Source organism: Acomys minous, assembly GCF_964271855.1.
Source record: "Acomys minous genome assembly, chromosome: 14".
NCBI classification, from domain to species: Eukaryota; Metazoa; Chordata; class Mammalia; order Rodentia; family Muridae; genus Acomys; species Acomys minous.
Window position 1 is genome coordinate 74,284,610 of NC_140496.1, and position 144,179 is coordinate 74,428,788.

The 144,179-nt window shown below is 37.8% G+C and overlaps 1 long non-coding RNA gene across 2 annotated transcripts; it reads left to right on the forward strand.

The window, feature by feature from the left end:
• Positions 1 to 18,733: 18,733 nt before the first annotated feature.
• Positions 18,734 to 103,359, forward strand: LOC311583442. 2 transcript variants are annotated; one of them, XR_014774514.1, is made up of 4 exons: positions 18,734 to 19,272; positions 22,120 to 22,229; positions 22,352 to 22,738; positions 103,232 to 103,359. It is a non-coding gene; the product is annotated as an uncharacterized lncRNA (long non-coding RNA). The 2 variants fall into 2 exon arrangements; XR_014774515.1 differs by lacking the exon at positions 18,734 to 19,272 and adding an exon at positions 20,183 to 20,339.
• The last annotated feature ends 40,820 nt before the right edge of the window (positions 103,360 to 144,179 follow it).

The following is a 144,179-nucleotide window of genomic DNA, read 5'->3' on the forward strand; positions in this document are numbered from 1 at the left end:
TGCAAAAATTCTGTGATCTGTTAATACGTTCTAATATTTTGTGCTTACCTTGGCTAATATTACACCTGAACCCTTGGGCTATCTTTCTGAACACAGTTCCTAAATTTAATCCACAAATTGCTGGAAATTATTACTGTTTTACAAAAGGTTCATTCTTCCTAAGTACTTTAACTCCAAATATAATACTCTAATTGTTTCTGAAATTATTCTTTAACCATATTCTGTCCTTATGTCAGTGTTTTGATAATATGGACTCTCTGAAATTGTGACTCCTATGAAATTGCTATTATATAAAATATTTATAGTCACAACATTGACCATAGTCCAAAACCATGTGAATTAATGTATGTGCAGTCCTTAACATAAAACAATAATGTTTATTACAAACTGAATATTGGAGCCAGTAGTGGCCCCATTAGAGTCAATACAGTTGAATAACTCTAAATAATTTTGAATATCTATTTTCTTGGGTTTTTTTTTTTTGGCAAAAGTGAAATAATCCAGAAGCTTTCAACTCATACATTTAGATGTTATATATTCATAGAGCTTTTGCAATAAAATTTATCATTATAAAGCAACATGTGTTCTCCCTAGTTGTAAAAGGTCAATTTGAATTTAAAATGTGCAGGCCATTTCAGCCTAATCACAGGCAGACATCTTAATTAACATTTCATAATGTTTATAATATACCCGCTGGTATTTTACAACACGAGATTCATGACTACTCCTTCCTATTGGAAACTAATAGGACCTCAATAAAATGAAATAACAATAGTAATTAGGACAAACAAAACTTCTGTACTACTTGGTTTCCACACTTTCTTCCATGAGTTGGAAGTGGTGGGTGGAGAAGCACTGTTGTAATATATGTAATATAATCTGCACAAGGAGACTTGCTTTTTCCCGGTGTGCATTTGTTGATAATAACTGTTGCACTTGTCTACTCACTGCCTGCTGTTATCTACTACGTACCTATCACTCTCTTTCTGCACTTTATTTATTTGTAAACTAAGTGATTATGGTGCCATTAGATACCAAGTTTGTAACTCAAAGGGCTAACTCGAAGCTTAAATGAAAAGGAGAAGGCAGAGGGTGACTCCACTCAGGTCATCAAAAAAAAAAAAATTTGTCCTTTAGAGTAAAACACATTTTCCACTTAAGCAGTGTGGTGGTTTGAATGAGATGCACCCACAAGTCTCAGGCATCCCTAGTGGGTAATCCCTGTTTAAAAAGGTTTAGGTGGTGTGGCATTGCTGGAAAGAAGTATCAGTGCAGGCAGGCTTTGAAATTTCAAATGTCACATGCCCTTCTCAGTTAGCTTTCTGCTTCCTGTTTGTATTTTTGCGATGTGAGTTCTCAGCTGCTGCTCCAACTGCATGTAGCCTGCTACCATCAGAAGTCTTCTGGACCCTAACTCCCTGAAACTGTAAACCCAAGATGAACCGTCCCTGCTGTCAATTGCCTTGGTCATTTAATACAATCGGAGAATGGCATGAATTAATAGCCTAAATAATAAAAAGAAGGCTTCGGTCTTTTCAGAGACTCAATGCCTATAAATTGTGAATGACTGAATTTTCTTTCCTTGTAACTTTTTCTTCTAAAATTCTATCACTTTTTTATCTTTTTTTTTCCTTTATTAATTTATTCTTGTTACATCTCAATGGTTGTCCCATCCCTTGTATCCTCCCACTCTTCCCTCCCTCCCTCCCATTTTCCCCTTATTCCCCTCCCCTATGACTGTTCCTGAGGGGGATTACCTCCCCCTGTATATGATCATAGGGTATCAAGTCTCTTCTTGGTAACCTGCTGTCCTTCCTCTGAGTGCCACCAGGTCTCCCCCTCCAGGGGATATGGTCAAAGGTCAGGCACCAGAGTATATGAAAAAGTAATATCCCACTCTCCACTCTACTGTGGAGAGTGTTCTGTCCATTGTCTAGATCTGGGTAGGGGTTTAAGGTCTATCACTTTTGAGACCAAAGTTTGAGTCATCTGCATTGTGTTGTCCTCATTTTCCTTCAGACAGCTTACACTGTGCTATTGCCAGCAAAGAATGTCACCGTTGTTACAGCATATTAAACACCTTATTGTACAAATTTTGTAATATGTCACTATCTGTCTACAACCAAGTGTTCATCTGACCCTCCACTCACACCCAGCTCTTCTACTCCCTTACTTCTCCAACCACACCCTGTATCAAAACGTTACCTGTAACAGAATAACTCCAGTCCAGAGGAAGTTAGATACAGGAGGATTTGTAAGTGTGCCTGCTGCTTCTGCAGTATGACATGGCCACACACAGCCCTGGTGACCATGCTCTGCCAAGTGAAGTGACACATCCTGGGACACAATCTCTGTGCTTCCTGTCACCGCTTTTTGACCAGCTCCTCAATAGAGATTTGGCTTTTTACATGAATATTCCTGAATGTACATGTAAGTGTATGTATATGTACGCATGAATAATTCATTTAATTATAGTTACAAGAGACTTAATTAACATAGTCTAAATTCATTTAGAATATAATGCAGGATCAGTGGAATATTTTTTTTTTGTTAGTTTGGAAATTTAAAACCTTGGGTGAATTTAATTGAAGTGTGAAAACTCTTAATTTTCTAAAATAGAATTACTTTTATTTTTCTTTTGTTATTCAGTTTATTATACAACAAAACTACATATAATCTTACTACCTACTTATAACCAGAATAAATAAATTAATGTACACCAGTTTCCAGGGTTGTTTCCATGCAGGCATGCACAATTAACAAAACTAGTATTGCAATGGTCACACTCTTCTGTCACTTTTTTTATAATACATCACACATGTAGTCAAGAAAAAGAGATACATCAGGAGAATTTGTGACAAGATTTGCTTCTTGAATTCAGCATTCTCCCTTCTGCATCTCCCCTACAAGAATATTTCTAATAACAACTATTAATGCAGCATAGAATCTGGTAGATTAATCTATCCATATATGGCTTAATTTCTGCACACTATGTCCAAAGGAGTGCATAGATCAGCATAGAAGTAAGTAACACACTTATAGTCAGGACTGTGGAATCCCTGGCCAGAGGACAAGTTTCAAAACGTAAAACTTGAAGTAAAGACCCAGGCCCAACAGAGGCATCTCTTGAAGCTACATTAAGCAGAAACTGTACTTAAAGACAGAGAAGGGGGATTCACTGAAGGATTAGAGATAGTTGACCCCTAAAAGGGTGCCATGCACCACAGAAGAAAAATGTGCTGGTCAATCAGAGGACTCCCAGGTTAGGAGCGAAATATGAAAAGAGATAAAATGCAGAGCACTGGAGGCTTACCCTCACCAGGTTCACTGTCCAGAAAGAAGAGACACAGGGTGTCTGTGCAGCTATGGCCATGAAGAAACAGGAAACAGGAAATGGCATTTAAAAGCCCAGCACAAAGAAAAGAGTATCACAACATCCAAAGACATCTCTACCACCTAAAAGAATAAAATATACAGTCTATTAACAAAAATCAATGTTTCCGTATCAAAGGAAGGAAATACTTTTGTCGTAACAAACCAAATTACTCCAAGACATATCCTTGTCCTCATATAGTTCACTGTAATTTTAAAGATAAATGTGTGAAAACATTTTCAAGTTATGTCAAACAACATTGAGATTTACACAAAAAATTAGATAACGCAATTCAAATATATCCACTTATATTTTTATCAATACATCTATGGAAAACAGAAGAAAATGAAAGCAGGCCTCTTAAATAAAAACTTGCAGATAAAAAAGCAAACTTAGATTATGATGCATAAATTTAGAAACAGAAATTCACAGATAATCATAAAGAATGAAATTAAGGTATTTTGTATTTCTTGAAACAGACAAAATTCATCTCAGAAATAAAGGTTAACAATCAAGATGCTTAAGGAGAACGGGCTCAAGAACAAAATAGGTTATAAAGAAATATAGAGTTCAGTGAAAACAAAATAAAGAAGGGAAAGTCAGAGGGCTGTGGCTGTGCAAGAAAGGAAACATGAACAATCTGACTTATTTATGATTTGGTCACAGAAAATCATAAACAAACTATTGAAATCAATTTATTTATGAAACTAAAACTGAACAAAATAATTTCAGAAAAGAAAAATACCCAAGTAACTTATTGAAGGGCTCTCTGTCGACCTGGGAAAACAGAACCATACAAATTGTAATAAAGCAAGTACTCTTTTTATATTTGCGACTGTAAAACTAAAACAAAATCTGCCAGGCCCAGGAAATATGTGACATAAACACACACACACACACACACACACACACACACACACACACACACACACACTCATGCATATACACACTTACCTTCATCTAAACAGAAAGAAGCAAAAAAGCAGACGAAGGAAATTGTGAGTGTAACATTAATGAACCAAAGTTAAAGTAAATGGTGCTTACGTTGGATTGCTAAAACATCTCTGTAAGCTTAATTTTACCTAAAAATCAAAAACCAACACTTAACATGAAATAAGGAAGTGAAAAGTGCTTATGTAACTAATTTCCTTCCAAATGTTGCTTTAATACTTGCCTAATATCCCCTTGAAATAGTTGTTAACCTTTTGTTTCCTAGCCAATAACTGACACTCGCAAGCTGCAGTTTTACTTTCAATAGCTATAAATCTTCAAACTTTAAATTTGAGATGATTATTTCGCATGAACCAAAATTAAGCCAAATGATATGCACTCGTGACAAAACATATGGAGAGCAGTTATTTGAGAAATACATGGCACTTTCTTTATACAGCTCACATCTTCTGTGTGCATGCGCTGAAGGTATATACATAACATCTGTAATTCAGGCACCACAAGTCTACACTTGGCAGCTATAAAGGAGGTAAGAAGTGTTAAATGCTGCAATAGCAGCAGGGACGATGGAGTAGTGATGATGGGGTGGGATCAGCATTCACATTATTCGGATGATAATTAAGAAATTATTGCATTGATGAGCTTGGATTTGGAAAATACTTAATGAGCATTCCCGGAGCATGATGGGGAATGTCTTCCAGCCAGTAAAGCAATGAGCGGGACTGTGAATCAAGACCCAGGAGTGTCTGAGGATGCTTAGGAGGTTGCAGAAGATGAGCACCCAGAAAGTGTGGGCTGAGCAGTTGCTATGCTGAGGCAGGATAGCTGCAATGAGGTTTTTCCAAATTTGTCTTTGAACAATGCAGTGTTAAATACTTTAGTATCAAGATCGTGATGGCTATAGTGATTGTTGTATGTTATTTACAAAGACCCACTCTCAATGAAGTAATAGGTGTCCCATAATGCCTTGGTTTTGAACATCTGCTATTGAGTTCTCTCACACGCACCATGGCAACATGGGGTCTGCTTTAAAACCTCCTCCATTCCTGTTCAAAACCAATAGCTTTCTCTTACTTAAACCAATTGTCTCCAGGGAGTTCTCTGGCGTCCTCTAGAACATGTGTGTGCCAGGGCCCTTACATGGTAATAGAAAAAGCAGCCCTATGCTGTTATCACACAAAATATATAAATGAATGCTGAAGGAAGGCATTAAATATTTCTGAATAGCCAGATGTATTGATAAAGCATGCATTAATCATAGAGACAAATGACATCCAAGCTACTCATATTTTTCTGCTGCATATTTGGATAAGAAATCAACTCAGTTAAAGGTTTCTCAAGTCTCCTGAAAAAGTCTCAATATGCCTGCCAAACACTTCCTCTTTGTCTGATTTTATTTTCACTCATAGAGATATAGATAGTGTGCTACATCAATAATCATGACTTTTTTGGAAGTAAGTGTGGTTTTCTAGGTCTTCTGCAAAGTTTTGTACATTTGGTTGTTGCGTTTACATGATTTCAAATTGAAAACAACCTTTGAATGAATCTCCTTTGGCTGAATTGCTTTTACTTTAGGTTTCATGCGATATAGACAGAAAAAAAAAGTTGTGTATTGAAAGACACTCAAATTTCATGTACGCCAAAGTAGAGATGCTGCTTCTTTCCTCTTATGAACTGAGTCATAACAAACACTCAGCTGCAACCAAGGACACCGGGCTTTTGGTCTTAGTTTGTTCACATGCATTCGTTCATTGTATACCTATTTATGGAGCTTCCTAAAGCATTAGACAGCCATTGCCCAACACCTAATCTAGAAGAAAACATTTAAATCAATATTCAAAGGCAATATAACTGATTTAAAATCAACCTTGTCAAAAAAAATTGTTGGACTCCCTAGCATAGTCATTGATTCAAAATATTTTACAGAGTTAGGAAGAAAATGTGTGAGTCAAGAATAACAATATGGGGAAAGTGGTGAGGGGTAGAGTAATGAATAATTGATCCAGGGCATGGCACTGCAATTTCATTTTTTTAAATACAGCACGTGGGTCTTTGAGCATGTCCAGTTACCTATGCTTGAATTACATGGCTTAAAAGACATTTCTTTGTCCTTTATATCACTGTGCTTTAAATTGAATTTATGTGTGCATGAGGGAATGGATGAAGGAATGAATGAATGAACCAAGAAAGGGAGTTCTTTGGAGTCTGACTTCTGTTAGGTTGTTCTAGTTTCATTCAAATTTTGGCAGGATTTATCTCTTCAAGAGTTCTCGAGGAACTCTGGGAAGCAGACTTGGAGTACACTGCATGCGAAGACAGAAGGAGACGCACGGAAGTCACACTTGGCTCGCCCAGCAGTTTTCTGAAGACTGAACTTACCTACAGAACTTTCCTTAGCCTAAACCCGGAAGTGTCTTTCACATCAAAATCCATTCCTTTAATTTCAGTTTGATGCTACAGAAGATCCTTTTTCGTTTTGCTTCGCTTTTTGTTGTTGTTGTTGTTTGTTTGTTTGTTTGCTTTGTTTTTTAGCCTACAAGTTACTAAGTACTCTGTCTGGCACATGGTACATGTTCTATAAAGGAGAATTGTAGAGGAGTCACAAAAAGCACTGTAGTGAATCAAAGAATGATTTTGCGAGGTAAGGGGTGAACTCCAACAAGTCATTAAAACTTCATAAATTTCAGTCATGTGAGAGGACCTCCCTCTGTGGTTTGTTGTAATGAAGAGGATGGATAAAATACTGCAAATGCTTAGACAAAGTGACTAGAATTTACCCAGAGCTAAAGAAACACTGTCCATTTTATTAGTGTTCATAAAAGATGGTGCTTTTGCTTAGAAATGAATATGCTGTGTTAGGGATATATTTTACATATAAAACAGAAATCACTCTAGAAACAGAATGCAGTGTGCTGTTAATGAAAATAACTACACAATGGGCCAGGTGGTAGATTACTCTATAATGTGCTTGTGGTACGAGCATTAGAATCTAGTTTGGGATCCTCCGTTCCACAGAAGGAGCGAGGTAGGGCAGCATGCCCCCGTAATCCTGCCACAAAGTGGGGGAATGGCAAAGACTGGGAGACTCCTGTCACTCTCTGGCAACCTGTCTTGCCACATTGGTCAGCTCCATGTTCAATAAGAGAACATTTCTCAAAAAAAAAAAAAAGTATTGTAGAGACCAATAGAGGAAGATATATCATCTACTCACGATCGCATACATATATGTGCACACATCTGCACACAAACACAAACTATACATCACACAGCTCTCTTGCATGAACCTCCTTTAAGGGTCAAGAGGCACAAGGATGAACAGTGACTTTTTATAGGTTGGAAGTTTTTGTTCGTTGTTTTGGGTTTTGGTGTTTTTTGTTTTTGTATTGTTTTTTTCTTTGTTGTTTTACAACTGGGAAAGTCTCGTGTCTACATCCTAGTCATATTTTACACATGAAGGAAAGTTGCACTTGATATTTTGTAAGCTTGTTGACTAGAGTAGATTTTCTAGATTTTTCCTGTGGTTGGTAACTACATTCAACTGTATCCAGTTGAGTTATAAATGTTTAAATAATGTGACATAAGTAGTGTCATAAAACAACGATGAGTCCAAGATCCTAATCGTTCAGCCTTCACTGAGCCTAAGGATGAGTCTGGCTATTGTAAGATTTTACTTGTCTGTATCTCATTCACACTCCATTCGCTCCTTTCAGTCAACAAAGGGCTTTTTATGTTGTCCTGTGCACCACATTATTTTCATCACCAAACAACATTATTCCACAAATATGTGATACATAACTGTCTGAAACATAAAACTCTACCTTAGAACATCAAATTTATATTAGATAAATGTGTGCTTTCATTATTTCCTTTTGGCTTGTAAAGCTTAGTTAGGATCAGTCCCTTATTCCTTTGAGCTAAAGCTCTCTCCCTTCCCCCATTACCAATCACCTGCTCGATGCCAATCAATTGGTCCATTACCAATCATTTCCATCCCTGATAGCAATTGCTTCCGTGCGTTCTGTCTCTTCAACATTCTAGCTGCCTTAACCTTAAAACCTAGCATCCTCAATGAAAATAATTCCTCATTTAAAAATAGACATAGGATCTCAGGAGTGCCATAACATAAGGGAAGATCTGAGCCCACCCACCGGAAGCCTTATCAAACGATTACACTCAGATGCTTTTCTTCAAGGCAAAGTATTTCTCCTTTGGCAACATTCTAGGCAAATGACTTTATTCCAGTTACATACACCATAAATAAACAGAAATAAAAGAATTTAATGAGCACCAGTACAAATGAGTGACAGTCATTAACTACAATTTTGCCTTATTGGAAAACCTCTCTCTGACTTCAGTTCCATTAAGACTATATGCTAATTATCTCAGTTTCATTCTGCCATTAATATCCTTATTTTCTTAGAAACAGTGCTGATGGGAGAATTTAAAACAATTTTCATATGTAAGGAGCGGTGCAATAGGAAAAAAAAAAGGGTTCCCAGGTATATTTGTAAGGATGTTTTTTTAATGATCACATTTCTTAAATGGTCTTACAAATCAGATTTCAGCCAGATGTAGCACTCTCCATTATAAGAGACAGGGGGGAAAATTGAATGTTGGAGTTCAAATTCATATAATAATTAGAAGGGACATTTATTTCAAAATGCGGAGGACTTGACAGTAAGAAAATGACAGAAAATCAGCTCTGCAGTGAATTATAAATGTCAAATTACTGGTCTGCATGTAAAGAACTGTGTAGTTACTAGAAACTAGTCTGCACTCACGACTGCTGCTTCTGCCTTTATCAGCTTCCTCTATTCCTCTAAGGTGTTCTGTCAGTCACTGTCAAATCTCCAGTGTAAGACTACACAACATGTGTCAGATCAGCACCCAAAGCTTTCCAGGTCCGGACACACCAATGCGGTCCCATATTTTACACAATATCAAGTATGTCCGATGAGAAAAGCTGCCCTGTTATTAGAAGTCAGTTCCAGAGTGTACTCTAGCATGTGATAGCATCTACTGTGAGAAATGGAGAATGCAGGGGAGGGGGAGCATTGCCATTCTATATTGTGTGTGGACTCAGGACGCTGTCACTGTGTCAGCGGGATGAACAATGAAAAGGATGTTAACTAAATTTTGATGTGCAAGAACATGTGTTTAATTTGCAAGACGCTTTGTTTAATTAAAAGGTAAATACCATTTACAATTCCTCTTGCAGATGAATTTAGAACAGCAACAACACCTACAGAGTGCTTAAATTGCCGGCAGAATTTCTTGGATGCATTTGATCAATTAAAAGGGTACACATTTGAGAAGAAATAATTATTTTTTTTCAATTTGTTTTCAAATAGGAATGGCTTTATTTTCTATAAACAGATTATTCCTCTAGTTTCACACCTAGCTAAATATGGATTTAAAGGTACAAAAACTATATTATTATGATCTAGCGCAGAGTAGGTATGTCTGAAGGTTAAAAGCATTCCTTGCTCAAATCCTGCTTCAAATGAGATTTTCTTCCTTTTCCGTCTATCTGTCTGTCTGTCTGTCTTTTTTATAAAGGGTGACCCCTAAAGCTGCATGGATCAAAAGAACCTTTTTCCCCCTCCAGAAAGATAACCTTGCTCACATCTCTTGGGAGCTTCAACATAACTGTTCCATAAGCTCACTCCAATCTTAAGACAGATCAAAAAGATCTCAGATCTCATGTTTTCCTTTATTTAAGATTTGCTACTTTCTTTTTTCAGTGATCATGAAGAAGGAACATGCTATTGATTCTCTAGCTGGCCTAAGGGCACAAAAAGCCGAAGGATCCTCAGGCTTCCTTACTGGTAAACTTCTAATCTCAATAACACAGGAAGCAGAGATAGCCAACTCAACATAGTTTTTCTGTAATTCAACACTGTGTACTTGTAGTTTGGATTCAGTTACACTTGGAGGCAAGAAATAGAAGGGCGACTCTCCTGGGAATCCAAACCAATCATTTTCTTAGTGGAGACCACCACATGACATCCAGGTAACATAAAGGGAAAATTCTACACCACTTCCTCAACAATTCACTGTACTGGCAATTGGATTTAGGTCACCCACTGTGGGACAGTCACCCAATACCCTTTCAGCCAGCCCAGTCTATTACCTGTTTAACATACAAAAGACTAAAATATAAAATAGTGATTTGTATTAGCACATTATTATAAACTCTAATGTAGAAGTCATAATATTTCTTTATCAAAAGTCAGAAAAAAATAATGGCTACATAGGGACAAGAGGATATAAAGGGAAACCTCCATAGGTCAATGTACTTTTTCTTCTTGTAATATCAGTCTTGTCTCTCTCCCCACCCCATGCATTAAATAAAAGTTCCATTCTGTTTCATTGCCAAGTGGAAGTTTCAGATCATCTGTCAAAGAAAGGATAATAAAACACTGCAAAACAAATTGCCCCTCATTAGTGCAAATATGGACATGTGACAATTGACCATTGGCCTTCATCATTCATGCCCTAACTGACTAAAATCCATACGGAGGAAAAGGCAGGCACTGATTCGAAAGCATTGTTATGTCATGATCTTCTGGTAATTTTCATTTCAATGTCCAGTGTACTTTTTTGTTTGTTTAATGAGTTCTATTTTCTGGGGTTGGGGGGTGGGCGGACAAGTGTCTTTCTAGTGTTGGAAACCCAGAATCTCATAGGATTAAATTTTTCTGTACCTATCTCTCCATTAGCCCTCTATGTGGTACAGTGACTACTGTGTGTCCTATTCAATAGGGAAAGCTAAGTTAGTCCAATGAGGTGCTAGAGCTTCTTCTGTCACCCAGGCTAGCCTCATCTTTGCTTACTGGTTCATCTTTAAGGGTAGCATTTTCAAATACACTAAGTAGAATAATTTGATCTCTTTATTGTTTCTTTATTCTGCCACCTACATATGTGTCTGTTTACCTATAAACATCTAGTCCCCACTTCACAAGAAGACTCTGTGAAAGAAGCATCCTTGACCCATTGAAAAGTGAGCTGTTGATGTGGCTAAGATTGGCCATGTCCAATTAGTCATTTCCAACACTTTGTTTTATCATTTGGCTTCCCACATTTATTTACTGGAAAATATGGAAGAATGTCTGTATACATACATACAATACAGCATAGGATGTATTTTCAGGAAAATGTCTTTACTTTATAAAATGCTTTTTCCATAGCCTGATTAACAATGGCTCTTAGTTTTCCCGGCCACACCCGCAGCATATAAGCTTGAACAAATGACGGCCTTTTCCAAGATTGTTTTGTTTTTCTCGGTGCTGATTTTTCAGTGTCCAGGACAGTTGCCAAGTTCATGGCAATAACTACTGGCTGAATGAGAGACAGTTAAATAAGGAGGAATGTGAAGCCAGGAGAGTGCACAGCCTCAGTGCTTGAACACAGAAAATCCAGGGCCAGCTCTCTTCTCTGACTACAGAGGTGACTTCGAAAACTGTGCATTGCCCCTCAGAACATTCCATTCCTCCCTTTATAAAGCAGAAAGGGAGGATTAGATCATTTCAAAAAGCCTTTCAGGTCTGAAAAAAAAATCTGTGAAAGTGTTTATGGTATAATTTCACACAGACAAACCAGATTCATTACATAACATTTTGCTTCCAAACTGATATTGATACTAACAGTTTAATGAGAGATGAGAGGGAGAAAATTCCCAACTTGATATTAACAACTATATTCAGCTAAATTACAGTTTTGGAAATGTCAGAGATCCCCAGTATGAGAGCAGGCCCGGTGGCCAAGTAATTTGCACACAACTGAGAACGCTGCCACATACGGGCCACCCTCCAACTCATGACTTTAGGGCAGCTCATCTGGATATGTCTCTTGATTCGGTGAGGCTCACTAAACATGATGGAAGCCTAAAGATGGCCCATCAAACACTTCAACCACCTAAGCTAACGGTACAGCACAGACTAAATCAGTTCTCAGAACATATTTCAATGGGCCCTAAGTATACACCAAAAATATAGGTTCCTTTCAAAAAACCTTTGACAAACTAAGGCATTCCTTCAAAGGTTTGCTCTGGATTTTTTTTACCATAACCATTTCTAACCGTGAAGAAGCGATGTATGAAGAGGAATAAGCCTTTTTCATATGAACTTTGTGAAGTGCGTTGTGGGGTGGCCTTACCAGACTATGGTGGGCTGGACCTTGTGGGTGGCTGTGAAGACTAAAACTGTACTGGGACTACCTTCCCAATATCTCCTTTAACTGTGTTTCGGGTAAAGCTGATAACATTATTTTAGGCTTTTGCCCCTAATCCACCACCCACAGTAGTACTATTTCTACATTTACGTCTTTTCTCTATAAGAAGGTGTTAATAATTAAGGTGAAGTATGGGCCCCGGCATGTTCATGATCCACTGTTAGTAATTTTAAGAAAACCTAAGAGTTTTTCTGTGTGACTTCTTTGTGGCATCCTAGGGTGAACTAAAGAGCTAGAATACAAAGACCTGCTTTAAGGACTGTGCTTTTGTTTTTGTTTGTTTGTTTGTTTTTGTTTTTTAGGTGTAACTGTCAAGTTCTGTTTTCCTCACCAATGAGATGAGACGAGAAAGAATACTTAATAACTGCCTTACAAAGGAAATATTCTCTGTCTGTCTGTCTGTCTGTCTGTCTGTCTGTCTGTCTCTCTCTCTCTCTCTCTCTCTCTCTCTCTCTCTCTCTCTCTGTGTGTGTGTGTGTGTGTGTGTGTGTGTGTGTGATCTTGATGCTTGAAAAACGTGTTTTCAATAACAGCTGTAACTTTTTCCCTCTTGTTTTTTATTGAGGGAAAGAGTAGATTCTTTAAAACTCAAGCCCCCTACTTCAGCTAGGGGTCTAGGGCAAGGAAGAGGCTGAACTGGCACTTATTTTGAGAGTAAAGGAGGTAAGCAAGCAAATAGTTGTTGTTGTTGTCGTTGTTGTTGTTGTTGTTGTTGTTGTTGTTGTTGTTGTTGTTGTTGTTGTTTTTAGGAGCTTTGTTTGGTGGGTTTGATTTTCTGCTTCTTTGAACTGGCACCTTACCCTGGAGCCACGGGTAGGTCCAGTTGGTTCTGGGTGGGGCCAGGCAGAGGAAATCTGGAGTAGGTCACCGCGCGGGCCGCGTCTGGCCAGCAGGGGGCCCCTGTGCTCTTCTCCAGAGTCGGTGGGCACGGCGGGGCGACCTGGGACTCCCGCAAAGAGCAGGATTCTAAGAGAAGAAAGACCAGGGAGCCTGGCGAGGACTGGGAACCTTCAGCTAATGCATACCGTGGTCCCGCCTGGGTTGCTTCTCCCCAGATGCATCCTGGAGGGGTGGGGCTGGGCACAAGTGTGCTTCCTTCGCCTTACCCTTCTACCGAATTATCCAGTGCTGTTTCGCTCTGGCCTCGAGCTCTGGTCACCTAGGCATCAGATGGTCAGCCTTCATCACTAGGGCGTTAGGAAGTGAGCCTAAATCGCCAGCCAGTATCAGTATCGTGAAAGATCCAAGGGACCAAGTGGTCGGGCACAGGGACAAATGCCACCAGGCGTCCACTGTGGCCCACACCTCGCCCTTCTGCACTGCAAAGAACAGAGTACTTGGCTAGGAGGAGGGAGTGCTGGTCTTTTGATATTCTGTACAAACCACACCTTTGCTTGGCCTTGTTTACATTCATGTGAGATCCGGGATGTTTTACTTGCTCCCTTACTCCAATGCAGATTCACTCACCACAGACAGAGTTAACCATCTGTGGTACTCAAACTAGAGGCCGCGTGGCAAAGGTGATGATTCTGCCTCTGACAGGCTGAGAGACACTGGAGTCCAGCCCTGGGGAGTGCTCTAGGCCTACTGGGAGAGAACTAAAGTCCCAGTGTCTTCTGAACCCTCTCTTAAAACTGTGTTGAATCAAATTTTAACTGGTCTCAATTTAGATGAGGAGGGTATTTGTGACTTCCCAAAGTACTCCCTCAAAAGTACTTTTTGATGTGCAGGTAGAGATGGCCTAAAATTTGCATAAATTAACTGTTTCCAATACCCTCTCTCTAAGCACCCTGTGGAGGTACACACTGGCCTCTCCCACTACCACCTCCACCACTCACACCCACATCATTTGAACACTAATCCCTCCCCCCACCTCCCTCCCTCCCTCCCTTACATGTGACTAAGTAAAATACCTAGTGATAGTTTGTCACTGGAATATGTGGCATATTGTATAAGATATTCTATTCATCAAGAGATTTCAGGGTAAGGTGCCAGTTCAAACAAGCAGAAAATCAAACCCACCAAACAAAGCTCCTAAAAACAACAACAACATCGCTCCCTATCGCTTTCCTCCAGGAAGAAACTAGGTTGAGTCATGGAACATATGAGCAGGATTGGGTAGTCTTTGGCATCTGGAAATCCACACGTTTAATAGCCCACCACTCCAGCCGCAATAGCATCACTCTGGTCGCTTCTAGGACTCTATTTTGTTTATTTAAAAACAGGATAGCACTAGTAAAATTTAGTAGGATTATGTTTGTCAGAACACTTGCTGGCAAGGTGCTTTGTCTGGTATAGGGAGACCTAAGAATCCCAGTCTATTGTCAGATGTCAGGTCAAGGGACACCACCTATCAAAAGAGAGGCACTAAGGAAAAGCTCTGTGGCTAATCACTTAAATCATGGTAGTCAAAATTTAAGGCTTAGTAGCCATGTGCATTTGAACAATGGTATCATACATGTAACAAATAGTTTTAAAAGGAAAATGAGTTGTCATTTCTTTAAATTATATTATATATTCTTTAAATTATATTTAAAGGCAAATAGAAATGTCATGTACAGGGAACTGGTCATTGTTCTGATGTTTCGGGAATGCATAGCCTAACAGACTTGTCAAAGTCCCCTCTTTACATTGAATGGAGCTGACGAATTACAGGGGTGAAGAATTAATATATAGATACAGTTTCCTTTTGAAAATTCAACATATTCTAAAGATAAAATTGAACAAAGTATGCAGAGATTTTTTTTGTCTTTAGTGCAATTTCGGGAGGGGGGTATGATCCATAGTTTCTCTTGCCTATGAATATTCTAGACGATCTGGGGGGAGGGAATACCACAAAAGCTCTGCGTCCTGACACTAAGTCTTTGGCAAGCATTTTAGAATACCTTTAAGATAATAACAATAAAATAAAATTGTTTCTAGCTACTTCTTTTTTAAAAGTATATTTTATTAATTTATTCATATTACATCTCAATTGTTATCCCATCCCTTGTTTCCTCCCATTCTTCCCTCCCTCCCATTTTCCCCTTATTCCCCTCCCCTATGACTGTTCCTGAGGGGGACTTCCTCCCCCTGTATATGCTCATAGGGTATCAAGTCTCTTCTTGGTAGCCTGCTATCCTTCCTCTGAGTGCCACCAGGCCTCCCCTTCCAGGGGACTTCCATACAATGTGGAAAATTATTCCTCCAACATGTGACTAAGTAAAATACCTAGTGATAGTTTGTCACTGGAATATGTGGCATATTGTATAAGATATTCTATTCATCAAGAGATTTCAGTTTAAACACCAAGGAAATATCACTTCAAGCTCTTTAAAACTTAGTGTGAGGTATCACATTTTTTTGCTCCCCAGATATAATTTATCCCATAAGCCTTCTGAATACTTCCTATAAGCCTGTTCTACTTCCTGATGATGCAGAAAAATTGATGTAATTTAATGTCTATTTTGTGAATTCCATGTTTATTTCTTGTTCAGTAGGTGCTTCTTTCATTTGTAAGAGTTGAATGTGAGAAAGAATGATGATACAGGAGAAGTGTGAAAGTTGAAACAATGACTCATGTTATAATGAAGAAAAAACAGTGCCATTGTTTCCATTCTGTGAACAGACAAGGTGCTTGATTTGAATGCCCTCCACAGAGTTTATCAAGCGCATAATGAGATGAAGCAGCTAATTGCCCAAGACTATACCTTTATTATTGAAAAATAATTATTTTAAATTTATTTTTTATTTGTGCTGGTTCATGTGTGAATAGAATAAAAAAGGAAGGATAGACAGTGTGAAGTGCATCCATGTTTTTTATCACATCATTAAAAATAAACGTGTTTTATGATCTTAAAAATTCGTTGACAACAAGACAGGTTAACTCCTGCAACACCCAGCCTTCCTCACAGAAGATGATGAGCATCAAAGAACCTCCTTTTGGAGATGGCTTTAAATGCTGCAAACCAGCCACTGGGCAAAACGTCCTAGTTTCTGCCACAGACAGAATTCTGCTTATTATCAGGCAAGCTTGGATGCAGGCAGAGTAGACAGTCAAACTCTGCCAAGACAGGATAGGCAAGTCCTCAATAGTTCCTGCCTCACAAATATGTCTGTCAGATATACTGGGCCATAAGGCTAAAGATGCTGCTCCAGTGTTATAGAGTTTTGGGTGACTATTCAGAAAGCAAACTGTTTCTGACATTTTTTTTTTCATTGTGGAAGCTGCTAACCTGCACTTCCGGTTTACTCAGGTAATTCAGTTTCATTCCTTCTCAAGTCTCTGATGGGGTTGAAAACCAGATAGTTTAGTTTCACAATTAAGCTTAGTTGTTTAGAGGTTAAGATGTTTTTTAGGTCTAGATAGATGTTCTAATTAGCTAGAGATGAGATTTGATAGATACTGATTTACATTCAGAATTTTAGACTAACCAAGATAGGAAAGATGTTTTCTTCAAGGTTGGCCAAATACAAATATCCAAAACAATATCAATGTAACATTTATATAATTCCTGATTGTTTCATAGTTCTTCTGGCTGTATGTAGTGTATTGTATTTATATGTAAAAAAAATAAAAAATAAAAAATAAAAACTGGATTGTATGCTCCCCTCATCTACGTTCTCATAAGAAAACCTGGGATGTCTATTTTCTTTAATACTCATTTTATGAATCCCATAGATATTTATAAATCAATAACTGAAATAATAACAAACCAAAGGTGAAATTTTGAGTTTACTTACATATTGGTTGAGCCTCAATAACAAGACTATCATAAATTTTCTGAAGACCTGGCCAAACTCGGCCTGCACTTTCAACCTGACCTGCAGGGGGCAATAGCTTGACGCGAATGACAATACAGGCTGCTGAGCTATTAGACTTGAAATTCTGACTGTGACCCTGGAATGTTGTGTAGGTTGGAAAGAGTGCTTAATTAATGTATATTGAAACAAAAGATCAGGTAAATTGTTTGATTTGTCTTCAAGCTATATTTTTAGACTAATCTAATTCAGTTTTTTTCTTAAAGAGATTACCAGAGTTTTCAGGGGACACATTCAGCTATCTCAAGAATTATCCTAAATACTAATTGTTTACTAAAGAAGTGATGTAATTTAAAAAAAAAAAAAAGAAGGAAAAAGAAAGCAGAATCAAGTTAATATGATTATCTATGTTCAATTGGATGTAAAAATCAGAAAAATGTAGCATATTTAGAATAGATAATAAAAGCATGTGGCGTGCATATAGAATAAATTCTCCTTTTAAAATATCTGAAAATTAAAAATAGATGAGAGACAGTTACACATTTTGAAATATGTTTTCTTTCCATATATAAAATATTAATTAATTTTGAACACCAGTATGCATTTAAATATCACAATTGACAAAGTATGGTATATATTTATTTCCTTTTTTTTTTTCCTGTTACAAATAGAATAGAATTTATTGGCTAGTGGTAGTCCACACCATTTTCCTCTTCCTGATAGCTCTACCCTATCCCCCACTCTTATATCTCTCCCATTAAATGTTCAATAAAGATCAGAGACACACCAAAAGCTATATGGGTGAAAGGGAGTGACCACAGAATTTAATCTGTTAACAATTCTTCCCATCTTCTCCTTGCAATTACACTTAATGTTTCTTAAGTCAATTTTAAATGATACAAATGTTTACCTAAAAGGCATCCCTATTTCAATAAGTCAAAGGGGGCACCTGGAACTAAACAACCTTGAGTCAGTACTAGTGGTATTTACTAGGTTGTTTCTGTATGTATTAGAACACGTGCAATGCATGTACTTTTATCACAGTAAGAAAAAAATAATAGATTCTTTTTTTTAAAAAAAAACTGCTATCTAAGTATTCTTTTCATAAGACACAGTTTGATCTTGATATAAAAATAAAAAAAAAACTTTAAAGAATCATTTTTCCCCAATAGTCTGAAGATGTGGTGTGTATATACATATACATATATATATGTATATATATATATTGCTTTTCTTTAAGGAAAGAATATGGGGGTTGCTTATGCGGGGAAAGAAAATTTTATTCTCCAACACCCCCTCCCATTCTACTAAACCGTTTTAGTCGACATATGTTTGTTATCAGAGAGAGGTGCTGTGAACACACAGCCATTTTCTTAGCAGCTTTTTGACTGTATGTTACCATAGTCCCACAAGGCATTGGTCCTTTCCCATTGGGAAGTCATGAATAAGAGACTATGAAGCTCACACGTCAGATCTTCCTCAATTAATCCACCATTAGCATGTTCAGGGTCCACTACTGGATGGTTAACAGCGGCTTTTGTAACTGTATGCCGACCATACCCAATTATGCTTTGCTAAAAATGAACTCTTTGCAGACCAACCCTCTCGGGCTGTCAGTGTTTTCCGTTTTCCTATTTTAACGTTTGTGTATAGTGGCAGGCGACAGATGGTGTGGATCAGATCGATTTGATTGCATTAGATGATTTTCCCCCCTTCCCCACGCCTTTCTGGAAGCTCGCATCAGCTGAAGGCTCTCGCCTGGGACTCCTCCGAAGCATGAGCAAGCCGCCACCACGCGAAGGCACTGGGGCACAGCCAGCGCGAGGCGACGAGGTCCCTTCCCAGGGCTTGTTAACACTGTAACCCGGCGCTCCGAGAGCAACGGCTCCCACTGCCCAAGCCTGCCTCGCCGCCCATCGGATGACTCCTGGCTTCTGCACACAGTTGGAGTTCTGCCGGCAACCTGGATTTAGAGGGTAAGCACTTCATTCTAGACGGATTTGTGACAGTTACTTTGCTATACCTGTGATACCGCAGACAAATCTCAGCAAACGCAAAGGATGTAGGATGTGTGGGAGAGGGCGACTATGTTTACATCGGTAAATGGGTTTCTTTTTGTCTGAGACCGAGAGTGTTACTCAGTGACGATGAGTATAGTGTTTTGCCATTGATTGTAGGAGTCCACTACCACCCTCCTCCCGATTTTTCCCTCTCCTTCGTGTTTTCTCCTTTCTACTTGAGAGAGAGAGAGAGAGAGAGAGAGAGAGAGAGAGAGAGAGAGAGAGAGAGAGAGAGAGAAGGAGGGAGGAGGGAGAGAAGGAGGGAGGGGGAGGAGAGAGAGAGAGAGAGAGAGAGAGAGAGAGAGAGAGAGAGAGGAAAGAATATTTCTGCTTTAGCTTAATTGCCTTATTTCTAAAACCGATTGTTTTGTAGCTTGCTTTATGTATATTTGGTTTTTAATTACCAAGCGTTTAGCTGGGATGGGTGCTGGGGAGTGGGGGACAGGGTGGGGAAGTACAGGGGAACACTGCAATAGTCGCAGTGGCCTTGAGAGATCAAAAGGTGCTGAAAGCACCCCTTGCCCGAAAAGCACACCTTCAGTTATTGGGGTGCAAGGGAATTGTACATTCTAATAAACATGGCTTGCAGGAGTCGACGAACAAAGGTACTTAATGCGGACCTAAGCCTCTGCAGCTATTGCTGCGATAGCTGTACCTAAATATTCAAAAGGAAAGTGTAAGTTGATTAACAAACGCCCTGATAGTATTGGGCTTTTTCCCTTTTCCGTTTTTGTGTGGAGGGTGGAGGAGGGTGGGGAGGGTGGATGGGTGGGGGAAATCCGACAGCTTAAGGAGGTTTGAATTGAATATGCACCCAGCGGCAGTGGTCTCGTAGGAAATGGTGTTCTCGTAAGTCAGGCTGCCCCGCTGAAGCACTAGAGCTGTGGTTAGAGCTCCGAGCGTCAGTTCTGTTGGAAGTGCTGCGGGCTGTCCGCCTGGGCTGAGCTGTCCACTGGTCCAGGTGCTGAAGTGTGGAACATTTGGTATGTAGGGAAAGGGCTGACTCTGTTGCTTGGCTAGGAAAAAAACCTATAGCTTGCGTTGTTCTAGCTTTTCTTTTCGTTTGTTTTTTTTTTTAAGCATGTTAGTCTGTGGGTCTCTGTGGTGTGTGTGTTTGTGTGTGTGTGTGTGTGTGTGTGTGTGTGTGTGTGTGAATATGATTTTCCCAGAATTGTGATAAACTAAGGGAAAGTACTTGGAAAGCACTGAATAGCTGTGTGGACATTTATGCCGTGATTCTACCGCATGGGGAGAATGTGTGCATGTGTGGTGTGTGTATGTGTGGCTGGACCATCCTTCTGAATTGAAAAACATTCCATTTAGTAAATCAAATCCTATTTGTACAAGGTGTCTTGTTTTCCTTTTAGAGGTAGTTGAGATTTTAAATAAAAGAGTTCAGGAGGGAATGCACACTTTGCTCATAGACTATTGGATTACTTTCCCTAAGGGCTTTTGTTTCTAGGAGTTCAAGCTAAAGGGAACCTGTCAGCATTCTTGATTTTTTTTTTCCCTCTTGGTTGTAGTAACAGAGAAAAGCTCCATTTTATATATACGTAGGGTAATGGCAGCAAATAGTATTTATTAATTGTTTCACTGGCTTGAGTCTTTTGGTAAATGGTGTCCTCATGAGTTACCTAAAAAGACACTGCAAAATAGGCTGTAGTCAGTGGGAAGTACTATTTTTCCTTTGGGTTATTTCAGGCAGACATTAAATCATACAATCTAGAATTCATGTTGGTTTTCCTACTTGTAAGAAATGTGACAGTGAAATGATGAGTTGATATGATGGAGAAGTATTATATCAAAAATAATAATGATAGCACACACAACCTAAGTACCTTAAATTACAACCAGGTCAGTCAGAGATGAGTTGTGGTGGTGGGAGAGACTGTTACATAATTAGTCCTTGATGAAGAGCTATTTGCACTTACATAATTTCAGAAATCATGTCTGTTGCCATCTTTCCATATTCCTCCCCTCCACTCACATAGGTGTACTTTCAATGTATTAGAAAGTAAAGCCAGAAACAAACTGAGAACTTTCTAATGGAGCTGCAGCATGTCCTGGGTAGTGGCATTCCACTGGTCCATTTTATTTAGTGAACAATAACCCCCATTTATTGGAATATCCACTGCAAGGTCTTAAGACAAAGCTGCTCAGTAAGAGTCATGAAGATTATCAAAGAATCAGGGATTTTTTTTTCTATAAACGCCCAAAATTAGTCACTTTGAAAACGAGTTTTTATTGAGTTCCTTCTTCAAATTATTTACTTGAGGACAAGGTTTCAAAGGGATTTCCACCAAGGTGTGCTCAGCACTACACAGTGGTGCACAGATGAGCACTGAAGGGGGTGCTGAGAAATTAAACACCCTGGCAGTTCTAAATGATGCTTAGACCCTAGTAGCTCTGCTGGCTTGTCAACTTAGTGAGTTCAGATAGTATGGAAAATGGGCTTAATTATTTTGTGCCTTGAAGCTGTTTCCCTCCCTTTAAAAGCCACTATGTTGTTGTATCTACCTCTAAGGCCTTCAAAGCGTAGATACTTGTTTTTGCAGATCTATAAGTATTTGATTTCGAGTAGTAAATTGAATGAGTGCTTATTTTCTGTGATCTTAAGCTTGAGAACATGCATTCCCCAAACACACTGTTGAAAATTTCACCCATGCATGACCCTATCTTGATCTGAGCCTCACTGCTTCCTAAAACCATCCAGGCAAATACATTTGTAGTATTTGTGTGCTTAACTATGCATGTCTTCTACAGGGTTCTCTCGCTGCCATGACACTCAATCAAGGCACCTAGAGTGGGCTGGCCGTGACTAAAGTGGGCATGAAGCGGAGCAAGTACCAAGGAGAGCTCTGGGTGATTATCAGGTAAACTGAAGGTTACTTATAGCTAGCTCCCCAAAGAGCCTTGCCACCTAGTCTCTGCTCCGCGGAAAGAAAGCACTTATCTCTTGTGTGTTAAGTGCCTGGTTCTGTGATTTGTTTTTCAGAACTGGAAATAGAACAGCCATTTGGAAGATCTGGGCAGGAAGCAGCAGAGCACAGCTTTGGAGCCTTCTTTAGGGAAATCGAGTTATGGATTTATGGTCCCGGTCAAGCTCAGCCCAGCCCCAGCCAGGGGCGGGTTCGGCAGCAAGAGTTCTTTCTGGTGGTGGTGGTGGCAGCGGCGGCAGCAGAGACAGCGGTAGCAGCGGCAGAGGCAGCGGCAGCTTAGCCCTCTGACTCTCTTCGGTGACGGGTATTCTTGGGTGGATAATACGGATTACGTTGTTATTGCTTAAGAATACGCGTAGTCGAGGAGAGTACCAGCGGCAGGCGGGCAGCGGCCGCCCCTCCCAGCCCACCAGCTGGCCACTAAAAGCTCCCCGGTTGCCAAGGTAGCACTTTCTATGTTTTCTTTCCTCGGGTGATTTCATTCTGGGTCTTCCTAGCACCTCTGGTGACCCAGACCGCTTTTTAGAAGAAGGAGAAAACGGGTGCGCGCCTGGGTGGGGGGCGGGGGCAAGGCGGAGGAGAAGGGAGGAGAGGGGCGGAGAAAGGAAGAGGGTCTCTGAAGCCTGGGCTGCGGGTCCAGTCGCGCGTCCTTTCTCTCTCTCTCTCTCTCTCTCTCTCTCTCTCTCTCTCTCTCTCTCTCTCTCTCTCTCTCTCTCTCTCTCTCTCTCTCTCTCATCAGACAGGGGCAGGGGACAAGGTGAGGATCTGAAAGATTCTCTAAAGTTGCAGGGGATTAGAAGGCCTGGACAGATTTAGCAGCGCCTCTGAGTGTTGAGCTAGAGTAGGAGAGAGGGTCGCCTGGGGCATGCCTCGACAGAAAGGGCGTGTCCGTGGGCGAAGGTGCCCCAGGCAAGCTTGTCCTGGCTCGTGACTTCGCGAATCCCTGGCCTGGGGCGGAGTCGAGCCCCACCCTTGGCCAGCCAAGCTGTGCTCAGCCGGCAGACGTGGCAACCAAGCTAGAGGAGGGGCGGGGGACAGGGGGCTGGGTCCCTGTGGAACTTTCAAGATACAAATGTTGTAGGTCTCTCAGGAACCCCTATTTTCTGTTCGGATTCTTCTCAAAGAGGTGGAAAAGCAGGCTGGTAATCGGATTGGTTGCACTGTGGAACGAAGTTGGTTCCAACCTTTCTGAAAGAGTCTGGGGCAGGCAGTGACTATTCAGATGTCCAGTTTCTTTGGGACACTTCACCAGCGCTGCCTTCCCTACCTCTGCCTTTGGGATGAGTCTCAAACATCAGCAAAATCAAGGCATGTTCCCAGTCTCGAGTCTACCGCAGAGGGATGGGAGGAAAAGAAAACCTTCCACTCTTCTTGCAGTTTTTGTCTGTTTATAATGTTAATGGACCATAAAGCAATGTGGATGCATCCACTCCTAGCGAAGAGCAAGCAATCGCTGTCGCGACCCTTTCCATCACACCCGGGCACTTCCGGGACAAGCGGACCTAGCGGGAGTTTAAGATGTTCCTTGGAGCCGGAAAATGTGATCCACCGTGGTGGAAGGCACCGGCAAAGGCTCGAGAGCTCAGCCCTAGCTGGCAGCGGACCTCTAGGCTGTGTAGCTTGCTTTTATTACTCTTGGGAGCTGCAGGGGTTCCTTGGGTGGTGGCGCTACAAATGTGGGAGGAGAAATGTCCGGTGCTTGAATGATCCAGGTGCCCAGAAGGTTCCACCAGGCGCGGCTAGACTTAAGATCAGTTTTTCTCCCTTGCGCGTTGCGGGTTGATTTTGCTTGAAGGACTGGCTGCGAAGAAGACTGAATTCCAGAGAAGTCAAAACTGCTGGAAAAATGAAAGCAGCTCTCTTGTGACGTCCCGGACCCACTCTGAGCTCAGCTGCTTCCAGCCACCTTCTCCCTCTGGAGTATATAACCATTTCCCTTACAGGACTTGCATTCTCTCCACTGGGTTCTTGCCCATAAGAGCAAGCTGAACCCCCCACCGCCTCACCCCCCGGGGAGGCTGCAAGAGACCTGGAGAAACAACCTTTCCCATTTAAGGTCTCCCCTTTCTTCCAACACTAGATTTATCTCTTTCCTTCTTCCTATCTTTTATGTGACTGATCCCAGGATGAGCCCCAGGCTATCTAGAGTGTTAGCACTTGTACTTTAGCTATGTTGATAAGAGGGGAAACGGGTGTGGTCCTGTTCAGACTTCTGAGGATGAGCCTGTTTTTCAGAATTAGATGAAGAAAGCAAGCAGACGCTTTCTTTGCAGGCAACATTCTGTCACTATCAAGAAAAATATGTAACTATCGCTCTGTCTTTCATTGTTCCAAGAATCGCCTCCTTTCTCTGGGGAATCCACCAGTTGGTGATTAAGGGGTTTTAAATGCTGTGCTTGTTTCTAACCTAACAATACTGTGTGGCTGTGAGTGACTGCGGTTGTTTCCCTGAAAATTACAAAGTAGAGAGAAGTGCTATAGGCGTCTATGCCTGCAATGTTGGTCTCAGGCTGGTTGACCATCTGTGTGTGGATGGTTTAAGGGCAGACAGAGCTGAGGGCCTGGTCTGGGAAGGAGAAATGGAAGGTGTCGTATTCCATCATTTGTTGTGGGAACAAGCAAGATCTTTTTTGGAAAGTAAGCTATTTCATTCAGTTCTTTGGCACTGGCGCTTCAGCTCATGATTGAAATTGCTTCATAAATGAATAATAAGTTTCGGAGTGGGATAATGGGAATTGAAAGAAAAAGGAATCCTCTCTTCATGCTATGACAAACGAAGTGTTTTGATTTTCTTCTGATTGCATGGTTTAAATTTTCATCCCGTTACTTTCTTTCTTTTGACGAATTATTTACTTATAAAAGTTTCCATTGGGTGTCAGTCTGACTGAATTAGTTCCTGTTTTAGATTATATTTTAGAGGAGAAGGGTATTTCCCTGGCCCAGACATTTTAAAGTGAGGGGTAAATCAACCTAAACTTTATTAACTTGATGTGACTGTGATAGATTGCTTTTGTGACAAGACGGCTTATTGTTTTTGATCAGAAGACATCGTTTTTAAAATTACATCACAACTAGCCAATTACTGCTTTTACAGTGTTAGTATTCCTAGCCAACAGTAAAGAAGCGTGAAGTGCTTGTTGGTAGTTTTAACATTAGAACCTAGAGATACTAAGTAGTCATAATCATTTTTCCACTAAGGTCTATGTGTGAGAAGAATTGGCATCGTCTTTATATTTGCTTTGCCTTAAGAAATGAAGAGAATGTCTACTACCTTTATAGAGTGTAGGTTACAACCTAGACTAGTATAATGAAAAAATGTATGAATGTTGCTTTTGATCATTAATTTTTCTTTAAACAAGACTGCCTAACTACTAAAATATATATAGCCCCAATTCATTGCCTATTGACAATAACTTTGGAATATACAATCCTAGTGTGTATTATATCTGTGGACACTCAATTCCCACTGTAATACACAATATTTATGAGCAGGTATAAGATCATCTTGGTTAATGGGCTTGCTACTGAATCTCAGGTAAGGAGTCTGATAGAAACTGGATTTTACAAAAGACTTGTTTATTTTCTTCTCTGCGATTGTGAATTGTGTTCTGATGTTGTTGCTTATACAAAACTTCATGAAACTTTAACTCAGGACTAAAGATGCATAGAACTGCATAATGATTCCTATACTAACACACCAACAAGTAAAAAGTATTGGCCTAGAGACTTTCACAAAATATACCTTTCAATAACTATTCACATTCCAGGACCAAGAAATTTTCTGAAGCCTTAGTTAAGCCTAGAACAAATGATGCCATTCTTGGTATCATACCAGTGTGAATCTAGAACCCGGGCTCCTAACTATAGACTAGGAAAACAGAAGCCACAGGGGGAGTAGTAGGAGAGGAATGGAAAATTCCATCAAATGTGTTATCATTTCCTACATTTTATTTCATCTTAGTGATGGTGATTTTTCAACAGAAAAATAGAAAATGAATGTGAATGTGATGGGAAGGGGTAGGAAATATATTTGTACTTCGTGTAGAACAGAGGAGAAAGACAAGGCTACAGAAGAGATAACAGGAGGTGAGGACAACTATTATTCACCATCTTCTCGACACTAAGCAGATGTAGTAAGCCTTATATGAGAAATTATAAAATGCTACTTTCAGAATGCTAGATAGTCAAGCATTCTACAAAGTAAGTTTGCTTTAAAACTTACTTTAAAAATTACTAATGAGCTCAGAATACTTGAAGACTTTCTTAGCTGTAGGTACCTATACAATTATAAACATAATGGATAAATAAGTTTTAAGTAATTCATTTTACAGTACAGGTTTTTTTTTAAATATTTGAGTAGTCCTATGGCATCTGTATGCAGAATCATTATTTAGCCTTATATTTTACTCTTCAAAACATTTGGCACAAATGTGTAAAATAAGCCTTTCAGCTAGAAAGGCATGGCTATTAATACACAAAAGTATGGAATCAAAGGAAATATTGAGAACTTTTACATTTCCCTGAAATGTGTTTCGATTCCATTAATTAGTTGATTGAAGAGTAGCAATTGAAGAAACAAACTGTTATATTTGTATTTTTGTCTAGGTGCCAAATTTGTGACTAGTTAAATATCATAAATATGAGTTCTATTATACCTTGACTAGTTATGATGTAAATTCAGTAAGAGAACCTGACCTTCAAAGACAATTTAAAAATATAATGATATCTGTACAAGAATTTGTGGAAATATCCTTTCAAAATAACATAATAATCTATTGTACACATATTGGGATAGCTGGAATCAAAAGATTTTTTCAAATCTAAAAAAATCCACCTTTCCATTAATTCAATATTCAGTTCCAAGAATGTAAAACAGGCCTTGTTATATTTGTTTTGTTGTCTGAAAGTAAGTTCTGAATCTCATACATTTAAACGTCAAACTAAAAGAAGAGAATCATAATCTAATTACTAGTACTATATTGTCTATTCATGTATATCTTACATCATTGTACACTCCAAAAAGTATATAAGGAAGGTGACAGTTATGAAATTTGAAGTAGTATATATTTGCAACTTTTATGAAGTATTGATCTTAAGAAAGACACATGGTTTATTCCATTTGTATGTAACTAGGAAATTAATACATTCTTAACTTTTGTTCTTATCATTTTTATGCTACATATTGATAAGAACAAAAGATGTCTTTTTCCCTATTGGTCATGTAAGGTCAACAGAAGTAGTAGCTCAAACAAGTCACAAATTAACAAAGTTACTAGTTAATATTTTATCAGAGAGTATCATTAGAAAAACTTTTCTTTTGTAATTAGAACATATTAGATTAAGATTTTAAATTATATGGATAGCTTTTGATACAGCTGTCAAAGAATTCAAGTTATAATATATAATATAATATATACATGTATAGTATACACACAATTTTGTTTCAAAGCTGTTTTTTAAACAGGCTTTGATTTTGTTTACAAAAGGAAGGTAAATTAAAGAATTAAGGCAGCCCTACGGAAAACCTTCAGGTTTACTTTCTTCTATTTTTATCATTCTTTAGAAGGAAAGTATGTTCTCTACTGCAAATAACTTTGGAATAAAAATGAGAGCATCTTCCTGTGAACTCGGGCTCCAGAGTGAGCAAGAACATGGTCACAATGCCTTGCTGGTCCTTACCGGCCTCTTCAGTGGGAGGTCTGTGCTTAGAGGCTTTCAAGGCCTCCTGTTTCTAAGGCTTTCAGATTGCATTACAAAAAGCTAAAGCCAGCCTTTTAAAACTTTTGTCTGAATCTTACTCTTCCTTTTACATACAGATGAAATGCAAATGAATGCTATACCTGAGATGTTTCAGAGCTACTCAGAAACATTTATATCAGACAAAAAATTGATCAAGATTTTTATTTAAATTCTTTTTAAATTTTTTTTATTTTTAAAATATATTTTATTAATTTATTCATATTACATCTCAGTTGTTATCCCTTCTATCCTCCCATTCCTCCCTCCCTCCCATTGCCCCTTTATTCCCCTCCCCTATGACTGTGACCGAGGGGGACCTCCTCCCCTTGTATATGCTCATAGGGTATCCGAGTCTCTTCTTGGTAGCCTGCTGTCCTTCCTCTGAGTGCCACCAGGTCTCCCCCTCCAGGGAACGTGGTCAAATATGAGGCACCAGAGTTCATGTGAAAGTCAGACCCCACTCTCCACTCAGTTGTAGAGAATGTTCTGTCCATTGGCTAGATCTGTGTAGGGGTTCGAAGTTTACAATTCTTAACACATAAAGCAAGTGGAAAATTCCCAAACCCTTTTTAGCCTGCAATTATCATTTGGTTTTGTAAGAAAAAAAGGTCAAAAAACTTAAAAGTTTGTTCTAATGTGTTTTCTTCAAGTTCATATGTGTGTCTACATGATAAACTTGACATTCCCTAAATAGTAATCATCTCATTAATATTTCTGCCTAATGAGAACAAATTGCAAATAACTTTGTTCAAAGTCACAAGTACATATATACATATTGACCTATCCCTATACCTGTATTGAGAATAAGCACTCAGCTTTATAAAAGCTGAGTTTATACTCTGTGAATATATGCTATTAAATTTAATTTCACTTTTAAGAAGTGAGTACAGTGTTGCTACATCCCCTAATTCTGTTAGTAGGATTAATATTTGTCTAGAAATTTTCATTGTAATATTATAGGACAGACTTTTAGTCTAATTAATATACTATCTGACACATAGTAGGTGCTCAAAATATAAATTAATATAGTGAAAGCATTTATTGCTTTTAGGACATATGTTGATTTCAGCTTCATATGCTTTGCTAACTGGTAGCATTTTAAAGGTAGCTGTTTTATAAAAATGACTGTGGTATAGAATGCATTTAAATTTAATGTTAACATAAACTCTAATTCTCAAATTTGCTTACTAACAATACAAGCAAAAATACTCATTTTTCTCTGTCATATATACCTTCATGTAATTGAAAATCTATAAGAACATTTTACTCAAACTTGAATTATTTGATAAATTCCAAATAACCCTTTAACCTACTGTAATGGAAAATCATTTCATGTGTCCATCACCTCTTGCATTTTATTTAAAGTAAAATATTTACCTACCTGTAAAATTCATAAATTTTAACTCTTAATCCATAGAGTTATACTTGATATAGTATAATAATTTCTATGATAAATACATTTCCATAGCTTACAATATTAAAATGCTTTTCCTAACTTATCTGGAAGCAGAGAAAATTGTCACCTTTTTGGAAGCTGTGATATTTCCGAGTCAAAAAGGACAAAAGCTAATTAACCGCTAATCTCAAAGAATATACCCATTCTCTAAAAGTGAAGACAATATGCTTTGTCAGCTATTGTTTTATTCAGATCATTTACAAACTATCCATTCATAGATCAGTCATATTATAAAGCATGTCCGTTTAAAACTTTGAAGATACATTTAATAAAAATTTGCATAAAGCTTTCAGTAGCAACTGACTTCAGTTAGCTGCCTGGGAGCAGAAAGAGGAGGTTTTAAAGCCATTTATTTGTCCTTGTATTAGAATGTATCCTAGCCTTTTCTGTTGTTCAATGTAGTTATCCATAACTCAGCTGTGAAGCTGTGTGATTAACAGATGACAAAAGAGAGAATATAAGAAAATTACTTATCACAGACCAAATTTTATTATCTGTGGATGCTACGTTTATTAAAAACAGTGTCCAATGTTACACTTTGGAGACAGTTTCACATTTTTGTATGGAAGTTTGTGTAGACAACAAGTGAATTTGACAAGAGTTGAGGGGCATGTGTCATGGCAATAATCTTAAGGATGTCATTGCATAGAGAAACCTGAAGTTTGAGGTGACTTATTTAACAAGACAATAAGGAATCCATGCAGGGTCTTTTGTTGATAGGGCTAAAACCTGACACCAGCACACCTCAGAGAAAACATGAATTTAGAAGAGATGCTTGTCTTTATTCTAATCCAGTGTCTCTGTTTCAGCTGTAATGGCAGTTTTCAATCTTGGGTTTATGTCTTTCATTGTTGTAGAAGCCACTAATTCATATTGTGGCTTTAAGTGATATTTAAAAGTTTTTGCCTTTTAATTTAAGCAGAAGTTCACACTGTGGTGTATAGAACTTTACATCAAGTAAAATATGAATAATCTCTACATACACTAGGCCTAGCTTACATGTATAAAATCCTTTCTGGCAGGATAACGTAATGTTTCTCAAATAAGAAGAAACACCACCACTCTGAAAAGAGTCATGGTGAAGGGGGCTTGTTTCAAACAAAATCTTTTTTTTTTTTTTTTATAAAGCAAGGCTGTCTTTAATGAGGCTTGTAAAGGAGCTCTTAAACTGTTACCAAAGAGGAATTAGAAAAAAATACTCTTCATTATAGGATACACGTCAGAAGCACCCTGTGCAGAATGTGCCATTTACATTTGTTTCCTTTTTTTTCTCCTTTATTAATTTATTCTTGTTACATCTCAATGGTTATCCCATCCCTTGTATCCTCCCATTCTTCCCTCCCTCCCATTTTCCCCTTATTCCCCTCCCCTATGACTGTTCCTGAGGGGGATTACCTCCCCCTGTATCTCTTCCTATTGGGAAACAGTTATGGTATGTTTGAATCACATTTTTTTATATCAGGTAAAAACTAGAAGATTTGTAAAACAAGATCAGCAATATTTCCTGATAAAATGTGCAGTTGCTTGTGTTTTAAGAGTTTAGTTTTTCTACTCAGTGCAGTTTCTTTAGCTTCTTTAGGAGGAGGATTATTTAGTAATTAACATATGTGAAGATGCAGAAGGTTGACACTCTTCTTCCTTTTGTGTGGCCTTTATTTCCAGAGACACATAATGTGTTCTGGGTTACTTATTTTCTTCAGATATAACAATTTTCCAGACTCTTATCCACACAGAATTCAAGATTTCATGAGTTTTGGACAGGCATGAAACAATTTCATAATTTAGTTTCTATGATAAATATCTCTGCATGTAAAACCATTGGCAAATTTTACTTATGAAGCCCTTATGCCACAGAACCTAAAGAACATCATCTTCATGGCAGCCTGGGTAACATACTGAACATCTTCATGGCAGCCTGGGTAACATACTGAACATCTTCATGGCAGCCTGGGTAACATACTGAACATCTTCGTGGCAGCCTGGGTAACATTCTGAACTGGTATGCTGTTCCTGTTTGATGGCTTCCAACACAACAGGCAAAAGTTTAGTGTAGAGTGGTTCTGACCACATTGCTCTTCTCAGTGTCTGCTCTCAGTTCAAGTATTTTTATACACATCACAATTGTTACCCAATTTCATACAACTCTAACCATTTTGAGCTCACAAATCATCTATACAGGTGTGAATGCGCCAAATATTGGAAATGGTCTGTAGTGTGCTTAGACTTAGCAGTTTTCAAAATCTGGGGAAGTTGTATAGGCCAAGTTAAAAGATTGGAGAAACATGAGTTCGTTTAGTGTAATGATTTCTTCTCTTACTCTAGTTGCAAATGCTTTACTAAATCAAGAACATTTAACCCCAATTAAGTCAGTTTAATAAGCTTTAGAGTGAAAATGCTGGTGAAAAGATTGGACTGGTAAATATTTTCCACATTGAGAGAACAAAAAAAATTTACTAACATTGATCCAATGATGTTTATATACAAAAGACTGTATAAATAAAAACACATGATCATGTGTGTGTGCACATGTGTGCCCACATGTGAGTGTCTGTGTGTGCCCATGTGTGCAACTATGTGTGTCTGTGCACGTATGTGTGCATGTGTGTGTGTGTGTGTGTGTGTGTGTGTGTGTGTATGTGTGTGTTTGTATCTGTCTGGATGCTAAGACAATTTTGCTGACGTACCTTAGACTGACCTCAAATTCAAGATTCTCCTGCCTCATCCTTCCACATGCTGACACTGTAGGCATAAAAACTTAAAATTCACATTTTAGTGTACAGTATAAAATTATAATTAGTCTCCTTATGTCAGTCAGATTTTATAGGTATTCAAAGCTGTCTTGCTGAATAAAGGAAGGCAGACTGGCTCTTGGAATAGATCAGTCAGAATAAAATTCTCAGTTTTCCAAAGCTTTTGCTTGCTTCTGCTGTGCTCTTTATGACAGTCGCATGGGGCCCTGCCACAGTCAGGCTCATGCAGGTTATCTGTAGTGATTACAGTTTTGATGTCTCTGAAGGTGATTCAGCACTGTGCAGTCACCCAACTTACAAGATCAAAGACATATGAAAGGCTATTGTCTCTGACCAGATACCATGTCACAAGTGGATATTCACTAGGAAAATATATGGAGTAAGTAGGTATTTTGTTTGCCATGTCTCTTTTTGTTCATGTCAATATGCAGGAAGAGATTACCATTTATTAACAATAAATGATAACTGTAAATAATTACACCCATTACTTTCCTAATTATAGAAAAAAATCAAAATTAAAAAGTAGAAATATAAATGAAAAGAAAAAATATTAATATTTTCTTCCCATGCATATTGATGCTGGATTTAAGGTAATACAGTGGCCACATTGGCTGTGAGAAACCACACCTAAAACGATCATCATTTCTGTCCACAGAAAGATGTTTTAGGGATTCATAAACATTTGCTCAAAACTAGAACACTTTAAAATGTGGAGAGGATAGCTTTCAATCCTCAAACCAGCTAATTAAGGTGCCTCTAAACAGCGTCGAGTTTTAAGTTAACAGTAATTAATACAGCCAACCAGGAACCTCGGGAAGCAAAAGCCAGGGAGTGCTTTTTGGTTCACTTGAGAGGATGCAGTTTGATTGCTGGCGCCAGTAAACAGGTTGGGAATTGTCAACATTGTAATTAGCAGCAAGTTCCTGGATTCTCAGCCTGCCAGACTAGTGGGCTGGTGCCTAGAGCAGTTGCCCCATGGGGGAGAGGGAAAAACAAAGGGAGGGAATTTGAGCAACCTTGTCATGCTTTGCCAGCATATGCCACTGGACCAATGTTTTTCTTGGCAAAGGTCTATTTTAAGACATCTAGCAGTGGTTTCCACAAAATATGAAACTCACCATAGCAACCAAAATGGCAAGCATCTCTAGGAACGTTCTCTTGATTGGCTATCGGGTCCAACTGCATTCAGAGATATATTGCTTCATGGCCAGTATCCTCCTTTCTGTGTGCACCACGGCTGTTAACAGTCTGATGAAAAGGGTTAAAATCTGTTTTGGCAGCAATCCTGAACTTGCCTGCCGAAAAGCCATCAAAGACTAAGGTTATGCAAACCTTATTAACCCTTCGTGCTGTACAAATAAAAAGAAAATGTCAACTTTAATACCACCGAGAATCCAATCTCCAGTACTTAAATGATAATTTATGTGTAGTATTCTTAATTTAAGACCATGTGATCGTTGTAGAGAAGGGCAGTCAGAGTTAAATTTCAAGCAGCATCTAGGCTCTTTCTAAGACTAAAGATATATTCATAACATTTATATGCAATATTATATGGTGAGTTGGAGGCAGGAAATGGAAAGGAGAGATAATATTATTTTATAATTTCAAAATATAAAAGAATGTGTCAAAAATAAAAATACAAAACAAAAAATTCTCAGTTAAAAAATAATTTATATACAGTTTTAGCCCAAGTGAACAATTAGGGCAATTTTTGAAATGCACATTCTCAGTCTCTCTCTCTCTCTCTCTCTCTCTCTCTCTCTCTCTCTCTCTCTCTCTCTCTGTCTCTCTCTGAGTGTGTGTGTGTGTGTGTGTGTGTGTGTGTGTGTGTGTGTGTGTGTGTAATTTCACAAGCTTTATGCCAGAAAATGATATGTGGCCTCTGGCTAGTCACAAAGCGTGTCCCTTCCCACCTTGTGAGCAAAGTTCAGTAAGAAATATATTTACTTTGTAAGTTAATTTTACCTTTCACTCCATAAGTTCAGGGTTGCTTAGCAATGCTAAAAAGTCATATATGAATCCCTCAAATAAATGCTTGAGGGCTGGTGAAGACAGCTCAATCAGTGAAGTGCTTTCTTCATCCTGGGGCTGGGAGTAGTAGAGAAATTTTATAATCCCAGTCTTGAAGAGGCAGAAGTAGGTTTCATCTCCCGGAATCTCTGGCCCATGAGGATAGCACACTTGATGAGCTCCAGGCCAACAAGAGACACTGTCTCACCAAAAAAGAATGGCACCACCAAATGGAATGGCACCCAAAGTTGACACCTGTCTCCACATGCATAGACATATGTATACACACAATAATGCACAAAATGAGCAAGTACAAGGGCATACACACACACACACACACACACACACACACACACACACACACACACACACTCTCTCTCTCTCCATATTCTTAAAGTCTTATTTGAGATATTCTCACTGTCATTCTGTATTCATTAAAATAAGTTAAGGAATCTTCATTTAGAAAACAAGATGGAGAGAGACAAGCAAAATAGCATTCTCTACTGTAAAATAGTAGTAGTAGTAGTAGTAATAGTAGTAGTAGGTTCTAAAATGGATCAGTGTGCTATATTAACAATTGATATGTGGTAATTTCTCTAGATAGATTATAAAATCTTCACACACACACACCAACACATATATGCATTGCACACACATGCACATACCAACACATACATGAATTGCACATACATGCACACACATAAACACATACATGCATGCACATGCACACATAGACACACATGCATGCATCTGCACACACACATGTACACACACACACACACATAGATACACACACACATACACACGGCTGGGTAGATCTGGCACCCAGGTGTCTGGCATAGCATTTAGCAGACTCTGTTGTGGGCAGAAGGATTACTCATATTTGTTGGAAAGAGTACAGTTCCCTAATCCTTCTCCCCAGCAGAATTCACATCGGAGGGAATGAGCAACACGGTTCATATCTACTCAGAGGAAATGCTTCACAATTATTTATTATTTCCAGCAGAATTAGATGCCTACAGGTGGTCCCATAATGTGCCTCCAGGCATACAACCTGCTGTAAATTTTTAAGTTACATTAACTCAGCAGTATGTTGTCTCATAACATCAGTTCAGTCTGTGTAGGAGGAAAATGAGAAGAGAACAGATACGAAGCCTCTCCTGCTTCCACTTTCTACTCTGTCTTTGTGGTTAAGAAAGACTTTAAAGCAGGATCACTTGGATGCCCGAGTGGGCAGACCCTGCCTAGATGATCAGACAGGTGGCTGCAACCCTGAGGATCTCATTTGTGTCTTACAGGTTCTGTGTTCGTTTACTGTGTCAATATTTTTAAAATACTAATAGCAAAGCCTTTTTTGTGTTTCTCATCTTTTGTTTCTGAAATTAAGAAGCTCTAAGTTACTTCTGTTAAGAAAGTAAACTCTCAGTAGGGATTTTTCCATCACCTACCAGGAAAAACATTTGGGCTTTAGACTCTTGGGTGGCCCCAACTATTTCCGACCCTGCCCAGCCCCCACATTCTCCTGGGCACTCAGCTAACCAGTCAGTGAGAAGTGGAAGTGCCCCAGAACAATTTTGTCACCTCAAACAAAACCTGTCCTTCCTAATTTTTAATGGAGCTGCCAGTCACTGAATGAATATTCTTAATCACCCTTGTGTGTTTTAAAGTGAAAAATATTAACTAAAGAGAATTTTTTAAAACTAAGGAAAATATCGAAGTGGATATGTGAGTGCAGTTTAGCTTAATACCCTCAGGGCAGTATAGATGCCTGCTTATACCACCAAAGTTTTATCCTGGCCTACAGATCTCCTTCACAGAGTTCTGACCAGAGCAAAATACATCTTCCACCATTTCTAGTCTCATTAAACATATTAAATACATTACAAGTGACAGATACTTCAACTACTTGAAAGAATATCAGTGTGTCAGGCATAGCGATGTTCACTGTTACTCCTCAGAGAAGTAGAGACAGGCAGATCTCTGTAAGTTTGGGGCCAGACTGGTCTATACCTATCAGCTGTTAGGCTCGCCAGGGCTACAGAGTGAGATCCTGTCTCGGTGAAAAATAATGCGTGCAAAGTTGCCTACGTCACTTAATACCACACAAGAAAACACCTTTTTCATGCAGAAGCAGATTTTTGCTACAGTAGTAAAGGCATGGGCAAAATAATTAGATTGCAGCCAACGTAATGCTAATAGAGTTTATCAGACTTAATGCAACTAACTACACTTGGCCTCTCCAACCTTCCCATTTTTCAGCAGCCCACTATCACACTGAGATAAAGCAACTTGTGTGTTCAAGCGTTAGAATGTCTTTCAGAATACATCACTAAGTATCTGTCCTGCATACTCTATTCAGGAGACATGCAGTCAGATCTACCAACATTTATTAAGTGCCTAGTATATACCTGGCATTCTTTTAACTTCCAGCATTACCATGAAATAAAGAACACACGTAGTGCTTAAAACATTCATGGCCTGTTAAGACTTCGCAGAACCAAGCTGTTACAAGCTCTCGGGGGATTAAAAAGAGTCCAGAACCACAGCCTCCTTTCAAGGAACTTACTATGTGTAGCTAAAAATATTAAATGGTATGGGGTGATTTGTAAGCCATTGCTGGGATCACTGTTCAGCAACAGACACTTATACATCATAGATACAATGAAAACAAAAGTCTTTTCTAGAAACAGATTTGCCCTTTTCATTTTCCCGTTTAGTATGCACACAGCCTTTCAGAACCAAAACCAATACAACACCAAACAGGACAATGATAAAGTACAGCATTTTTTTTCTCGCATAAAAAGCCTTACTTTTCTGTTAGCAATTGTGTTATGATAACAACCTTAATAATTATAGAATCACCACCACTGTTGATTTTATGTTTAAATTACAATTAAGGTCAGATTCTGTGCAACACTGACCCAAATAATTTATTCTCTGTGTAGATTCACAATGAGAACCATTAGCTTAGTATTAGTTATAATAATAAATACTTTTTAAAAATCATGACTTGCCTGACTTGGAAAACCTCCACTTGGGAAATAAATTAGCACACAGCTCACTTTATTTTTGAGTCTATTCACACTAAATTTACATGATGCTCATTACTTTCCATAGAGTGTTTTTATTTCTGATATCTTTAGAGTTATAATAAAATGTATGGAGTTGATTTTTTTCCAAGATGTAAACTTATTTTTTTTTTGTTTAATTTATAATCATTTTGGTAATTGCAATATTTGTTCACATTTTACTTTAGTGCTTCACTCCATCCAATATGAGAAGCTAGGATAGCCCGCCTCTCTTCCTGCAGGGTATGTAATACTGAGTAAGAGAGGAGAGGAGGAGAGGACAGAGGGAGGGAAGAAGGGAGGGAGAGAGAGATTGTGCTGTGGAAGCGGCTCATTCATCTAACAGATTTCTAAAATCTTACTATAAGAGAAAAGCTGTGAAAGAATTCTTTGAATATCTACAAAATGCTCACCTAATAAAGTAGTATAAAGTACATTTTCCTAATATGTGTGTTAAAAGTCCACTTAATAGCAATGTACTAAAAAGATACTTAGAATGATGAAAGAGGATGTTATTGGCTAAGCAATTATATCAGGTCCTTGTTATTGGAGTTTATTGAACTGAATTCCTATGATGTGTTCTTCAGACCAAGACCATGTTATTTAATCTATCATTGAAATACTAGATATGCAAAGCCTGAGGTATTTAAAATGCAGCTCGGATAATGCAAGGAAGGTGAGTGAGAACAAAGTTCAGCTAGTAGAGTGCCTGCCTTGCATGTGTGAGGTCCTGGGTTCAAGCCCTGCACCACAAACAAATAAACAAAAAAAGAAATAATATTGCAGAGGCTTGTTTCTTGCTTACAGATTTAACTTAAAATCCAAAAGAATGACAGAATTATTAATATGCTGCTCTCTATTGTGAGATCATAAGTAAGCCTTGGACTTCTAAAGTGTTGGCTTTTGTGTTTAACTGCAGTAAGAAAGTTAAGCTGCCTTGGAAGTAATGCGGAAGTGACCGACATATGCAGCTAGATTTTTTTTTTCTATCCAAACCTTTTATTTTTTCTTTTCTGAAGCAGTCCTCATTCATATGTCAAAGTATCAACTGAGTCACATGCATGAAAAAATATCAGTTTCTTTTTAAAAAGTCAAACTAATTATTTTTTAATTTTAATGACTTATTTAATTTTATTTTGTGTACATTGGTGTTCTGCCGGCTTATATATGTGTGTGAGGATGTCAGATCCCCTAGAACTGAAGTTACAGATGTGGTGCTGGAACTGCACCCGAGTCCTTTGGAAGAACAGCCAGTGATGTTAACTGCTGAGCCATCTCTCCAGCCCTTAATGCCAGAATTTTTATCAGAGAAGCGATAATCATATTTCTGAGTTTTAAAAAGAAATCCAGTCTTTACTGATATGTAAAAATATAAAGTTAATGGTCTGAAGAGAAAGGGATTGGACAGAGAATTATATAAAATACTAAATAATATTTTATGTAACTTCTCTATGTTCAATTTCGATATATATTGACTATATTGATATAGTCTCTAAGGATGTATTCTCTCAAACATTGCTTTTTTACGTGTTCATTACTAGTGAACCAGCTGTGTTACTAAAGTATAACAGATCTTCCCTCTAAAATATGTTCCAAATTTAAGTATAAGAACAAAAATACACTTTAAAATAGAATCACAGTAGGGGTTAGCAGCACTGCCCAAACTTGAGCACTAAGCCAAAAGCTACAGTCCAGGAACAGTTTGTGCACATCCAATTTTGATAATGTGACTGACAAGAGCCATGTAAGAAATTTAAGGTATTCTTAGAGACAAAAAAAAAAAAAAAGAAAAAGAAAGCCACTATTTTGACAGTTAGCATTTGAAGATTAAGTACTTTAAGTAAACCAGAAATGAAAATGAACCCTTTTCAGGAGGCCTATCATTTGATGGATTCAGTTTTTTAAATTAAATAGACACTAATTTAAATGTGACTTTGTTAGTCCTTAAACAAAGGGGATATTAACTGTAAGAATGATTCAAATTAAGTAGCAAGCAGCTTCTGTTTATGCAGAGAAGACACTTAAGATGCAGGAATGTCAGGCAGGCAGATCACTATGAGGTCTAGGCCAGCCTGATCTACAAAGCAAGGCCAGGACAGCCAAGACTACACAAAGAAACCCTGCTTTGGGAAAAAAAAAATGATGCAGAAACATCAAAATCGCCCAATTCTTGTTTTGCAAATTTAGTGACTATTTCATTGCATTCCTAAGTGTTCACTTATGATTGTACTATTGGCGTTTTATGTATTCTTTTTCTTTGTTTCATTCCCTTTTTTGTTTTGTTTTGTTTATTGAGTCAGGGTTTCTTTGTGTATCTGTGTAGCCTTGGTTGTCCAAGGCCTCGAATTTAGAGATCTTCCTGCCTCTGCCTCCCTGAATGCTGGGTTATAGGGTGTGACACAGTGCCTGGCTTCGTGCATTCTTTTTATGTGCAGAATATTATTTGAAGCATTCTTCTTCTTTTTTAATGCTTCCTGCAGCAATTTACCTTTCTTTTTCTTTTTTTTCTTTTTTACATATACATTTATATTATCATACACACACATATACAATAAACTACCTACAGCAAGAAGAATCATGAAACAATCAGGAATTATAAGAATGTTACATTCATAGTGATTTGACTATTTGTATTTGGCAAGCCTGAAGAAAACATCTTGCCTATCTTGGTACATCTAAAATTCTGAATGTAGACCAATATCTATCACATCTCATCTTGAAGGAAAAGTTGTTTTGTAAACTTCATGAATATCACAAAGTACATTGTGATCCTCTCAAGAAAATTACAGGTTTTTGTTTAACTTATATCTTCTGGCACATGATAGTTCTGCACCCCATAATCATGAGTTTGAATTTAATGTAAATTATTGTCCTGAAAGCTGGAAATTATTAAATATATGACTCTTATCAACAATAAAACAATAGTTTAACATCTCTCTTCTAATTTCTCACAGTGTGTGCACATTTGATCAAACATTTCATTAGATAGTCTTGGCTTACAATATTTTGAATGCCTTTTAATATATTTACAAACACAGATGACTGCTAAAAGGAAATTATGAATTTTGAAACCACTAAATATGTTATTCTATACTAATCAAGAGATTGAGTTTTAGATAAATCTTAAAAGATTGAGTTTTATTTTTTAATTTTGTGATTTCATATAATAAAGAATTTAAGTATAATCTGTTTTTCAAAAATTACCATTTAAAATATAGAGTATAATGTACTAGGAATTATTGCTAGGATTTTCACTCCTAGAAGGAAACCATTTACCAGTTTCTATATGTATGATGTATGATAAATAAATATATAATTACATGATAAATAGATACATTATATAAGACTAAAATTTAAAACAATTTTAATTTTAAGAAACTGACTGATTCTGGCATAAGAGCTTACACTCTTCCTAAGTTCTATTCTAAGCTCTATCCTAAGTTTTATTTCACTCTTCCTAAATTCACACAGTATTTAAACTGTATATTTTAAAGATTTATTTACTTTATTATCTTCTATATGTCAGGGTTTTTTTTTCCTGCACGTTTATATGTGTACCATGAGCTTGCTTGGTGCCCATAAAGGTCAGAAGAGGACTTAGATCCCCTGGGGCTGGAGACATTGAAGGATTTGAGCTGCCCTGGGGGTGCTGAGAACCTAATCTCAGTCCTCCTCTGAAAGGGCAACAGGTGCTCTTAACCACTGAGCTGCCTTGTGCAGGCCTATGCTGCATTTTTTTTTTTTTTAAAGAAAGGAAGAAACTTGAAATGTTTGGCTGTGTAGTGCAGACAATCAAAGAGATTCTAAGCAGGAAAAAGTGAAAGCACATTGTGGCCACTCATAGGTGCCGACCGAGCTTTGCATATTACATCAGGATGGTTTTATTGTAGCGCTTTTATTGACTGAAAATGCCTCTCTTTATATAAGTATATTTTTTTTTTTACTTCAATTCTTCCTCTTTGATCCACCTCAACTGTAATGGCACAACTGGGTCACTAGTGAATTTAAAGCAAAACCATAATTTTAACATTACATGGAAGTGAAATCCCAGAGTGACATGCTGCTACAAGATTTTTTTTTTCTGGATCCAGATGAGTTGTGTACATTGTAAGCAATACTCTTTGATGCTAGCTCAGTGGTTCATGGAGTCATGAGGCTGACATTTTGGTGTAAGGAATCACACATACACACACAAAACCTAATAAAACAGGGAAAGTAATCAAACAGCATTTCTGGTTGCTAATTGAAACAATATTCAAATAATTATAACCCTCTTCTACTACTCATAGTGTTTGTAAATCTTTAAAAAACAATAAATAAAATCCCATTTGTTTTTCTTCTGAGGTAGGGCCTTATATAGTCTGCTCTGGCCTTGTATATTCCTGATAGAGCCCAGGATAACCTTGAGTTTGCAATCCTTGCATCTCCACCACCTGAGTGCTGAGATTACGAGTAAGCATCACCTAGCCAGGACTGAGCAACGCTGGACATTGGCCCCAGGGTTTCATGCATGCTTGGCAAGCATTATATCAATGGAGATAACAGCATGACATGACATGCCTTCATATTACCTTCATAGACGAATGGATGAGAATTAAAGGGGCCAATCAAAGCTGGGCTAAGTCAAAGCACCACTGTGCGATAATCCTTTCTGTCTTCGAGAAAAACGACCACTAGAATGCATCTGATCTTTACTGTGACTCAGTATCTTACTTTGGTGTAGAAATCATATTAAAACACAGAGCTGTCATCTATAATTTCTTATGGGTTATGCTCTGCTTTTCTTAAGAGAAACTTTAGGTCAATTTTGTCATTTTTGTCTTGATTTATAACTTATTTGTAGTTTCTCCTGAACTCTTAATCTTTAACCTGGATTCTCAGATATTTCACAAGGATGCTGTGTACTTTAGTTGAATTTACTTAGATGCATGTAAGACTGTAAAATAATGTTTTTGATAATTTTCATTTGTAAATTGTATTTCTTTCTTTGGAAAAAACCAATGGCTACTCTGTGAAGCATAGCTCAGTTTACTTTCGATCAAAAATTTGAACTAAGTGACTTACAAATCGTTGGCTAAAACCATATTTTAAACATGGAAATGGCTGTGGCATTGTTTGTTTGTTTGTTTGTTTTTTATCTTTTTTATTTTATTTGTTTATCAGTAGAAAATTGGGATTTTTTTGTACAAAGCAAACAATAGCAAAAGAAACTCCTATAATTTTTCTATATAGAGCTTATTTTAAAGAATGAACTTCTGCTTTTCTTTGATTGTTTCTCCCATTTTTTGCATAGGAGAGAATTTCATATGAAACTCTTAAATATTTATTGTAATACAAAATTCTACTATGCTTAAGTAGTAAAATTCATGCTAAGAAAGGAATTTTCTTTTCTTTCCATATATAAATATATATAATACATTGCTTTCCACAGCAGACTGATATGGTCACTGTTTTAAAAAAATGCACTGTCTTAAGTTCCTTTAATAGTAGATTTTATAGAATTATTTATATATTAGTAAGTATATGCATTGAACCCATCCATATCTGTAAAAGTGATTTATGGTGATGGTGATGCTTACATTATTAATCAGCTTTTGCTAAGATTATTAAAATTTCCCCAAGGCATCAAATCTGAACCAAGGAAGCATCTACAGGAGTTTCTCAGTGGAACAAATTTAAAATTTCTGCTACAAACACACGTAGATGGAGTGCACTCAGTGCTTTAGATGATCTCAATTTTGGTGAATTCTTTGGTGCACTTACTCCGTTTATTTCTTCCTGCAAGTGGCCACTTTGTCATGATCTAACTGTAGAAGGCTGAAATCTGTAAAAAAAAAAAAAAAAAAAAAAAAAGTCCCCGTGCTCAGTGTAAAGTGAGGCACTCTGTGCTCCATTGTGCAAACTGTAACTGTGATGCTCACGGCAAGAAGGCTGGGAGTCCATTATGCTGCCTTTCCCAGCACTTCAACTTCTAAATCGATTTTTAAAAAGGAAATTTGGAATATATCTCCTTCAAATGTTTTTAAGATTGAGATCCTGGGGATTAACGCCCATTAAATATATTTGTCCATCTCCATGTAACACATGGATGAAGTCATATGATTAGGATGATAAGCATTGAGTACCAAAAAGCATCTATAACTGAAAAAAAAAAAAGATAATAAGGGATCATATTTAAATCACCACACAGAAAATGCTGGTAATACACTGCATCCTCATTTCTGTAAAATAGTATGCTTCTGGTTCTCAATTTGAGACGGCTTGTTAAAATCGAAACTAAATCTATGCTGCCCTGAAAGGTTTGGAAGAACACTCTTCCATTGTGGAATATAACCTTGAGCTCACTCTGCAGTCCTCTATTACTTTCTGAACCGGGCTTGATTGATAATAGAGCCTCAGAGGGGCTACTACATCCTGCCCCTGCCCCTCAAGCCGTCAGTCCCAATGGGTTCTGGGCTCACGTGTAAGAAAAGACTCTACTGAATTGCCTCTTTGAATTGGTGGTAGAATTGAATGCAAACTTTAATGCTGTAGGAGAAACAAGTTGAGTCAGTCTCTCCTGTTTTAAAGCACCTCCCCACTCTGTACTTGGAAATGGTGACACACACCTGTGAGCCAAGTGCCTTGAGGGACAAATGGTCATGATTTCAAAGCCAGCTAGCTTCCACCACACAGGGAGACTCTGTCGTAGAAAGCTAGAAACAAATAAAAAAATAAGATAAAATAAAAATGCAAATAATACTGAGATGTGGAGATGTGAGGATCTTTCAGTCTCCATTCATCATGACGGACTTTTCTCCCTCAGCAATTCTGCAGGTAGTAATCTCTGAAGCTCAGGAGCAGATCGGCATATGTGTGGTTTGACCTCAAGAACTATAAGCATGACTATAGAGACAAAAGTGGTCACTAGGAAAGTATTTCTTGCTCACACCAAGTTTACTCATGCACGGTGTTACCATTCTTCAACCAATTACTGGCTAACCGTAGGAGATGCTTAATTTATAAGCCGCGATAAGGCTTTATTTGACATAAAAGCACTGTTTAAACATAACGCAAGCACACATAAAATTATTTTCTCCCTTCTGAAGTAGAAATTCAAAACACAGCTTTATGTCTAGCTATTAATACTAATATTTGCATTAGCAGCAAAATAGCTGAGTTTCTCATTCAATGTGTCTTCTCATTTGCATAAGGTCATGGTCCTCTCCTTTTCTGTATAAATTTGACTACAAGGCTTTTCCTGCTGCCATCCTGCAGGAAAACTTCCACTGTTTCTCAACGACGAGCACATCATCACAAGAACATCAGTTGAACACTGAACAGACCTGTGACTAAAAGCATCTCTCCACATAGACTTGCAAATATGGCCCAATTGCCAATCTCAAGATCCCTTGCCTGAACAGAACTAACTACGTCTAAGCTGGGTGCTTAGAAGCCAGGGCCTGTGTGTACACTGTGACTTTCTTCCACTCACTGTCAGATCAACTTTGTCCTCCGTGTGATTGTCCCACACTGGAGCACCACAAAATTATTTATGCTGTGGGAACGACTAACTATAAAATAACATTAGTTGCAAGTAACCATCATGTCGACAGCTATAATTTACCTAGTGCTGACCACGTTGCATGCACTGTGCCTAATAGTTCATTTTCCACCATTTCCTTTTACCGAGAAGGATTTTGTGCCCATTATTGAGTCTTCATCTCATCTTATAAAAAAACACATCTCTGTTTACAGATATTGTCATCTGTACAAATGCACACAGGACACGAGGGGCAGAACATGAGTTTATTCTTTGTGGAAGTCCCCGTTTACCCTTTCTCTCTACCCTGCCACTTCTGTGTCCCCTTAAAGCAATCAGAAAAGTTGTGTGAACCCTGCAAATGTCCGTTTGGGAATTAGCCCGAATAAGTCCTGTGCTTGCTTCTGTCTATAGCTGCAGAACTAATTGGTGAGTCTTGCTCTAACTTTCCATAGTTATAAATACTCTCAGAGTCACTATATATATATATATATTTTTTCTTTTGCAAAGGAAATTATTGTAAAGCCTCTGCCACAGGAGAAAAAAAAATCACTATTACCATCGACGAGTTTCTGCAGTGTTTGCATGGCTTCCTCCCATCCCACAGCTTCGGTCACAGAGCACAATCCCTGTCGATAAAAAGGGAAGGTCTACACTCACCAGATCAGTGAAGCGCAGAGGAAGACATGAAACTCACCTGTCGGGGTTCACATTCTTACAAAATTTGAGATTAGCAGCACATGTGCATTGGGTTGCGTAGGTTGAAAATACGGATGACAGGAAGCACAGTGGGCATTGCATAAAGGATGTTACAGAGTGTGTGGTGGGGCATAAAACACAGTTTCCTCCTTCAAAAAGCAAAATACTGCCTACAGTGTTATAAAACACCTCAGGCTATATCAAGAACACTAGACGTAATTATATTAGCATTCTTTTCTGGTCATTCATGTGAATCCATCAAGTTAATCAGAACTGTTCTAGGTATGCATGCTATACTTTGAAATTAGTTTCGCAAAGATAAGCCTATGGCCTTCTGAATATAATAAAAATTGTAACACACCGGCCATTTTAGATAGGTATACATTTGAAAGGTGATTCTACAGTGTTAACATTTTCTTTTGGCGATAAACCCATTTCACTATACCATCCCCTACACATAGTGGACTGGTTTTTGTTTGTTTGTTTGTTTGTTTTTAGAACTTAAAACACATTTCTACCAGAAGTCGTTCTCATGATCCTTTGTAAGAATGATCTATGTATGGTATAGTAAACTAACACATTTCTCTGTTTTTGAAATATCCCTTAGTGTGTCAACTTTTGGCAGATTTTTCTCACTAATTTCTTCTTTCCTAAATTGATAAAAATGTAAATGTTGGTAAGGTAGAAAGTAAAGTGCAGTTTTTAACCTTGCACTTTCATGATAATGCTGGAGAAGCTGTGATGTAGTTCCAAATGTTTCCATCAGAAATAATAACAAAAACCATTTTCATCTAAGTATTAAGCATCAAAGAAAGGTTCTTAAAGTATAATTTTTCACACTCATGAAAATGCATCCCAGAAAGCTGAGGTGAGCTAGCCAGCATTGTAACAGGGACAAAGAAAGGGTCATTGGGGCTTAATTTCACTCATTCATATACTTTGCAACATGCCAAATGCTATACAAGGCATAAGTCTCTTTCGATAGAGACAAAAAAAAATCTAAAAAAATGATACTTTATGTTTGTGGTATGTTGAAACAGCCTAAAAAATTAATAAAGATAAAACATAATTTACAATTACAAAAACGTTTGTAGTGTAAGTTAGTACCTCAAAGAGGCCAGCAGAAATTGGTCAGGGCAGTGTGAGATGAAGGTGTAACGTAGGTGTCTATCTGATACTCTCACAGATAAGCATGGAACTGATGCTTAAATCCCACCAAATGAAAAGGAAATGGTGGGTACCAAAATATTTTAAGCAAACAAACAAAACAAACAAACAAAAAACCAAAATATTTTAAGCTACATTCACTACTTCTCTCTTTCTTTCCCCCCAAAGGGGAAAATAACAATTATCCTCAGAAAAGTTGTTCTCTTTTGCTTAAAAATTTACTGAGGAGATACAAGTTATATTTTTTTCTAAACAGAGTAAATTGTAAAAGTAAAGAATTTACAACTGAACAACAGCTTCATGGAGTGAAGATAGATGAAGATAGATGAAGAACGTAGAACATTCTTCAGAGATTACTATGTTGCTAAGAAATTGCCATCTATTAGACAACAGTGATCCCTCAGTAGAATCCATGTGGGTCATACTCTAAAGATCAGGGCTGTTTGATTTGGTTTTGTAATTTTAGAACATGAAGTGTATGCTTATGGTGGTCTGTTCTCAGAGTACTATTTCTGATGTCTTCTTCACATAATGACTACGTTGAATTCCCCCAATATATACTCTTTGGAAAAGACAGAAAATATTAGGGATTGTTCTCCAAAAACATCTGAAAATTTTCACCCAGTGTCATAGGTTCAGAGGATCACATGCCCTGGCACAAAGATCCAGGTGGTAAAGTCTCCTGCCATTTTTGTCTTAGTGCACGTACATGCTAGAAGGGGCTTTATTTCGTTTTGAACTATTTATGTGGCCAAAATAAATCATGTTTTCAAAATTATGTATTGCATTGTTGTTTAGGAATGAGAAGTTGAACTAAAATTTCATGATAACAATGACATATCTCTTTCTAGTACCTCAGCAGTAATGAAAAGTAAAAGGGAAAAAAATCAATTGCAACTGGTTTTGTATAGCTAATTCTAGGCTTTGTCTATTTTTTTATCCCATGTCTCTTTTTTCCTTTTTCAATATATTTTTTAAGTTTTTACATATACATTTATATTATTATACATGTGTACAACAAATTATTTGTAGCAAGAAGAACCATGACACAATCAGGAATTGCTTTGTCCATTTTTAAACAACTATTCTAAGGTTTTGATTTTTCGGTTCTAATGTTGTTAATCGAATAAAACATGGAGTAGAATTCAGTTCAAAATTAACTTATCTGTTCAATAACCACTAATCTATGGATTTCACTTTTCTACCAAATGTTAACACAACATGCTTTACACTGAAGTACTAGGTTATAAAAACGCTATCCAGTGAGGAGAACCAGCCATGCTTGGTCCTCAGTTCCATTGTAATAATTCAGATCATCATATAGATTTCATTCTGTCCATATACAGATATCAAATAAATATCATGTCAATCTAATTTGAAATATACATAGAGTTTAATTGGGAACGGACTGTGGCTTCTGTGACAACTGGAGTTTCAGTTGAAGTGAGTAAAGTCCTAGAACAAACATTCTGCAAAATGTATAGACAAAGAATTGCTTAAGAAGCTAAAAGGTTGGACCTGATATTGATCTCCTGAACCTAATCCCAGTACTGAGATCATAAGTTATCTAGTTCCCTAGGGCTTCTTGACCAGGTAGTCCAATTGTAACAAGAGATTCCCAGTCCACTAACAGACCCCATCTTAAAAAAAATACAAGTAAGGGGATAACAATTGAGATGTAATCTGAATAAATAAATAAATAAATAAATACAAATAACACAAATAAAAGTCAGGAATGTAGGTAGTAGGTTTGAAGGAAGGGCACCCAAGGTCATCAATCCCATATTTTGGTCACCACAGACACACAGTTACTCCTGTGAACATGCACAGAACATATGCACACAAATAAGTTGACATGAAATAATGATTTAGGGCTAAGGTTAAATTCTGGCTCCATTTTATGAATTACAGAAAATAAAGCTTTACGTCAACGATGAGTAGAAAACATAAAAGAATTATGAACCAATTTCTCATCTTTCACATTAGAAGGAGGAAATCATTTACCAACATCTTGTACAAGTTTTTCACTAATGAGAGTAGCTGAAAATCAGTTTTCTTTTTCAGTTAGGACTTCATTCTTAAGGTTTAGGTCAAGTTAGGTGGACTTCTCATAAGACAAATGACATCACTGAACAGGTGTTATGAATATTTAGATTTTTTGTGAAAATAGTGATGTAGCAAAGATTATGAAGACATCATTAACACTGGAGCCCACATGACTGATGAGTGTTCCTTCTGTGTACTGTACTTACTTATGATGACTCTCTTACAGAGAGACTCATCATAGCATACATGATGTAAATGTCCTCATCACACTGTAATGTAATCGTTGACTCATAAGCCTTCTTTCTCACTAAAGCTCCCAACTGCATGTGGTCCTCTCTAAATTACTTCTTGTCCCTTTCAGACTGATGATCTGTGTTGAGCAAATGGGGAGTGAAGCAATAAATGTATTAATGAGAAGAGAAGGATTATAATTACGATGAATTTAAAGTCATGTTAGATAAACTATGAATGGGTGGAAAGAAGGAAACAGACTTCTGTTGATCAATAAGTTAAGTAACTATAAATTTTTGTGCTGCAGGCCAGGCATGGTGGCGCATGCCCTTAATCCTACCACATGGAAGACAGAGGAAGGTGGATCTCTATGAGTCCCATGCCAGCCTGGTCTACAAAATGAGCCCAGGCCAGCCAAGGCTACACAGAGAAACTCTGTCTTGAAACCCCAGGGACCCCAAAAAATTTTTGCTGCCCAGTGTATCAAATTATTGGCATCCTTTGGCAGTGAAGAAAAAAATGCTGATAAAACATCTTTCTTTATGCTCATTTTAGTCATATAAGGGCATATAATCTATATAGCCAAAAAATGATATATAGTCTTTGCCTTTACTGATTTAATTTTTATGAATTGATTTTTACAGTGATGTTATGCTGCCTCGTTTTTCAGAGAAATTTAATCATATATACATACATATGATTCAAACAGTTGTCTTTCAAGAAACAAAGATAAGTTTGTATGTAAGGATGCTATTTCCACTAAAATGTCATCTTAGTCAATATAGAGGTATAAAAATAGAAACAATTTTGAATAGCTAACACTTTAGGAGTAGCCATCTGCTTCTTGGAAAGATATAAATGTGTTTTATTTTTTTCCTCAAACTAATCCAAATGATTCTATTCCCAAAATCTGAAATTAGGATATTTCTCCCCAAATTCAATGTCTGATATGATATAATTTATGACCAAGTAATTGACTTGCACACACCTTAAATGAACTTTCAGTAAGCCATCAAATGTTGTTGATGGATGCCACATGAAAGGCTCCAGAAGCCATCTGGAGAAGTGTTGGGCAATCAGGCTACCATTTTCCAGATTGAGAAAGCAATCCAAAAGAGAACGGGAAGAGGCCCACAGCAGATGGCTTGTCCATCTGAACCAGACAAGTGTGGGTACACAGCAGAGACTGGCTACTTTCAGCACTCATTTAAAATCAAGTGTACACAGAGACACTGAGGGACACCTCTCTCATAGGAGACAACCAGGAAAGGGGCTGAGTGAGGACTTTAAGCTGCACAGTTAATTCACAGGAAATCACGGACCAGTTTGGCTAAATGTACTCTAATGTTACAGTGCTTACATGGAAATAATAATAATTTACTTTGGGACTCTTTATAAGAAACCCCCATAAAACATTAGGATTTAAAAGCCTATGGGAATACGCTAAAGCATAATGAGCTAGTTTTAACACCTTTTCAGTAAAAGGAAATAAAAACATGAGTCATGCAAATTTGAGGTGCTACCTATTATATTTTTGCTATAAATCCAACAACTGTACTATTTGAGACTATGTCTGCTTGTTTACATCAACCACATAAACAAGCTAAATGCAAAAAAATATTAAAAGGCCTCATATTTTAAGTTGTTCGGGTTATAATATTAAGCAAACACACAGTTCCTGTTACAGAGAAAAATTACTACTTGTTAGAGGCCTATCAGGGAGGTATGTATCTGTTTCTCTGTAAAATATAACTGTTTATTTGCTACTAATCATTGGAAATCCCAAATGACCTTGACCAAAACAAGGAACTCTGTAAAGATGTGTTCATCCATGGTTTTGGTCTCTGAAACACCAGCAGCAGCCTCTTTAACTGTGAGCTTCACGCAGCTCTTGGAAAGCTTAATCAAACAGCAGAAGTCTAAAGTGCAAGCAAAAAGTAGAGAAAAAAGTACACATAAGGAAAAGATAGAAGACGTCTTGATCGTTCCTTATCGGCGTTATTTTTCTCTCCTTTACATTTTGTCAGGAAGTTGCTTGGCTCCCTTGCTCTAAATGATACATGCAGATAACCACAGTGATAATTGAACCGAAGGAACGCTTTTCATCCTTGCTGACTGGTGCAGAGTATTCCAGCACACACCTCCGCCCTTATCTCATCTACACTGGAGTAGAATGCCCACCACAGGAGGCAGATAGAAGGCTTTGGGAGGTGATTTTTTTCAGAGATAGCATAATGGAGGCTCATACTGATAGGGGCTCTGAGGCTGTGCAAACAATTGAAGTTGCATGTGTAAGTTTGCAGGAAACAAAGAAGGGAGAAATATGTTTTCCTTACAACTTCACTGCCCCTGCTTTTCACAAGCAACACCCCACAATCCTAAAATCTATTGGATAACTTAGGTCTAAACCAGTATTACTTCTGTTTAATGGATTTACTCTTAATACTGACAATGTGTGGAGCATTCTCTACACCCAGTAGACTCTGGTTTCAACAGATTGTTCAGTTTTTTCACTACCACCCCATAACTGAGACATCATTCTTTTCCTTTTCACCTGGACAGGTAGGGAACACACAAGCATAGGATAAACACAATCATTGTGAAATCAGCACCTGTTTTAAAATTCTAATTAGACTGATGAGCTTCGTTTGAAGTTTATCAGCATGCTATAATATATATTTCTGACAATTCACTTAAGATACTGTGCTACTCATTATTTTCAAAATGAAAACACAGTTAAAAGAATCTTCCTCTTATTTTTAGTAACTAAAATTAACATTTAGCCTCTTCTCAATGAATTTGGTAGTACAGATTATTTTCCTAAGGGTTTGGTAAAGATTAACGTACCATGTGCCAAGAATTCCTGGTGTGTGCGTAAATCAATGAGTAAATTGAATGAAAATTCAATTTAGCCTCACTTTACTAAGTAATACATTCTCAAGATGTCTTCTTCCTATGTACAGTCTTCTAGATAGGAGAAATATGATACCTCTTTGTGAATAACTTCCAATACGTATCTAAAGAACCAATTTGAGCACCAGTCAAATCAATTCATAAAAATTAATAAAGATATTAGTAATCAGGCATCTGTAAACATTTAAAGTTGGTTGCTTTAAACTTCAATATGTGAAATGACTTATTCAAATATTAACCATCATCTTTCATCTCGAAAGGCAAATCCCAGTTATGAAAGACAATACAAGACGCAAATTGGACTGAGTGACCTTAATATCATAATAGATTGTGTTACACCACTGAAAGAAGAAATCAACTTTCCAACCCCAACTGTGAAAAAAATGTGCCCACTTTACTTAAGTAACACACACACACACAAATGAGAGCCACCTTTGTGTCAGAGCTAATTTTCTACGGAGTTGTCAGAATCCTGGAATGCTCTACCTCTGTACTCTTTGACTGTGCACACATTGGTAGTTGTTGTTCACGAAGAAAGCCAGGACAGACAGTTATACGTGATTCACTGATTCAGCTTCACAATTTATCTCTGATCGATATGAAAAGTACATGAGACAATAGGTGCGTGCGTGCGTGTGTGTGTGTGTGTGTGTGTGTGTGTGTGTGTGTGTGTGTGTTTATGTTTTTCCTCCTCTCCTCTTTTTATTCATGGAGAAAAAGTACTTATATATTCTGTGTTTAACATACTGTCCGATATCTCTAATCTACCAATGCAATTAACAATATACCTGTTTCCTACAATAATTAACGAATAAATGACTTTATGATACTTGATGTCTATGTAAGGTGGTATATAAATTCCAAGAATTCGCTATTTATACTAATTGTAAGGCATATGAACACTCACACATGTCTAACATCTGCCAGTTTTATGTAAATATACTTTGAAAAGATATGAATATATATTCACTTTTTAGAAGATTTCTCAAATAACCATAATTGCATATTTTCCAAGAGTAATTCAAGTTCAAAAACTATCTCAAATTTCCAATTTAAAAAACTGTTTTCAACCTTATCCTATATAGGTGCTTATATTAAATGACCAATTACTTATTTCTTCAAAACAAAGAGAAAACAGCATTTATCTTTTTTAATGTGATAAGAAGTGTATAATTGTGCATGCATATGTGTGCTTTCTTCTCAAATTTTTATTTTACTATCAGTACTAAACATGAGACACATTGCCCTTATGAGCTGTCAAATACAGCGCTGTGCCGTACAACAGATCTCTAGAACTTATTCATCCTAGGTGAATGGAGCTGTATAACTGTGACTTGCTGTCCCTTAGCCACTGATAGCTGCCAGTCTACTCTCTGTGTCTTTGAGATTGACTCCTATAGACATTCCATAAAAATGCAATCATTCCTGGGGTCACTCCCCAGCACCCCATAAAACTGGGTTGGTGACTCAAACCTGTCACCCTAGCTCTTGGGAAGGCCAGAAAGAAGGACCTTCTGTTCAAAGTCACCCTCATCTATCTAAGAATGAAACCGTACACAATTTGACACATGGCATCCTTCTTTAATTTATCTTAATGTCCTTAAGGCAATCCACGATGCTATGCGTATATTTTAGAGTTTTCTTTTCAGGTTGAGTGATAGTCTATTGAACAAGTAGATTGCATTCATTCATTCATTCATCAGTGGATGGATATGTGGCTTGCTTCCACATCTTCATGTTTTAAACAATGCTCCAATGAACACAGAAACCCAATATTATCTTTTCATGATTTCTGTTTCAGCTCATTTCAATAAATAAGTGAGATGGCTGAATAATGACAGCTCTGTTTGTCATTTTTTGAGGACTCACCATATTGTTTCACATGGTGGCTACAACACTTTGTATTTATACCAAGAATGTACAAAGATTCCATCTTCTTCATGTTCTTTCCAGTGTCTTGGTTGTTTTTTTTTTAATTAATTTATTCTTGTTACATCTCAATGGTTATCCCATCCCTTGTATCCTCCCATTCTTCCTTCCCTCCCATTTTCCCCTTATTCCCCTCCCCTATGACTGTTCCTGAGGGGGATTATCTCCCCCTGTATGTGCTCATAGGGTTTTAAATAAAACAATCCTAACAGATCCTTGGAGATATTTCATTTTATTTGCATTTCTCTGATGTTTAATGGCACTGACTTATTTTTTATAAACCTGATGCCATTTGAATATATTTGCCAAAAAAATCTAGCGATGTCCATAGCCCATTATTAGATGTTGTTTTTCTATAAAATTGTAATAGTTCTCCTATCTATCTATCTATCTATCTATCTATCTATCTACCTATCACTTTAATTAGTTCCTTATCAGATACATATTTTTTCTTATTTATACTCTTTCATTCTGATTATTGTTCTATAAAGACCACACATGCACACGCACACATACACACACACACACACTTACACACTTTTTGGACTAATAAGTTTTTTAATGCTTTAGTAAAAGTACAGAACACAGAATCAACATACAAAAATCAGTTGCATTTGCATACACTACTGACAGTAGCTGAAAACAAACTTAGGAAACGAGTATTTATAGATCAAAATACATACATAGGAGTATTCTCAATTAAAATGAAGGACTAACCCCATCGTTAAATAAAATAGCTTCTTCTATCACTTTCGACCTTCTATCTGACCTGAAGTTCTTCTCACTTTTCACCTTCATTTCTTCATCCTTAAGATTAACCATCTTCCCCAGCACAGGATCAACAATGTGTGTGTGTGTGTGTGTGTGTGTGTGTGTGTGTGTGTGTGTGTGTGTGTGTATATATATATATATATATATATATATATATATATATATATATATATAATCACTGGACTGTTTGTAGCACCCACACCACTTTTCCTATTTCTACAACTCAAATATTTTTCCAAAACCTGAGTTTACAAGTCTCCAACCCATGGACATGCCTAAAAATCACGTATTCAGCATCATGACATAGGGGGACATGTACATATCTTGAGAATTTCAAGTGGAAATGTGTTAGCTTGTTACAGCGAGACATTCATTGTCATATATTACATAATTGAGAAGTTGTGGCAAATATATAAAGTTTTATGTGACTAAGATATCTAGGCTAGAAAAAAAAAAAAAGCTAAGACGGTGGCCACAAATTTATTTTACGGAAACTTTACGTTAGAACTGTCTTGAAAGAAATATGTTTTTAACTTAGATGCTGTGACATCATTTTCAGCTGTAATATTATTTATACTGATATTTTTTATTGAAAATACCTCACTAGGTATTCCAGTTTATCTCTGAACCTCTAATCTTCCGGGTATCATCCTACCTACGTCTCCTGCTTTGAGATGTGCACATTGTACCCAGAGAGGTGTACCCCAAAAGGCCAGAGGGTGCTGATCTGTTTTTTAAAATGTATAAGAAACAGACAGATCAATGACGACACTGGAATGCAAAGCGCTAGGATCTAGGCTCCTTTCTCAAGGTCGAGATTGATTGGCAGGTTTCTTGATATGAGTTATTTGTGTGTTCAAGTAGTCACAGAGGTAAATGCGCATCTCTGATGGGCTCACTAGCTATCAACACCTGCAGGTCTATTCTCTTGATCCCTACTATAAGAGCTTAGAGCCAACCCTCACTCAGTCCTCTGTCTGAGCTCTAATAAGTAATAGGGCATAACGGTAATTCCTCTTTTGAATAAAGCCACATAAGGCGGCACAGTAGCACAACGTGACATTTGATCAGAAAGCTGACAGGAATGAAAAATACACATTTGATGTTCTGGAAAACATACTTTCCAGAATGGAAAATTCTAACAGCAAAGACAAGAGTGTACTTGCGAGGCTTAAGAATTTTACTCACAAGACATGTTGTTTTTCAGTGCGGATGTTTGGAGCCTTCTTTCTCTGCCGTCTCTAGTCCTTTCCCTCCCTCTTCAACTCTTTTCTTAAGGTGCACTGTCATCTCCAGCATACAACACCAAGCCCCCCTCTGCCCCCGAACTGGTCTAAATGCCCTCACCTTCTTGGTCCCATAGCCTCTTTCTTGATTGCAGAAAAACAACATAAGTTACATGTGTGGTTAATATTGTTAATTTATGTATGGCTTGTGAAGATATCTTACGGCTTTCAAATACGAAAATATCAGTAAGTTACCCTGAGAGATTTTACGTTTCTTCTGGATACAGAGCATATCTGACCAGATCAATGAGTGTAAACTCTGGTTGGAAGGCACAGAGACAACCCCAATCACTGGGTCACTGAGCATACTGCTCCTGTGTTTCTTGGATGGAGTGCAAGTTTATTCTTCACTGTAATTGCTCTTGTTTCCTGTGCCAGCAATGATGCCAGCTCTTCACTGCGCATTCATGTTCTGTCTATGCTGGTGATGCGTGCTGTTGTGCTCCCTCCTTCCTCCTCTTAAGACAATGCACCCCTCACCACCCATGCACACACAACCTTCCACTTCCTTTTCTGCAATGTAATCAGAAACGGAAAGACTGTTTACTTCCAGGCACATTTCTATTCATGGAGGTTACTCATAAGTGAGGAAAATGCATGGCCTAAATTTTCCATAACTAGAAATTAGAGCCATGAAGGCTGGCTTAGGAGAGCATGTCCTAAGGATTGTATACGGAGAGCATATTTGAGGACAGATACGCATCTGTGTTTGACGTCTCCCTGGGGACAGGACCACCTCAGCTGAATTGGGAATCAGAATAACTCAGACACAGAAAGTCATTGAAGAGCAGAGAAAGGGCAAGTGTGATGTCATCACAGTGTGACGCCATCACAGTGTGACCGAGAAGGTGGATGATTGGATCAGGGATTCCATTCAGAGGTCTCTAGCTCTGAAGATTAAACTTCTGTTTCTAAGAAAACTAAGCATTAGCCATATTGGAAATAAAAACTAATTCAATATTTAAAAATACACCAAGGGGCTAGGAGATGGCTCAAACAGTAAAGAGCTTGCCTCACAACCATAAGCACATGAGAACCTATTGATACCCAGAAACCACATTAATAAAAAACCAAGAAGGTATGGTGTATGCACCAGCAACCCCAGCGCTCGGAGGCAGCAGAGAAAAGGATTTCTGGGGTTTGCTGGTCAGCCAGCCTACTTTAGCCAGCTTCAGTTGGTGAACTCAAGGTTCAGTGAGATATCCAACATTATGTAGATACAGATGTAGATATGGATATGGAAATGGATATAGATATAGATGTATAGATATATAATTGGGAAGCAACTGAGGAAGACTGGCTTGCACACGCACACACATACATGAACATGTACAGTGCTCACATATATGAAGTGCATCCAAAAACTAGTGAACCCTTGAATTTTTCAAGTTTGAAAAACTTAAATTTTCAACTTCACAGAGAAACCCTGGTATGGTACTGATCTAATTCAGCAGAGAAATCCACCGACAAGTCAACCACTTTGCCTTCTGGATCTCATTCCAGAAAGCAAACGAGCCCAACAACAACAAAAAACAAACAAATGAAACCAGATTTGTAGCCATTTTGCGAGGCTTTGGGCATGCAGAGGTGGTTACGGACAAACAACACCCCTGAGCACTATGCTTGGTGTCCGTCTAGACCCACTCACTAGAAAAGCAACCCTCCCCAAATTACCAAAAATGAAAATGACTCAGAATAGGAGTTTCAAAAAAGCATCATAGTTTTCAAACATCAGAATTTGCTGGGCAGCTTGTAAGCAGTCATATTTCAAATGGTAAATTGATCAATACAAGTCTAATATGAAGGACAGCTCTCCTATTTCTGGCAACTTCCTAGATATTTCTCCTATAACCCACATGCCAGTGTTATTAACTATCTCAGCCTTGCAGAGTGCAGTAACCAAAAGGAAAGCTTTCAATCAGTTGTCCTTCTTTTTAAGCAACCCTTGTCCTCACTTCCATTAAGCTAAATATCCTAAAATTGACTTAATTGCAATACCTAAAGGCAAGCTTGCAGTATGTGAAAGTGCTGGGAAAGGAAAAAAGACAGAGTGCTCTAATATTAGCAGGGCTACTGAAAGATGAGTGACACATCAAAGAAACTGAAGCGCTTTTTTTTTTGTGACAATTTAAGGGACTCAGCGTCCTCTGAAACCAAACCACTACTCTAACAAGCATTCTTCTCTTAGGCTCAACAAAATGCCAGGAACAGACATTTAGTGTTATTTATTAGCTAACATGAACAATTAAACTGTAACAGAGTAAATTTTTTTTTCTCGAGGAAACATCTCAAATCCCTATAGAATTGTAAGGATTTAGAATAACTAGAAAGATCACTAGAATATTTTAATATATCATGAACAATGTCTCCAGGTGGCAAATACCAGAAAACAAAGCATTACTAATGCTTATACATTGATTTTTGTTGCTTATACTGTGATTTCTACTTGTAAAGTGCTATAGAAATTTGATGAATATTGATATAGAATAAATAAGATAAAGAATAAATAAACCAAAAAACATCGCAATTTCATCCTCTTCTTTTTTAAATAAACAATGAGTATTAAAAATTGCAACTGGGTGGATTTTTGACAGAAAGATTTCTACCTTTTGAACTTGATTTCACATATACTACAGAGCCTCAGTCAGTCTCCTTATCACCCAAAGAACTCATTTGCCTTGGTTGGTGGGCTAAAATTTAAGTCTTTCATTTTTTTTCTCAGTTATACTGATATAGATCTGAGTGACCAGAGATGGGAACACTTTATTTCCATCATTTTCTGGGAGCCGTGTCAGCATTGGTGATTACCTAGGAGAGTTTGTTCTCCATCTCTGCCCTAGAAGAGGTTTTTTTTTTTCTTCTTCTTCTTGGGTTGCCACAGAGGATGTATCGTTCAAAATAACATTTTCCTCTAAACTTTTCAGATTTCCAGGCCAGGCTGTAAGGGTTCCAACTGCCATTAGGAGATAAGAAGGTACAGTAAATGCCTGGAGTGGGTCTTCTGGGAGCAGTGAAGAACCAGAAATATAGGAGCTGTGCAGAGGAACAGCTGGTTACATTTCTAGCCAATTGTTGCTGTGTGAATGTAAGCCCAGTGTCACAAGATATTCCAAATTCCAAAGAGGAGCTTGAAACATGGGGATTTGTATATTAAAAAATGCCGATGCTTAACTACGAGCTTAAGTTAAAAAAAAAATTGTGCCAGCTAATATTGTGTTTGGAGGCCAAATACAGCTTGTGTACAGCCATTTCGCTGTGCTACGTGATGACACCTACCGTCATCCCATCTCGGGTGACTCTGGCCACTGTTAATTTATAATTCATGTTTGAGCATCAGACATAACTTAAATCAGGCTGGAGAGAAGGCCCAGCGGATAAAGGTGCTTGTTTAGAAAGCATGAGGATCACAGTTCTAACCCCAACACCCAGGTAATAATCTTATAAGCCTCAGCATCTTCAGGGATGGAGAAAGGAGGAGGGTGGAACTTGCAAATCACAAGCCTAGCTCTATCTTTAATGAGAGATCCTATTTTAAAGGAACCAGATGATAGATCAAGGCACACACATACACACACACACACACACACATACACACACACACACACACACACACACACACACAGATGCGTACATACACAGGCACACACAGATACCTACATACACACTCATATACACACTGATACACACACATACACCACACACACACACACACAAACACAAACACAAACACACACAGTTACCTTCACACACACATACCTTGATCAGCACATATTCGTCTGTGTCTAATATTTGGCTGTTCCATTCTGTTTTGATGATAATGTTATTTATCATGCCCACCTCTGTTGTGATGAGCATATTCACTTTGTTCAGAGCTGAGGACCGAACCCAGGGCCTTGTGCTTGCTAGGCAAGCACTCTACCATGGAGCTAAATCTGCAGGCCCGAGCATATTCTCTTAAATCCTAACTTCATTTAAACATTCAGATTAAAGTTGGACTGCATAGAAAATACTGTAGAGCCGGAGGCAGAGGCAGGCGGATCACTTTGATGAGGCCAACCTGGTCTGCAAAGTGAGTTTAGGCCAGCCATGAGTACACAGAGACACCCTATCTAGAAAAATCAAAACCAAACCAAACCAAAACAAAAAACCCAAACAAACAAACAAAAAGAAAATACTGTAGTGAATAGATACTGGATGTAATAACTCAGCCATGGCTCTCATCATGTTTGCTCACCAACATGTACAGAAACCTCAGAGCCACTACATATGCCACTATCGTAACCCAGTGTTTTCAAAGTCTGAGGTCTCTTAGAGGGCATGCCATGGTATTATTTTTTTAAATCTTCCTTTTTTTTTAAATTGAAAACTAAAATCATTCATATTGCATCTCAATTGCTATCCCACCCCGTGCATCCTCCCATTCCTCCCTCCCTCCCTTCCTCCCGCATTCAACCCCATTCCCCTTCCCTATGACTGTGACTGAGGGAGACCTCCCTCCAGAATATGATGTTAGGGTATCAAATCTCTTCTTGGTAGTCTGCTATCCTTCCTCCAAGTGCCATCGGGCCTCCCTATCAAGGAGACCTGGCCAAATATGGCATGCCATGGCATTATTGACGCTTGCTCACTGAAGTGTGTGTTCTATATAACACTAAGAAGTTGGAGGATGGGAACGCTGCCTCAGTAAGTAAAGGACATTGGGCAGAGCCTGACAAGCTGAGTTTCTACCCTGAAGCCCACATGACAGAAGGAACGAGTGTACTACTGCAAGTTATCCTCTGACCTCCACATGCATGCTGTGGCACCCATGTGACCATATGTATACACACCGAAGCACAAAATAAATACCCATGTGGTAAAATAAAGAAATGTGATAACAGTTATTCCTTAGATTATACAGTTTTAATTTTTTGATGTTTAACTTTATGGTATGTTCTCTGTAACATTTTCCATTATTTCTATCATGTTCTCTAGTTTTCATACTCCAACATGTGTGAGGTAAGAGGAGTAGTTATATGCGTGGAGGATGGTATGTGTGTGGGATTAAAAAGCAGCATGTGGACAGACAATCACCATTCCTTACTGAAGAAAGCTGGCAGGAACTAATAACAGACTAGGTTATAAAAAAACAAAGAGCACAGAGGAGTGACAAACTGGAAGTGGGAAATGAAAATGCAAGTGGCAATCCTTAAAACTGAGAATTCAACAGTGTACAAGGGATTTGGGGTTGAAGTGAAAGCACAGTGTCGGGGAATTTTATGTGTGACACATTGAATTCTAAGTTCCAAGGAGCCCGAGAGCAGTCCAGCAGGAACTCGGAAATACAGCTACAGATGGGGGTGTCAAGGAGAGCATCTTTGGAATTAGTTCCATCAATAAAGTACTTGTCAAACAAATGTGAGGGTACATTCACTGCATGTGTGTAAGACCGTCCCATCTAATCCCATCTGTGTGTTTCCTCAGTCCTGGGGAAGCTGAGACAAGCAGGGCCCTGAGACTTGGCCGCTTAGCAGAACCTACATGGTTGGTCCAGGGCAATGAGGAGCTCTGTGCCACAAAACATGGTAGATGCCTCCCAAGGAACAATACTCAAGGATTGTCTTTTGGCCTCCACATTCACGCACATGCATACACACATGTGCACATACATCTGCATAAATACATGAATACACACATGTAGGAACACACACACATACACATACACACACACCATACACACACACACACACACACACACACACACACACACACACACACACACAAAGTGTCAGAGACAGTATCTGCTATGCACAAAATGTGCTGGGTCAATGAGTTTAACTTGGCAGGAGAACAGAACAGAGAAGCGTGGATTTCCTCCACTTGAAAGGCTGTGTCAGGAGGCTTTCTTCACACCAAAGATGGAGATGGAATCTATGACATGACCCTCGCTTGATACGCTTTGGCTCTCTGGCATTTTCTCACTGCAGAAGGTGTATATCAAGTACTTTTAAATGTTTCTAGGTTGGAGACCTAAGCGTCTCGCCCATGGCAGAATTGAAGGTGTAAGGAGTGGAAGGGACCCTGCAAGAATGTTAACAAGGACCAGTTAACAGACAGGGAGAGAACAGAGTAAGGAGGATGCAAGGCAATTGGGATGAGTGTTTTAACAGAGAATGGCCCTACAGGCTGAAAGGATCCAGCCAGTTCACTGGAGACAGGAGCTTAAAGTCAGACGTTGGGGTTGACAACTGGAGAAGGCTAGGAAATGTGGCTCATGTTTTAAATTAATCACTGGAACAAATCACTGGGACTTCGGAATACATCCTTTGATGAGCTGTAAGTTAATCTGTATAAGGCAAGTTTCCAAACCCACAATTCAGCAACATAACTGGTAATATAGATCTAGTCTCAGAGACTAACAGGCAATTAATTGTGCTGCGTTTCATTACAAGTTTCCTAATTGAAAGAGTTTCCTGCTGAGAGGGCAGGCTTAGTATACATGAGAAGATAAAAATGAAATGATGTATTTCAGCCCTGATTTTTTTTTAACAATTAAACACTCTAAATATAGACATACCTGGGAATGCATTGACCCACTTAAATATTTCAAAACTTCAGTTAACGTTCTCTGTGGAAAAAAAAAACACCAAAAGTGCAAATATGATAAAAGGCTAGCAATGCCTTGACAAAATTCAGATGTCACCAGTGTGTCTATTTGTATTTATTATTTCTTCAAAAGTTGCATTTTTCTCTGACGTGCAAAGAGCCATTAAGAAAAAAAAAACAACTCAGTCTAGTGAGAATCAATACTTTGTTCCTATAAAATTCACATATCATAAATGTACAAGGCACTTCTGTAAGTCATGTAAGTGTGCTAGGCATTTCTGTAACTCAAACACTTTTTTGTTTTTGTTTTTGTTTTGTAATTGGTTGAACTTTTTGAAGATTAAATATTCAGATGTCTTCAATAAAGTATAATCTATCACTGCTGAAAGATCTCATCACATCACACTGTCTTGTTAGACATTAAATCCTAATAAGTAAGTTAATTTCATTTAAATCACATTGTTTTACTACTAAAAAGTTGAAGTAGCAAAGTGTGATCTCTTCACAAACAAATCAAAATGCATATTTTTTAAGCCTCAGATCCATAATAGCATTTTGCACTTTTTTTTGGATAATGGCTTATAAAGTACATAACCAATTTTTTTTTCAACACACGAGAGGAGTTGACACCTCTGAATTACTGAGCAATCATTGACCAACAACTGGCAAGGCCTCTTAAAGCCCATAACAGCAAACTGGAAGTGAGGTGCTAGGCTACAGAGTTAGGGATTTAAAAATGTCAGGCTACACTAATAATTCATACATCCTGGCACCATAAAGCCAGAGGCATGTCAATAATAATGGCAAGCTCTTTGGAAAACAGGTAAAATTAACATCTTGTGTTTTAAGTTTGAGAGAATATCACAGAACTTTGCTAAATCATTTCCTCCGGCCACTGAGGCTGCTGATTTGTGTTTTATGTATTGCTGTGACTTATTATGCCTCCCAGACATGTGCCTTCCAAATACAAGGCTACACATGCTGTTGCCTGACAAAGGGCCTGACACGGCATAATAGCAAAATGTGTAGGCAATAAAAAGGAAAGCAGAAAATAAATATCAATCTCTGAGCAAAGCGAGTATGCCCAGGAACACAGGCGATTTCACATGCAGAAAGCACAGAAAAAGGGCGAAAGGCGGGGGGAAGGGCGTCTTAAGGGAGGAGACACGTTCATCATAACAAAATTTGCTTAGAGTTTTTTTTTTTTCTTTTTACCATTCTAATTACAAGATGGTCTATTTTAGAAATCACACTTAGAAGTGAGACTGCAACTCTGTGCTTGCAAACCTATTAGTTCCCCAGAAATTAACCTTTTCTCTCCTCATTGTCGTTAGATTTGAAAGAAGTTTCAAGAAAACAGCTACATTAGAAGACCAAGGGAATTCCAGACAAGAGATAAGCAATGTTATTGTATTGAATGTGTTCTTCATTACCAATCTAGGAACTAAAATAGTCACTATGGCCAGTTATCAAATAAGTCAATAATAATAATAATAATAATAATAATAATAATAATAATGACGATGATGATCTTGTTTTATGAACACTGTTCTATGTCTAACTCATCAATTCATCAATATACTCCTGGCTTTTCAATGTAATATTTGAATCTAATGCCCAGGATCTTTGAATGGCATCCACCCAGCCATTAAAGACATGAATTAGAAGGAGTTGATAAAATCCTTGATACAATTTGTGGCACTTTAACAAAGGACATTATATACAAAGTGACAAAATCACAACAAAACAAAGAGTGCCTTGTTACAAAGAAATCAGCCACCAGCCATACATTATTTAAAACTTCCATTCTGAGCCTGTAGGTCCAGCTTATATACTGAGGAACTGCTACTTAACAGGAAATGTTTCTGTTCTCAGGGAACTGGTCATAATGAGAAAAACAAGTATCATTTACAAATAATAATTAAGAGGTAATATAACTTAAGCTTCTGAAAACAGAATAAAATATGTATACAGATGCTCTGAGGCTGATTAAAAAAAATAAAAAGCACACCACGTCAAAGCAATTCCACCTATACTGCTCAGCCACTAATACAATGAAGCAATGCTAAAGCCCTTTTAAGTCTTTCTTGACAAAGAAAGAAACAAGAAAAGAAAAGAAAAAAGAAAAAAAAAAAAAAAAAAGGAAGGAAGATCTATCAGTTGCATCAAAAATGGTTTAGCTTAGTTGAAGTTACAGTCTGGTTTAGGAAAATTGGATTTTACTGCTCTTCTATTGATTTTTAGCAAATTTAAAACTGTCGCTATCTGCTGATTCTGCTTATCCGCAAATTCAAAATGTCCAAACAATTTACATAGCTCTGAAAAAAATGACTATTTTTAATGCATTGTATTTTTTAAGCAGCACTCTTTTGTGGCTTCTACAGCTAGCTGGCTACAAAAAGAATACTTTGATATCATTCTTTCTAGCATACAAAGAAGTCTCATATTTTTTTTAATCAGCAGTAACATATTGACTGAGAAATAAAACTATTTCTCATTTCCTTTCTGATTTTTTAATGATCAGTATCTATCAGTATCTCAATTGTTCTCTGTTTTCAGTTTTTAATAAAATAAAAATAGTACTGGGTAGTTCAACACCCTAATGGTTATTTTTAGAGTAACAGTGCATTGTTTCATCAGTCCAAGCGGAGATAATGTTTTTATTCTTTAGATTATGGTGAAAATTCTATCAGGCAATAAATATCTCATTCAGTTTCTGTTATCCCTAAAACTGTGTGTATGTGGCTTTAGGAGTATACATACATACATGCATACATATATGTATATAATTTTATATTTATGTGTAAGTTTAAGGAAAAAATATATATACATAAAATTCCAAGCACTAGCATTTAGGAACTTTCGTCCTGTCAATTATGCTTTGTTATTTTTACCTGTGTTAAGGATATATTTTGTATCTAATGTGTATGTATGATGTGTGTGAGTTCATGTGTGTTTTTGTGTGCATGTGTGTGCGTGTGTGCATGTGTGTGTGTAGGTAAGATGGCGATTTGGGTGTCATCTCAGTGTCTACCCTTACTGACACAGCACTGATCCTCAAGTTTGCAGAGCTTCTGTCTCTGCCTCTGATCTCCAACTCGGAGCACTGGGATCACAGAGGAATCCCACCACCCCCAGCTTTATGACAATTGCTTTAACCACTGAGCCATTTCTCCAGCAGCATTTCCTTTATTTATTCATTTAGCATTCTCTTGAACTCTGTGCAGTGCTTGGAACACTGTTCATGGGTGTTTCTGGAGCTGAGCAAGCTTCATACACAGTAACTGGAAGCAATCAATTCCTACAAATTGTCACACCTATATCTATTCAACTTAATGATGATGAAATGAAGGCCTTAATTGGTATTGATCAAGAACAAAACCGTCATGGAGAATTCTTTTCCTTCCACCTACCTTTGCTATCTGGGTGAGGTTGAACAGTTACCCCTGTTTCCAAGTTATTCCTGTTCTAAGATGATCCTTCCATTTCTGTAATGACCAGCTTGGTGACGACAGAACAGAGCATACTCTCTGTTAGTGTGAAGGTCAAGAACCCTTAACAGTTCCAAGGTGTGGCTTTGAAATATCCTGCAGGAAACATTCACTCCTGTAGGTTTCCAAATAGATAAACCAAGCTCTCCAAAGGCAGTACTGTTTGTAAAGAAGCATTTTAGAAAACATGTTGAAAATATCTTCACAGAAAAAAAATCAAACTTATAATAGACCATAAATTTGAAAATTTACATGATTGCTAATTTTCTTAGTATGTTCACATTTTAGAGATATATTTTTATGTTCCCAGCTTATTCTTAAGAATGATATACTAAAACATTTGCTGAATGTGATGTCATGCACATCAGTTATTAGTTATAATTATCATCGGATTAACAAAAATGCTCCTTTATTTATTTATTTATTTATTTATTTATTTATTTTGTGGTTGGGAGAATATCAATGATTGCTTCTATTTCTGTAGGGGAAATGGGACTATTTAGCTTGTTTGTCTATTCTTCACTCAACTTCGGCAAGTGAAATTGATCAAGAAAATCATCCATTTCCCTCAGATTTTCAAATTTTGTGGCATATATGCCTTTAAAGTAGGATCTTATGATTCTTTGTATTTCTTCAGTGTCTGTTGTTATGTCTCCCTTTTCATTTCTGATTTTGTTGATTTCAATACTGTCTCTCTGCCTTTTAGTTAGTTTGGCTAAGGGTTTGTCTATCTTGTTGATTTTCTCAGGAACAATCATAGGGGAGGGGAATAAGGGGAAAATGGGAGGGAGGGAAGAATGGGAGAATACAAGGGATGGGATAACCATTGAGATGTAACAAGAATAAATTAATAAAAAAATAAATAAATAAATAAAATAAAAATAATAAAAAATAAAAAATAAACAAAAATGCTCAATTTGTCATCATAGAACAAATGACGGAATGCTGTGGAGCAAGGACAGTTGGGTCATGTTTTTGTCATGTTAGACAGAAGAAACACATGACCTAATAAATAACATTCTTTTCATTACTAGGAAATGCCTCTATTTCTGTAACTTTGATTTTATATAACTGTAAGCAGGTATAAATATGTAAAGAAATTCAAAAGAAAGAAGTAGCCCAACTTAGATCTGGAAGATTGTTGTGCATTTTCAATGAGTGAAATGGAAATGCATGCAAATACTTATATGCTTACACATACATATTAATGATTCCTCAAAATCATACAATCTATTTTTAAAGATTATTTTCAGTCATTTCCTATTATTTCTTTAGAAGTAACACTTGATATAAACAACAATAATTTAAATTATTTCTAATATTATTATTTTCATTTGAGATTTATAATTTATTTCATAATTTCAATCATATGGCTTACTTGATATCTTAATATCATCTGTCATTATAAATCATCACCAATATTCCAGCACTGCCTTTTGGTAAATTTCTACAATTTAGACTCACCAAAATAGTAGACTGTCTTCTTCAAGGCTGCTAAATACAAATAGCCAAAACACTATGAATGTAACATTAATATAATTCCCAATTGTTTTGTGGTTCTTCTTACTGTATGTAGTTTATTTTATATATGTATAATAATATAAACGGATGTATAAAAATAAAAAATACTAAAAAAATGTTGTTGCCTCAAATCAGACTTTATAGGCCTTTGATCATTATGCTAAATTGATCTTTCTGATGGTTCATTGGTTGATTCCTACTCTACATTTAGAGAGTGGATCCCACTGAATTCCTGTCAGTTGTAGATTGTAATTCCAACAAAGAGAATGAGAAGCCAGTAAGTCACATCACGCATTTTGTAAATATGTGCCACCCACTGGGTGCAAAGAAAAAAGCAAATATGCACTAGAGATGAAGGCTTACAACACATGGCAGGGGGATGCAGATGACCTGTCCAGGTTATAGCTTCTCACTAATAAGTGTGTAACTTGACTTCCAGGGAGTTCAGTCACAGGGAACACTGGGAATCTTACATAGAATATGCCTGGACTTCACTTCCAAAACGACTGAACTTTCTTGGAGTAGAAAGAATAACAAATTACCCAAGGCAAAAAAACAAAACAAAACAAAACAAAACAAAACAAAAACAAAAAACAAAAAACAAAAAACCAAAAAAAACCAAATTACCCAAGGCATAGACCAGAACAGAAAGTTTTACTTAGCACCTTTAGAATATGGGATTTATATGGAAACAGTCTTCTAAGTTTATATATGAGGCAATCTCCTTACTATGTGACTAAGGACAATAAAAATATTATTTTTTCACGTTACAGAACAATTTCAGATGTGATGGTGATGAGTATCTTTGCAAAATGACATTCAAGCAAAAAACAAAAAAAAAACCAAACAAACAAACAAACAAAAAACAAAAACAGTTTTCTGAACAACTTCTGAACGATTTGGAAGAAACTTCTCAGAATTGTAATTGTATTTAAAAACGTACGTCTTTGGTTCATTCTGCTTAACTTCATGAAGAAAAGGCAATTTGAATAGATAGCATTATTAATGATCAGACTGCAAGTTTTATTAGTAATGTGTTTTTACCCTTTAGTCAACAGTAATTCATAAATTTGACTAATTATGTCTATGAATTAAATAAGTGAGTGGAGGTACATTCCGGGACCGATATTTGGTGATACTTACTTATCGCACCTCTGTGAAAGATCATCTAGACTGAATCCATCTGATGCTGAAATAAGATATTTTAGATTGATTGTTAAAATATAGAGAAAGCTTGGAACCTACTAGCTGTTTTGGACAGGTAACAGTGTCATTAGCTGATGATGACTATAGGAAAAGTTAGCAACGTTAAATGGCATACTTAAAAATACCTGATCAATTAGTACTTTGTCATCAATGATGATAGGAAGAATCATAACTCATCATGTAATTTATACTAACCTAAAATTTCACTTTTTTAAATAGAAAACAGTTGGAAGTATTCTGGACATAAACTTAAATAAATGATTTTATTCTGAATGAAATCTTTATGTACATATTACATGGGAATCTATCCTCTGTGAAAATGATTAGTGCTTACATTAACAGAGTAACTATTTCCCCAAACCTACTAGTGTTCAGAATCTATTTACTTATGAATTTTTTAAATGTCTGAGAGAAAGAAAATTCTCAGATAATAGGTGAGGAAGATCTGATTTACCATGTATTTCTTTTTCTCTTAAATGGAATAGATTAATGGTGAGATTATATATTTTGTGCTTAATAATGTCTAGACATTTGCTATGTACAAATCAATATGATGCTTCCACTAAGATCTTTCTTTTTAAACAGTAATCATGCAATGACCAATATAATGAGTTAATGTTATAATTGCTATCCAGAAAAAATGTTCAATATGTGAGACCATCAGTAAATAATTTCATATCTCCTGAGTTTAAAAAAATAGCAATGATATGGGTCTCTTTTGCCTTCTAAGGATGATAAATTCCTGTTATTTATTCTTCTGAAACACAAAGCATAAGGTAGAATTCAGGTATATATAACCTGAAACAAAAAGTTTCTCCAAAACTTGCCATGGCTTTTGAAGGAATGATGAACTTCTAATGTGCTTCAATAAGTTCCTCAGAAAAGATTTGCTGGTGAACAGTTACCCATAAATCATTTCAAGGAAGGAGTTTCCATTAAAAAGTATGAGACAAATGGTTACAGATAGGGTATTTTTCTGTAATTGTGATTCAATTTTACACTCATGTTTTAGGTCTCAAAAGCTCAAAGGGTATTGAGGATGCCGGAACTCAGTCTCCAGCAGATGAGAAGGGCAATGGTCAGTGCAGACGCAATGAGGCAATTGCCAAACTGAGAGGATTTTTATGTAAGTATCAACAAGGCAATGTCCTCAGAAAATACACAGAGATTATGAACGAAGCCAAACAACACAGAGTTCAGCAGCAGGTCACAGGCCGCTGACTTCGCAGAGAGGAGTGAACTTTGGGTGTTTGATAATAATGCTTTTGAAAGAAACACACACGGCCTTAACTCCATCACAAAGAGAAAAACTTACGATTTTTTTTTTGTTTGTTGGTTGGTTTTTTAATGAGGCAAAGTTGGTTTGTCGTTGTTGCTTTTAATTGTCCACAGCTGGACACAGGTCCTAAAGCTTCAGAGTAGTGGGACAAGTAGAAAAGTTATCATGTTATAGTGAGGACCATGTCACCCAATGGTGGCTGTAGAGCTGCTTTTTCTGAGTGCGTCTGTTAAGCCTCTACACAGAAGGCAGGAAAAGAGAAAATGGAGCTGCACGGTAGTTAAAGACACTAGGCTACACATGACAACCTCTAGACAGGAAAGATTGTGAAACTTCAAGTATTTGAGAAGAATTAGATAAATCTGTGTCTCCTTGCTTCCACTCTCTTTGCATCCCCCTACCTCTATTTATTGCTCTCTCATCACTTTAAAGACTTGAGTCTCTGAGTTGGAATTAGAAATTTTGTGTTAGAGACTGTCATCACAATACTTAGAAGAGGGCCCTAAGACTTGTCTTAAAACAATAAATAAAGTGTATCTAAGATGAAATAGCAAAGGGACAGAGGAATGCCATGTGACTGCTCTCTTTTTCTGGAGTCAGCAATAATTATCTTACTTAGATAAAATTGCTCAAAAATTAAACTTGCTGAGCTAGCTGTGCACGCCTGTCATCCTACCACTTGGGACATAGAGGCAGGAGGATTGAGAGCCCAAGCCCATGAATAGTTTTTTACTGAGATTAAATCCAGAAGCATGGGGGAATGGCAAAGTAGAAGGATCCAGAGGGTCCTAGAAGCCTACAAGTAGAACATTATGATAGGCAGATTTGGGCCCAGGGGTCCCGCTCAAACTAAGGCACCAGCCAAGGACAATACAGGCGGTAAACCTTAAACCCCTACCCAGATCTAGCCAATGGACAGAATACTCTCCACAGTAGAGTGGAGAGTGGGATATGACTTTCTCACATACTCTGGTGCCTCACATTTGACCATGTCCCCTGGAGGGGGAGACCTGGTGGCACTCAGAGGAAGGACAGCAGGTTACCAAGAAGAGACTTGATACCCTATGAGCATATACAGGGGGAGGTAATCCCCCTCAGGAACAGTCATAGGGGAGGGGAATAAGGGGAAAAGAGGAGGGAGGGAAGAATGGGAGGATACAAGGGATGGGATAACCATTGAGATGTAACAAGAATAAATTAATAAAGGAAAAAGGCTACATGAAAGCCTGCCTCAAAACAAAACAAAACAAAACAAACAAAACCTTTAAAAATTAAATCATTTTCACCTAGGAAGCTTAAGCCCGTGAGAACATTGCCACTTACCAATTGCCTTTACTTGTGCTTTAAAGTTAAAATACTTACTTGTGTCGCCTCATCAGAAACATCGGTAACAACCTATTTCAGTCAAAGACTAAGATCCGCAAGGTGGAAATGTATTCTTTTAAAACTAACACTCAAGTAAATAAGCCAAAACAGAATAATTAAACTTACAATGCCATTAGAATTACTCTTTATCTTTTAATGTATTAAAAAAACTCATAAATAAAAATCATTACATGGTGACATAACCAGACCCAAAGTCTATCCATCTCAGTGCGTCTCACTGCAGTGAGAGCATCCATTCTGATTCTGTGAAACTACACATTGGGTTTTACATGGTCATTATACAAGCTTTTCTACCACCAAACAATGAGAAATCCGTGGCAAAATAAAAGCTAGAAAAGCAATTACCTTTATATACTTTTTTTTTCATGACTCAAATTTCCATTTCCTGCACTCCTTCCTCCTCTTCACCTGACATTTAACCCTTTCTTGTTCCTTCTCCTTCTTATATTGTGCCCCCATGTCCATTGGCTTACATGTGTAGCGCATATTTATTACAGGCAACAATCTGTATAGAAAGGAGGGCATGTGTGGTTTTGTTCCCTTTTGGAATTGTGACCTCTATATTATACACTCTTTTCTCTGCAAATTTTGTGTTTCATTTTTCTTTTGAAATGAATAGTATCCCGCTTTATATATGCCAGATCAAAAATACCATTTCATCATTGCTAGGCCAGCTTACCCTCAAAGTGTTCAAACTGGGCTGCAGAAGCTTCAGTGACAGTGGTGCCTGTGGCTCCCTGAATTTTGGGGTGAGACCTGAGCCCCAGCCTTCTCCCACTTTTCTTTTTTTCTTTTCTTTTTTTTTTTAGTTTTTCGTGACAGGGTCTCTCTGTGTAGCCTTGGCTGTCCTGGACCCGCTTTGTAGACCAGGCTGGCCTCGAACTCACAGTGATCCACCTGCCTCTGCTTCCCAAGTGTTTTTCAACCATTAACAGAAGGAGCTAACATATCATGCAAATCTCTTTACAAGGCTGAGGTTGGTGGTGGGTGGTAGCTACTTACCTACCACGCACTATGTCCACATAAGACCAGATATGATGTTACCTGACTGTAATCCTGGCTCTTCAGAAGTTAAAGGTCAACCTGGAACTTCATGGTGACTTTGAAGCTGGCTTGTGTAGCATGAGACTCTGCCTTGCGACACCATTTTCAATGAATTTTGTGATGTGTAAAATAATTCAGAACTCTGGCTGTGCAATGTGTAAAGTTGAAAATTATCTCTTTTCAATGTACCAATCAAAAATATATTTGACCGATAACAGTTATTTTCTGAAGATCCCAAGTAAATATGACAAAATTTATTTTTTTCATTTTCTGATACAGGGTCTCACTATGTAGTCCTAGCTGGATTGAAAGTTGCTATGGAGGCCATGTTAGCCTGGAACTCAAAGATCCACCTTTTCTGCCTCCTGAATGCTGAGTTTAAAGGTGTACACTAGAACACTAAAGAAACTACTACGTTCTTTAAATCTCTTAACCACCAAGCCTGGTGTTTAGTGAACTCTTTACCAATCTGATAAGTAAGGAAGAAAATGTTTATTTCAATAACTTGGCTTTGAATTTTCAGAGGCAATTGATCTTCTCCTGAGCATTTAAACCACTGCTGATTTTTTTCTGGTTTGTATAGTTTGTTTCAATTATAAATCTGTGTATAAATTTGAACCAAAAAAGTCAATTTACTATGGAAATGTCGAGAGGCATTTTTGTTTCTTAATTTACATTTAATGACAAATATTTTTCTTCTGACCTTTGGAAATACACTCACAGAAATCACCATGGCTTCTTGGTTCATAAACACTTTTAATTTTAATTAAAAATTGTTCAGTTCTCCAAAGTGCCTACTCATAAACTATTTTACTATAAATACAAACCAAAAAAAAACCTTTCACAATTCATTCACAGTATTGCAGTTTTCTTTTGTACATTCATAGTATTTATGTATAAAACTTATTTCAGTCAGTGTATTTTACTGTTCTTGGTGTTGATTCAGGAAGATTTTTGTGTTGAAATGGAATTCCCTGAGGAGGCTTAGCAATTTGATTTTAGATAGTTACCATACTTTGTTTTGTAAAGTGGGACTACTAATAGACCTGAAAAAAAAGTCTAAGGAATATGTTTTAACTGCTAGACTGTATTAGAAAAACAGCAGAGAATATTCTTATCGCTTGCTCATCATTTTAAAGACTTATTATATAGCATAAAACACTGAGCATTCAGGCTCAAACACTTGGAAATACTTCCATTTTGCTAGTAGTACATTTTTTTTAGAAATCATCTCATGTACCTCAAATCTTAATGTCCAGTAAGTGACAGATAAATTACACCATAACTATAACATATAAATAGTAAGTTCTTGGTGCTGTAACCTTATTTTAGATATCACTTAATTTCACGACTAAGGAAGTAGAAACTACTAGAACAATTTTATTTGTGAGAAAACTGAGTCTTGGACCAGATAGGTAATGTGCCCATGGTTTAATTGCTAATAAATTGATTTCAAAGTCAGTTAATCTAATATCCAAAGCATATACATTTTTGGCTTGACCACTGTGTCTACATAGCTTTAAATATAGATTAGAAATGTGAAAGTGAGAAAAATAAATATCCCAAGCTAATAAGATAAAAATAAATAATATATTACATTTCTATTTGAAACAATAGGGTATTTCACCTTCGGGCTTTCACAGCTGGGTCTAGTGTGCCCTCCCTGCTTAATTCACGTACGTAGTCTCCATGAAGTGAAAAGAAAGCCTTCGAATCTGAACCCACATGTTACATCTTCAGAGGACGTGGGAGCCTTTTCCGTTTTCCATCAGACTGAAATATCTGGACATTTACTTTCAGTCAGGATGATGATAGCCCTTTAGGGATAATCGTTCTCATTTTGCGCCAGCACCTCATAGCTATAAAAATAATTCTTCAGCCGCTGAAGAGACAAGCATAGTGAGCTGCAGCAAATCAGTAGAACAAAGGCAAAGTGTGTGGGTGTCGGCACTGCTGTTCCCTTAACACCTAGAGCCGTGCCTGCTCCATAAGAGATAGTCAATATATCCTCAGATATGAATACACTAACTTGGGGGATTTGGGAAAGGCACAATTTCCGTTAGTATTGTTGAAATTTAGATGTAACTCCCTCCAGCTGATGGCACTGGCATCCAGTCCTTTGCTTCCAGGCCCTTCTGGACTTCACTCGGGTAAATCTCACAGCATTAATCTGCGTCTGCACATTTATACGTAGTGGCTTCTGAAAATCATAGCCCCTTATCCCAGTGAAAGGAGACCAAGTCATGTGGTCAAATAGTCACCTGACGTTGTTTCTTATTTTCAGAGATCTGCCTATATATGAAAAATTCATGATGGCAATTGTTTATAAGAATGAAGATTTTCTAATCCTCTTTTGAAAAATGCGATTCTAAAAATTTTCATATAAAAAAAAACATGGCTCACAATTTACTTTAGGGTAAATAAGTGAGAGATGCTTTTCCAAAACACCATCTCAACTCCGCTAGGAACATCTATGAACTAACACTCTTGCCCCACCTTTGCACAGGTGTTTCTGGTGGCCATCTTCATTTAACTCACGCCTGCCTGCAGCATTTACTCCATGGGATTTAATTAACACGCTTTTGAGAGATGGGAAACAGGAAAACACATTTTCTAAAAACCCGAAAGAACTAAGCTTGGTGAAGCGACATCAGGGTTTATAGATTGACAGTTGTACAGCAGGAATTGAGAAACTACAAGTGTGGGTGTGGCTTAATCAGATCCAAGTGTGGCCAAAATCATGATGCCAGGCATGGTGTGGTAGTAACCCATCACTGATGTCAAGTCACTACTAGGAAGGTCTTTGTAACTGAACTGAGGAAGAATAAGAAAACTTTGCATCAGAAACTTAACTAGGATAGAAAGAAGTACAAAGTGCATATTTCCTTTCATTCAGTTTCAGTAAATGGAGACATTCAAATTGCATGGTATAGCTACAAAATTAACAGGGCCCACAAGTGTCAAGCATTCTTAACTTATGCTATTCACTCCTTAAAAGTGCTAATAAACAGGTCCACATGTTTAGTCTTGAGATGGTGATACCAGCATATATGAGTGAATAAGATACTAAACTTGTATAAATAAGGTTCCCCTTAGCAAGAGAATCATAATTATACAAAGATGATTATACTATGATACTTAATAGAAAAACACAGCATCTTGAGACTACAAACTATCACTTCATAAGCAAAATCATTGCATTTAATGTGTTGGTAATATTGGCATGGGAACCTAATGAATAAACAACCAGTTCAGAAGTGGCAGTCATTTCTTGCATAGTCTTTCATAAGTTGTGGAGTGATTTTGTACATTTATTTCCAGCCCATTGTCTATGAAGTGGAATGACATGTTATACTGTGTGTCAAAACAGACAGGAACTTTTAATTGCAGCAAAAGAATTAAATCCATAAAAAAAGGGGCTACCCAAAGCATGATTTACATAAGTGTCTATGTTGTTAATCAAATGTCTATGCAAATTGCCTTTCCACACTACCCTGTGGAAGCCTTCTACTTAATATCTAACAGAAGAGGCCGGGAAGCACTTACGAACAATGCTAAAACTTCATTCCACTTTGCTAAAACACTAGCAAGAAATTTTTAAAGTGGCAACACATTGGTGAGACATTATTGTCAAATTCTCCTCAAGGAACAATGTGCACAGATAGGAATGTAAGAACAAAATCAGATTGTCAAGGCCGGACTTATATTACCGAGCACACACATATTTCTCATTTTGCAGTTTATTGAACTCCAATTTTTGTTAATTTTTTATAAATGTTAATCCCACTTGAACCTTCATATTGCCGTTCACTTATCCTGTGAGTCTTCCCAACTCCAGATTACATATGCATATGCATATGCACACTTAAATGGACTTGAGTTAATTTTAAAATTAGCTAATGCAGCTAAACGTTAGTAAAACATGTTTTCCTGACAGTAATAACAGTGCATTCCAAATCCAAAGAGAATGTGTCATACACTGTCTACCTGGTTAGCTTATCTGCTGGGTGAATAATTTTGGTGTCTTTGTAGGTGCAACTACTCAAGATCTGCTCACCTTGAATAGGTTGCCTTTGTTTCCACCTCCATACCATCATTTTTCTTGTTGGAATCTGTGTTTTAGAAGAAAAGGCCCATGTTTTTCTCACTTTTAGACCTTCAGAAATCCCTGGCATCAGAGTTCGTGTGAAAGTCATACCCCACTCTCCACTCAATTGTGGAGAATGTCCTGTTCATTGGCTAGATCTGTGTAGGGGTTTGAAGTTTACGGCCTGTATTGTCCTTGGCTGGTGCCATAGTTTGAGCAGGACCCCTGGGCCCAAATCTGTGCTGCCTCATATTTGACCATGTCCCCTGGAGGGGGAGACCTGGTGGCACTCAGAGGAAAGATAGCAGGCTACCAAGATGAGACTTGATACCCTATTAGCCTATACATGGGGAGGAGGTCCCCCTCAGGAACAGTCATAGGGGAGGAGAATAAGGGAAAAATGGGAGGGAGGGAAGAATGGGAGGATACAAGGGAAGGGATAACCACAGAGATGTAATATGAATAAGTTAATTAAAAAATAAAAAAATTAAAATAATAATAATAATAATAAAAAGAAATCTCTGGCACAAGTAGGGTCTCAGCAACTAAGTGTATGATAGATGCCTCAAAGCCTGAACTCTTCACTGTCTTGTTATTTCGTTTCCGGACAATGCTTTTGTAGTTTAAGTTTGTTACTCGTTTTTTTAAGTTATAAGACTTGATTTGAGAGTGTGTTATAATGTTATCCATTAAATAAGACAAAACTAGGAAATTAAATACAGTTTTAGTTTTATCCTCCTTAATAAATGGGCAAATAGATGAATAGATTCTTAATTAGCCCTTTTTATATAATGTGGTTTTTTTCAAACAGATGGGAAAGGTTTAGCAACCTTGGGATTTAAATTTTGTAACAGAAAAACGAAAAAGTGACCCAAAATAAAAATATATGATGACAAACATAAAGAAAAATCTATCACTGGGGGTTCCAGAAATGATAGAAATTCTTTCCTGGTACTCCTCCATGCGTGCAAATGCATTGTGTTTTGATGTTCTCCAGAGGATAATCAGGTACATACCAATCACCCTCAAAATAATATTTAAGCAATGTATTCACTTTCTCAAAAAATACCCACAGTTTAACAATGGAAAGAACACCACGAAAGGAAACATTACTAAGAGGGAGTGAGCAAAAAAAGAAAGAGAAAACACAAATAACTTAGATATCAGAACAGTGAAAAACATAACTGGGCTTTACTCAATAAATGATGTAATAGCCCCAGATAATTTACACTGTTTCCCCATAATCTGCTACTTGCACTGAGAATAGCTCCTCTCGAAATGTCCTCTTTGGATGCAGACGCTGCTCTGGCTCATCAGTAACAGGTCTACAAAGCTGCCTTGCTGTTGGGGTGGGAATAAATCCATCGCCACTCTCTCTGCTGGGTCTATTGTGAACAATGGTGTACGTTGGTAAGTTACAGCTGCAGTCAGATGGTGAGCCTAAACTGAAACAAAACCAAAATCCAGAGGATGAAAAATAAATCAGATTATAATTAGTATTCTGAGAAAACTGACCCTCTGTCCAATGGAGCTAAGCTAACATATAAAGCCAAGTATTTATTGAATGGTAGTTTTCAGGTTTTGTTTTTAATTTTAAAATTACATATATTTAGTGTGTGTGTGTGTGTGTGTGTGTGTGTGTGTAGATAAGAAAATAACTTGTAGGAGTGAAGGAGTCAGTCTCAGAGAACTAATTCAAGTAATTAGTCTTTGAAGCAATCACATCTACTAGCTGAGACATGTTGGTGGCCCAGTTTTCTTAGTTTGAAGATAACATGCCGTTCTACTTCGACAAATTTCAGGAAGGATCCCCTACTCCTGCTTAATGAACTGTCTTAAATATGCATATCAACAAAATGTATGACGTCACTCAAAACTATGTCAGAGAAAAATAAAATGTTTGTTATGTATGACCTTTATTGGTAGAAAAACAACTCACCTAACATGTGGAGTATTTTGCCATAGGAGTGAGAAAATGAACCATATGCATGTAAGTTCCATGAACCAGCCTAATGACTGGTAGGAAAGTGAGTTTAATTTCCCCATAAAACAAAACAAATGCTACATTAGCAGTAACTGAAACACGCACCTGACCATAACTACTAACTTAAGAAAGTTTTGGCTTACAGTTAGTTCCTAAAAGTACATTATGGAGGGAAGACATGATGGTCCTAAATGGTCACCTTGTCATTACAGCCAAAAGGCAAAGAGTGACAGGAAGTGGGACCTGGATTTAAAACCTCAAGGCCTGCCCCAGTAACTCATTTCCTCCACTAAGCCTCCCCTAATTCCTCCTAAAGATTCCTCAGTGTCCCCACACCCCTATCTGGGGTTCAAATAGTAAGCCAGTGGAGGCACTTCATATTCAAACTAAAACAAGATTTCCTTAAAGAAAAATACCATTGTGAAATAAGCTGTGTCTCAATGACAGAAGCATGGGTCCACACAGGGCTTTTAGCCAAGGATGAAAAGAATCTGACTTATAAACTATCCCACACAAGGTGAGAGTCAGTTCCTTACATAATGTACTGGGCCCGATCCTGTAAAGTAGCAGGGTGAATAGTATAATTTTCATTTGCTTAATGAATAAATAAATGAATTGTATGAAATACAGTCAAATGGCATTATGTAATCTTGGATAATATAGTATGTAGAACAGACATCCTCCTGCACAGCCCTGAATGCTTGGAAATACGTCCTCTGTTCTTCTAGGCACAAATTTATACAGGAAAGTTACATTTAATCATGTATAGATGAAAAAGAATTATTCCTCACAAGCAACAGGAACCACCTATAGTGCCCATGACAGAAGCTGAAAGAGGATGGCTTGCCTTGAATTCTAAGCAATTGTTGCATGCTGGTCTCTGGACAATAATATAAAGCTGGCAAAGTTTGTATTCAAGATGACCTTCAACCTCTATTTTTTTTAACTTTTTTGACCTGATGACTCTGCTCCCAGGCATCTAGAGCTTTTGAGATGTGCACTGACTGTTAAAAAAAAAAAGACCAACTCTGATGTGCAAAAGTAGGAAAAGCTTAAGCGTTTCGTTCACTCAAACCATGTAATAGTGTGGATAGGAGATAATTTCCCTGCACTTAGTCTCCTTGGTGTAAATTTAGAATAATAGTGACTCTCCTGTTAGAGGAACCACACAGGCTACATGAAAGCATGCTCAGAAACCTATATAACATTCGACAGATAATTGATGTTGTTCAAAATCGCCTTAAAACAGGGTACCTTCTAGAGCCCTCCTGGCCCTGAAGTATCTGACTCATATGGCTATGGTCTCTTTATCCAAACCCCATATCTCCTTGCAGTTATGGAGAACTGAACACAACCTACTATTACCAAAATTTATTGTTTAAGATCCAAACCCTGGAATAATATATATATATATATATATATATATATATATGTGTGTGTGTGTGTGTGTGTGTGTGTGTGTGTGTGTGTGTGTGTGTGTGTGTGTGTTTTGTTTTTCTAAAAAGGTGTCTGACTTTCTCTTAGCAGTTAGGTCTTTCAAACTTCCACCAGAGAAACAAATGTAGCTTTCCTAAAATCACTTTTGGACTTTTCTAAGACAGGCACCTCCAAATTGTTCTATATTCGTCCTATAAACCATCTCTAATGGCCTAAAAAGCACATGATGAGGATTTTGACAAGGGCCACACTTCTGCAGCTGACTTTCTCTGTTGGTTACTTTTTTTTCCCCCTTGCTTAAGTTTGTAAGTTCCTTACAGAGCAACGTAATGAAGAAAGAGTTCACTTGGGATCACAGTTTGAAAGGTGCTGTCAACCATAGGAGGGCAGTCACGGTGCAGAACTTTGGGATAAGCCAGCCATATCGCAACTGCTTCAGGAAACAGTTTTGTTTTGTTTTTAAATACTAGTGTTTGGCTTACTCAGTGCCTTTTAATCAGGCCATGAGTCCAGTGCATGGAATGCTGTTACTCACAGTCAAGACAAACATTCCCATATCAGTTAACCTAGAACCTTCACAGGCAATGCCTTCCTCAGAGACTTGTTTCCTAGCTGAGTCTAGATCCTGAGGGTCTGTCAACTATTAGCTATCACACTAGGGAATGGTGAGCCCAGCTCCTCTGGAGGCTCTCTGAAGTCAGTACCCCACCCCCACACCCACGTACACAGCCTGTTTAACCCTTCCTAACAAACTTCAGGAGTCAGAAAGTGTCATCCCAGGAAGAAAGTGTACTTACCTCAATCTTAAATTTCCAATACATAAAGCATGAGAATGTAATCTTCCTAAATGCACTAGTCTGAAAATTTAATTAAGAAGAACCAAGACACTAAAATAGCTTTGTACCAAATACAAGGAAAGTTGGACTTAAATACGAGAAGACTTATGTTTCCATAGTGATTGTTAAAATTATATTTATAAAAGAAACCAAGTGTAACCGTTTTAACAATTTGAGAAAGGCATACTCTAAGAGGTAAAATTAAAATTAGGGAAAATGAGACCATTTATAATGGGCCATTATGAGTCTGAATGACGATGATTATTGGTTCTGCTTAATAAAACTGTCATCTAACAAAAATAGATATTAAGCTAAACTGCATTGCATCATCATCCTATCAGGCTAGAACACTCAACACAAAGCTTTAAAAAAAATTAGTCCACAAGAAACAGACCAATATCAACCTTTTTTGCTTCCAAATAGCTTTAATTAATGGAGGAAACTACGTGAAGAATGGGAATTACATGTTATTGAATGCAGCTTTTCGTGAAAGCAAGTGACCAAGTGTTTTGCTATTTACAGTGTTAATAGTAATATAGCTTTACAGGGATACTTACCAAGCCAGCACTGGCCTTTCTTGAACTTCCCACCTACTGTCTAGCTTTTACTCCCTTATTGCAAATCTCTGTGCTCCATCAGGTCTCTAATATACCTGCTGAGGATCAAGCCACATAGTCTGTACCTTGTTCATCAGAAGTGGATTTTGTTTTGTTTTTCTTTTTGTTTTATATACTAGTTTTAGACTCACTACAAACTGAATTGCTCGTCATTGGTGAAGATCTATTACTGATAATGTATAGTTCGTTAATTTGAACACTTGCTTGGTGTATGTTCGGTCCATTATTCTAACTAGTTGTTGGGATTATATTATATGCAGGCTGGAGACTAGGTTGTAGGGGTGTGAGAAGGAGAACCATCTATTATGCATCTTGTAGTATGGTGAAAGGATTTTCTTCTTTGGAAGTACTATGTCAGTAATATAGCATTGTCTCTGGAACATAATAGATGCCTTTTGAGACAGCAACTCATGTAACCCATACTAAACTTGGGTTAACTATATATCTAAGGATGACACTGAACTTCTTACTCTCTTGCCTCCACCTCTTGAGGGCTGGAATTACAGATGTGAAGCATCATACTTGTTTTATACAACAGCTGGGATGGGATTCTGTGCTTCCTAAAGGTTAAGTATTCAGCATAATAACTGAGTTGCATCCCCAGGCTTTCCTAATGAAAATTTCGATCATCATCTATGTTGATCTAGTCACTGAAAAAAAAATAGAACTCATATAGAGTACAAAAACGAAAGTGAAGAGAAAATGAATGAATTGGAAAGCTGGTGTGTATAAGTTGCATCAGAGAGGAAGGAAGGAAAAAAAATAACACCAAAATATTTTAAAGGCTGTGAAAGTACAGAGAAAATGATCACAGAAGCGCTGACACATATAACCAACATATAACCAGAATAATGGTATAAATAATAGTGTTGAAAGAGGAGAGACATGTTGAAATGATGACAGAACAATTTATTCATCTGAAAGTGAGTCCTCCTCTCTCTAAGGTGCCATAAATAAAACAAAACAAATTATATTTAAGCTGGTCATTTTGTAGCAGGAAAGGCAGAATTTCAAGGACCAAGTGAAGCTTTTGGAGTCAAACAGAGATAAAAGCCTATCTAAAAGGGAACAATTAAGTTGATAGCAGACTTCATCACCATTAGAAAAGCTCAGAAGAGAGGGAAAGGTGAGCTCAAATCACAGTTAAATTTTAGAGAGTGAACATGGTAGAGTGGTACACCAGTGCCCTCCTTGTCCTCCGCATGCAAAAATTCTCATACCCTTACACGACACCACGTGTGCAAACACACACGTGTGAAGTTAAACATTTTAGAGAGTGTGAAACGAAAGCTTAACTGTGTGTAGTGATAGAGTTCCTTGCCTTCATTTCAAAGAAATAAGATGCATACTCCATTAGAAAACAGAGAAGAAAAGAATGTGGTCAAGGAAGAAACGGTGTGTAAAGCAACCAGGACATTGCATGGCTGAATCTGCCCCAAATTATCACAGCATGAGTGTAACTTGATGTATTTAGATAAAAACTATATCTGGAGATAGATAGAGATATGGCTTCATGGGAAAGAGTGCTTGTTTGAGTACTTAGCATGAGAACATGCATTCACATTCCAGGACTCAGTAGGGGTAGGTATCTGTGTAAAAATCATCAAATATGAATCCTTTTCATCAAATACTATAAAACTTGTGTTTAGGATTAGGAGTTCAAACTTTTTACCCCTCCCATCCTATAAAGACTTCCATGCAAATGGTTTAATCCCCCTACACACACACACACACACACACACACACACACACACACACACACACACATCTAGTAAAACTTTTGTGTACACAAAGGCCCCTGCTGTTTTCCAGAATGTGATGGCCTGTAGCAGTGAGTTTTTACTCCTGTGAACAAAGACCCCTTTCCCTTTCCTCTTTTGTTTCCTGTGAGTCAGTTCTTTTCTGACTAGCCAACTGAATAAGACTGAGAAGTCTGTGGGACACTAGCCAATAAGTCACTACCAGTTAGAATAAAAACCAGTTGAAATTCTTGTCTCCGTGTGTTAACTTGTCTGGCACACTTTCTTAATCAAGAGTTAAATTTCGGTCTCCTCTTATTTCTAGCACCTTTAACTCCATCACCATGGGGAGTTGAGAGAAGAAGATTTTTTTTTTAGAGTTTACTGGCCACCAGGCTAGCTCCAGGTTTAGTGGGAGATTCTCCCCCAAAGAGTTTGTAACACTTAAAGTGATATAGCAGGACGACAAATGTCTTCCTTTAGCTTCTGTAAATGCAGGTATACATACTCATACATGCATACATACACATACCCATGTACAATGGCGTGCACACGCACCACATGTGCAAACATACAGTCTCATACACACAGACTTAAAACTACAAATAAATTATAGACCATGCAATTTTTTTTCTTGAAGAGAATTGTAAAAATAAATCGCCAATGTGAGATTTTTGTTTTGCATCTTGAACTAATTTGGGAAACCATCAAGAGGCACTTGAACTAAAATTAAAGATGTAATCAGAATCAGTTCGTTTTCCCTCTATATCATCAATTTAGTAGCAATTTAAATACTCTTGTTATCAAAACATCATATTTCCCCAAAAATGATTTACTATTTTTTAATAGGGATTGTTTTTGCACTGTTTTAGCGCCAGTCAAAATTCCTTATCTGCTTTTGAACATGTAATAACTAAACCATTAGCTCTTTAAAAAGAATTAATGTCCTTCTTATAAAACTTCCATTGTCAAAGATGGAAATTTTCTAAAAAATTAATATTAGCATGTTTTGTAATTGTGTTGCCAAAGAGGAGTAGTCATGTGTGTGGAAGAGCAAAAGCAACCTGTTTATTATATACATCAGGAGATTTCTTGTGAGGTACAATTGGTAAACTACAGATCAATAATTCCCATTTATATTGCAGTGCACAGCTATACTTTAAAACTTCATATAGATTTTCCCGTTTTTTGTTTTCCTGCTTAGTAATACTGTGTTTCCTCCAGAAGGAAAATAAAAAACAACTTTTGAGAAATCCAGCAAGCCCTGAAGTATGGAGATAAACTTACTGTCTCTCTCTACCTCTCTGTCGATGTTTGGACTATTTTATAAGACGATTTGGAAACACTCGCAAGGCCATAGAGGCTTTCACACTTAATAGGCAGGACAAAGAAATGAACTGATAAGCATCTCAATTAAGCATTTAAATTAAGAAAATATTGCTTGAACGGCTGGGGAGAGGCTGAGAAAATACAACACTTGCCGTGGAAATAGAAGGACCAGAAATTGAATTCCCAGAAGACAACTAAAAGAGAAGTGGATGTGGCAGCCCACTGGTAATTCCATCTTCAGAGACCCAAGAGATGATTCCTAGAACAAGATAGCTAGGCAATGGCATTGTCAGTCAGCTCTCTGTTTGACAGAGAGACCCTGCATTAATTAAAAGAAGAAAGAGTATTGAGGAAGTTCCCAACTTCAGCACTGAGTCTCTACATGCACTTGCAAAAACATGTGCTCCCACAAACGTGAACACACATCCATTATCACACACGTGCACACACGTGCACACACGTGCACACACACACGCACACACACACATACACACACACACACACACACACACGAAAAGGAGAAAAAATAATGCTAACACAAGTGATAGCACTAGGTTGTCAAAACTACTAGGTGATGAGAAATTAGTGACCACAACCACAAGAAAACAGTTTCAAGTTCTCAAAGACAATAAATAAATAAACATAATCAAATCACTTTTTGTGAATTGCCAAAGAAATATAACTTTCTCCTTTCAACTAGACTTATTTTATGACTACATTTTCCTGTGAATAAAAAACGGATCCCAGCTGGGCAGGGGCTGTGTACCCCTTTAATCCGGGATCCTTTAGTGCAGTGCATTCTTGCCTACTTTATCAAGCAGCCCTCAAGTTGTGGATGCATGCCCAAATAGCAAGCACTGAAAGTATAAATTGTTCACAATGAAAAATGAAAGAATCTTCTTTTAGAGAGTTGCATGATAATGATATAGGTATTGAGATCACATCCAAATATTTTTGTAGCAATCTAGACATATTGACTGCTCTACTGTAACAAAGAAGAGACTCTGTGCTAAAGTAAAGGACCTGTAGGAACGGAACGACATTGTAGGAAAACCTGATGTATTCCAAATGAGTGGAGACCGCAGGTGAATCGAAAGAGAACTTGCTGAGAAATTCCCAACGATGCAGTCGTGACACTTATATCTCCTGAGTAACAAACAACCATCCAATTCAACTTAAATCCTGAGCACAGGAGGGAATTCATGCCCGGTACTACAAACCTAGGCAGCTCTCTGTTGCTGTTGTGGTCATAGACCTTAGAGAAGATCCTGCTACTGCCATTTTCTTAAGCCTTTAACAGTGTTCTAAAGACCTAGCCTTTTATCCACAGAAGCACGTGTCTCCTCCTAGCAAAGGAGCTTCTTTTGTAGCAGATATGGAGACTATTACTGAAATCCACAGCTGGTCAAACTGAAGAGAACACCGAATTGTGAGGTGCCCATCCCTGCTGCAGGATATTTGATTCCATTGTGGTATCACCTGTTTGGATTTGGAATGGTAAACACCTGTTTATAATTGTGGTATGGCTCAGCCTTTGATCCGATAGCTTTCTGTTTACTATGAACAAGTATGTGTAGTGTGGCTCAACCCTAGCACATACCACTAATACGAAATCTAAATAAAGGCAACCGTAGATCAAGAGGTGGAAACGTATCCAGCCTACATGGAGAGAACATGTAGGAGGGGCGTTGAGGAGGAAGCTACTTAAGACAATACGCCAAAGGAGGAAGGCTTTTTCCTTCAGGAACATGAGCTAAGTAGGAAGATCAGCTGGGTACTTTCTCTGCTTCTCTGAGCTACCAGGTTTTCACTCTTGTAACTGACTCGTAAGCCTTTCTTGGTAAAATTGAAAGTTTGCAACTTCCTTTCTTTATAACAACACATCCCCCAATTGACCCATCCACAGCACCACACCTAAGGCTTGTGACCAGCATGCAAAAGGTAACAAAAAGATTGTAAGACCCAGAGGACCAGGATATCTCCAGTGAGGTAGTTTCTTCCATGGATGACAGGGAACCTACCTCGACAATATAGTTGCTCAAACATGACCTGAAAAATGACACCACTAATTGACGTGCAACATGGATGGGGGAACTTTCCCAAGACCGCAATCTAGATGAAGAGCTCAAGGCAATTAATGGTTGCTGAGAGAAGAATGTTGAGTCTAGTCAAGTGTGCGGTCTTCCAATAGGTTATCTAAGCCCAAGCAGCCAGCCATAAACACAAGTACATATGAGCAATACTAAATGAACTCAGCAAGTTGTCCTTATATAGGTGTGTATGTGTATGTGTGTGTAGACTTGTGTATAATAACTAATGAAAAAGAGATCCTTAACAAAACATGCCCTGGCCATCAACTTCTCCCAGCATCCTTCAGTCTCTACCTGTTACAGGATTCTCCTAGCAGGAACACCCTGCCTCCTGTAATGAACTCTACAGCTTAGCTACTGGTCTGGGCTTCCCTCCCTACAGCTACTCTGGCCCCTATGTAAATTAGGCATTTTAGCTTCTCTAGTCTTTTGGCCAGGATCTTGCTTGGCTTATGTCACTGGTCTTGGCCAGTGGCTTCTCATGGCCTCTCCCTACCCCCATCTCTCTCTTCACATGACATGGCTCAGTGAGGCCATGTTAACTCTGGACTCTTCCACATGTTTAGGCCTCTGCCTGTTTTCTCCCTTAGATCTATAATAAAAACCTCAGTACCTTAGTAATGTCTTTTTATATCTTTTTTATTCAAAAGGAGAGATAATTAAGGAGAAGTGTTAGAAACATGCTCAAAAATGTGCAAGGATTTAGAAAAAGTTCACACACAGAAAGAGATTCCGTAGTGATACAAAAACTCCCCTCAAGTTGGTTTGCTCATTTTTGTTAATTAGCTAATTGCAGAGATGTGGTGGCGGATGTCTTTAATCGTAGTACTTGGGAGGCAGAGACAGGCAGACCTCTGTGAGTTTGAGGCCAGACTGGGCTACAAAGTGAGTTCCAGGACACCTCGGGTTATTATACAGAGAAATCTTGTCTCGAACCCATGCCCCATACGTACATTTATTTATATGTATATAAAGAAGAGATTTTAAAAATCACATTAACAATTTCTTTTTTTCTTTTCTCTTTTTTCTTTCTTTTTTTAATGTTTTGTGTGTATGGGTATTTTTCTTTTTTACTGGCATGCATGTCTGTGCACCATGTATGTGCCTGATGCCCAAGGAAGCCAGAGGACAGTTTTGGATCTACTGTGACTGGAGTTACAGTTAAAAGCATGTGAGTGCTTGGAATCAAATATGGGTCCTTTACAAGAGCAACCAGTGCTCTTACCCATTGAGTCATCTCTTTTGCCCCTTATTTCTATTTTTAAAGACGTATATTTATTTATTTAGATTAGTTAAAGTATGTCCTTTATTGAAGTTAGAATTTTGAACATATAGATCTACTTATGTTAATTTCAAATCTAAACTCTGCATTTGGAAAACTCTCACTTTTTTATTTAAAATGTTTTCTTAGTAATATGTTCAGTCAAACTCAGCAGTAGATCATTGTTTAGAGGTAATTTTTCAGTTTCATATTGAGTATTAAATATGGTCAGTTGAAACCCTATAGCATTCTCATTAAAATGGCAGTCCTTCTTAATGATTTTTAAGAAAATGTTTCACTTATTTCTCTAACTTCAGATTTAGTGTATTTTAAGCAGTAATCTTTCACATATGTACCAAATGCTGAATAGAGAGCATGATAGAGTATGGTGGACTCTAAAGAGTAGTTACACAGGGTGTTCACTGTACAGCCGTAAGGAACATTAAAAAAACAACCTGTATAGATTAAAGATAAAAGTATTTTATTATGTTTTTCAGAAGGCAGTGTCATGGATTGTTCAAAAAATATTTTATAGTGAATATTGGTTTGTGAACAAAAGAGTCTTCAAAATACATGCATTTTGTGTGTTGAATTGTGCCCCTCCAAAATTTATGTGTCAAAGCATGAACTTTCAATGTGATGATATTTGAAGATGAGGCTCTTATAACATCATTAGACTTAAATGTGGTTATGAAGGTGGGGCCACCAAGATGAGATAAGTGGCCTTAAAACAGAGACCCTGAAGAACCTGCCCACTCTTTTCAGCCTTATGCATACAAAGAGGTGCCCACACGAAGTGAGGGAAGCAGCCTCCCGAGAAGGGATAGTGGCCAAAAGAACACTCACCTTGCTTGAACCTTAATCTTGAGCTCCCAGCACTTAGAAATGATAAGAAATAAATTTATGCTATGTAAACCACTGGTCTTTGATACTTTTTTAATCCAGACTGATAACATGGAATAAGTATTGATAAGCAAGGGGATGATGCTGTGACACATACCTAAAAATGAAGAGGAAAGTTTGGAATTTGGTGCTGAAGACAAGGCTGGAAGAATTTTGGCATGTACACTAGACATGTTAGACTTGATTCTAGTGAAGCCTTGGGAGGAAAAGAAACTTTGTTGCTGAGTACTAAAGAGTTTGGTGGATGGGGGTTCCAGTGTTTTGCGATCGGGAGATTTTGAGAGGATGCAACTGGATATTAGAGGAAATATTTTAGCAATGTGTTATAGGAGCAGTGCAGTTCTTTCTAGCTGATTATTGTAAAAGATCAGAGGATAGAGATAACTGAAGGATGGTTTGTTTAAAAAAAAAAAAGGAACCAGAATATGAAGATTTGGTAAATTCTCATGTTATCATACTAAATAGTAGTACTAAAGAGAAGATGAAAATAGACAAAGAAGAGGAAGGAAAAGAAAGAAACAAACAAACAAGAAAGAAAGGCAAGAAAGAGAAGCAAAGAAGAATGAGAAGGAAGAACAAAAAGGAAGGGAAGAAAGAAGAACAAAGAAAAGGAAAGGAAGAGAGGGAGGGAGGGAAGAAGAAGAAAGAAAGGTAAATGGCTGCTACATTTGTGGTGAAAATAATGTTGTGTGGCTGAAGTATCTGATACAATATATGAAGAAACCATCTGACTCTCAAAACTCAAGGGAATAAAATGGAACCAAAGGAAGGCTGCCAGACACCTTGGATTTGAGGTGGCAGGCAGAGACGCTGGGCTGTGCATATCCATGACTTTTTAGGGGAAAGGAAGTGATCACAGTCACAGTTCTGAGATCCTCGGAGCCACGCTTGCTGTCACGGTCTGAATCATCTCCACTGGTTGTTAGAACAAGACCTCCCCCATAACCAGCAACTGTGACACAGATGGCAAGACTACAGAGGTAGCACAGCAGTGCTGAGTGTACATGGGGGCAGGGCATGCAGAAAATTCCATGAAAGAACTGTGACTCCATTCTGGTTCTTCCAATATGATGCTATTTGGAGATAGATCATTTTAGAATATTTTAGGTTCAATGAGATGAAGAAGATGGTGTCCTCATGTTTACAAGGAGAAATATAAGTGTTTTCTCCCCCTTCCTACTCTTCCTTTAAAAAAAATCATTGTCGCTTTTTCCTAAACACCCCCTCTCTCTGTCTTCCCCATAAAACAGCCATCTACAATCTAAGAAGACAACCCTCACCAGAACCCAGCCATGTTAACACTCTGACTTTGAATATCTAACCTCTAGTATTTGGAAACTGTTAATTCTCTTGCTTGAGTCACCTAGACTGTGATATTTTGTTTTGTGGAACACAGTTGCCTTCATAAAGTCACAGATAAGCCATAGGGCATTGTACTTGGCAAACCTTGTGAGTCTAATTGTTCAAGTGTCTGCTCATAGAAACACTGGGCATATTTTTGTAGAGTCAATGAAGAAAATTTAAAGACCAAATGATTATCAAGCACATCTACAGATTTTTAAATCATTTTATGTATATTATTATATATTATGGGTAGGCAATTCATTGTTACTAATAATCATGGGGCTAAATAAACCCGTTGAATAGAAATAAAAATCTTACTCAAGTATATTTGAGTGCCTTAATAATAAATTAGTGTTTTTTTAGAATTCTTTTACCCACTTACATTGGTAGTATCAAAGCATGCCTTATTTAAATGTAAATTTCATTCTTAATTTTAGTGTTCAGGCTCTAAACTCACCAATTACAGTTTCATGCTTAGTGCACAGAGTGTTCGATGGCTCTTTAGATTGATATTTGACAAAGATTTTTTTATGGTAAACCCTGCCCACCCCACCTGATAGTAGACTGAGAAGATGAGAGTGCAAATAATTAAGCTAAAAAGGTACAAGTAACATTTGTTCACAGAGCAGTGGCCAAAAAGGAGCAGGGGGCAAGATGAGGGTCTAACCCAAATGAGACCAAAGATGATGACTGCAGAGAACATTTAAAATGGGCTTTTCCAACATAACAGCATTCAAATTAAACAGGGAAGGGTATAGAAATGGTGGGTTAATTCCCAGAGTTACTCTGGATTTTGATATCCTCAACTACTAACACCTCATTTGTGTTTCAAAATTACACCGTACCTCCTCCTACCTTGGAATTTGCTACTTTATTTTGGTTCAATATTTTTATCTTTATTTTTCCTCTAGCTCATTAAATTGTCTGGGTGAGAAGCGCTTCCTCCAACACCTGCTGATTATCTCAACACCTCTATCCTAGATCAAATAGGCTGAACTTTGGCAATGCTTGCCTTGCCATTCCTCCCATAATCTCTCTTTTTTTTCCATTACTACAATACAAAACACATGTCTAGCAATGTTCTTTGCATTGTTTAAACTTCCTGTTAGTGCGTTTGTCTTCTGGGAGATCACTTAAGGTAGAGATTCATCAATGTCTTCCTTGGCACATAAATGGCTACTTTAGCACAAAATAGGGCTACTTTAACACTCTAAATGCATATAAGTGAAAATCACTATTTCATCATATCTGCAACTGAGTCGTCTGCCTGAGTCAGTCCAGGAGGCAGGAATAAAATAAAAGCTGTGAAGTATGAGGAAACTCATTGTTGGGTAATCCAATTCCAAAAGAAAATCCTGGAGAAACTGCTGCTCTTTGTAAGGTAAGGACATTCACCGGTACACTAGTACAGCTGAACTGTAGTAGAGTAACCAGCTAGGAAGAGATGATTGAATTAAGATGTTTATGGAACATCTAGGCATCAAGCATAATAGGGTAAACAGATAGGAACAGTAGCCAAGGAAGAGATGGAGAGGTGAGATCCATACTGAGGAAGTATCTACTCACACTTAAACACTGTCTAATTGCTGGCCACACTGTTATTCGGTATGGTAACATACTTAATAACACACAAATTGTATGAAGTAACTATAAAATTGTTAATATAAAGTATAGTATTGTTACTATATTTTATAAACTAGAAACACAGACACAGATCTTTCCATGTGTACTCAGTGTCATGTGATTCCTGAAAAAGGTAGGATTCAGGCTCAGATGGTACAGATGAAAAATGATATTCTATAAAAAGCTGGACTATCTGTCTTTGACATTGATTTTCTGTGTGACCTTAGTTATGTTAGTCAGCCCATCTGTACCATAGAATTCCTCATTTCTATAATGAGGACATCAGTAACACTGACCTCAGATTTGTGTTTGATGTGGAATAACACTCAGAGGCATTGTTTTAATTAAGCCGTGGATGGAGAGATTTCTTAGGTGAGTGTGGACAAATAAAACAAGGGCTGTCGAGATGCTTCTGTGGTTAAAGAACTTGTTGCTTGTGCACAAGTGCGAGGATCTGAGTTCATAGCCTCAGAACTCATGGAACTACTGAGAGCAGGCAAGAACTGTAACTGGCTAGGGAGACTAACTATATCAGCAAGTTTGGGTTTTGGCTTAGTGAGTTTGATCAATAAGTTAGAAAAGCAGAGATTATGAATGATTATGGGCACATGCATGCACACTCACATGATGGATACCTGCACATACACAAATGAGCAACCACACATGCCATATGCACAAGTAAAATGAGGAAAAAAACAATAACAATAAAATAAGAGAATCCATGAGCTTTTAAGAGGCAGAGACAATTTACTGCTCAAGGTAAACATCCCCCAAAAGAAAAGTGAAGCTCCCAGACCTGGATTTTGGGCACATTTAGACACCCTGTCCAAGGTAGGAGGCAGCAGCATTCTACCATGTTCTAAGAAGCCATTAGATTTTCTTAAGAAAATAAAATGGAAGTGAAGATGTGAAGTGTGAAGCTTGGTAGGTCGTCCAAGGTTGGGATCCATCATAAGCAAATGAAAAGATTCTGCTGAGAAGTTGAGAGGTAAAACTTGGAGTAGTTCCCTAAGTGTTCTGCCTCAGCGTGTCAGAGGTATGATTTGAATCTGCAGACAGATTCCACAAGCTTGTGAAGCACTGCTTCTCCTCTTCTCATCTTTATGATTTCTATTGGCTTCAGATACTCTATCTGTGAATAGTTCTGCCAGGAGATGCCCTGGGCTGACGCACAGCTCAAGTGTTTTTCTAAATGTTGGACACTCCCAGTTCTACACAGGCCTCCAGATTTTCTGGTTTGATTGTTGTTGTCATTCTTGTTTTTAGGGAAGCCTCACAACTATTTCCAGACCAGCCTTGAACTTGTTATAATGCCATGGTTGAGCTCTTTCTTCATCTTCCTGTCTTCACCCACTTAGTGGTGGAATTGCAGATGTGTACCACCAAGCCTGGTGTTGTGCAGTGATGTAGATCTAAGCCAGAGCTACAAGCATACACTGTAGCAACTGAGCTAGGGACCTAGCTTTGGTTTTTTTGTACTTAACTTAAAAAGAACTAAAGATTTTGCTGTTTAATCATCGGCATGTCCCTCTGAAATATCAAGTGTGAAGCATGCATTTCTGACACTTTGCTTAAAGGAGAAAGGATAATGAAGGAAGAACTTACCAAAATATTGTTTTCACTTTTTAAAAATTATTATGTTCTATAACTAGTTAACAGCCAAATCTGCAAAGATATTTTTTTTAAAAGTCAATGGTGTTAAAAAATTAAGGATTAAACAATACAAATTGGTTGTTGGAATTAAACTATACCAAATTTTCTGAGTATGTGTTGTATCTGCCTCTAAAGATAATGATAACTTAGAAGAAAGTATGATCTTAGAATAGCTTCCTGGGTAGAAAAAATGAGGGGCATTTAGACCTTAGAGGGCAGAAAACCTGCAGGAAGCTTGAAAGTCTTACCAGGGTTGAGGCTCTAAAGATGATCAATACTATGAATGATGACATGAGACACATAAAAGATCAATAGCCTCTAAAACTTAATAGTCTGACTTAGAATTAGCTCAGTCCTAATTAAAATTGCAATTACCAACAATCAAAATTGATTGAATATTAATGTTGTTTAAGTGAATAGATAAGAAAATGAATAGACATCTGTCTTGACTGTTTTCCTTCTGTACTTTTGGCATGTTCTTTTAAAATATTCTATCCTAATTATGTATAGATTCAAAAGGTACATTCTTGTGTAAAAATGAGTACTTTTTCTGCATATATTCCACATTAATGGTAGATCTATTAAGTATCAAGTTATCCAGCATGGGGAATGGTTAAATGATTCGTTTGGGTGGATTTGATTGTTGAGGTAAATATAGTACACGAAAATTAAACTTAAACTAAATTCAAAATTCAAGTTTTCACAGCCTACACTTTACTCTCTAGCTCAAAAGGTAACTTTGGGCGTACTTCAGATTGTCTGGGGAACGTTTAAAAATACCATTTACTGAATCCCACCCAAGGCAATTATATTGGAATCTCTGTAGGTGGAGGCTGAGTATTTCTCAGGATCTCCCTAGTGATTCCAGGGAGCACAGTCTGAAAACCTCTAAGTGGGGAAGCGACAGTGCTAAGGATGGGGGAATGGTGACCATAGCTACTGCGTTCATTTGCTTCTTTCTCGGCGTTATGAAACATTCTAGGAGACACAGAAAAATAGTACAAAGTGCTCATTCTCCAGATGCTGAGGCTGTAGTATGGCGTGAAAGGCTGGGTGAAACATAGTCTTAAATGATATAGGGTAAGGGGGTGATGATAAGACTCAATAGATAAAGGCATTTGCCACCAAGGAAAGCATCCATTGTGGAAAGGCAGATTTGACTTGTTCAAGTTGTCTTCTCCTCACTGTATACGCTGTGACACACCACAGACAACAATAAGTAAGTAAGTATGTAAATAGATGTTAAAATAAAATGTGGACTCTGAAGAAAGTAGGCTAGACAAATATATTTGGCTAAGTGAGTGAAATGTTAAAAGCAATTGAGAATTCTTACTAAAAGTCATTGAGGGTTTTGGAACAGAAACAGTTAATTTTACAAAACGAAACTAAGTGGGCTTGGGAAGAAATCTTCACATTTTAGTTTATGCTAAATGAAAGATTAATGTGAAAATGAGAATTCAGAGTTGGTAGCAGACACTAAAATAGAGCTGAAGCCAAATCCAGAAAATGTTTAAGTGCAAACTCTATGGTGACACGTCTGCTGCATTAGTATAATTTTTAACAACTGAAGTGAGATACTTAGTGACCAACAGCACAGGGAGGCTTTCCTTTTGTAAGATATATAATCGCTTTGAGTTTTAAGAGCATGTTGCAGGCTGGGGGGGGGATGGGGAGGGTCCTTCTGCCTGTAGCTCTATCATAGCACGTGACAGCTAGGAGCTTGCAGGTGGAAGGAATTTCACGCTATCACGAGGGATGCCAGAGAGCCTGGATAGGGCCAACTTGAAACCTTTAAAATAACCTACTTTTAAAGACTAATCAGAATTCTATTAGAAATGTCTCATTGTCTTCTGAGGGCATGTTTGGGTTTACTCACGAATCTCCCACTATCCTCCTCCTGCAGGTTTCTCCTCTCTCAGGTCCACACTATTGCCCAAAACCTTCAACCTGGAGAGCCAGCTTCCAACATATGAACCTCTTGGGGTCATGGATTTAAACCAAATCAAGACAGGAGGCTGGTTCTCAGATGAAAGGGCTGGGAAAGTGTGTGGTGAGAAGCATTTGGATGTGTGGAGTTTTAGGTGCTGGTGTCAAATAGATGTCAGCGTGGTATGAGGTAATGCTTTGGGAAACGACTTGGCAGAGACAGAAGCGGAGCTTTACCAGAAAGGATAAGGAAATGGGGCAAGCCGATGCTTAAGAAAGGTGCATGTTCCTGAACCAAACAGAATGATAGAGTTTGAAAGACATATCTAGGAAGACTGGCCTTAAGGTGGAGTTCATCAATAACGTCTAGGCTCAAAGGGAGGGTTGCAATTGATTCTGAGAGCAGACCCTCAGATTGATACCGTAAGAGCTTCTAACAGAAACATTTAGGGACAGGATGCCAAACTGAAAGTGCTCTAGGGGTGAACATGGACAGTGGGAGGTGACTAATATTTAATGGAACACGAACTTTAAAAATAAATGAGCATCTCAGGGCACTCTGGAGATGTGGCCTGCTGGACAAAGTTGCTTGCTGGCCAGCCTGAGGGGCCCGAGTGCAGAACCTGGAATCTACATCGTGACGGGAAAAAACCAACCCTTAAAAGTTCTCTTCTAACCTCTGCAAGAGATCCTAAATATACAAATAGAACAACAAAAAACAAAACAAAACAACACAACAACAAAAAACTCACCACCATCAACAACAAAAACAAATGTAAAAAGATGTTAAGCATGACTAGAAAATAGCGAGAAATCAATTGAAGCAATGTGCTTTTTATAATGTGGGAAAGAAAATGAACCGTTTCTTCTTTGCAAAGGAGATTCTGGGGAGAATTGTTTTTTGTTTGTTTGTTTTGTTGTTTTGTTTTGCTTTTGGTTTGGCATTCATTTTCTTAATTTGTTTATTGTTTTGTAATAAAGGAAAATTAGAAGGGTATTGAAAAATTAGCTCCTCAGCCTTTCCTTAGGAGCCTGAAGTATCCCCCAAGAAGTACGGCTTTCCTCAGCTTTGAAGTGCAACCAGGGCTGAGTGTGACAAGCCATTCACATTAAAAGAAATTAAGACTAATGCCTCATGTGACTATTGTAAGAAAGTCATCAAACGAGAAACAAAATTAACTATTTCATACATGTCAATTAAAAACATCACAAATATATTACAAACCAAAAATACAAAATGTAAACTATAAAGTGCTCGAACATCAACCACCAGGCTAATATATTTACAGATTCAATTAATAGATATATAATCTGTAATAACTGAAACGCCAGAGAATACACATTGCAAACACAATGAAAGTGAAATAATAATCTTTAGTTTTAAAAACTTTCAAGCCTCAGGTAGAAAGCTCCAATAAATCAAATGTGTTGTAGATTTTCTAGGTGTTCAAAGATACTATTTGCCTCTGCCCTGGACACAGAAAACCTTCAGAGGAAGTCATAAGCCACTTTTGTGCATTTTACCCTCTCCACATAGTCTCTTCTTATTTGGTAATTTCAATATGTTTTATTGCCCCTTTTCCTCCTTTCAGCAACTGCCAATTTTTTAAAAAGCGAATTCGACACATAGTTTCTATTCCAATTTTGTGGAGATATCAGAGAGCTTTTTTATATCTCATTTTCACTTTCACTTTGTGTGCAGGAAGACTGCTGGGTGACGTTGCCACTCTGACTGTCTTAAATACCAGACTGGAATAATATGTCCACCCTAGGTCTCTGTATCTCCAGGGTGCTTGCTTAGCATGCCACACAGTGACCTCCTTAGACTTGCACGCTTTGTCAGCGTCTTGAATAATTATTTCATTGATTTCAATACTATCGGTAGAACAACTTCACATATTCGGAAGAAGTTTACCGACACTTTGCACTTAGACTTTGTGTCACAGTTGAATACTGAAAAGACCACAAGCTTTTATCGGAATCACTACATTTCATTCTTAACAATATTGTAATGTTTATATTCAGAAAGTAATGAATGGCATTCTTACTAAGTAGATTTTGCATGTCAGGTACTATACATACAGTAGTTGAGATTTTTTTTTTAATGCTCTGTGGTAATTCTGTAATTTAATTAGTATGTCTGTATTGCAAATTAATAAAACTGTTGAGGTTATAAAGTTGTTCATTAAGGAAGCAATTCTCTTGCCATTTAGTTTGTTTGTTCTCGGCACTAAACTGAGATGCCAGATGGTCACAGGAAAGCTTGTTAATATTGTTTAAATAGTGATTTTATTATTTGAAATGTTTCTGAGGTTTAAGAAATTTTAATTACCATGTTGTATTGCATTTTATTTGAAAGGAATAACTTTTTGAGCACTTTAATTCTGTAATGTGCCTTCGGTGTGCATGATGGACAGATATACATTGTTAAAAGCAGTTCTATTTCATGTTCTGTGTTTATTTGTGTGTGTGTGTGTGTGTGTGTGTGTGTGTGTGTGCATGTGAAGGTATATGTATATAGCCACAGAACACACATGGAAGTCAAAGGGAAACAATGGGGGTCAATTCTCTCCTTTGACCCTTGGGTCCTAGCAAGCCAGCTCCTGCCCTCACCTGCCGATCCATCATGCTGGTCCAGCAATTCTATTTCTGTATGTCCAATTTGAGTTATCTAATATCATTAGATAGGTGCTGAAAACTGTGAAAATCCTTTTTCAGTGTCCAGTTTTATTTTCATACTTTTAAATTTAACTGATTGATGTGTCTGGATGCCTTTATTTTCTCACATTCCTGTATGTATATATCAAGGCACATGTATACATAAATGGCCAGAGTTTACAATTTTCATTGGAGGATTTAGTCTGCCAGAAATTAGGTAGATCCTCCTCCCCATGTCCAAAGATAATTTATTATTTTAAATATATGTAATACGCAGCTTCTCTCACCAGCATGTCATGAAAGCTGCTTCCCTCCTTTTGGATATTTTTAGCTGCTAACATACTTTCATTCATTTATTGAGTATATATTGCCTTTTGGTAATTCTTTAAGTGTTATAAGGATTAAATAGTTTTTATTTAACATTCATAATCAACTTAGTTGCAAACCTCAAGACCAGAATGTTTCCTGAGGCAATCTTTGTAAATTTAGTGAATAATTGCTGTTTGAAAAAAAAAGTAGTAAATGTAATAGAAAAAGCAATATATCTATACTACCAAATCACATGAGGACTTTGTAATAATATGGATAATAATATTTAAATATATGCAACAATTATGGAAGTGTTTATAGACTTGATTTTTCCTGATGTTAGGGAGATGATTGATAGATAGATAGATAGATAGATAGATAGATAGATAGATAGATGATACATAACTATCTTAGTGTTAGTGTGTGTCTTTGCATGTGATGTGTGTTGATGTTTATTTATATGTGTGTGTTACTATGTGTGAGTACCATGGCACACATGTAGAGCTAGGAGGACATTGGCTGTTGTGATGTGTGTGTATGTTTATTTATATGTTGGTTACTATGTGTGAGCATCATGGCACACATGTAGAGGTAGGAAGACATTGGGTGTTGATCTTCATTTCCCACATTGAGCCAGGGTCCTTTGTTGTTTTCTTCTGCCTATACCAGGCAAGCTAAACCACCAGCTTCTGAGGAATCTGTTGTCTCCCCCTTTTATCATAATGTAGGAGCATTATGATTACAGACCCACACTGCTGTTCCTGGCTTCACACAGGTTTAAAGACCCAAATTCAGGTTTGCAAGTGTGCACGGCAAACACTTTACCCACTAAGTTCTCTCTTAAACATCCGGGAGTGAGTTTAAGAAAAGAAAAATATAATAACTTAATTTTGATTAGCCTATTACTAGTTTTTAAAATCCATTCTACTTTGCCTTCTTATTACCGATGATATTGTGAGCCATTGAGTTGCTGCTATTTCAGCTCCTGGTTTCTGCGGAGGATCCCCAGTGTTCAGAGAATTATAATTTGATCATAAAGACTTGGTCTTTGTATATTAATCAGTGAGAGGGACAGACTAAAACAATCTGAATCTCTTCATCCTGTGAAATTTTGGTTTGTTATCCACCACTAACATACAGGAAATCATCACCCCTCTTTTTAAGGAATCAATAAAGACAATTGAGTTATTTATTACAAAATTTTAAGGAATATATTAGGCAAAAAGATGTACCAAGCTGTGATTGTTAGATTCAGAAGCTACCAAAGTTAATAGCAAAGAGCTGAAAGGTTTTCTAAATTACAGTCTTCAGTGTGTTTTTCATTCTGAGTGGGCAGTGAGCAGCCACTGACCACTTCTAGTTCCTGGGCTACATTCTGAGTATCATTCAGATCCACTGTATATCTCTTCTGTAAGAGAATCACCAGCATTCAGAATGCACACCAAGCAAGTTGCCATGTTTACGTATGTACTATCTCTGGCCTTCTACCCAGCTGATGGAACTGGAGCCACAGTGTGGCGAGGAGGCACCTCTGAACTTAGTAATCCTGCTTTAAAACTCGAACTGGGAACATTGTTTCTGTTGCTGCTGTTGTTGGTTTGCCTCTGGACTTAGATTTAGTAGGTGAAGACCAGGGTTTTCTACAGGAGGCCAAAGTAGATCAGTCATCAGAAGCTCAGAGCCACTTGTGAAGGCTGCGTTGGGTCAGGACAGAAAGCAGAAGATGTGCTGTAGAGCTGAGTCATATTAATAGGGGATCAGTAAAGATTAAAGAACTGCTGAGGCTGCAGAGGTGCGCGAGGCTGCCATCACCCTGTAATTACCCCGACTCCACTAGCCCTTAGCCGCAGGCGTGAGCCAGCATTTTCTTTGACGGTTGTAAGATATAGATCCCAGGCTCCTTTCAATGTACATATATATTCTGGCTGGCGTAAATGGGCCTCTAAATTATTAAGAAACTTAGCTTAACCAAGACTTAGTCCCACGCTTTTTACATTTTATCAAATAAGCTTATTCTAGTACTAACAGATGCCACTGGAAAAGACAAATTTGCACACTTCAGCAGTGGTATTTTAAACCAAAAGGGTCTGATGGAGTGGAACAATCTCTATGCTTCTAAAAACCTCTTATCTACATATCTAGTTTCCTGTTTCTTCGTTCCCGATCTTCTCCCCTCAAAGATTGATTACGACATTTTCCGTAATTCATTATAGTCTACTTTTACTCAAGACAATGCCTTAAAATTTACACCACATTACCCCAATAATGGATGTGCTCTCATAATTCACCTGTCCTCTGTATGTCCACTGATTTGTGAAACTCTTTAGAACCGATCCTCGCTCTTTAATGGACCAGACAGGTGCTTTTAACGGTAGGAACCCGGACACACATCATGTGACCAATGGCTTCTGGAATTACCCCAGGAGCCAAAGGTGCAAGAGGGAGATTGTGTATATTGTGATTCAAAACACATGAGTATTGCCTTGAAGGTTGCTTTTCTTTTGAAATGTTAGGTGTTCCTTTTGTTTTTAACTTTTTGGCTCCAGCAAAACAGCACATTTTCTTTGTGGGCAAAAAGTATCTTTTAGCAAAAAAAGCCAAAACATAGTTTCATTTAAAAATTTTTCTCCAATATTCCTGAAATTTAAAGACTACTAAATTAAATGTTTCCAGCCACGTGCTAACAATATGAGCCTTCAATTGAAAGGAGCTCAGCATAATCTTACTGAACCAGCAGGTCACAGGACTAAGAGAAAATGTGTTGAATCACAGGGAAGAGTGGATGTTGGATGGATCTGTGAAATATTTTCTGTTGTAGTATCAGCTGACTGATGGCTGTGATTCTCAGAAGGACTCCAACATTATGCCTTCTAAAAGCTGGAGATTAATGTAACCATGGTGAACCACACAGCGACATTCTGGCAAAGAAAAAGGGTCAGAGCTGGCAAGACATGGCAGGGGTCAAAATAAAAGGTTAGGCTCTGTGCCTGGGGACCCATCTGTCAGATAAAACTATGATAAGGCAATTAATGTATTTGTTTATGTTTCTCTTGACACACCATACATTCTATAGAAATGATCAATTTAAACAGTCGCAGCTGCTTTCTAGAAATTAGACTATATAAAGGGAAAATGTTCAAGATAAAAATAAGAGTTTATTAAATGGTAGTTTATACAGCCAAATTAAGTTAACTTGGAGAAAATTTAGTCATCTGTACTAAAGAATTAAAGCTTTTAAATACAACTCATTCATAATGTAGAAATTATATTAGGGACCTTCGAAGCGGATGTTTATGGTGCAAAACAATTGGTGTAACATCTTAAAATTTCATCATGCTTTACATTCATGAAACTATGTTCTAAGTTTGCAATAAAATACATCCCAAGGAATGTATGAGAAAACTAAAATTCATACCCATAAGCTATGCATCCTGCATTTTCTTCAAATGTTTTGTTCACAATGTTGTCATTATTAAGGCTTTCATTTTCACTCTCAGTAATTCTGATTTCTCTCATTGTATTTATTATTTATTTAGTTTTCTCACGACATCTGCTTTACAATCTGTTTAAACTAGAACATGTTCAGATTTATTCCTCAGATATATTCATCAGTGATTTTATATATATATATATATATATATTTCTTAGAGATAAAATAAATTATTATATGCTTTTAAAATGTGCTGTTATTTTACAGGCATAAAATAAATAAATAAATAAATAAACAAATAAATTTCCTGGAATTATGAATTTTTTTTCCAGGCCCAAATTTTAGAAAAAAAAAACTGATTCTCTCATTACTTTACACTGTGGAGGGGTTCGAAAAATGCTCTTAGACAAAGCCGGGCATGGTGGTGCATGCCTTTAATCCCAGCACTCGGGAGGCAGAGGCAGGCGGATCGCTGTGAGTTCGAGGCCAGCCTGGTCTACAAAGGGAGTCCAGGACAGCCAGGGCTACACAGAGAAACCCTGTCTCAAAAAAAAAAAAAAGCTCTCAGTTACGTTTCAATACATTAAACTTACAGTAATGCTAGCATTTGAAGAGAGGAAACCGGAAGCATGATATGCTATGCAGAAGGAAGGGTCAAATCCTTTAATTTCCCAGGAAAAGCCAGACAGGAGTATCCTGTCCTCACACTGCGTTGTCTGACAGAGTGATGGTGTTAGCATTCACTCTGCCGACAGAAATGAGCGCTTGAAAAACAGAGCTCACTGTGCTCAATAGATTTATTTTCTTTTTGTTGGGGCAGGATTTACCCTATTATCAGTTCCTTCCATCCATTAGAAAGGTTGTTGGTTAAGTTTTAAATAAATGGTTTTCCTCATCAGGACAACTTCCCAGCTCAAAGCATGTCATAGTCTTGTGTTTTCTTCCATCTCTCGGTGAAATGTGGTCTCAAGGGAGCCACAGGGACGTTGGGGTGGGAAGCTGAGGAAGTAAAGGTCAGTAGAGACTCAGGATACAGACTTTCTTGTATGGTTTCTTCTGTCGCCTAATTCATGACTTATAAATTATGCTTGCGGTCCAACTACAATTAACTGCTATTTAAAATTGAATCCACTCCTCTCTTCATTTCCTGACCCAGAGGTTTATATTGTTGCTTTAATTTTATTTTATTTTCAGTCTTCTGAACTAGCTGTTTCCTATCTCTTTACCTTTATTTGCCTGGATGTAGTTGAAAATACGCCAGGGCAAAACAAAACTCTTAGTCACCATTCTGCATGACTCTTCAAAATTCCCAGACGCACTGTGTAACATTATCAAGCTGTAGGCAAGTGAGCTAACTGGTCACTCCTTCTTTACCATAGATTAAAAGTAAATAACCTCAACAGAAAGCTGGGATCTCACCCTTTTTTCACAGATCATTAAAAGATAGCACAAGCAAATGGTAAGATAATTTTTAATTTCTCTACAGTCGGAATTGTCCATTATAAACGACCAATGTCACAGCACATATTCAGTCTTTACATGGGAAGAAAATAAACAGTGGTGTTTATTTTGTTTTAAAATGATTTAACTTATGTTTTCACTTTTCTACAGAAGTGTGAGAGAGTAGTTTTGTTGGATGTCCACTTATTTCGATTCAGCCATTTGAAGCCATGAGAATTCTGATGGGGTTCTTGGTCTGCCCTTTGCTCTGGGACAGTGCAAACCTGCATCCTTGTTCATCACAGGTATGTTTTTATGAGTTCTTCTCTAATGAACCAGCTAGGAATACTAAATTACAAAACTGCTTTTCTTATTTTTAAGCTAAATACATAAAAGGTCACTTGGGAAAAAATAATTACTCATTGCCCATTCTTCCAGTCTACGATAATAGTACCTATGTGTATTTTCATTATTTTAACAAAAATTAAAATTCTCAGCATAAACTGTATTATGTAAAGAAAGTATCCACACCCAGATTTGTTTCTTCTTTTGAAGAAATTGTTATTTCTTTCAGAAAACTCATCTCCAACTGATTAGAGTATGCCCTGCCCTCATCAAATATTCTTTTTCAATTGCTTCAAATGCTCCTGGATCTCATATGTCTTAGGCACCAGTTTTATGGCCAGATCTTTGAATTTATTTCTCCTATAGTCTATGTTTATAGGTATTTAAAAAAAATCATTGAGGAGCATTTGTCCAATATTAGGTAAGCGATAGTTTATCTTCATTTCCAGATGTGGAAACCCTGGTCCTGAGGGTAAATCATTCTTAAATTGTGAGCTTATCTTATTTTAGTAACAGAAACACTATGCATCTACTTATTGCTCAAAGGTCTAGGGACCAAAATGAAAGTTGGGAAGTTTGTGTGACAGTTAAGAGAAATAAACAAGCAGGTATATGGGGGGAATGAGAAAAGGGAAAGCAAAGAGATTTGTCCAAGAACAAACCCAAGGATCTGAAGATGAAGTGTGACAGTAAAATACAGGTAAGTTGTGACACTGAGTGGCTCAGTTTCATTTCCTCTTGCTGTGGTAAAATATCCTGTGAAAGTTTCTTTAAGGATAGAGGCTGTCTGTTTTCCAGCTCAGAGTTCAAGCACAGTCCCTCACTTGTAGGGACGTCCAGGAAGCAGGAACTTATAAGAGTTGAACACATCATGTTTAAATTCAGAAAAGAACGTGAGTGCATGTGGTTCTTTTTGTTGTTGTTTGCTTGCTTTTTTTTTTTTCCTCTCCTCGATGCAGCTTTAGCTGTCCTGGACTCTGGACTGGCTTTGTAGACCAGGTGACCAGACTGGCCTCCAACTCGCAGCTATCCACCTTCCTCTGATCCCCTGAGTGCTGGGGTTACATGTGCCACCACACAACTTTGTGTTAAGCCCGCTTTCTCCAAGATCCACTGCCTAAGCTCAGTGCCACCCACAGATGGTGAGTCTCTACATGTTAGTTAACACAATCGAGACACTCCCCCACAGGTACACCCAGCGGCCAGTCTCCCAGGTGATTCAACATTTCTGTCCGGTTGATTTGAACAATCGCTCTAAGAAAACTTGCAGAAGCCTTATGGTGATGGCAGAGGGGAAAAGACGTCTGAGAAACAATGCATAAACTGGATTCTGGAACTTTATCTTAATTTGCATAATTCCGAAGTAATATTCACAGTATAGAGTTAATTTTCAAGAGAGAAGAGGGTGTTGTTCATGTTGTTACACTTCACTATAGCAATGGCTTAGCATGTAAGGAAGACATTATTAAACAGTGGCTTGAAAGGTGGACATTGTAGACAACTAGGAGCCCCGAATCCCTGCTTCCTCCTGCCTGCTATGTGTGTAATCTTGGCAGGAATCTCAGGGCTACTTCCTACTAGTACACAAGAGCTTGCTGTGTGCATCACTCTAGTGGCATGCCTAGTGACAATCCAGCAGTGGAACACACACATAGCCAAGATGATTCAGACCATCACAATGAACAATTATAAATGAGGCAAGTCAGGGCTTTATTCCTCCTGTGTTAATTCAGCAGTAAACTGCCAGAGGTCAACAATATCCCTAATCTTTACAAACTTTCCTTCTTTATTTTCTCTGGGAAAGATACAAACAAATACAATGACAGGTCTCTCTGCGTAAGATTCGGTAGATCTTTCAATAGACGGTGCATTTCAGTTTCCTGTATGTAGAAAACATCAATATCATAACTCTTGTAATTTAATTCAGCCTGTTCCACAAAACACTGAGCACTTGCAATTCTCATGAGCTAGAAAGCATTTCAATCAGTTCATCACAATTCTATAGGAAGAGAATTTGTAAAAATCATTTTACAAGTGATTTTATAGGTAAGATGTTTTCTTCTAAGTATTATTAGAAAGTTCCAAAGATAACATCTAATTACTAAATTCTCTATTAAATTCATATATGAATATATAAATGTTTATGTATACATACATACATACATACATACATACATACATACATATGTACATTCTAGTTTGGCTTCTGGTGTAGTGATAAAACACTGAAGAAAAGCAATTTGGCAAGTAAATGGTTTGTCTTGCACTTTAATATTTTGTTTTTCATTGAGAGAAATAGGAAGAGAAGCTCAAAACAGGAACCTGAAAGCCAAAGCTGAAGCACAGGCCACGGAGAAATGCTATTTACTGGTTTGCTTTCCATGGCTTGCTTTCTTACTCAACCAAAGACCAACTTGCTATGGGTGGCACTGCTCACCATGACCTGCACGATCTTATATCAATTATGCATCAAGAAAATATACCCTGCCCCCCACTTTGCAGACATTCCTATAAGCTATCTGCTGGAAGCACCTCCTCAACAGAGGGTCTCTCTTCCCATAGAACTCTATTTGTGGAAAGCGAACAGGAACTAACTATCAAAACAGGCACAGTCACATGCACATGCACACACACGTTACCACTTACACACCTCTGGGTATTTTAACTGGCCTTCAGAATTAAAATAAGTCCATGGCTTCAGTTTTCTTACTCCTTGGTAGATTAGTATGACATTTAGTGCCGGTTGTTTGCCCTGCTGTCCAGGAAGCTCTAATAGAATATTCTAAGCCAGAGGCCACAGTGTCTATCATGATGACAGACAGTATATACAATATGAACCTTTAAAAGTATGCTCTGCAGGCAATCAGGAATTTAAGTGACGATTAATCCATCAGCAAACACTCTGCTTACTTGCCTAGTTAAAGGCTCTTTCATCGTGGTAGTCTTCAAAAGGGGTTATTTGTTCTTTGGATCCTTCTTTCTATTTTCTGCTCTAGGAACATAACTTTTACAATATATAAAAATAACTTACATGTACACTATCTTTTTTTTTTGCAAAATAGTTTACAAACCGTAAAGGTCAATTTACTGTTGAAATATTTTTGGAAGTTATTTATGGAACTGTGTAGCATTGAGCCTACTGAAATGAAGCTGTTGTTTATTACTTTTAAAAATATATTTTATTAATTTATTCATATTATATCTTAATTGTTATCCCATCCCTTGTATCCTCCCATCCTCCCTCCCTCCCATTCTCCCCTTACTCCCCTCCCCTATGACTGTGACTGAGAGGGACCTCCTTCCCCTGTATATGTTCATAGGGTATCAAGTCTCTTCTTGGTAACCTGCTATCCTTCCTCTGAGTGCCACCAGGCCTCCCCATCAAGGGGACGTGGTCAAATATGGGGCACCAGAGTTTGTGTGAAAGTCAGACCCCACTCTCAACTCAACTGTGGAGAATGTCCTGTCCATTGGCTAGATCTAGGTAGGGGTTCGAAGTTTACTGCACATATTCTCCTTGTTGTTGTTTATTACTTAGCACACTTTTTTGATTATTTACAAAGGTGAAAAGAACTCCCCTGTCTTTCTGTGTGTGTGCCTTTGCCATATGCTTCTTCATGCCCTAGCCCTGCACCTCCCCACTGTCCCTTCAATCTGGACTTTGCAAATTGCCACACTTTGTCCAATATAACTTTAGGAAGGCAGATATTTGTCAAAGCTGCCATATATGGTGTTCTAATGCCACCATTTAAGAGAAGCTTGAACTACTTTCTAGGAAACCGAAGGGACAGTAGAAAAGAGATGTCATGTCAACTAAAGGGAGTGTGCCAAATATTAACTAATGACAGTGGCTATAATATACAAAGATGACCTGACCACTAATAGATAGGGAAACACCAACCAAAGGCTCATGAAAATAGGTAAAAAATTGTTTTAAAACAAGCTTGGCAATCTATAGCTCATAGGACAAATCCTAGGTGTTGGTTGTTTTAGAAAGTGGGGACTGACTCTGACATGAACTCTGAAGCCCCATACTTGACCACCTCCCCTTGGTGGGGAGGCCAGGTGGCACTCAAAGAAAGAATAAAGAGACTACCAAGATGAAATTTGATAGCCTATGACCATATAGTGGGGGAGGAGTTCCCTCTTGGTCATAGACCTAGGGGAAGGGAATAGGGCGAAAGTGGGAGGGAGGGAGGAACAGGGGGATATAAGTGATGGGTAACAATTGAGTTATAACCTGAATAAATTAAATAAATAATAAAAAGAACAAAAAAATCAATTGGGTTTACAACAAATTAAAAAATATAGAAATGCAGAATTGGGGATGGGAGAAACACTGACTCATGTATTTATTTACTTGCATGTTACCTAAGACTATTTTCACATTGCACAAAAGTGCTAGACTCTGTGGCCTGAAGAACCTAAAAACATACCATCTTTATTTTTGTATGAAAAACTTTATGAACTCTAGCATTAAGTCTAAGAGGTAGGGTGATTTGTTGGGCAGCAATAAATTACTCAGACATTTGCCCAAAGGGAACATGCCTCATTCCTTATTAAACCAATAAATTCCTATGCTCATGAAAAACTACATATGCATTTGCAGAGCCAATTGCAAGTCTGTGGATAAAGCTCACTGTTCAGCTTGCATTTCTTAAGCATGGCTTTGGAGGTGGCTGGTTTTTACCCCGTATTTTCTCCTTATTCACTGTAGCAGTGCAGCTGGGCATAGGCTACTCTTTCAGAATTGTCTTTCTGAGTCTGTGTATTTTCTCTGGCCCCATGTTTGTGTTTCCCTTTCTGAAACAGGAAGGGAAGAGATGCATGTATCTCCCTCCCTTTCCTCCTCTTCCAAATAACTGGAACCTTAAGCCACTTAACTTACTGTACTGATAAGTAGCATATGCTAGGGAGGTTGGGCGGGGGGCATGAAAGCTATCCAAATAATTTAAGCCAACCTTTTCTCTTTCTAGAACTCCATGGGACATGAGGTCTCACAACTTAGAATATTCATATTGATCTCCAAACTAGAGAGAAATAAAGTTGAATCTTCTCAAATGTACCAAATGACCACTGAATATCATGTTCTAGCAGGCTGGCCATATCCTAAATAAAGTTCACAGTTTTATGGGAAAAGTTTTGCCACCAAAAAGATTTAGTTGATAAAATATTGGATTCTTGGCTCCAAACTCTAAGTGACTTTGATATACTTTGCCCCAATTTTGTTAGTTGGCCAGAGGCAAACCATTTACAGGACCCATGCTTTCCTCTTCCTAGATAAAAATACACAACTCCAGACAGGCGAAGCAGGAATTTTGAACACTGACCTTTCTAATTCCTGTTTCTCCCAAGTCAGAGGGCTGCAGTAACTGGCGATTGCCCTAGGCATGTGTCATTTTAGTTCCCAGAAATGCTTGTGCACCAACAGAGTGCCTCAGGTGATACAATAGGGATATAATCAAGGGGCTCCTTGGCCATAGAGGCACCCAAAAAGCACGTACACTGAATGTTTTAGGTAATTAGCAGAAAATTAGGAAAGAGAATTTTTGTCACATTGTGAATCCACAGAAAATGACAGCAGGCAATATGTATCAATGAAGGCAAACTTTAAGTATGTACACTTGAGCACAATCCACATTCCTCCAGTGACTGTTTCACTAAGACTGGAAGGAAACCTAGCAAATCATAGATGGAACCAACCTATGTGATTTTAAGAGCAACCTATCCTTAGTAAACCAAGTCTCTCTACAATACTTGACATCCAGATGTTAAGATTCCATTTCAGTTCCATGAGGTCCCGTTTATTAATTGTTGATCTTAGAGGCTGAGTTGTTGGTGTTCAGTTCAGAAAGTTGTCTCCCGTGCCAATGAGGGCAAGGCTTTCTCCACCTTCTTTTCTAATAGACTTACTATATCTAGTTTTATGTTAAGGTCCTTGATCCACTTGGGCTTGTGTTTTGTGAAGGATGGTAAATGTAGATCTATTTGCATTTTTCTACATGTAGACATCGCTAGACCAGCACTATTTGTTGAAGTTGCTATCTTTTTTTCCATTGTATGCTTTTGACTTCTTTATCAAAAACAAGTGTCTGTGTGTATGTGGATTTATTTCTGGGTCTTCAATCCAATTCAATTGATCAACCAGCCTGTTTCTATGCCAGTACCATGCAGTTTTTGTTGTTGTGGTGGTGGTGGGATTTTTCTGTTGTTATTGTTGTTGTTTTTAATTTTTTACTGTTGCTCGGTATTATAGCTTGAGATCAGAGATGGAGATACCACTAGAAGATATTTTACTGTATAGAGTTATTTTAGCTATTCTCGGCTTTTCATTTTTCTGTATGAAGTTGAGAATTGTTCTTTCAAGGTCTGTAGAGAATTGTGTTGGTATTTGGATGGGAATTGCATTGTACATGTACGTTGTTTTTTGTAAAATGGTTATTTTTACTATATTAATCCTACATATCCATCAGAATGGGAGACCTTTCTATCATCTGATATCTTCTTCAATTTCTTTCTTCAGAGACTTGAAGGTTTTTTTTTTCATACAAGTCTTTCATTTGCTTGGTTAAAACTACACCAAGAAACTTTAATTTTGTGGCTATTGTAAAGGGTGTTGCTTCCATATTTTCTTTCTCAGCCAATTTGTCTTTTGTATACAGGAAGGCTACTGATTATTTTGAGTTGATTTTGTATCCAGCCACTTTGCTGAAAGTGTGTTCCAAATGGATGGATCTGGAAAAGATCATCCTGAGTGAGGTAACCCAGAACCAGAAGAACATACATGGTATATACTCACCTATAAGAAGATATTAGCCACATAACACAGGATAACTATACTACAATCCACAGATCTATAGAAGTTAAAAATCCCGAGAGAAGATGCTTAATTTTCATTCAGCAGGGCAGATACAACAGACACTAGAAATGGTTGAAGAGAGGGAACAGGACAGGAGCCCACCATAGAGATTGTCTGAGAGACTCCATCCACCATGGGATCAAAGCAGATGCTGAGACATACAGCCAAACTTTGCACAAAGCACAGGGAGTCCTATGGAAGAGTACGGGAATAGAAAGACTCAGAGCGGACAGGAGCTCCACAGAAGACCAACAGAGTCAACAAATCTGGGCCCATGGGGGGCCTGTGGAGCCTGTTATACCAACCAAGGTCCATACATGGACAGAAGCAAGGCCTCTAGTTCAGATGTAGCCAATAGGCAGCTCAGTCTCCATGTGGGTCCCCTAGTAAGGAGAACAGGGCCTGTGTCTGGCATGGACTCTGTTGCCTGCTTTTCCATCACTTGCCCCTGGTATGGTAGCCTTGCCAAGCCACATCAGGCAGTCTTGATGAGACGTGATAGGGGTCAATTGGTAGGGTAGGAGGGCTTGCTCTTTCTGAGGACTAGGAGAGAGAGTAAGAGGAGGTGGGTTGAGGCTGGAAGGAGACAAGGCAGTGGGCTACAATCGAGACATAAAGTGAATAAATTAAAAATAAATAAAATAAGAAAGATTCTATTTTAGGAATTCTGGAAATCTAAATGTAACAAATACATTCTGCAGAAACAAGAAAACCCAGTTTAGTTTCCAAACAAAAGTATTTGGAAACATCCTTTCGAGAGTAATTTTGTTGAAAGTAAAGTCGAGTTCCCAAACACAGCTGTAAAAATGGAAGCTGTCTTGTGATACTCAGGAACTGCCTACTCATCCATCAATGCCCATTTAAAAATAATTTCTGTTGGGAGTTGTATCAGCTGTTCCTGTTACGGACTGTCTCAAATGTTGTAATTTGTGGATCAGGACAAGTAGCACAAAGGTCTTAGTTATCTAATTACCTGTTTCCCCTGCTGGACTGAATACTACGTAAGAAAAGAAAAAATGTTATCTTTCTTGTTCACCACGCTATTTCCAGAGCTTGATATGATGGTGGGAACATCACTGATTCTTAACCAATATTTGCTGAGGACATGGATCTCAGTGGAAGACAACCGACTAGATTTTCACCAGCATCAGCTATGGGCATGAGCAGTGATGAGGCCCTGGCAAGACAAGCTTCTGCGGAGCAGATAGTAAGCTAAGCATCACAGGACAAGAAGTATTTTCAGTAGCTAGTGTTGGGCAGTGCCCATTATGACTCTTATATTGAGAAGGTGTGTGAGGAAAATGTAGATGTTGTTGCAGGATCAAGGAGTGGCAAGGAAAACTCAATTCAGACCAGTCTCCCTATAAGGACATACATAGGTTTGGGAAAGGAAATCTGAACCAATTTTGATTTCTATCCCTAAATATAATTACCATGGTTCTTTTTTCTTTTCTGCTCTTAAATAGTCTCCTGAATAACTTTCAGCTTGTGTGTGTGTGTGTGTGTGTGTGTGTGTGTGTGTGTGTGTGTGTGTGAGAGAGAGAGAGAGAGAGAGAGAGAGAGAGAGAGAGAGAGAGAGAGAGAGAGAAAGAGAAACAAAGCTGTGTTTAGATACCCTTGTCATTGTGGCAAGAATCTTCCCAGGCACTAGAGTCCAAAACAGAACAAATAAAAACAGCCAACTTAAAACAGAAGCCAGATCTGCATGACTATGTTGAAAATTGAAATAAAATGTGATTTGGGGGTTGTATTACAGAAGTAAGGAAAGATAAAGCAAAGACTAGAACACAGCACACCTGAGGGAGACTAAAGGAAACGTGTGAGAAAACTGTCACATGGGCTCTGTGCAGCAGAGGAACATACCTGTATTGTTTCACAATGTCAGAGTTCACTGAGTAACAGCAAACTCACAAGGTTCAATAGTTTCTACTACAGTAATTTGCTAGATAATCCTACCATCTTGGTAATCTGTCTAAGGCCAATGAAGATTCTTTTATTTCAATGTTAATTATTGATATTAAATTTCTTATGCAGCCCACAGCAGTCAGTTAAAATGTATAGGTATATATGTGGCTTACATAATGAATTTAAGTTAAAGAGGTTGCAGCAGCATTCAAAAGTTCCTAGATGTAGGCTGACGGGAATGTTAATAGGGTATGTATTGATAAGAATCTAGAAATTCAGGCCAGCGTAACAGATAACAGATTGGTGCATGGCCCTGCCATCACAGTACTAAAGACCCCTTACATTACGGGGTTCATATGAGGATACAGCCTTTCATTGGTCTAATGTGCCTTGTGAGTTCTTGTGTCTAGTTTCCTTGCCAAGATAAGATGCTCATGTACCTTCAAAGTCTCAGTTCACTCTAATAAACATGAAGGTGGCACCCTTTCTACTACCAGGATTAGGTCATTTATCAACCACAGCTGATAGACTAGAACAGCTGGTGATGCCCAACGAATAATGTGGGTTATGAGTACACCCAGGGGCTACAGTCATCCACCTCTAAAATGGAACGAAAGGATGTGTGTAAAATGGAGATTCCCACATCAAGGCACAACCCCCCCCAAAAAAAACCCTTGTTTTATACAGTATAAAGTAACTAACAAAGAGCCAAGCCTGATCACAACACATGCAAACAGAGTAACAGCCAACCTGACCGGGAAATGTCTCTTAACCTCTCCCTACCTGGATCTCATTAGTAAAATTAGGATGAAATAATTTATAAGGTTGCTATTAACGTTAAAATTTTTATGAGCAGCCAGGCTCGAAAACATGATGTCTTCAGCAGAATGTGCCACGGTTTTTCAATATTCCTTTTACATATAATGGAAACAAGTTAATATAATAGGTCTGATGTTCACAAAGCCATTAAATATTTACTGGTCACTCTCTTGATGACCATTTTGATTCATTACATAGTATATATAAATCATCGATATTTTCAAATTATAAACAGCTCAGAAAGGAATTTTGCAACTCAGGCTGTGTGGCCTTTAACTAAAATATAAAATATCTCCTTCTTTGTGTGGGGGCATTTGTAAGCTTATCGCTTGTTAAGAACACTAAGGATCTAAGCAAGATATCACACATGCATGATAAGTGCAACATATCACATATGAATGATACGTTTATCATGATAATTTTCCTCTAGGATTACAGATTGTGCCACATATCATTTTGCCTTTCCTGAGAATCCCTCTGCTTATTTTTAAAATATTAGCATCCAGTAACAAAGAAATGCAGATGGAAAGAGATGTTCTCTGTGTCACATGATACACCAGTAGTGAAAATAAAACCTTGTGTTATTTCTCTCTAGTGAAATATAGTTTAATATAAAGGAATATGTTGTTGGGATGACACTTATTTTTTTCCTTTTTTTTCTCCTTTATTAATTTATTCTTGTTACATCTCAATGGTTATCCCATCCCTTGTATCCTCCCATTCTTCCCTCCCTCCCATTTTCCCCTTATTCCCCTCCCCTATGACTGTTCCTGAGGGGGATTACCTCCCCCTGTATATGTTCATAGGGTATCAAGTCTCTTCTTGGTAACCTTCTGTCCTTCCTCTGAGTGCCACCAGGTCTCCCCCTCCAGGGGACATGGTCAAAGGTGAGGCACCAGACACTTATTTATAAATGTTATAATGCTATTTTCGGATTCTGTATGCCCTTCTTTTTAAACCTTCATTATATGTCCCAGATGCTCCTTTTCCCCTAAAGTGTCATTTATTTTTTTATCTACTGAATTGCAACCTTCATATTTTTCAATTTCTCCAAGTCTTCCTAAAATAGTTGTCTGTACTAAGTGCTGTACAGCAAAGAATCACCTGTCGACAAGCCTTTCAATGTGTCTTCCAATGCTGCCTTCCTACACTCCTTCTCAAGCTCTGTCACAGATCCTTGCCTTCCCCTGAGGTCTCAGTACCTACCCTCTTTCCCACTGCATCTTTCTTATGCGTACAAACGTGCTCTGGCCTCCTGGACTCTGCATAACTCCTCGTTTGGAAGCTTTTTCCAAATTCCTCCTTTTCATCCTTTCTTGAACTATGTGTGTTTTTGAAATTCAGAAAATGTGGCAGTCAGATAATAAGTAAATCTGCCAGAGTCCCCAAACTAATGCATGTTGAGTGAAGTCGAGATCTGCTCAGAAGCAGCTAATAATGGTTCTGGTGTGTCTTACTGCATGTATACATTCAAAATGCAGACAATGTATGGAATTCAGCTGGATGTAGCATTAAAATAAGTAGCACACCATCCTTCAGTTCCCTAAGTTTGCAAATTATATTGGAGCTCTGGTCATAGACTATACAACTGGTTTGCAGTAGTGGGAGTGGGGTTAGTTATAGGTCCTACCAGGTAATTCAAAGGAAAATATTCAAATGACACATAGTGATGCCGGCATCCCTAGGCACTGAGAACACCTAACACCACATTTGCCAGAAGTTGAAAATCACCTCTGCACTTCTGAACACAACCTCTAGACTCTATTGACGTTCATATTTTTAAATTTAAAATAAAGTTCCTAGAATACATAAAGCTACATTAATTTGTTGGGTAGAAATGGGTAAACTAGTTCTGCTTATAATTTTTCAGACAACTCCAAACTGATTTCATTGTAGCTGGGCTAATTGCACCACATACTTTCTTTTTTCCATTTTTGATATATATATACATATATATATATATGTATATATATGTATATGTGTGTGTGTATAAAATATATGTATGTGTGAGTACATGCCACATGCTGCCAGTGCTTTTTGGATGCCAGAAGAGGGTGTCAGATTCCCTAAAGCTGGAGTTGCATGCGGTTGTGACCCGTCCAACTTTGTCCTCATCCATTAGACAAGCAGCTGGAAAGAACTCTTCATTTTCTGCTCTGGGAAGTAGTAGCTTACAAATACTGTCCCTCCTAGAAGCAAAAGGAAATTTACTTCGTTTAACGGTTTATGCAGTAGTCATTTTTTGGTCTGGCTTCTTTTATAAGATATTGTGTCTTTAGTTATTATACATGTTGGTGAAGATAACAATTGTTTGCTGATTTTCAGGACCATAGGGAATTAAACTGTATTATTAAATATCTGCAGTTGAATTGCTCCCCTCCCCTTGCTTTTTCTTAAAATGAATACTGCCTTTAAGATAATAGATGCACGTGTGTATACATGTACTAATTTCTGCTGAGTATGTACTGAATGCAATTGTTCATATGTTTTAATCAGCCTGGCTAGCCATTCTCTAAACTCCCTTTACCAGTTCGTGTCCTGGGGACCCCAGTGATGGTTTCACCTGCACTAAAGCCTCACCAATACTGAAACTGTCTCTGCTGTTTCTTTACACTTCTCAGTCTGTTTCTGACTTACATTAAGTAGCTGAAGAATGGAATTGGAGGAATTTATCACAGCCATCAGATATTTGGAGATGCACATTTGTAAACAGCCTATTAAAGTCCTTTCCCAAGTTTTCTACTAGACTGTATTGTTTTCACATTGGTTTGAAAATGTCCTTAATCTAGCTTAGATGACTGGCTACAATTGATGTATGCATATATGTATGTCACTTATGTTAAATATGTTTTGATTTAAGTTCTATCTATGATGCTTTTAGTCTCTAAACAGTCTTCAATTTTTACAATTTATTCATTGTTATTGCATATTTCTGGTGTGCGTGTGCGCAAGCCAGGTTACAAATGTGCTAATCAGAGGGCAATATTTAGGAGTAGATGCTTAGACTGTGAGTCCCAGAGATTGAACTTATGTTGTCAGACTTGTACAGCAAACACTATGATTCCACTAAATCATCTTCACAGCCAGTCTTCGTACTAGTATAGTAAAGCTTATCAAGTGAACTATAAAGCTGTTCAACTTCCCATTTCCTCCTAAATGCCATGCTGGTGATATGTATTGATGAATAAATTATTAACTTTTCCCAAAATATTTAAGTTTCTTCATTGTTATTGTTTTACAGCCTTGGTCGATGCTAATGGAAGTTTAAGTGTGTGTGTGTGTGTGTGTGTGTGTGTGTGTGATGTCAGCACTTCCCTCTATTCCGAGAGTCTCTTTCACCTCCCTTGTCACACAGCCACAAGAATGCAGGCTACTACTGGGTTTACGTTGGGTGCTTTGTTATCAAAACTATGCTATTTTAATGATCATATCTTGACAATTACTGCTAAAGAAAGTTATTCTTTCTTCTCTTGTGTAAGAGTCTTGATTATTATTTATATTTATTGTGTGTGGAGGTAACTCGTACTACAGTACATGTGAGGAGACCATAGGACAACTTGTGACAGTCAGTGTTATCCTTTTAGCACGTGGACCCTGAGAACCAACCATGGTAACAAGCACCTCTGACTACTGAGCCATCTTGCTCACCTTATGCTCTCGAGTATTCTTAAACCTCTGTGGTTATGTAGAATGTTTTAATGAACTGGTCAGTTTCCAAATGAAGATCTCATTTGTTCTCCGCATACTAAAAGGTTTTACGATTGTTTTGGGGGCTTTTTTGATTTGTTCATGTGACAAGGTTTCTTATTCTTTCTGATGTTAATGTTGGTTATTTGTAGTCTTTTATTGCTACAATCCTGTTATATTCACAGACTAAAACTAATCCATTTTAATGTACTGTTCTATTTAGCTCATTAATATTTTGGTCAGTACACTTCCATCTGTATTCATGAAAGTGGTTCATTTGTGATTTTAATTTTTTTGTAATACTTTTGCCAGATTTTACATAAACTTCAAAAGTTGAATAGAAATTGTTTCCTCTAATTATTCTCATCATTTTCTGTTGGCATTTGTGTAGTTGCTATTATTTGTTCCTAAGAACTTACAAAAGTTTCTTGGTGGAAACTTTTGAAACAGTTAAAATAGTCTTTCTTTGTGAAAAACTAAATTAACTCATGCTTATAGCGGATATACCATTATTCACATATCTATGTATTTTATAAATTTTAGTGTTAAATAGTTAATTTTACCTTAATGATTAAGGACATTTATATAAAGTCATTCAATATATTTTTATTTTTAGTTATCAAATAGTGAGGTCCTTATTTTTGTTTCTTATATTGATGAGCAGCTTTGATTTCATTTATTTGATCAACCCTGTGAGTAGTTAGTTAATTATTCAAAAACAGAAAAGAACTGTGTAAAATTTGAATGTATATGTGTATGTGCTTTGTATTTCTCTTATTTATTCCATTTATTTATTAAATCAATCTATTGTGTATGTATATTTAGTGTGCTATCCAATCTGCTATAACAATTCTTAAGACGAAAATGTAGATACTGATTTTCAATCTTTTCCTTCTCTAACATTAGAATTTTAAAATTCTCTAAAGAACCCGATTTTACCATATTTTCATTCCAAAATTATCTGTTCAGTGGTGCTTTATATGTAGGTCATGTAACCTACATTGATTGACCTGTCCTCATGTTATTGAAGAGTAAATTGCTTAATTTTCAGAAGTTAGAAATGTTGTCCTATTATTCTTTAATTTAAATCAGCAATAGTAAAAAGCCCAGCCTCTTATTATTTGAAAATGGTTAAGATTTATGTTTGTTATTAGTCCACTGTATACCTTAATATAATACGTGTTTAGTTGTGCCAAGATATGCCAGTGAGTCCTTGGCGGTGTTGTTTAGATCTTACATATTTTTACAGTTTTGTCCTGTTCTTTTATTCCATCATTCTGAACAGTTATTATTTAAAATTTTTGTAATATCTCTTGAATAACCATTTTTGTTACTTTTTATCTACCATTTATCTATACCATCTATTTATATATTATCTCTAATCTACCATCTATCTGTTACCTCTTTATTATTTTTTTCATTCTATATTCTGACTTATACCTCTACTGTCTATCGTTATAGCATAGATTTGACATTACTGGACAAATACAACCTTTTAAGTGTGTATGCTTTAGGGTTTGATCTTTTATTCATGTGAAATATTACTTAGAGAAGTTTTCTAGGTTGGAAACCTAACTATTTTCACAACAGTTCAATAACAAACTTCTTTTTCAATGTGTTAATACAGAATTTCTTTCCACATTTTCCTATGCTCTCACGTGTGAACTCATATGTGTATACACACACACACACACACACAAACACACACACACACACACACACTTACATATACACTCTAAATGATTGTAAAAAAAGGGGAAATACATGAGCAAAGCAAATGGTATTATTAACATCCTTCCTTCTTTTGTACTTTTTTTGGTGATTTGTTTGTTATTTATTTAAGAAAAGATATTGTCCTTAGTGATCTGAAAGTCACTATGCAGCTCAGGATGGTCTTGAACTCATGATTCTCTTGTCTCAGAAAGAGACAAGGTGAGACATCCCAGCGTGCCCAGCTCTCCTCCACCCAGTTTCCAATACTGTTTTAGGTTGATGTTGATTTTGTTCCCCTAACACATTCACATGTGAATTACCTTACTAACAGGTGTTTCTGTGGGCTGGTCTCCGTTAAATGCTACACAATGAAGGGTCTGGTCCCATGAAGTGCTCTGATAGACATGGCTGGCTTCTTGTGTAAGCACAGGACCTCCGCCTTTCTTCTTGTGGTTATATCCCCCTTTCATGCATAATGCCCAGGGTTAGCATCTTCCATTTTTATTGACTTGCCTTTTTTGCAGTTTATCTCTTTTAATGATCTTTTGGAGAGCTAGCATTTAAATTTATCACTCAACTGTTCTACTCTCATTTATAAATTATTGATCTCCAATTGTATCTTTATTAATTCATCCCTGTCCTTTTATACTCATTTAAAAGAATTATTCCTATTTTTTTTTACTGGAATGATTAATTAATCTATTCATTTTTTCTTGTTTAACATGAAAAAACATTAAAGCATTATATTTTCTTCTGAATTTAGGCCTGGCAGCATCCTACTGGGTTTCACTCTTTTGTGGATATAATTTTGGTTTTTAATCTTGACATGAGTTAGAGGACTTTTTACTTTTTTTTTTTACACCTACATGTGGTCCTTTGCTCCACAGCTCCAATATTGCTACAATATTCTGATATTGTGGCATGTGTTTTAACTGAGTGCCACATCTCAGCTGATTTTGCAACTGCCTGTGTCCTTCTCAGTGAGTTACAAGAGGAGAGTTGAGTGACAATCCTGGGTTAGGAAGGGACGTGAACTCTGACTCTGAAAAGAAGTGTGTGTCTTCCTCCTGATTCTTAAAATGCAGATTTAAAGAAGAGAAGAACTGGACCATCCCCCAATAAGCCCCTGTACCCCAGATGAAATGACAGCTTCTGGAAGGAGCAAGTAGTCATCCTGGTGTGCAAGGAGCTACTTTATCTGCTCTGAAAATGTATAAAATTATTGTTGTAAGAGACAAATTGACATCTATCTCTTTAAGGGCCATTATTTCAAGACCCAACTTCAGCAATGGCCGTGATGCCATGACTAATTTGTTTGCAAATAACTTAGTAATTTGTTACTAATTTAGTTGTATTGCTATCAAGGAATATGAAATATATAAAATGTGTGTTCTAGAGTATTCTAAGATAATTTAGTTGTCAAAGAAATGCTCAAATCTGGTAAGCATTTCCTATTTTTATGAGTTTTCTATTACAAACTGTGTGATGTCTAGCTTACATATATAAACACATATATATGTATTTATGTATGTATGTTTTTCAATCCACAACATCAGTCATGTTACTACTTTACATATCATGCTATATATAACAGCATGACATAGAATACTGACAAGTTTCCATCAGAATAAAAATGTTTAATGATACCTTTATTATTTGCTTCCTGTTTTTATTGACAAAGGCTGTGTACCAGGAATGAATCCTATCTCTACTTCACCAGCTGTTTCATTATTAAACCACATTGTTTCATCTTGCTGTTTTTCAGTTCCCATGCTGGTGTAAAAGGGGAGTCAACAGCACATGTTGGCTAATCTCAGTCATACCGAAGTGATCAGGGACATGAGCTCACAAGGAATGCAATAGAGGGTGAGAGGTAGTGAAATATTGGCATCTGCTTAAAGTTGACTGACCGGAACTTTCCCAAGTTTATTTTACGGATAACTCTTTGATTACAGCCAAATGTGGGAAAATATTCTATTCAACATTGCTTTGAAGAATCTTGCTCTGTATTACCATGTTCTGCTGTATTCTGGGAACTGTCCCTCAACACATAATGTATAAATGCCACAGGAGACATTTGAAACTTCTTGACACGGGTACACATTCTACGTGCACGTATGTGTTTATTTCTGAAGAGAGATGCACAGGATGAAACCGATAATTTTTCCACATGTGGTTTTTCTAAACACGTATTTATATATTTATCTATCTGTATTTATTTATTTATTTGTTTGTTTGTTTGTTTCTGTGTGGGGGTGTAGGAGCACATGTGCCATAACAACACATGTATGGAGGGTGGATGGTAAAGTGTTTTGGAGTTGGCTTTATTCTTCTGCTATGTGGGTATCTGCAAAGGAAGTGGGTGATCAGTCTTGGTGGCAAGCACCTTTACTTACTAAACCACTCACTGGTTCTTCTAGATGCATTTTTATGCTAAGTGAAAACGCTGTGACTAAAATTCTTCACTATATTGTTCTTTTCCTCTGATCCTGGTTGGTTCAGGTTTTTCCTACATGTCATCATCAAACAGTCTCTTTTTTTTTTCTTAGAAAATTTCTTTGCTTAAATTTCCTCTTCTTAAAATTTATTTTCCTTCTTGCATCTGAACAGTGTATTTTTTTTAAAATATAACTTTTGTCTTCTCTTTTACAGGAAGCAATTCCTCTGCAAATATTTTGTGAATATTAATTTCTTTCTAACTTTTATTTCTGGTTTCTACAACCTCTTGTTTTGCACAGCAAAAACCTCCGGCTGTCTCAGCCAGCTGCCAAATCCATTCCAGAGGTTTGGCTGTTATTTCACATATTCAGTGCTGGCCTTAATTTTGTATTTACAAAAAATTATTTGTTTACAGTCTTTGGAGGGGATTTTTTTGGCTATTGTTTATTTGTTTAATATGGCTTTTCTTTTGTATAGCCCAGGATACCCAAGAACTCACCATCCTTCTCTCTCAGTCTCATAATTTCTGGGACTGCATCTACATGCTACTAGGCCAGGGCTCATTTTATTTATTTTTCCCAATATTTCCCAGAACAAGTTTCAGTTTAGCTGATGAGTATATTGTCTTGTCCAAGCACATCTATGAATAGTGATTTTTAATATCTTTTTCAATGTAACTTTCATGATAGGGCCCATCTATGTATTTCCCAATATCTGTCAAGCTTTGCCTGTTATCCCCCTTTTTACCTGTGAGAATAATTTTGTATAGCCATTATTAACACTCTGATATTCTCAAGCCATGCAAATGCCCCCTTTCCATCATAAACACAGTTTCCAAAGATGTAATGGATTCCACAGCTCCCAGCCAGCATCTACACACATAGCTGACTCCTTGGAGACCAACATTCTAGGACCTCTCCTCCCCCCGGTCCATTTGTTCCCGGCTTCTTTCTTAGGTCTGATATATCTACCTGAATATGGAGGAGTCTAACTGGTGAGTAAATGAACCCGTATTTAACCAAATTCTATCACAGTGGCCAGGAAAAAGAAAAGAGCAGGCAATGTTCCTCAAGATGCTACAGCTTTGAGGGGCAGATTTCATGGTGTTTAAGCAAACAAAAACTAAGAAGATACTACATGATCTCCCTCACCGACAGCTTTAATTCACTATGGTTAAAGAAAACCAAAATACCCTTCCTGTAAAGAGATTTTTAAAAAATCTTCCTATATCCAAACTGTTGTCTGATTATGAATTTCTTCAACTCTTCTACATCTGAGAACCTGCGAAGTAGCCCAAGAATCCATATGGCATAGTGGGAAAAGCAAGATATTTAAAGGCAAACTCCCAGTCAGTTAACTCAGTTTGTCTGTCCTCATCTCTTCACTTCCAAATGCGCTGTGGCTGTATCTTCACTACCAAATATTTCTGTGAGAGTTAATTAGGAACACAAAACTTTCTAAAGTTTGGCACAAGTAGCTATACCGAAGATTAGAAAGTGATTCCCAGCCATTCAGAGAGAAATGGAAGCGCTCAAAGTTTATCCCGTCTACAAGCTGTGCAGAGGGAAAAGAGGGAGCCGAATTTGTGGAAAGGGCCAACCAGTGACTGGCTCAGTTTGAGACCCATGCCATGGCAGACAGACCATCCCCGACACTATGAATGGTATTCTGCTATACTTGTAGATAGGATCCTAGCATAATTCTTATCAGAAAGGCTTCTTCACCCAGCAGTTAATGGAATCTAATGCAGAGACCCACAGCCAAACATTAGTGTAGATTTGAGAATCCTGTTGTAAGGGGGCAGGAAGGGGTGAAGGAGCCAGAGAGGTCAAGGATACCACAAGACACCTACAGAAGCAACTAGCCTGGGCTCACAGGGACGCATAGAGACTTAACTGCCAACAAAAAAAGCATGCAGGGTACAGACCTAGGCCCACTGCACATATGTAAGAGTTGTATAGCAGGGTTTTTATGTGGGACTCCTAAAGTGGGAACAGGGGCTGTCTCTGACTACAATGCCTGCCTTGGATCTCTTTCACCTAACTGGGCTGTTTGTCTAGACTCAGTAGAAGAAGATGTGCCTACTCTTATTACAACTTGATATGCCAAGTCTGGTTGATATCCATGGGAGACCTCCCCTTTTCAGAGAAGAAAGGGAGGAGGGGTGGATGGGAGAAGGTGAGGTTACAGGGAGAGACTGGGAGGCTAGGAAGGAGGAGGGGGAGAAGCTTCCATAGGAATATAAAGTAAATAAATAACTCAATAAAAGCACTAGGTAGGTCAGCCTAGAATACTGGCCTTCAGTCCTGGGGACTTGGGAGTGATAAGGACATCCCCAGCCCAAATGTTGAGTGTCAAGTCTAAGAAGCAGAGCAAAGCCTCAAAGAGGGGAGGCAGAAGGAGGGAAGCAAAAAAAAAAAAGGGGGGGGGGAATAAAATATTTACATAATGTTGTTCATGAACCAAGAAGTAAAAATATCTGAACAAATGAACCAATGACTTCTCTTATTTATCTGTATGAAAATTTCTTTGCTTATTCAGTATTTTATTTCATTCCTGGCAGCATCTTCTAGCTCTTGATTTCCATTCTTTCTGCTCTTGCTGACTCTTCTTAACTCAGATCTGTTACTGACTCTTAACTCCCTATGTCTGGGTTGTGTGTGTGTGTGTGTGTGTGTGTGTGTGTGTGTGTGTGTGTGATGTGCATGTGAGGTATATGTGCCAAGGTGCATGTGGACAACTTTGTGGAGTCAGTTCTCTCTTTCTACCTTTTGTTAGTTCCAGTGATCTCGCTCAGCTTGCCGGGCCTGCATAACAAGCTGTTCAACTTTCTGAGCATCTCACTGGCTTCATTGTCTCGATTACTGAGGCAACCTTCCCACTTGCCTTTCCCTGCATACTTTTCATGGACCTCCATCATATTCTCCTTCCTCAAATGCAGCATTTTATCATGTCAGTATATGGTATATGGGTTAGAGCACTGATAGACTTTTGTAATGTTGTGAGTTTATTTAATACAGTTAGGACCCCTTAAGCCAGCATTTGTAAATCCCAACACGCGCGCACACACACACACACACACACACACACACACACACACACACGCACACGCACACGCACACGGGGTGAGGGGTGAGGGGAGAGAGAGAAAGAGAGAGAGCGACAGAAAGACAGAGTGAGACAGGGAGACAGAGAGAGAGAGAGAGAGAGAGAGAGAGAGAGAGAGAGAGAGAGAGAGAGAGAAAAGAAGAAGAAGAAGAAGAAGAAGAAGAAGAAGAAGAAGAAGAGAAGAAGAAGAGAAAACTTAAATTTATAGTTATATAGTTTTCTATCATCATGCATATTGTGTACCCAGTATTATTTCACTTATTCTTATTTAAGCTAATACTAAAGACATAATTGTAAAATTTCCATGAAACCTCAATATTATACTTCTCCTTTATTTTTAATCTCTCCACCTTTAGTTTCTGTGCTATGTGGTTCTTTTGAAATTTAGTTTGGATTTATTTAATTTAATGTGTATGAATGTTTTGCCCACAATGCAGCTAAGTAGATTTACTGCTATATTAGATAAAAGACTGATGTATCTGCTATTCTTCTATAGGTAAGCTTTGACTGAAAACACCTGAACATCCTTCCGTGTTTCTGTTAGCATGTTCAAATCTGAAATGAAGCACAGATGCTAAAATGAAATGTGTGACTTTCCCACATTTCTCATCCTGCATCTTCTGTGTCCAGTGAACGTTGGACAAAGAATGATGACCTTCTCACCTGCTGGTGAGCACATGACTATTCCAAACACCTTCTTACCTGTATCTCTTTATTTCTGATCATCCTTTCCCCTCCCATGTCCAGCCAGGATGTTGCTATATTTCTCCTGGATGGTGGGAGATCTTCCTAGCTGTGTGGACCCATGAAGCTGATTTCAAACATTTAAAATATTCTTTCATTTGATATATTCACAACTAGCAACCCTGAAATTTCTAGTTACTCAAGAGAAATATGATTCACTTCCACATCTTTGGTAAAATACACACAACATTAACACAAATATGTGTTCACCATATATGCAGAAATAACTTGCTTTAGCATATTTTTTTATGCTGCCTAGGAATTTTATACCTTCATTTAGAGTAGATTATAATTAAGAAACACTACACTAGACAATCAAGGTAAGCACAGAGTAACTTTAATACACCAATCAATGTTAATAAAACACATGTCAAGCAGACAAATGCAAATGTGTTTCAGACCAAAGCTAATAGGAAAAATGAGACTTTTTCTTGCCTGTTTCTAATTTATATACCCTCATTGCTGCATTAAAAATATGGAGTATAGCATATAAAAGTGCTAAGAGCAGAAAAAAATAATTACTACACTAAACATACCACTTAACAGTCAAACAATTTCACTATTTTATGTGTGTGTTTATGTGTGCATATATGTACACATACATGTGTGTATATATATGCATGTATAACACATGTGTATGTGTGTGCTCATATGAGGACTAGAAATCAATATCATGTGTTTTCCTCAATCACTTGCCACTCTATTCTTTTGAATGAGCACCTTTCACTAACCTGGGACTCCCCAATCGAGCTATACTGACTGGCAAACAGGTCACAAAGATCCTCTTGTCTTCAGTTCCCTTCCATTCTTTCTTTTATTTTCAGGTTTATGGTTTGAAATATGTTTAAAGAGACATTTTTAAAAAGATTTAGTTACTTCAAATACAGTAAATTGCCTCCTAAGAATCCTATTTTAAGATACATACTAACAATAGTAATATCAATTCACAATGTCATTTTTTTCCTTCATGGAGCAACCAATAATGAATTCATCTTCATATTTTCAGACTATGCCTAATATATAAGAAAAATGAGAACAATAATTTTCATTAAGTTTAAATGAACAACAAGCCTAAAAGAATGCTTAAAGACACATTTGCGTGAAAGCTAATTCTTAAACATGCTATGTGAGAAGCATTATGCAAGGGAAGATCAGCACTTCCTTCACAGAGATACCAACAAAGTCAGTTTTAATTTTAAAGAGAATGCCTTCCTGGGAAAAACGTAATCAATAATTTGTCTTTCACCCTCAGAACAATTAAGTTGTTCCTGTTTCCAAATACTCACTTGGAGATTTTCCAAGTTTCTTACATCTCCATTGTATTAGGAAGAATGTTTCTAGCTCACTAATTTTGCTGCTAATCAAACACTTAAAAGCGATTCTTTATACTTTCAGATATGCTTTGAAAAAAACCCTCCCATCATATGCACAAGGGAATTATAAGTTCATTAGTATACAGTTTTTCACATCTTAGATTCATGGTTCATTATGTTACCTTAGAGATAAAAATACAATTGTACACTTATATGAAAGTGAAAATAATTAGAATTAACATCTGATTATGAGTTTTAATTTTGAAATTAATCTACAGACATCTCTAATTTAAATATTTCAAATCAAACGCTACCTTTAATATTTCACTGCAAACAATACTTAAAGCCTAAATTGTATCCCATTTAGAGTAATACTTTTGAAAAAACATGAAGCACGTTTGCATTTTAAAAGAACTTGCATATTTTGCATTGTACATGCTAAAAACGACAAACCTAAAAATAAGTAGATTCATCTTAGGAACATTTACCATGCTAGTTATTTTTTTTATTAAGTTAAAGTTTGTGGCTATGGGCCACTTGCATTATGATAAATCATAGAAGCAAGTTCTACTTCCATTCTGGCTGTAGGAAATAACACAGAATCCCACACTTGCATTGAAATTTCAGGAAATATAATTAAATACCAAAGCCTTAAACCTTTGTGCAGTTTGGAAAGAGTTTAGCCAACTTTTAAAAAGTTGGGTAGACTAGAACATATCTGTGATCTGAGAATAAATTCTAACTCAGCCCCTTCCTTGGGATGTGCACTGTATAGCCATATGGATTTGTTTAGTAGCACTGATTTTGTCCATAACTTCTCACTAGGTGCAGACAGCATGCTCTAGTACTTACATGCACACACTGAAGAGGTATAAAGCATCTGTGTTATTGTGTCTTGACATCAACGTGGTCTAATTTTACTTGAATTGCAACAAGTCAGCTCTAATTTCTTCCTAGGTAAGACTCAGTCCATTGGCAAACTTTCAAAGTTCATGTGGAAATTATTTATTAGAAGTTCAGAGTTTATTTGCCTATAGAAGTAATTAATATATTTAACTTTCCATGTCACCTTGAGTATCCCAATATATAGCAGAAACATGAATAAGATATAAATTCTGAAAATTTCAGTGAAAACATTCATATCATAATACAGCTCCAAACCTGGGAGTCAAATATATGTCACACTTTTCATGTATATTCTTTGTATTTCCTTAGCAAATTATACAGAGTTGGAAATGTAGTAGGTGCTTTGCGTCATTATTCATTTTTCAAAACTAAACCAACACTCAATAATAATGATTTGACATAACATTTACTTAATTGGGCTGGAATTTTCTGGCCTGGGCTAGGCTGATTATGCTCGTTTTGCTTGAGCATCCTGTTATGGGTCAATTCAGTTGTTAAGTCAGCTGTGGGCAGCAGAGATGTTGAAAAAGATGGAAAGTCAACCTTCTTGTTCTATAGCCACTGAGGTCCATCCTCCTCACTGCTTCTCACGTGATGTCTTTCAGAGTTTTGACTTTAAGCTCCTGTGAGAGCAGACGTGTAAGCTGGTACCATGTTACTGTGACATATCATTCTGACACACATCAGTCGAGATCTGAAGGGTGGTTACCAGGATACTTGTTCACTGTGGGCCATGGAACACTCTGTTCCCGGATGAATTGGCTGGCTGCCAGGAACATATGTGAATGGGTGCTAATCTCTTAATGGCTGGAGCAGGAAATGAAGTTGGAAGGTCGGTAAATGAAAAATCCATGGAAGTGTGAATTAAATATTTTTGAGTAAGTATAGAGTATGATTTGATAATTTACTTATTAATTTATCCTTATTTTTGTGGGGGATTTTTTAGTTGTTTTGTTTTGAGACCGTACTGATACTGTCTCATACTATAGCTTAGGCTGTCCTAAAATTCATTATATCATCCAATGTGTCCCCAAATTGAAATTTCTCCTAACACCTCCACCTTCCCAAATACTGGGGATAGAGGTGTGAACTACCATGCTTAGCTCAAGTTAGTGTTAATCCAAGTGTTTACCAAGGAGAGTTAAACTGAGAAGTTTTCACTTCTTTTTTGTGTCAACTCCAGGTTTGTAATGCAGCATTGCTTTATGAAATTATACCCCACATACTTAGAATAAATGCACACAGCACTGGTTCAATTTCAGGTTTTATTTTATTATTTTTGTGGCTTGAGATAGCTGTTAATGAACCTCAAATAGAAACATACACCCACACCCACACATACATGCAGACACACATACACACATGCACACACATACATGCACACACACACACACACACACACACACACACACACACACACACACACTTTAGAAGCCTAATAGCTTATAATTAATAACTTCAGAGTAAAGTAGAATTCAAATGACCTCCATACAGGTATTTTCCACCATTATCCATGCAGCAGCAAAGGTGTACAGCTTAGAATTTCTCGATTGAGAAGAGCAGGCGTTGATTCTTATAGCCCGACTCATGTTGGGTGCTTAGGGTGAAGGCAGGCAAACATCAGCAGAGACAGATGCTCACAGTGAGGTTGTTTATGAAGGTAGTGTAACTCAGAAGTCCTCTAGGATTGAAGATCGAGAGCAACTTTAGGAAAGAGATTTCAGACCTCTCCATGAAGCAGCCAGTTAAGAGCTAGCTTTCTTCCTTCACTGACTTTCATCAGTTATACATTTCATGCTATCTTATACCATTTTATATTTTCTAATCTCCATCTATACAAATGTCTGACTATAATTTGATGTCACTTAGGGGCATTTGAGATGAGACGTATCTTAACTGTGCACAGTTTTCTCACATAGTACATGATCTTGATTGGTCCTCGGATCATAAATGTTTAGATCATATAAAGTAATTTTGACAACTTAAAGCACTCCAACGTGTGGCTCTCCCCACTGAGGGAAGGACTACAGAGAGAAATATGAGCTCTTCTCTCTTATGTGCATGGCTAATACCCACTTCTTACCAGTGATAAGGTTCACAAATACTGTTGCAATTCATAGTATTTGCACTTATTGGACTGAATGAAATTTTAAGAGATCATGATTTTAACAGATTATTCCAATATTGTTTCTAGAAACTTCCAAAGCTAATTTGAGACCTTAGTTCTATAGAAGCATATGTAAGCTACACTCAAAGAAAGATCACACTTTAAGCCACAGCAGTCATAATGACTTAAACCTCCCTGAGTGTCCCAGCCACTGCAACCTGTTTAAATGGGCATAGAAAAAGGAAAGGCAATGACAAATCTTGAAGGGAATAAGGACAGTTTGAAGCTCACACACATACTGCTGTAAGGAATATAAAGCATACCGTTGTTAAGAAAAACAGTTTGGAACTTTCTCAAAAGTTAAACATGTAGAAACAATAAGACACACTAACTCCACTTTTAGGTATATAATCAAAAGACACCAAATTATACTTGAAATATCATGCACTTGAATTTTGAGAGTACTATTATCCTTAACAAGTAAAGGGTGGAAATAATCCAAATTTGTACCATGTGAGAAAGGACAATGAAATGTCCGGAAGCCAGGTGACGGAGCAGTGTTCAGATGTAAAAATGATAAATACTGCTTTGTATTGATTGATGAATGTTTCAACATGGATGCACTTTTAAAACACCGTGTTAAGGTAAGAAGGCAAATATGAAAGAGTAGCATAGTATATAATTCAGTTTGTATAAAATATTCAGGTATAGAGAAAAAAGTAGCTTTGTTAAACTCACAGAGACACAGCAAATATGAAATAACTCCTAGTAGACACATGGCATCATTTTGGGATTCAAAACTATTCTGAAAACAAGATGCTCATACAATATTATAAATGTGCCACAACACTGAAATGTACATGTACAGGGTGAGGTAGGATACATAAATTATATATATATGTATATATATATATATAGGATTATAAACTATATCTTAACAAAATCTTTTTAAAATTACAAAGGCATAATTACATGCATGCATGTTCATAGAAGTGCTGTATATAATTAGCACAAGCAGAAAGCAACCACAATATCTTTAAGAAATGAAAGGTTAACTGAACTGTCATATATCTTTACAATGAGATAGTATACCTAGATTAAAAATATTAACCCATGCAAAATGTACATATTAATAAATGAAAGAAGTCAGACATTATTTTACTCATATGACTTTATGTGAAATATAAACCAACAGAATTAGTAAATAGGGCATAGCTGATAAGAGTTCCAAAAGAAGATGCGTTTGAATAAATATTTTTTAATTTATCTTATTTTTATTTATGAGTAGTTTTATGTACATATCTTCAGAGACCAAAAGTGGGCATCAGATCTCTTGCAGCTGAAGTTATAGTTGGTTGTGAGGCAGAAAAACCAGTGCTAAGAACCAAACTCAGGTCTTCGGTAAGAGCACAAGCACTCCTAACCACTGAGTTATTGTTTCAGCCCCTTTGGATGATGATTCACGGGGGACACTTTAGGGTGATAAAACTCTCTTATAAGATTGAAAAGTGATAAAGTTTAATAGATTATGCATTTGTCAAAACCTATAAAACTTCACCACAGAAAGAATAAGCTTTTATATATGCAAATAAAACCAAAACAGTTCCAGAGATTCAGGGCACCCAGGGAAGAATGCAAACTGTGACAAAAGAATCTAGCTCTATCACAAAAGGACATATTAACCTCACTGAAGGGAGTGAGGGAAAATGCTGGCTGAAGCAAATTTGGAGAACAGAATGTAAAAGTAATGCAAAAGCGATTGCATATAAGCATTTTAGTGTAGCGGTGAAAGTTGCTTTCCACAGCACAGGAGTTAACAATTTTGATACTGATATGTAGAGAATCAAATGATTAAGTAAAGAGATAGTGGTCAGTGTTGGAGTGGATGGTTATAGAAAAGCAAGGTGAAAATTAAGACAGTCGGTGTGATAATGATTTAGAGTTGGAGCCACCAAAATGCATTATTGTTTATTTTAACATACCAATTAGTTAATATATGTAGTAGATATGCTTAGATATGGAAATATTTAAAAAATATGTATGAGTTGAGAGGTACTCATATTTCTTGCTTTGTAAATATGGAAGCTCTAATATAATGTCCTTTGCTTACTAGTAAGTACACCCAGGTGTCCAGATAGTGATTTTTTTTATACTACTTTTGATTGAAAGATCCAAGACTCCTTGTAGACTGCTTAGATAGGGAATGAAGGAACATGAAAGATTATCTTGGAGCACAATGTAATTGTAATTCCAAGAAATAAGTTTCAACAAACACACACATGAGAGAGAGAGAGAGAGAGAGAGAGAGAGAGAGAGAGAGAGAGAGAGAGAGAGAGGGAGGGAGTAGTGATGCATCAAAAGGAAAAAGAGACACAGGAGACTACGGGAAGGGCTCCTCAAGTTCAATGCTGAAACAATTTGAGAAAAAAAAAAAACCTCAACTAGTATGTTTTTAAAAAACACACACACAAAATACAATTTTACATGCAGTCCATGCTGATTTAGATAATAAACAAATAGGACAAGTGAAAGAGAATTAACAAAGCTCCCATGTAGAAAATTTAAAGTAGCTTTTGCAGGTCTCTCAGCAAGGAGCCTATTTCCTCACCCTCTGTGGTTTCTGTCTCTCGAAGCCTCGGTCCTATTCACAACACAGAGCAAAACCAATTTCTTTACAGTCTTCCCTCACCTACTCACCTCTCTCTTGATCACCATTGATCTTTTCCTCTTCTAAGCATGGCATGTGGGATTCCCAACGTCAGTTCATTCTAAAAGAGGGCTGCATGTGTAAAGAAAGAGAACCAAGGAGCATCACAATGGAGAAAGCTGCCTAACACTATGACCAAAGCAATGGAGTTCAACGTCCACCGCGTGTCCTGCTGATGGTGTTTCCTCGTGATGTGAAGCCACAGAAGAGAACATAACCCCAGTGGCCTTCCACTTCACAGTCCTTTACCTAGCTCAATCATGAGAATCACACTGAAAACCAAACTTCAGATAACAAAATGCATAGAAAACAGTGCCTAAATCCATGATTAAATAAATCATAAAACCCCACCAGCATGCCTTCAAACATTCTGGGATACCTAAATCTTCAAGTGACTTTTTTAAAGGTTGTGAATATGATTAACATATTTTTCTTTTCTCTTTTCTTCTTTTTTGGTAGGTTTTGGATGTTCTTTTGTTTGTTTTTGTCTACTGTTTCTGTTTTATTTAGTTACACAACAGAATTACTCAACAGAAGTTCTAGAGAACCAGTATGCATAAATATAAAATTATGATCAGAAGCTAATGGCAGTAGGATGTGTACACCTTCCAGATCATTCCTTTTTTTTAAATTTTAAATTATATTTCTTTTCTACATATTATTTATATTATTACACAGAAATATAATTAACTACATACAGCAAGAAGAACCACAAAACAAGTACGAATTATATAAATGTTACATTCATAGTGCTTTGGCTCTTTATATTTGGCAACCTTGAAGAAAACATCTTTCCTATCTTGGTGAGGCTAAAATTCTGAATGCAAATCAGTACCTATCATAGCTTATCTCTATCAGCTTACAACATCTATCTAGACCTAAAAACATCTTAACCCCCAAACAACTAAGCTTCATATATTTTCTTTAAGGAGAAATCAAAGGAAGGATAGCAGGCTACCAAGAAGAGACTTGATAATCTATGAGCATATACAGAGGGAGGAGGTCCCCTTCAGTCACAGTCATAGGGGAGGGGAGTAAGGGGAAAATGGGAGGGAGGGAGGAATGGGAGGATACAAGGGATGGGATAACCATTGAGATGTAATATGAATAAATTAATAAAATATTTTTTTAAAAAGAGAATTTTGGCTTTAGGATCCTAAGCAAACACTGAATGGTCAGGTTTTGTTAGATGGTAAAGTTGAGAGGTACACACTAACATCTCTTTACTCTGTGGCGGCTTTAGCACCAAGTATTCTGGGCTACATTGTTTCCTCCAAGGTGAACAATAATGTATATACGAACAGGTAAATGTAAAACAATAACGGAGAGACAGAAAATCTGTAATCAAAGTGTAGTTTAACAAATTGCTGTGCGTTTTTGCCATCTCTCCTCACTTACTTGCTTTTCCTCTCTCAGAAGGACTACATCTTCCATGGTAGCTTGTTAAAACAGGACATTAGCTTGCTAGCTTCCTAACAGATACTTAAAAGAATTCCACCTATAAAAGAAAAGGACTTATTTTTGCCCACAGAGTAGAGTTAAATTCCAAAGTATACTGGCCTCATTGCATGGAGTGAGTCAGCACACGAGAGACTAGGTATAATTGCTCACCTTGTGGCCAGGGAGCCAAAGAACAAAGAACAGATCATTTCTAAAATTCTATTGAAGGATACACACCTAGCACCATGAGGAAGCTCCAGTCAGCCCCATCTGGTCAAGTTTCTACCACGTAGCATCCTCAAGCTGAGATCAAGTCTTTAATTGACACATGGGCATCAGAATGACAGTCTCTATCAAAACTTGAGCAACTGGTTAAAAACAAAAAACAAAAACAAAAACAAAAAAAAACAAGCCACTCACATTTTAGCTCCTTCATTTCAGAAGCTGAGATTATACTACATTGTAAATCATGGGAGAGGATTTTTTTTCTTTACTTTTGAGTCATTGTTTACACTTCCCATCCTTTCCACCAAGCAGCAGAGCCTGGCTTATTCTGTGCTTTGCCCTCTGTCTCTCTTGATGTGTTCTCCGCATGGCTGGAGGAAGGAGTAGCACTGTGTGTTTGGTTTGGTTCACAGGGAGCTCAAGGGATAAATAGATTAGAAGAAATAGTCTTGTCTTGGACATAGATGCTTACTGTGCTGGCAAATGTGGACCAGTAAAAGGTTTCCTGACAATGGTCGAGTCCGCTCACCTTACTGTCCTTCAGGATACATTGGGCCTTTCTCAGCAGCCCAGCACTAGATGAACAGTACATGAAAAGCAAAAGTAGCAAGAGAGTCAATGGCATTTCTCTTTTCTCTTTCAATTAATGAGGAAATCAAAATAAAAAATAATTTTCCATTGTAAAACATTTTGATAGATTTAACTGCAAAATACGAAGCTAAGAATTATAACATTAAAAAAAAAATAAACAGATGGGCTGGTGACTTCCTCAGAGGGTAAAGACACTGGTTGCCAATCCTGTCCTTAGTTTGGTACCCAGAGCCCACATGGTGGAAGAAGAAAACTGAAGAATTGAAATACTATAAATTATCCTCTGACCCTATACACGTGTCCCACACATTCACAATGTGTGTCTGGGCATGCACACACACACACACACACCACACACACACACACACACACACACCACACACATACACACACACACACCACACACACATACACACACACACACACACCACACACACACACACACACACCACACACACACACACACCACACACACACATACACACACACACACACACACACACACACACACAGCAAACAAATAAGTAAGTATAATTAATATGAAGACTTGAATAAGAAGAAGTCTTTACTGAACTTCCGAACTGGTTAATATACAGCTGACAACATTATATTATAGGAGGACACTGAAGAAAGGATGTGTGAAATTTTCCATCCCTTGCTATTTCATCTCTGTTATAATGCAATAGTGAGATAGTTTGTTCTATGAGCTATACACTAAGAAGTATAGCACTTTAAAAATAGGCTGATGAGGCCTAACTATGATTACGAGTTTGAAGAAGCATGTGCCGTTTCTGCTTTTAGTATTTGATTCTTGAGCATAAAAGTTCTGTATCTTGGTAACCGGCTTCAATACCTGACAAGAGGACAAGCTGCCACGTAAAAAAGCAAAAGTCTGACTTCCAGCAGCGTAGGTCTTTGAGTACTTTACATCTTTGCTAATTCGAGTGGGATCTGTCACATGAGACAGACATAATGTTCCTGGATAGTAAGTCTTTGAAATCTGGAACAATCTGTTACTACAGCAGAAGCTAGCTTATACATACAAATATAGTACAGAAAACCTGCGATTAATAATGTAAGTCTCTTAAAAATCACATTTCATGCTAAGCAAAACAAACACCGAACTAAATATCAGATTGTTAAAATCACACCTATTGTGTAAAGATATTATACGGAGTGGATTAGATTAAAACATTGATGGAAGACCATTAACTCAGTGACAGATAATTTTGAGTAGTTGTTTCATATGCAATAATGTGAAATATAGTTTCAAGAAAAAATACATTCCAATTACCGGGAAATTACACTCAAAATCTAGCCTATTGATAAAACTATACTGTCTATAGTAGCATCTAAACGTAGTTCCCCATTCCTACACCTACACTGATGTGAGGAGTGTATCATACATCTTCAGTATCTCACCAGGTGATTAAATGGGATGAAGATGTCATAGAGAATTAGAATATGAATAGATTGCCTTTATCATTGCTTAAGGAAAGAAGCTGTGTGGTTGGACAGTTCATCTTGAAACCTTTTTATTTGGAAGCAGTGAAATTTCGGTCAAAGCACATAAACTCCTGAAAGTCCAATTTCCTCTATTTTCTTTATAATAAAGGCTTACTACTATCCTCTGAGACTGATTTAAGCACTGAATGAGGTGACATATGCAATACAATTAAAACAGTGTGTGGCATAATATAATCTCTTTAAAAGTGCTGGCTATTTTTACTACACTGTACCCCCACATAATTTTACTCCTGGGAAAACATGAAAGGGCAGGGTTGTTAAGTACCTAGCGTCATGAGGTTCTCATGTGTGCTTGCAAAGTTGTAAGGAATGTACCATGTAACCCCAAAGACAATAAATATATAAGAAAACAGGTAGTAAAAAGCCATTTTTATTTTAATTTGAGCATGTCTTACATGAATACAATATTTAAATCATTTCTAGTTCTCCCTTTACTCCCCTCCAATGCTTCCAGTGCCTCCATCACTCTCCCATTATTCACACAAGATTTAAAAAAATTATCATTGATAAATATATACAACCTACTAAGTCCATTTAGTGTTGCGTGTACGTTCATATGTTTCAGGAATTGTGTAACCTGTCACTGAGCCTTTCTGGAGTAAATGGATTCTCCCTCTCTCTGCAGCCATTGAAAGGTCATCATTATTTGGTCTTTCCAGCTAATAATTCTCAGAATACACTTGTACCTGTTGACTTTTCCTCACCCCTGGCACCTTCATACTTGTTCTTTTCCACACACTTAGCCATGAGTAGGGACACTCCTGGCTATGCCTTAGAAACTTGAATGACAGTTCATCAAGTTATAGTAAGCCCTGACCACAGAGATGTGCCAGACCAGGCTGTCAGTAGATGGTATTCTCAAGATGAGGAGTCAGAAAAGATGCTGGAGTGGTGTTGGATACACATCCATGAGACGTGCCCTATTGAATTTCCTCTGAGGGTGAAAGCTGGGAGACAGCTGAGAGAGAGAGAGAGAGAGAGAGAGAGAGAGAGAGAGAGAGAGAGACAGAGACAGAGAGAGAGAGACAGAGAGAGAGAGACAGAGAGAGAGACAGAGAGAGAGAGAGACAGAGAGAGAGACAGGAGAGAGAGAGAGAGAGAGAGAGAGAGAGAGAGAGAGAGAGAGAGACAGGAGAGAGAGAGAGAGAGAGAGAGAGAGAGAGAGAGAGAGAGACAGACAGACAGACAGAGAGACAGAGACAGAGACAGAGAGAGACAGAGAAGAGAGAGAGAGAGAGAGAGAGAGAGAGAGAGAGAGAGAGAGAGAGAGAGACAGGAGAGAGAGAGAGAGAGAGACAGAGAGACAGAGAGACAGAGAGACAGAGAGACAGAGAGACAGAGACAGAGACAGAGACAGAGAGAGACAGAGAAGAGAGAGAGAGAGAGAGAGAGAGAGAGAGAGAGAGAGAGAGAGAGAGAGAGAGAGAGAATGAAGACATTGGAGTTTAAGGAAAATTGTGAGATGACCACAATTATCCTCCTGTTAGAGGAAATGCTCTACTACCAACACTTCCCTCCAGCACCACTGAGCCTATCAGTTACTTGGGTCAGCCTTCTGTGCAAGGGAATGCTGGAAGACAGGAATGAGGAATGCAGAATAAAGGTGAGAAAATGGAGATTGAGAGGAAAGTGACAGTTTGTGCTTAATAAAGAGGATGTTAGACTAACTCCATCCTTCCTGGTTATTCCGTGGTCTCCTCGGATTGTTTTTTTTTCTCCTTTATTAATTTATTCTTGTTACATCTCAATGGTTATCCCATCCCTTGTATCCTCCCATTCTTCCCTCCCTCCCATTTTCCCCTTATTCCCCCCCCCCCCATGACTGTTCCTGTGTGGCAAAATGACATAAGCAGTTGTTCTGTGACACATGGACCTGAGTAGGTAGAAATGAGCTTAGGGGTGCTCACATGGCTCCCCAGCAACAGAGTCAACTACCTTCTGCTAGAAAAGCCACCCACTGGGAGACAGCTAGACAAATGACCTTAGGTGAAAGGTTCCATTATCAGAGCTTTTCTGGTCACCTATGCCTTCTAAGTGCCTTGACTTTTCTTTTTTCTTTTTTCAATATTGCATGGTATGTTTAGTCTCCTGGCTATAAAAGCACACTGAAGTTTTCTATGCTATTTGCTACCCGATTGCAGAGTATTTTAACTGATGTTAGTTCAAATCAATTCTGGAGAAACTTTCCAGTCAAGGGAATTGCAAGCTGGCTGGTTGACATTGGAGGTCAAATACTCCAGGGTATGGGTCTCAAATCACTTAATTCTTCATAGCAAATTAGAAGCAGGAGTCCAGCTGGTGCTAGAGAGTGAGACAGACTTGTTGGAGAAGGACAAGCTGCTGCTTGAATTTGGAGTCTTTATGTTCCCAAAATAAAAAATAGAAGACAATTTTTGCTCCACCTCCTCCCATCGTTTCCAAGTAAAAAAGATTTCCAAACAGCAGCAGAAATCTGGCCACCTGATTTCAACACATAAACCTTGCCAAGGTATAAAAATAAAATACGATTTAAGCAGCAACCTGTAATCTCCTGTTGACGACCAGCTGCGTCTCCTATTAGTATTAATGGAAGTTACACGGCATAATAAGGAGGAGGGGGAAATGCCACCTTATGCTTTTCCAACACCTTAACATTTTTACAGCGAGTCTGATTACAAGGGTTTACTTGAGCAGCAATTAAACACTGATTGATTACTAAGTACGATTTGTATTCCAGGCAACATGCAAATGGCAATGAAATTCTCAGATAAGGAGCAGAATAAATTCACTTCACATCAGAGAGAAAAATCACTTTTTTTTTTTTGGGGGACAGGTTCTTTCTACTAGGCTCTAGTTGGCTTGGATCTTCTTCTAGACAAGACATGGGCTGGCCTAAAACTCACAAACGTACATCTATCTCTGTCACCCAAGTTCTGATAACAGCCTGCATCACCATGGGCCGAGAATCACATTGTTGTAAACAGATTTTTTTTTTAAATACGGAGGAAAATAGCTCCTTGTAGGTGTCCAGAATCCTGTATCTTTCAGTTGGGTGTGGCCTAACACTCCAGAGGCCAAAGCAAGAGCAGATTTTGTTTGAGTCTCTGTTTTAAATATGCACATACACATATGTGTAAATACATACCCCATCTATATCTCTCTATATAATATTTATGAAGACCATATTGATTCAGTTTCAGAAAGCATCCATCATAAGAGTTTGACTCTGTCGCTCTTTCCATGATGACAAAACACACAGATGGGAAATGGAATACCACAAGACAGACATACAGACATCACACGTATCACAGCTACAGCTTTGAAATCAGACTTCCAGAAGTCATGTCCACACCTACATTATAAGTTAAAAGGGTAACTTATTAAACACCTACTACATGCCAGGCTCTATTATAGCTGCAAGCAGCACACCAAAGAGTGTGCTGTTCTAATGAACAGAAAAAGACACTGAGAACAAGCACACATAGGTATATAAGGAGATGTATGTGAAGAAAATGATCAGGGCAGAGAGATAGACTCTGATGCCTGTCTGCGCTGGTGCATTTGCCAGGGCTGACGATGGAGAGAAGGCAACACTGACTCATTCCTGTAACTGCCATCTCCGGACTTAACATAACAGAACGAGCAATTGCCTATTCTGTATCATTTTGGTAGTGCACCAAATAGAAAGATTAGTGAATGCTAAGCTGCAGGTACTCTGGCGAAATGGCAGTGAGTTGGCAAGCAGTGCACTGTGAGCTACAGAGGAACTGTGCTGAGATTAGAGACAATGAAGGATCAGACCAACACAGTAACTGCAGGCTACCCCAACAAACGCGGCGGCTTTGACTTTAGCAGGAAAAGGTGTGTGCTATGATTTAAATGCCTTCAAACATCACTCCAGCCACACACACATCACTGTGGCCAATCTAGGAATCTTGATATTTCCTGAAAAATTACCTGATAAATTAAATCGTTGAATATAATACTGAATGTAAAAAGAGTTATGGTTAATAATTTTTGACCACATTTTTAAAAGTAATAGTACAAATTGCTACTGCTTTATGTTACTGTTAATTTTGAATGGCAAGGAAAAGGAAAGAATGAGTTATATATTTAGAAAAGGCAGCAAGATATCATGTTGTCCAGGAGCTTAGTAAGCCTGCTGCAATAGGTAGAGACATGATTGCTTGCATTATTTATGCACGTTTCAGGCAGAAAAACTTTGCATAATCAGCAGCACTCCATGAGAGTGATGATGCATGCCTTTTATCTCAGACTCTGAAGGCAGAGGTAGGTGGACTGTGAGTTCGAGGCCAGTATGGTCTACATAACTGGTTTCAAGCCAGCAGGGTTACATACTTGAGATCCAGTCTCAAAGACAAAATAAAATAAAAATGACAGTTATTAGCTGATTGTGTACGTGCGTCAGAGTGCACATGCGACAGTGTCAGTATGAATGTCTGTCGGGTGACAAGTGTCAGTTCTCCCCTTCCACTTTGTGAGTTCTGGAGCTTGAACTCAGATCATCCTTAGCTTTTCTGACATCTTTCTAGTCCTTAATATTTCATCTTTAAGCCAGAGAAAAGTGTTTTTCTTTATATCTAATTATGCTATGGTACATTTTATCAAAACTATTTTTATGAAAAACTTTGTATCCATTTTTTGTGAGTTTAACGTCCTGCATTCCCGTCCTGTTCCTCTTCCTATACCCTCATATCTACCCTGCGCTCTTGCGACTCCCTCCCCCACCCCACCCCCACCCCCGCGCCCAAAGTAAAACACACATAAACAATAAAGCATAGAAAAATATCTCATCATGGAAGCTGGAGTGTGTCACAGTATCTTCCACAGTATATTCCTCTGTCCACACATCTTCACTTGCAAATGCTCATTGCAAGGAACGAGTCACTGGCCCGATTCCAGGCCCCTGGCTTCCATGATACCATCAATATTGAATCCTCATTGGAATGCCTCCCTGTTACCCTGTTGTTAATCTGTGCAATGGAGATCCCGCAGCTTTGGTTCAGCAAGACTGGCTCTTTCACACATCCCAACCTTTTGCAGGTGATCTAGATTTGGAGGTGGGCCAACTCAGAGCCCTGGATCTGGGCCTGGGTTATAGCTGAGGTGGTCAGTATGCTGACTTTCCTTATCCACACCACCGCAGAAAGTTCCCTAGAATGCCTGGAGAAGTCCGTACAATGCCTTCATCAGCAGAAGGCGGAGTCAGCTCTCAGGGCTAGCTCCCTTGTACCTAAGCACTGAGGGCCAGTTCCACTGTGTTTCTCAGGCAAAGTGCAGGGCCTGCTCTCCTGAATGCCACAGCTAGTGCCTGGGCAGGGCTATGTCTCCTGATTTCATGCCCTTAGGGCCAATCTTGCTGAAGATGGCAAGGGAGAGGGGCACCACTACCACACCCAGAGCACCTCACAGCAGACAGATGGCTGGCCTAGTGCTCCCAAGCTGACTCTCAGGGCTTGCTCACCAGGGCCAGCTCTAGGCAAGATGCAGGGCTGCTTTCCCAAATGCTGCAGCTGGTGTGGGGCAGGACTAGCTCTCTCACGCTCAGGACCTTGTGGGCCGTTTTACTGACTGCGGAGTCAGCTCTTCCACACTCATGCCAACAGGTAGCTCACCCGTATTCCCCTACCAGGACCAGCTTCACTGCGCTGCCTGGACTAGGTACAGGACCTATTTTCCCCAGTGCCGGTGAGAGGTGGGGCCAGCATTCCAGAGCACCAAAGCTAGTGGGGAGCAGGGCTAGTTCTGCACAGCCCTGGACATTCATGTGGTCCCTATGAATGACCCAAGCAGGGACATCCTCATGTTCTATAATGGTAACATGACGCGTGAACATGACCCTGATATGACCCTCAGTGGAGGTCCAGCTGGACCCTCCAATGGCCCCAGGTGTTGGGGCTGGCTACTCAAAGCACCCTCCTCCTTTCCACACTTAATCACTAGTTCATCTCTCTTCATAATGCTTAAGTTGCTCCACTTTTCTTTCTCCCCCATATGTCCACCAATACTTGAACATTGTTGTGGCTTCTGGTACAGGCTGGCCACGCAGCTGGCAAGCCCCTGGGTGACATTCTCAGCCCATGATGTGTGATGTGGAGCGAGGTGGGTGTCCTCAGCTGGCCCGTGCTGTGCGGTTGTTGTTGGCATGGCGGTCTGTAGGTCTGTCGTCTTTCTGTCTTTCTCCTCCCTTGCTACACTGCCTGGATTTGAATTGATTTGATTTTCATGCGTTCTAGGCATAAAAGTCCTCAGCTTTGGCCACCAACCCAGCCATTAAGCTATGAATAAAGGATTGCCAATTGCTCTGCCCTTGACTGATATAAGAACAACACCACCAGCAAAGTGTCTTCTTTAACCCATTGCCAGAGGGGTTAAAACTTTTTTTTTGATTTAATGCTAAAACAGAAACAATTGCATACTATTCCTTTATTAAAATTCCTATTGCAATCTAAAGAATTGTTTAAATGCAGCTAGCAGAATCATGTCTGGGCTAAATGATCTTAAATTTTTATCTCCATTCTTATCACATAGGTCAAGCTTTTATTATTAGACTTGAGCTTAGCCAAAAGGCCAAGAGTGAGAAAATTTTTATAATTCTAAGTACAACCAACTTTCAAATATGAATCATTTCTTCTATTGGCTTATAAGTTCTTAGTATGAATTATTTATAAATTTATGTTTGTTCTTTGGAAATATAGCTTAGTTCAAATGATAGGAGGAAGATGTTAGGATGTAAAACTTTATATTTGTATCAAAATCTATTACATGAAGTCAATATATGAATTAAAAATAAATTTTAAAAATCTATGACATGGTACATGGTTAGTACCAGCACTTCGGAAACTGAGGCAGGAGGAACTTTAAAGTCAAAGTAAGTTTGATTTTAATCTTTAGAATAACTTTTAATACTATGCTACATAGTAAGTTGTAGGCCAACACCAGTTACAGTGTGAGAAATCCCATTTCAAAACAAAAACAAAAACAAAAACAGCAGAACCTATTCAAGACAGGTCTAAGATGAAGCTTATAGAGGCAGAGGTTACCATATGTGTTACTGATAAAATATGTATTTATCATATATAAACATTTATTCTGCAATGTATACATTTGTTTCTAGCAAACAGATATTATTAGGCTCCAAGAATTAAGACTGCTGTAGATCACAGACTATAGAAGACTAGAATACCTTGGAGTGAACTAGACTAAAAGAGACAAAAAGATTCTGCATAAGAACACATTGCTCTATTCAAAGTGACAGTATAATGATATGTGTGTAAGAAGGATGCTGAGTAAGGATTAAGCATTCTCCACCAGTCAGCCTGGAAGATGCAGCTACCGAGTTCCACCCCAGTATTCTTGACTATATGATAATCAACAGAAACAGCCTAATGGATGTTCAGCCAAAAAAGGGAATCTAAATGTTAGCACTGTTCTCTGTAGGTTTTTGGGGTTTTTTTTTGTTTTTTTTTTTGTTTTTGTTTTTTTTTAATTAACATTTTTGAGTTCGGGAAGTGGCTCTGGGAAACAGTGCCTCAAGTTTAGATATCCAGAACGCACACAAAACTGGGTGTAGTAGTTCATGGAATCCCTATGGAAAGACTGGAAACAGAGACAAGAAAATCACTGAAACAGCAAGAGCAGCAAGCCCTGCATACACAAGGGAGATGAGCTACACTGCCTAAAGCAAGGTGAGACCTGAAAATTGACATCTACATTCAGATACATGAACACACACACATACACATACCACACTGCACACACCACACATACCTAACACACACATACTTCAAATACACACAAAGCATACAATACTTGCATAAACATACCCACACACCTAACACAACACACACAACACATCGCTAACATTCGACACACAAACATAACACACACACACATTCACAAATGTACTTCTAGAGCAAACGAGCTCTGTGAATGTCTATTTTTAACAACTCCTATGAAAACAGGAAATTAAGTGTTTGTAATTCCAATAAAACATATAAAAGTCAATTTTCTCTTCTCACATTCAGATTACTGCAATAATGAAATCAGAGATATATGTAATATCCTGGGCATATAGTAGCTGATCAATAGAGCTAACTGTTTTTATTAATGCCAAGAAAAATTAATAATTAAACATGTATGGGTCAACAGTAGACCTCAACCCAGTGATCGATGGTAGTTAATGCCAGTGCAGATGGGAAGGTGGCTCTGTTATATAGCCTAGTCATTCATTATCCAGAGACAACAAACTCGGGCCAGGATAATCTTTCCTGGGAACAATAGTGGGTGCCAAATTCCTAACTGCTCAATACAATCTCTCAGAAAGAAACAGTTGGTGGCCTTTAAATAGAAAATGTGATGCCAAAGGAAGGCTTTGGGTTCCACAGTTTTTAATCTCCATATTCCAAGTAGTAAATTGTTGGGGGAAAAAAAACCCTCTTACCATGGAACGATGTATTAAATGATATTACATGGTTTCCGGATTCAAAGGCAATCTTGAAATATGTTAATGTTCGATTCTACAGGCATTGCTGAGTTTAAGGTGGGCAATGACAAACTATATTGCTCTTAGGAAATTGTGTGTGTGTGTGTGTGTGTGTGTGTGTGTGTGTGTGTGTGCTGTTGTTGTAGTATTGTATGATACAGATGGCTGGAATAAATTATGGAACTCTGAAAAGCAGTTC